General features: G+C 46.8%; 1 protein-coding gene across 1 annotated transcript; it reads left to right on the forward strand.

Moving 5' to 3' along the window:
- The first annotated feature begins 57,763 nt into the window (after window positions 1-57,763).
- Window positions 57,764-118,046, forward strand: LOC149337565 (uncharacterized). The gene is made up of 18 exons (XM_089554903.1): window positions 57,764-57,985; window positions 62,832-63,076; window positions 69,089-69,249; window positions 85,183-85,461; window positions 87,991-88,428; window positions 90,486-90,620; window positions 93,174-93,379; window positions 93,550-93,687; window positions 98,532-98,626; window positions 99,407-99,623; window positions 100,770-100,956; window positions 102,734-102,856; window positions 103,558-103,652; window positions 107,984-108,108; window positions 112,301-112,569; window positions 113,661-113,730; window positions 113,960-114,683; window positions 115,701-118,046. The coding sequence occupies exons 1-18, from the start codon at window positions 57,938-57,940 to the stop codon at window positions 116,214-116,216; spliced, it is 4,071 nt and encodes a 1,356-aa protein (XP_089411029.1). The 5' UTR covers window positions 57,764-57,937; the 3' UTR covers window positions 116,217-118,046.
- Window positions 118,047-144,179: the final 26,133 nt, after the last annotated feature.

Below are 144,179 nucleotides of genomic sequence, written 5' to 3' on the forward strand. Positions count from 1 at the left end.
GGCGCACTAATCACCAAACAGCCTTATCAGCTCTATAAAAAAAAATCCGGAAAACAAACCTTTACGGTCTTAAATCAAGCAAGAAGAAAAGTGGCATACAAAAAAAAATTCATGAGAGTAGAGCACGTAGAAACCGCAGGTTAAAGGACGCTGCAGAACTGATTAGTCTGATACAACAGGCTGAGATATTAGTTCTTTGGTGATGACATAGATTAACATGCAGAAAACCGAAGTAGTATTCAACAGTCTCGCAAGGAAACCGCAGTTCACAGTTGGTAGCGAGGTAGTGGAAGTGCTGAGTGAATACGTGTACTTACGGCACGTAGTGTCAGCTGCACGGGATCATGAGAGGGAAATAACCAGAAGAATAAGAACGGGGTGGAGCGCATATGGCAGGTTCTCTCAGATCATGAATGGCAGTGTGCCAATATCTTTCAAGAAAAGAGTATACAACAGCTGTATCTTACCGGCACTCACTTATGGAGCAGAAACATGACAACTAACGAAAGGGGTTCAGATATGGAAAGAAAAATGATAGGTGTAAGGTTAAGAGACCAGAAGCGGGCAGAGCGGGTGAGTGAACAAACGGGCGTTAATGACACTCTGGACTAAATGAAGACGAAGAAATGCACTTGGGGAAGGCACATAATGCGTAGGCAAGGTAACCGCTGGTTCTTAAAGGTTCCAAGAGAAGGCTAGTGTAGCAGGGCGGCAGAAAGTTAGGAGGGCGGATGAGATTAAGAAGTTTCCGAGGATTCAATGGTCGCAGGTGGCAAAGGACAAGGTCATTTTGAGACATGGGAAACGCCTTTGCCCTACAGTAGACGCAGTCAGGCTAATGATGATGATGATAACTTAGATGAAATGAGCTCTCAGATTTCCCAGCAGTGGCCGCAGTTGGACAGCTTACAAAGAGGAACACACGATCAACGAAACATCACCTGTATGGCATGTGACGATACAACGTAAAAGAGGCAACCGCAACACCGATGCGCTCTATTGGGTAGTAACGCAGAGGCTCAAGACGTTAAGCGTGAAATGATACCGCGCTTGTCAACTGGAAGTGCATGTACGGCGGGTTCCTGCTCGTCCACCGTTTTTCTTTGGCGTTTGAAAAGCTTAATGGTCGCTTACCTCCACCATATGCTTCCTGTTTCAGTAAGTACACAAGGGACAAAGGGCAGTTACCCCAAGGAATAATTTTACACGAAGCGGGTCCTATTTCTTCTCGTCTTCACAGGGCGGAACTTTTTCCCGTTACACAGAGCGGTGTTAGCCGCAGTATAGACTGCGCTACCTGCGCCACCAAGTTGACCACCACCTCTTGGCGCCCTTATAGCTACTCATAGGCAACCTGCAGTGTAGTTTGCCGGTACATGTGGCGCCGTCTCGCGGACGAAGAGACAAGCACTGAGTAGGCAGCTCGGCGCGCCCAGACCGGCTCCGCTTCCCGAGAAAGGCGCAAACAGCTAGGTTGTAGTAGTAGTAGTAGTGGTTATTTATTGGTACATTTAATATGGAAGGTAAAAGAATGTTTTCTGCCCCGGCATCTGCTATCGCAGCTGGAAGCACCTGAGCTGGGGCAGCGAAATTATTATTATTATTTTTTACTTACAGATACTGCTGTCTCAGGTTCGAGACATAGCAGCAGTGGTTACATGAAGAAGAAAATCATAATACATGAAAAGGCACTTGTTTTACAAATTGCGCCGGTGGAAGCTGTCGCAACGCACCATCAAGATAATTCCACATCTCAACTGTGTGCGGGAAAAAACGAAAATTTGTGGCAATCAAGGAAAGATCTGAATGGTGTGATGTTCATGGGTTCTGTGCGGCGGGCCACACGTGCAGTGCGACCAGGGAATGAAATGGGGGCAGCTATAGAAACGGATTTGTGCACTATTTTGTGTCGCATTACAAGCCAGTCACATTTTCGTTGATGCTCGAGGGAATTCAGTGATAAAACATGGTAATGTAGTGAAGGGGTAAAGTTGCGATCGTACCGGTTAAAAATGAATCTAATCGCTTTTTTCTGTATCGACTCAAGCTTATCTTTATCATGCACAAGGTGAGGGGACCGCACGACTGACGCGTATTCAAGAAGCGGCCTGACCAGGGATTTATAAGCTGTTAGTTTGCATTCTTTAGTAGCGCCCTTTAAAGTTCTTCTTAGGTAGCCTAATTTTTGTAATGATTTCGCGCATATATTATCAACATGCTTATGCCATTTTAGGTTCGGGGAGAATAACACGCCAAGGTACCTGAATTCGTGGACACCTTCCAGTATGTGTTCTGCATTGCCGTACTTGAAATGTAAGGGTTGAAATGTAAGGCAGTGTGTAGAAGTGAAAGGAAAGGGGTGAAGGGATAGTAGAAAGGACAGCGGAAGGGGTACACTGTCAATAAATCTATTTACATATCTACATGGTAAATATAAACATATATACCGGTCGCACGCGCGTGAAGATCTGGAAGATCACAGTACAATCACACGCGCACGACACAAAGCACAGAAACAGCTGGAGTAGGGGCGTCCAGCTGTTCATCGTCCGAGGTAGCACACGCGGCGCGTTCGGTCACTGCACGCAACTACCTGGCGGAGAAAAGGCGGGACGTCAAGCCCGCCTGTTCGAGGAATGCACAGAGGCTCACCATTGTTCGCTCACGGGTGCGCGCACTGCCGTGCGGCCACAAAAGCGTTGCGAGGGAGTCTGGGAGAATGGCTAGGTTGTGCAGCGTTGCGGATTTTCTGTAAGCTTTGCGTCGGCCGAAATTTCAGCGCCGTCCGTTTCCTTCACTGACTGCACATGATTACTCTCGTAAAGGCGACGTCCTTTTTCGAGCTCCGGTCGCCGAAAATACACATCGATGGCATCAATAGGCTTGAATCCGCAATATAAAACAACAGACATCTTCAAATTCGTACCGGGCGCGCACGCCGCAAAGAGCGTCCGCCTACCCAGTGTCAAAAAAAAACATATGGTGGCGGCGCTGTAAGCAGCGCGACCGCGGCGCCGCCTGGCTATTGCAGGGGGCCTATAGGAGAGAGCTAGGCTTAGCGGCCCATTGCATTTCCCCGCGAAGGAAGCTCAACGGCCTTTCGGGAAGAGAGCCCACATAGCATTCACTGCGCCCGCCGGCACTGATGGCTGCCGCTGCTGCGACCCGGATGGGGAAGCTACGAGCACCCTTCTGGGTTGCCACCTGTACCTCTTTTCTATTTGGTCCCTGCAGGCTCCTACGAAACGCCGCTAGGTGTTTCTTATTCTCTCTGGGCTTCCCTCTACCGCTTTCTGGTGCATCCTTCTGCCTCTCTCTTCTTTGTGGGCTTCGTTCTCGATCTGCTGCTTTATATTCCCCTTCGCACTCTTCCCTTTTGCCCGCACATATTCGGGAACTTCTGTTCTTTCATCTGTAAGGAGAGCTCTACGGGTACCACCTGCCTTTCCGTTGTCCTTTTCTTTAACTCAGACACCTTCCCACTTCATGGCTTTCGATCGGTCGTTCACCCTTGCGCTCTGAGCAGCTTCGCCGCAAAGCGAATCCAGTCTTGGACGGGTGACAGAGACGGGGTCTAGCGCTGCGCTGCATACATGAATGCGAAAGCATGGTTCTGGGAACCCGAACGAGAGCCTCGAGGAACGCCATCGTTTTTTCTCATGCAGCGTCGCTGTACTCGACGTCCGGCCTGCATTTGCATCCAGCCGGCTGTGCGTAAGTTCTCAGCACTGTCAGGTTCGGTGGAACGTTTCCAGAAAAGGGTTAGTAGCGTTTAGTTCTAGAACATCGACACTATCCAATTGTGTGATGTGTGTTTCAACTGCAATAGGCCCTTTTATTAATGTGCAAGTAAAATGTAATGCCGCAGCACATGTACTCATATAAGGGAGTCGGGCACGTTACGTAAAGTGTGGTACGGTTATTCGTCGACTGCATACTTGAATGCTTTTAGATGCTTTTCATTCCAGAACTGAAGGAAAGATCAGTGCCCTTTGTTTTAAGAAAGAACGATATAACCTGACTGCCATTCGGTAACTCTCAAAGAAGGAATCAATGAATGTTGGTTTGTTTATTGAAGTTTAACGTCCCAAAGCGACTCAGGCTATGAGGGACGCCCAGTTATGGGCTCCGGAAATTGCGACCACCTGGGGTTCTTTAACGTGCACTGACATCGCACAGCACACGGGCCTCTAGGGAAATTCGGCCGCCGCTGCCCGGATCGAACCCGTGCCTTTCGGGTCAGCAGCCGAGCGCCGTAACCACTGAGCCATCGCGGCGCGGTTAGTCAATAAATTTTGCATCACCTTTAAGTTACTAACCAGGTTACATTCTTTTCGTACATATTAAAACTCGCTGCTTTTGTTGATTCGGAGAGGACACGAAAGATACTACCGCAATTACTCGTGGAATTAACCCTTTCGTATAATGATGTTTGGCAGATCTTCTTTGACAGAAAAGGTGCTTTTTTTTCCTGTCATAATTCCTTTCTTTTGGTCTCCTGTCTGCTAAAGATTCTGCTGAATACCAGCCGGTGCCAGTTCGTAATGCCGAAAGAAAAGAAGTATACTGAACAGCGCTGTCGGTCGAATGTCAAGACCGTTAAAACAATTTAGCTCACCCTAGGGGACAAAGAGCCCACAAGAAAGTTGCACCCTGAATCCGATAACCAATACCAACCTCGCCTAGTTACTACGGCCTCTGTTTTCTATCTACCATATAAAATTGTTGGAACTTGCCCGGACTGGGCTTCGCGCTGGATGCTGTTACGTATGCCGGGCTGAACTCTAGCAGTGCTCTCTTTTCACAGTGTTAAGGGCCGCTACAGGAGTTACAAGCGAGAGTTTAGGGCAAAAGTTCTAGAGCACAGCGTCCATGCCGAAGAGTGTGGTTTGTTTTATTTAGGAAGTTGTGTAGGAAGATTTATTTATTTTATAAGCATGCTGTTTGGCTGTTTTTGCAGCTTCAATGTTTTTTTATGCGAAGCATATTACAATAGGTAACCCAAGCCCTTCGTGACGGTTACACGCCGTGCACACCACGTGGCACAAGACGTCACGACAGATGAGAGACGGGGCTCCAACTTGTGCCGTCGCTGCGGTTGCACGCCGTGCAGACCACATGGTATGGTGACGTCACACCACGTGGCACAAGACGTCACGACAGATGAGAGACGGGGCTCCAACTTGTGCCGTCGCTGCGGTTGCACGCCGTGCAGACCACGTGGTATGGTGACGTCACACCACTTGACACAATGACGTCACGACAGATGACAGACGGGGCTCCAACTTGTGCCGTCGCTGCGGTTGCACGCCGTGTGAATCACGTGGTATGGTGGCGTCACACTCCCGCGCATTTCGAACGCGCGTTCACACTCGGTGTAGGTGAAACGCTCGCTCCACCGGGCAGGCGGACGCGGCTTCCGTGGCAATCCAGGCGCTCACCCAACGCGCGTCTCGGGGTTAGTCGGCGTTCCGCTGTAGCCATGCCATTGTCTTCCCCCACGACGAAGGCTTCTAGTGGTTGTATTAAAATGACCAAGTATTCAACCAAGGAAAGCCATGTATTACCAAGCCTAGCCATCAATATGCTTCGCATCTGACTAGGCTTAACCTTAGCTAAGCCTCAGCCATTTTTTCTCAGTATTTAACCTCGCCTAATGAACGCACCCAAAAACTTCCGATATTGGTTTGGAAAATAAGTGCGTTGATTATATGTTAATAAATATGGCATTCAGTGGGTGAACGAGTTTCGTAGAATTTCTTACAGAAGCAGGGTTCTCTCATCCAATATTCCAATATATTGGAGGTGGACAAGCAAAGAGGAAAACTAATAGAAGGAAAAAAACAAATATTTGCGACATGAAGTAACAGAATGAGGACAGATTGTCCGCGCTACATGCATATAGCATGACATCGCAGCGCGGTGGCAAGCCATTGAACACAGGAGTACATATTTACAATATGAAATGTAACTTAATGGCTGTGCGCATAGCGCTAATACTTCGTCCTGCGCTACTGCCCGCTTCGTCATCGTCTGCTCCACAACAATATCATAAAAATAGTGAGCCGGCGGGAAAGGGGCACAATCGGCGCCAGGCGAAGGCCCGAAAGTTGAACTCAGTCGATTTAGTCCCCGAGAGGTGGCTTAGCAAGAATAGCAGAACATACACTTTCAGAGACAGAAAGACGGAGAGGCAAGAGAACAGTAGTAGAACTTTTTGACGGGTTAGTTGGTACATTGTCTTGAAAGAATGTCGTACGCCAAAAAAGGACGAAACAGGAAGGAAAAACACAGAACAGGAAAGAGGCGCAACTTCCAACTTTAATAACAGGAAAGGAAACCAGGCGCTCTTTTATAGCCGCTGAGCTGTATGAGGGTGCGTGAACTAAAAAACAAATGCGGTGGTTTTTTCCTTCTATTAGTAAAACAAAAAACAAAGCAAGAGAACAGCGCTGAAATTATTTACGCGCCAAGCATTACATAGGAACAAAAACTACAAAAAATGTGAAATGAAGCGAAGAACATTGCATGCGTCGTCCTGGTCACCCTGATAATCTCATTCTGCTGGCTGCGCTGGTCTTCCAGCGAAAATGACCTTCCCTGAGCTCGCGGCGCTTTTGCCGAGCTGTAGGAGGGCCCGCCTCGCTCTTGGTGCACACGCCTCCACCTGCTGCCTCGGTAAGCTGCGCGCGGCTTGATTGCTCCCAGCCCTCGAGGGAGGAGCCTCCATCGGAACGGTTCGGGGAGACGCGGCCGATGAGGGAAAAGAAAGCAAGGTGCGCTGCAGCCAAAGGCACGACTCGAAGAATGTAACGAGGGGAGACGCAGTCGAGAGAAGTGATGGCAAGATAATCGAGTGGCCACGCAATGGTCGCTAGGATTGAATAAGAGGGGGAGGGAGAGAGAATGTTCGGCTCGAAATGTGGGCACGAGAAGGCGTGTTCGGATTGAGGGCGCCTGGGGATAGTTGTACTAAACCGAAGACCACGTAGCGCAAATCCTGTACTGCGTGTGTTCGTTTTCTATGGATGAGGGTCCGTTTTCAACTTTTTGTGCGCGTACAGTCGTCCACAGACCTCTCTAGACCGCTCAGATCCCGTGCCTGCTACGCTCCGCAGCGCGCAGAGTGACGTCTAGCAGCAGCACCTCTTTCAGGATAGCTCATCTTTGAGTATCGTTCAACATTATGTACAGCGCGAAAAACGAAGACAGGGGAAGCAACACGCAAACAAGCGCTTGCTTGTTTGCGTGAAAAACGAAGACAGGGGAAGCAACACGCAAACAAGCGCTTGCTTGTTTGCGTGTTGCTTCCCCTGTCTTCGTTTTTCGCGCTGTACATAATGTTGAACGATACTCAAAGATGAGCTATCCTGAACGAGGTGCTGCCGCTAGACGTCACTCTGCGCGCTGCGGAGCGCAGCATGCACGGGATCCGAGCGGTCTAGAGAGGTGTGTGGACGACTGTACTGCTTAAGGACCACTAGTTTTACAAGACGAAATTTAGGGACAGACGCATGCAGGAAAAGGGTACGCTGCAACCATGAAATCACTGATGGTGTAGCACACCTTCTTTTGGAGGTGGTGCTTTTGGCATGACATTAGGAATGCAGCTTTGATGACGCGGTCGCAATGATCGGGAACTTCCACTCATTAAAATTAGCGCCTGTACACTTGAGGGATGCACTGCGTCACAAAGCCGTTAAAGTGCGGTAGCCTTTGCCTTTCTATCCGGAGCATCGCATGAGCGAACTTCTCACCTTCACCGGGCTTCAATACAGTCATACAGCTTTCGAAATATTGAGGTTTCGCCGACCCTAATCATGTCGCTGATAAGCAGCGGTTTCAAATCACACCAGTATGATGTGTTTTGAAGAGCCGTCGTGTCCGTCAGCCTTAGGAGCCTGGTATTACGGGATAAAACGAATATATTTTTATTAGCTGACGGTCTACTTAATCAAGAGAAGCACTTAACAGTTGGCGAAAACGAAGGAAAATTAGAATTTTGTGACACATTTTTGTGCCCATATCTACCGAAAATGCTGTTTCTTTTTTAAAATACCCTGTATGTGCGACTGGCTTCGGCGTGAAACCTCCAGGTCTGCGTCTTCACTCGGTGAAAAGTCCTGCGATTTCCAAGAGTAAAAAGAGAACCACAAAACATAGAACTCTGCCGCCTTTGCATAGCGCTTCTCTCATTAGGCAGATTACACAGATTCTTTGATTTATGGCATCGAAGCACCGATTGAATTCTTGCATTTTAAGCGTTGAATTTCGTAGATGTGTCATTGAAGTACTAGATACACTTAAACTTCTCAGGCCAACACAGCTGAATGGGGCTGGCGAGAAATTAATGTAAAAACGTGAAATGCATCGCTGTAATTTTACACTTGTCCAGGTCACACTGATATCAGTTCCACATTGCGTACGAACAACTAAGCTAAGACTCCAGGTTTTATATCAGCACTCTATATGTTGGCACGACAAAAGGAAACGCAAGGAAGAATTCACATATTGAACTTCCACAGGAATAATGAGCGTTGTTTTCTTAACAATTGTTTTAAGAATTAAGCGCCCACCATTTCTTTGCAAGCCGGAGAGGTTCATGGCCGTGTTAACCGTTCTTCCTATGAAGGGTGACAGTCGCTTAGTGTGGCCTTTCTTTCCAAACCCAGGCCCGAAAACCATTAAATGCTTATTGCAATTCATCGGGTAGGCAACTTCGGCGAAACGAAGAAAACACTGCCATTGTGAAATATTCGAAGGCCTGAAAAAATTAAGCTACTAGCGCGGAATAACCAGGCAATTTTTGAAATCCAGCAAGTCGTGGCAGGCTTCAGGACCCAAAACTGTTTAGCTAAGGAGATAATTTGTCCACACTTTTCGAGACCTTTCTGCCTTTAGCGGTGCCGTAAGGGTTCACTATTCGGCTGAGAAGGAAACCCCGTCCCCTGATTACTTTTCGAAAAGAGGGCGCGTCCAGCAACTCTCCAGGAATAAAAAAAAAGTATAAATGTATCAACGTCATCCAAGTAGGAAGATTGGCATGATCTGGAGTAATCACGCCGTCAGGAACATCTATGCGACAAGACGCTGAGGAGGAGGACACGCTAGAGTTATACGGCCAATGGTTGAAAATGACCGGTACAGGAAAGGCTGCCAACGCGTCATTGCGCTCGTCATGCTAATCTCGGAACTCCACGTTTTCAGAGCACACAAGGCCAGCATAGTGGTCAGGTAGGAACGCTCCTTTCTTCAGAGACGCGTTCGATAATAATAGGAGTGCAAACCTGGAGCGCGAGAAGGGAAGGTACTGTTGCCTTTTTCAGTGTTGTGTTCATTTTTTACCATTCGTTGTATTTTGCTTTGATCGACTCCCACGCTAACATGAAGAGGAGAAAGACGTCGTTAACTGCATCTTCTTCGACAGAGGAGCAGAAAGAGGAAACGATGGGGAAGGAAAGTGGCTGAAGGTGTGAGCTGCGAAGCCCGTTGTTGTCTTTGCTTATTTCATCCAGTGCACCCTCCAGTTCACTCCGCTGCTGCTCCTTTCCCGCAATTGACTTCGTTTTTTTTTTTTTCGAGTGCTCTTCATTTTCCTGGAACAGCAACTTTCCAGCCGCTATCAGCGTTGGTTTGACTGAGGTCAAGGAAAAGGAAAAGTGGAGTCTGAAAGTTGGAGCTCGGGTTTTTATTGCGAAAGCAATACTACTTGCACTTTGCAGGGGGACCACCATCGTGCCGCGGCGGTGACCACCATTGACCTTCATTTGACCTTGATTGCATTAGTTGGACTATATTGGATTACATTAGATTGAATTCTACTGGATTGGACTGGGCTGGACTGGATTGGATTGGATTAGATTACATTAGATTCGAGTAGATTACATTGGATTGGATTCAATTGGATTGGATTGGATAGGAGTGGATTGGAATGGATTGGATTGGATTGGTTTGTATTGGATTGGTTTGGATTGGATTGTATAACCGATGCATCACCACAAGTCTAACCACAAGCACCACCACCAGCTACACTACCAGCTGTACCATGGCGTAGGTATGGATATTGCTTTCGCAATTGCCGGGTTTAACCAAGCTAAGCCTCAGCGAATTTTTTTCTCGGTCGCTCTCTGTTGCGTGCGTCGTTATTGGTACTTTCGTGTTCCCGGTATCAGCGTGATTTTAGGGACATCGCCAGTAGATACCATTCCCATCTCTCGGTCGCTGGCTGTCTCAGCGTGCGACATCTTCTTTCATTTGCATAAAGATATATAGGCCCTCGTGCCTCTGGTGGGAGATCATCTATAAACAGCCGACTCAAAGTAGCCGGCATTGGGGAAGAGGTAGCAGCCGAGCGGAAGGGACGTGAAGCGGGAAATGGGGAATGTGGCCAAATGAGGGGAAGTCTTCAGTACACCGAGGGCAAGAGTAGAGAACCACGTGCGCAGGGCGAATGTGAGGAAAAGTAGCTCCAGCAGGCGCGATCGAAATCAAATTGAAACAGATCGGCAGTGCTACGAGAAGGCGACCGGCCCGTCTAGAGCTAGGGCTCCGGTTCTTAATGAGCAACTCATTAAGACGCTTTGGCTTAAACACCCGGCTGTTCGCCCCGCCGCTCGGGATTTAAAGAAGAGGAAGAGGGCGTTTTAAGTATATAACATGGCGGAAGGTTAAAGAGCATAGAGTTTCTTACTATTACCTAGAGGGAAAGCTGGCAAGCCGTCTATGGGAGTTTGCATGGAGACCCCACGTGACCACCTCAGCCACCATGGGCGCTCAAAGCATCATGGGGCGGTGAGCTACTTGTTGCGGAACTGCAACTTTTGGCCAAAAAATAATCAAGAAATAAAGCTGTTTGATAACTACAAACGTCCTGACATTGAAAATCTTGTCTAATGATTGCAACAAACGAGCAGAAAAGCATTTAAGTGCAAAATTTGCCCAAAATAAGAGACGACTCGCTCTCCTATTGGCCAAGCAATGAACACTATAAGAACTAATATTTCGTAATTAACAAGCGCACTTTTAAAAGTAAATATGTTTTCAAAAAAAATGTTGTTGCTTAGATACTTTAAGAGGTTTTTTAATGGCATTTCAGAAGAGTAAAACCTTTTATTGGCGTCGTGTGTCGTCGCGTTTTCACTACTATGGTTTTTGCACACTGCGGTCGCGCGAAAGTCGTCTGCGCACACACGAACAACGTTTTTGAAATGAAACGTCTGAGTAGTACCACTCTGTGTTCCCGAAAAACTACGACTGTTCCGCAACAAGTAGCTCACCGCCCCATGATGCTTTGGGCGTCCACGGTGGCTGAAGTGCAGCGCCGCCAGCTTTCCCTCTAGGTAATAGTAAGAAACTCTATGTTAAAGAGGGAGTGGACAGAGGGGAATCTTAGGTGACAGACACGCCATGACTTCCTTGGCGTGCACTTCTCTCGGCTGTAAACGGACGGCGTGCATTTCTCCGGAGTGAGAAGCGGAGCGAGCGTTCGCGGAGTGGCAAGCGAAGGTTCGCTGGTAATGTGGGCGCTCCTTTTTCTTCTCCGCTAGCTGGCATTTATGCTTTAGTTCTTCCTGTTTTGAGGGTCCCACGGCTCGTGGAACGAAGTGCTTGCCGTTTAGGTTGCGTCCCTGTTGTTTTCGCCTGCCAACGCCGTTTGTCAGCCCCCACTCTCTCTTTCACCACGTCCTTGTTCAATTTCCCTTTTTCCTCCATTAGTTCTATCTATTCTTGTCCCTTTTTTCTACTGATCTTTTTGTCGCAATTTCTTTTGTTACGATGACCGTTTGATAAACACGGGATTAGGGCGAAGACGGTGAGCCTCTGGTATTCTATAAACATGACATGCTATTCTTGCAATTATTACATGCCATGCAATGACATGTCATGTAATTATTGCATAATGAGCCTTATTTTTCAGTCGAGGGAGGCCCCAGCATTCGTGTACAAAAGAGAGCGTAGAGCCTCTGAGACCATCCTGAGTTGCCCGCTGTTTCTCTGTAACTACTGCCTCTGCAGTGCTTCTTCTAGGTACTTCAATATTGGTTGTTGCTATGTGCCGTCCAGGGCACTATGGTGAAAGAGTCAGGGGGCGGATAGTTCCGATCTATAATGCACAAGGGGGCATTCTTGCTCGTTTATCGCGACATGCTTCTCGTATTAGGGCCGTGTCTTTGCGACGACGTGTGCGACGTCCGTCTCCGTTCCTCTCACGTGTGCTCGAAATGCCTCTCGCGGTAAAACTACAGGCGCTGCATTTAAGTTGGCACTGTGACAGCGCACTTACCCATAGTGGCTGATTTGCGGCTGTTGTTGCTGGGTGGAATGCAAACAGCTTTTTTTTTTTCTTATTGCTGTTTCATATGTACTAGGCCGCGGAATGCAAGCGCTTTATTCCGGTTCCTCTGCGTTCCCATTTTTTTTAACTTGCTGAGACTAATCCACCTAATAATAAGGAGAGCTGTCGTCTGAAGATGAGGAATATTGACTTAAAAGAATGTCGTACGCCAAAAAAGGGCGTACGACATTCTTTCAAGACAATGTACCAACTAACCCGACAAAAAGTTCCACTACAGGAATATTGATTACAGAAAAAAAATTTTGGGGGTACGGTGTAATTGAAGCACTTAGAATACCTGCTTGAAGAACTTACTTGACGAAAATAACTGGTTGAGGAAAGCCTTCCAATTGTCTCATCGTCAGAAAACCTGCACACCGTCCTGAACTCACCAGTCACGAAATACGTCCCGAGGGTCACTGACGGGACTCGACCCCTACCACTCCATGTCAACATAAGGGTACAACATGCGAAAGACAGGGGAAAAAATTCGTGACTCAGGTGAAGTGCAGAGGCACCCGTGTACTGTGCGATGTCAGTGCACGTTAAATATCCATTGGTGGTTGAATTATTCCGGAGGCCTCCACTACGGCAGCACTTTCGCGTTTTCTTTTCTCACTCCCTTCTTTATTCCTTCCCTTAGGGCCTGGTTCGGGTACCCATCGAGGTTTGTGGGACAGTTACGTCGCCACTTTCTTTCTTCAAAGACCAAGTTCCAATGTTTCACTTTTTTTTGTTCCAGGAATCAATGGAGAGACCAATGTAGATGGGCATAAACATAGTTCAAACAGCCTTTGTCGGAGCAGAATGCACCATTCGAGAATGATTTCAGGGTCAGCCGATGTTCGGAACAATTGCTATTCTGCAACTACGGCCCATTATTCTCTAATATTAAGCAACCACTGAACGCAAATATGGAGTTTTAATTGAATGTTTGTCGACCCTATAGAGAGTGAGTGCCAGATAAATTTAAGCCGAACGGAGAACTTGCTTGTCGAGTTCTGTTTTCTTTTCGGCGTGGAGCTACGCGCCCTACGCTCCGATGGATACAATGGCTCGCGTGCGCGTGCCAGTGAAAATCACCTTCACTTTAGGAGCACAAGCTCGGGACGTTAATGAAATATTTCCCAGCAACCCTTGTTCGCGCAGCCGGTGCTTAGCTAGTCTCTGCACGGCCAGACAGAGCCTTTCTACACTCTCGTTCCGATCAGCCGCGGAAGTGTGCAATGTCACTGCCAGCTTTGGTGATAGGCGTCCTCTAGCGACTTGGTCAAGGGGACTGAGGCGCAGAGGCTGAGGAAATGCCCCGTTGTAAACGCGGTGACGGCTGCACGAGCACGTCGACATAGCGGCGTCGAGTACTCATTCGGTAAATTAGTGGTTTTGACACTAGATGCTGTGACTGAAGAAGGCGAAAGGTAGGACACGGAAGGAAATGTAAGAGGAGGGGGAGGTAAATAGGATCGACGGCACAGACGGGATTTTTCTTAAACTGAGGCAGTGCTGCGACTTTCTTGTTTTAAATGAAACATGACGTCCTTCCGATTTAGGTTTACAGCGCGGACAGTAGATAAATGCCACTGCGACACCACATCGAGTATGAGATCGGTCAAAAAAATTGCGTATAACCGACTTTTCCCACTTGTAAAACAAACGCCAGCATCTTTACGTTAAAAATATAACATTGCAATTTTAACCGCCTCCTTTTGTGCCACGTCTTTCTTCGGATAAAAATGTAAGTTTTGTCTTTCTCTGCACTTCCTATGCAGGCTTAAAAAATGACACCTTGAAACTGCAAACTTGCAGGCAGCTGGTTTCAACCCTGAAGACAATTTAGTCCTTACACGATCCAGCAGTACAATTCGATGTAGTTGAACACTCCAGGCGCGATGTTGCACCACATAGGGACATATTAAGCAGGAAAGGTGGGAAGCAGCAGTTGCGGCAGTACTTTGAGGTCAGCCAAGCAAACAATCAAGTGAAAAGAGAAAAGGGTGCATTATAGTCGTTTCCTGTCTGTGGCATTGTTGTCTTTAATTACACCGAAGTATTCATTACATGAGGCAAAAGGCTGGAGTGTAGCATAGAGCTGGAAGAAACAACACTGTCACGTAGAAGGCACAATGCGTCATGGTGAAGTAGTTGAGCTGAATAGGACTCACGAATTCTAGTTCACCTCCAGAGTCCTATATTAATCATATACACTTCATCCTCATCTCACCTTCCTTAGCCACCACCCTGGACATCGTGTTACCCTCCCAAACGACTGCTGCCTTGCTACTGCGATAACCGAGAGTACAGCCTTTCTCGGGCACAGAGATAAACGGATTAGTCAGCCGCTCCTCACCGAGAGGTGTTACCTCACCGTGATGCCTACAGATATGCGAATCATTTGAAAAATGAGCAGGACACTGTTTTTATTCCGGCTACAGTTGCTTATGTGGTAGACGTGAGTTTATATGAGTTAAAAATTATGGCCATACAAGATCTAACCATGCATAAAAAAGCACAGCACAGTATGCCCGCTAAGTTACTCACATGCTGGCGCAGCGGACCTGCTGAACTAAACAAGGCAAAGTGTCCGTGGGCTTTGGTCTCGGATCCATGACCTGTTTGCTTTCGCTTGAAATCGTTTTTTTTTTTGTAAAGAACTATATAATTAACTAATACCTTCAACACCATCAGCACGTCTTAAACCAAACGAGCAAAGAACTATTGCTCAAGACGTATTTCTTCTCCTCGCTGAAAGAGAAGGATTATTTAATTCACTGTTTGCCTTTTCATCACGGCACTGTCCTTTGACTTGTCTCCAACGGCAGTGAAATAGTGCTTTCTGAACAGCGTTTTTACTACACGGTCCTTTGTTGCTTCCGAATTGTGGCGCTAGGTCAGGTTTTACGTTCTCTTTCTCTTTCTCAGATTTTGTGTCGATTAACACTTCGTCTTAGGCACACTCATTTGCGCAAACTTAGGTGGTGGAAGAGATCGGCCGGGCTGTTAGTTAGAACTTCTTCCTGAACGCTTCAAAATTTGTACACGAAAATGAACTTCACTCATAAACGCGACTCTGTAGTCCATGTAGAGACCAAATGACTGGGGAGGCATCCCGAGCCGGAAGAAAAGTCGGCGCATTCACCAAGGGTAGGCAGGAAAAGCGCTCTCGATTGCGAGGGAGTGATGATGGAAGACCACGTATTTCGCAGTGCAGAGGCTAAATGAAGGCTATCCACAGACGTCACCTAACAGGCTTTCAACGAAAGGCACTGAATTGCGGAAATGTTTCAAATGCGCTGGAGCCAGGGAAGTTTTGTGTGCAAGAAACTTGGACTGTCCGAGACACAGACAGTAAACCGAAATATTTAACGCCGAGATTGAATCTTATCGTAGTGCTACAGTCTTGGCGTCTTTGAGACATACATGGCAATATTACTTTTGTAAAGTAATTAACTTACATTACGAACTACTTCCCTAGAAATCTTGCAAAAGTAGGTAATTAAATTACATTACAAATTGCTGCTCTCAAAAAGTGATGACGGCTCTTTAAAATTACTTCCCAGAAGTAATGTAAATTACTTTTAGATTACTCTTTAGTTTGAATGCACAAAAAGTTGCTCATTGGGCATAGTTCCTACAAAATTTTCAGTTTTGTTTTCACCACCACGTACCTTCAAAGTGGACGTCGGAAATTTTGCTATTCTTTGAAGAATGGTAGCACCGGTCCATTGAACAGTCGCTTTGCTGACGTAGATGACGTAAACTTAATAGCAAAATTCGTGCAATTCCTCGCAAAACTGTTCACTCAGAAGTTCGTCGCTCAATGCGTAGTACGACCCACCCTCCTAATTTTGAATATTATGTCGTCCACGTAAATAGCGGCGGTGCATTTACTGCTTGTTCACACTAATCGTCCCTGAAGTACACGGGGGCGCAGACACGCTGCTGCTTCTGCTGTTCAATTGGCTCGTTCTAGAGGTGCACTGGCGGACGTAAATTGCATCAGAAAAAACCAGTCTTGTGTGACTGGTTTTTTCTCCGTTTACAATGTACCAACTGGCCCGCATTTCAACCCTTCTGTAAATTGCATGTCGTGGTGGTGCTATCACATATGTTGCTCTTGACGTAAATATAGAGCTTTAAATGCGGCCACAGAAGCTAGTGTGCCCCCAAACTCGAAACCAAGTTTGTTCGATGTAAGTTTAGACTTCTTGTCAGTGCAGCGGCGTGACAGTATATATGAAGCAGTCTAGAGAGAAGTACTCGCTCAAGCAGTCACAGTGCGTCTGTGCGTAGTTGCAATACTGCATATCACTGTCGTGGAACAGTCCTGGTGACCATGGGGGACGTCTTCATGTACGACGATACGCAGTGCTGGGAGATGCGTAGCAGTCCTATCGACTCTCCAACCAAGACGGTGCTGATTCCCACGCGCACTCTCGTCAGCATGCGTCGCTTTGCTAGAGTGTTGGCTATTGCTGGCCGCGTGTTTTTCGTACTTTGTAGACTCTGAACGCCGCAAACGCGAGGTCAAAACAGGCTGATACAAGGAGGAGCACGGACTCAATACTCAGCAACTTGCCTTAAAATTTCTGTCCCAAATTGATTGATTACATTGCTAAATTACCAGCCGTGAAAAGTAACGAATTACATTACAAATTACAGAGCAGAGTAATTTATTCGGGTAATTTTTTTTACAAAGCACGCAGCTATTGAATCAAGTGCACTAGCTTGACAAAACAACAACACAGCTAAAATAGCGGTAACGATAAACACGATATAAACAGTGGAAACCAGTAAGGTAGAGAGTCCCTTTCATCACAAATGTCCCTTAGTTGGAGCATTAGTCGACTGAAATGGCATCTGGTTGAAACAGCAGGATCAGCATTGCGGTGCAGCCTGCGCGTTTTTCTCAGGCTATGAAGTCCAAAAGGAAAAATATATGATATGGTTCGTAATCAGGGTAAGTAGCCACAAGATAACGTACACTGTAGGAATTTAAAACAGACTTCCTCTAGCGTCCTCAGCAACACATCCCGAAACAAAATCGCGTCTTTGCAGGTAATAAAACAGTGTTCAATGGTTTCCGGAATATTGCACAGACGGCAGTTGCGAGAAGGCACAAAAATCTTTTTCCTATGGAGCCATGTGTTAACAGGTAGAGCTTCGGTGTGCAATTTGTAGAAAAACATTTCGGTGCAAGGAAGGATCGTCATCATGCACACTCGCGTTAACACATCATGACCCTTGAAGCCAAAGTACACAGAACGATACAATAGCGGCGGAAAGAGCATCGTTATCAAATCCCGGTACAGTCTCTTACGCGAAACAGAAGATAAGTACTCGTTAGAAAATCGTATTGTCAAAAACGCCGCAGAAGCACGAACTTCCTGTATAAAGCCCGGTAAAAAAGAGTGCGCAGTAAAATTTGAAGAAACCGCTGAGTTTTTAAACAGGGTCATGAAATTAGTTTGCAAGAATGCTCTAACAATCGGATGGAAACCGTCACGAAAAAAGTAGAAACGGGCAGCTAAATGGCTTACATACAGGGCAACTGAGCCCAATCCTCCTGCACCAGCAGGCTGAAAAGATTATAACGTCGCATCGGCTCGAAGCTGGATCCCCAAATAAAAGTCGCATATTTTCGTTAAGAACGCTGGATGTAATGTCTAGCGCAGTGCAAGACCTGGAGTACGTAAGAAATGTTTGCTGCCAGAAAAGTGTTGCAGGCCTGAGCACGACCTAAAATTGAAAGTCGATGTGGGACAAAACTCTGAGCATAACGGTCGGCGACCGGAACCTGCTGCTTCAAGTAATGTGCACTTACATAAATGTATGAAGTTGAACGCCAAGATATTTAGGCGGCGCACCTGACTATTCTATTCCGGCATATTGGAGCGATGTTGAACCCTATGAACAAAACCACAGGCCAGATTATTTAGAGCGATTCATCTCAGTGCGACGCGTGGGTCGTCATGAGATGTGCCTGTCGTCGGTAATCTGTAAAAGCCATTGCTCAAGAATTCCTTTTCTGCATCTTCGGATTCTGAAGCGTTGAATGCTACACAGCTCGCATGCTGATAGAAGACATTATTCAAGCACAGTGTTTTTATATAGATACCTCGGTCACATATGCGAAGGCACTGACTGTTTGCCTTCAGTTAGCAAGATCATATTTGCACTGCACAGGTCCTAAAAACACTTTCAGACTACTCTCGCACTCTGTATAGGAGAAACACCAATATTCCAAAAGTGGAACATGGTGAAAGCATGCTCAGTCATCGTAAATGGGGCATCATTTTTTTAAATATTGTTTTCGAAAACATATATGAATTTTCAAAAGGCATTTTCGTTTTTGGAACATTGCTTCATAGTTCGGCGTTTATAAGGTTAAAGCTTCTCTCTCGTGATTTTTTATGTTGTACAATTTCTAAGTGCGCGCATTATCTACAGTGATGGAATTACTTGAAATGTCATAATGAGGACAAAAAAAATGCGTCTATGTTTGGCTCAGTCGTGGTAGTCACATCAGTTTGCACCTAAAGCTGTCGTCAAATAGAATCCGCCTTTGTACATGGGTCTTGGTGGTATAAACATACAAAATACTGCCGCTTTTTACATAAGCTAGCGGATACCCTAGAACCAACTGGCCTTCCGGCTGGCACATACTGCTGTTCTTCTAGCCCAGCATAACTGGAATCCGTCTGTGGTTGTGGAACTATCTCGTACTGCCCCGAGGATGGTAACAACTTTGCTCACGACATCGCCTGAAACGTATTGCCTGGCTTGATTACAGTCCTGTCGCAAACTGCACTACTTCAACGAAAAGAAGACACGGAGGCATGAGAAAAGAAAAGCACAGCATTTTCTTCTCATGCCAGGAATATTTTTCGCTGTTATTTGTTTCCCTTCCATCTCTCGGAACGTAATTACAGAGGTTCTGTTCTTCATCCTTAAGCCTAACCTCACGCCGGCCCTTCCTCGATGCCTGGAGAATAATTTATCACGAGCGGAAATGACCCACGAGCCGTTGTAGTTTTGGTTGGCGCCGACGATTCGTCGGCTTTTCGATTCCTTCGGCTATTCTGGGTCGTGCCGTGTCGCGACAGAAGAAGTCTTTAATTAAAATGCTCGTGAACGATGGCGTCCGTTCTCTTCAGAGGTCGCCTAGAGCGCGCTATGTGGCCAGCTTCGGCACGTAGAAATGTCCCGGGGTTAGCTGCGTTAATGAAGCGGATCTGTAATGTAGAATCATGCGATGAAACTTCTGCTAAACTCTAACTAGGTCCTGCCACTAACTCTCACGCATAGTCTTGATTGGTGATAGTGGTAGGAAACAGCGCAAACTGGATGAAACATGAAATAAAGGTGAAGTTAGCAGCCAGTGCATGTGTTGCCTTTCCTCTTTCCACTAAGGGAAGGGAAATAATAAATGTAGAGAACACCCCCCCCCCCCCCCCCCCGCCCCCGAAAACTACGCATTCCACACCAGTGTGGCGCAATAACTTGGAGGTCTTCTTAACCGTATTCTTAAAGAAGAAAATCCTATCGCATTCGGAAGCTGCCCAATCCCACAAAATTCCGAAGGACCTCCCAATTTTGGAAGTACGACCACTCCAGAAAATCGACTGAAGGGAATAAGTCACGTTTGTTGGTTGACGACCAGGGGGATTAGTTGAGATCAGAGGGTGGATTTGAATATCTGTATTTAAGTGGATTCGTGGAATAAGTTGGTGTGCCTGGTATGATCACATATGATAATCCATTGCAAGCTACAGGAATATTCTATTCCTCAGGTATTCAAATTTGGTGCTGTTGATGATGTCACGACCCTTTCGACCAATCAGCTAATTTCGTTACGGGGAAACCGGGCTGTTTTTTCAAGACAACCTAACTACTATCGCATTAAAAGGGTACAAACACCAATCGTTATCGAATTAGTCCAAACTTCTGCACTGCAGAATCTAGACCTGCTGCTGAGAAAATAATGCTCCACTAGCAACGTCGCTGAATGTTCCAGACTGGGCGAATATAAGAAGTTGGATTAGACGAGTACAAACTGCCTTCCTACCACTTTGATTTAAGGTTAGAAAAAAGCCTACGCTAATCTTCACTATAGACCACACAATAGGGGATATTCAATATTCCGCAAATGCGCTTTCCCACATAACTACGTTGCGCAAGACGAGATGGCCGACTTCTAGATGAGAAAACTGCGTGGGCTACACGACAGGCTCTAATGGTATGGATAGAAAATAATAAACGTATTTTGGAAGAATCAAGAAAAAAAACTAGTCCTTGCTTTGTTTCAGCTGGAAACATATGGTCAGCCATCTTGACTTGGGCAACATTGTTATGCGGGAAAGCGCACTTACGGAATTTTGCATATCCGTATTGCTTCGCTTTACTTATGTCCATCCCCAAAATATAGATTTTTGCCCGTTTGATGTCGGATCAGCGAAATTATTTAAAACTTACAGAACCATCCTTATTTCTTTGGCTTAGTGGTGCCCAATTTACGATTACAAATTTTTTTGCACATCACTTTTTCAACATCTCACTTCTTTATATAATTATTGCAGGCCTCTTTTAATCTTCTTCTATTCTTCCCTAGCGCACTACGGGAGGTCGGGAGCACATATCGGTCGTTCAGCTTTCAAATGGTGGAGGTTGCGATTCGCTGCCGCCATGGAGCTTCGAAACCGTGCCATCCCGACTCAAACCATGCCCGAGGAACCCGGCCCCATATCTGGCGCCCAGCCGCTGACCGTTCTGTTCTATGGAGTTTTGTACCAGCGGGATCCCGCTGTCTTCATCGGTACCGGAGACCGCAACGTCGAGGACTGGTTTGCCTCCTACGGTCGGATTAGTGCCCATAACAAGTGGCACGTCGGCCTCAAACTGACCGGCGTCATTTTCTATCTTACGGGCGTTACAAACCTGTGGTTCCGCAAGCACGACGCCGAAATCACAACGTGGTCAGCCTTCAAGGAGAGCTTCACCGGTGCCTTCGGACGGCCAGCGGTACGCAAGCTGCGCGTGGAACAGCGTCTGCGTGTCTAGGCGCAGGTGCCTGTTGAAAATTTCGCCGGATACACTGAGGGCATTGTCGACGTCTGAAAACGTATGGATGCAGCTTTGCCCGAGCGCGTCAAGATTTACTACATTCTGAAAGGAATTGACGGCGGCGCGTTCCAGTTGCTCTTGAAGAAAACCACCGTCGTCGACGTCACCGATGAATAACGAAGTAACGATAAACTCCGCAAGAGACGCCTTCTTTCTTGTTCTCCGTTCTCGCAGCCACAGCCTCTTGCGGCCCTCAAGTTCCACTCCGAACCGTCGCCACTGCTCAACCAGAACAAGCAGTTCGTTCGGGAGGAAGTGGACCGTCACCTACCTGTAGTGCCCCTACGTCACGATGCTGCCTTTCCTTCGGTGGTGCCGTTGCAGCAGGTTATCCGGGGCCCCAGGTGCTGCAGCCTTATCAGCTTCCCCTCCAGATCCCTCGGTTGTTCCATTCGCATAGGCCGAGACCAGGCATCCACCCGCGATAGTCGCTCCAATGACATACGCAGAGCACGCTCCAGACCCTTGTCGTTTCCGCTTAGTCCGCCCATCCTGCGAGCGATCCCTGCTCTCAGCATGGCACCGATATTTCCTACCCTCTTCCCGCCTCCGCAACGTTACAACCCTTGGCGCCTATGGTATCTTCTATTCCTGAGGGTTCCCTGAACATGTGGCCTGCCTCCGTCGCAGTCGCACGGTCACCCCTCCTGCTGCTCCGTTCTCTCCGTGACCTCCTCAGCTGCTTCGCTCCGTTCAACCACCCTCCCCTCTGAATGCGTACGAGAACACCCAGCGTCTATATGCGACCTGTCGTTCTCCTTCCCCTGGGCACAGCTCGCTGCCTACCATGCGCCATCGACCTGAATACAAGAACTTCGGGCTGTGCGAAATGATCAAGGCCTCATCTTTCCGCTCGCAATGTAATAGAAGTCATCGTCGTGGCTTCCCAGTATATGTGCTTGTCGGCACGGGTGCCACACTCCGTGTTTCATCAGACTCTGCCGCTCTTTCCTCAAAGTGACAGCATCATTTACGGGTTTGGCGCTCCCTGCTGCTAGTGAACAGAAAATTGCACCTTTGGCCGGAGGCACAGAGCGGGTCGTCAGTGGCGACATTTTCGCTTCTCTTTGGACTAGCTGTGCCCTGTGTCGCCCGCCATTGAAATTTGTTTGACTCGCGTTCCCAGCTTGACTTGCGAACCTTTCACCTTTGAGAAAAAATTTCGACAACCTTCACTCGCGCAGCAGTTTAATGCGGAAATGAGAGAAACAACAACTACACCATTTGTTGAGTTTTGCTACCGAGTTGTTCTCGAGCCGCATGAAATCGCACCACGCTCATTGGCAGGAAATCGGATGCACATTCGCTAATTAAATTAATAGCATTGCAACAGCGAAGTACAGGAACCCTCTAGGCTTGGAAGGGCTGCAATTCTTGGCCTTTCAAATCTGGAATCCTTCGGAGAAAATTAAGAAAACACGCCGGGTAACTGGGTGTTGGCGTAATGAATTTAATCTGCGAGACTAGGGCAGGAACAAAAAAAAAAAGGGGACCGGCCTCTGCGGCTACTGTGTCGTTTTCTGTAGTTCCTTACCCGTCGTGATTGAATAAGTGACTGGCACCTGAAAGGGCGCTTACCTTGTGGTCTTTTGGGATCGAGAAAAGGAGAATGATGGGAGCATTACTTTCAGAGAGAGCAAAACACTTCCGAAGTGCAGCAGCTCAGACAGACTTGTAGATAAAGTTACAGCTACACTTATAGTGGATTTAAAAAAAGATCGTTTCAGCTGCAATTCGCCGCAGCTTTTTCGATTTCAGCAAATATATAAAATGCAGCGTTTCCTTTTTTTTCTTTCTTTTTTTTTGGGGGGGGGGGGGGGGAGGCTCTCTCCAGTCGGCAATCTGTTGCGGAATTCACCTTGGAAAATTGGTGATTTTCAACTCAGTTTTGAGTCCAACTTCTTGCTCGTTAACGAACGCGCCCGATTCTTTTTCCGTTCCCTCAGTCGCTTGCTAATTGCGTCAACTGTAACTGACTCGCACGTTTTCCATAAGGTGGCCAGGCACTTATCACATGACATTTTGGCATGACTTTCAGCTGCTGAGAGTTACTTTCAAGACCGGGTCTCGGCCGTTGGAGGCCACTTACGATGAAAGCGAAGTGAAAAATGCCTGTGAACAGTGATTTCAGTGCACATTAAGGAACCACAGGTAATGAAATACAACTGAGAACACTCCGCTACGCAATGCTCGATAGGCCGTGGAATTAGCCTACCATTTCAATTATAGCAATTTATTGTCGCGATTCGCGACAATATGGTGAACCTTATTCATTATGAATATCACGTTCAATGGCGGACTGAAGGCTGCACAAAAATCGCTTACCTATGCAGACGTTCCATGCCCTCAGCGCATATGTAAATATGGCACTGTGGATCCCACATATATAAAAAATATTGCAAATTGATAGGGTTTTTATTTACTTTCTCTGCAGTTATAATTTTTTTATATAACTTTGATATGGTCCCCATACTCTTACGGACATGGTTGCATATTTCCTATAATAACTTCTGGGTTTGGCGAAACTACTCTGTAAATTGTTCGGGGGTGTTTTCTTTTCTTGGAAAAAAAAGAATGTTATGAATTTAATTGCGTATGGTGCACAGGAAGGTCAAGAACTCACACCAAAAAGTAAAAGTTATATCATCTGAAAACTAGGAATGGTTGCGCGGGGTCATTTTCCGAGAAATCCAAAGAAAGAGAAGGATTCTCTTTTAACAGCAAGAAATTTAGTGGACATATTCGCCACTGAAAGGAGATGCTCTGGCGCCACGTTTCAAGCTACTTCGCCGCAACATTTAGGCCACAAATCCAACTATTTCGCGAATAAAAAGTTTCTTTAAGAAAAACGTATTTCTCTGTTTTTTCGAAGCATATCTATCAAAACTCTATTCTGCTGGGGTGTCTACTCCTCGAATAATTGAATTTGTACTTTTTGCGTGATTTTTTGGTCACCGTCTACGTGTCGTCATGCGAAATTGCTATGAATTTCACCACCGAATTTCACCACCACTGTCTACGCTGGCTGCTGAGCACTTTTTTTTTCGTGCCACTCCAATGTCATCGTCATTACCCATGAATGCCTGCGTTTGAGCGGGCTGTTCGTGGCAGTAGCGGACAGGGTGTGGAGGAGCAGGAGCTTATGCACGAGAAAAACGTTGAGGGGAAAAAAGGGGAGAGCATGCCAGCTGAGACAGGATGGCAGAATGAGCCATTATTCTGCCGGAAGGCCTAAACTGTTCAGTGCATTAATTGGCTCAGTCTTCTACTAGCGCAGACAAGCCGGCCGCCATTAGCACGTGAAACCCATCAGCAAACTGTGGCGTCGTTGAAGCCGTCGTAGTTCGTGTAAGCGCGCGGGCACGCAAAGTTTCGCCCTCTCTCGTTGACTCATTGCACTACTTTTTTCTCCTTCGCCACCACTCCGCGCCCTCCGCGCGCATATTTCTAGGTTGGCGGCACTCTTCATGAGCCTCCTGTGTGATACCTCACCCTCCATTGGCGCTCCCTTTGGCTCCGGTGCTTATGCCGTAGCCGTCGTGTACTGCCTATGGGTTTGTCACTTATGTGTATGTTTTGATACGCAAAAGCGATGTACATACGTCAGAGGCTCCTTTCGTCCACAAGCCGCAGCTCCCTGCATTAATGGTGCCCGCGATTTAGCCCTCTCTGCACCCCCCCCCCCCCCCACCGTCGTATTATCCTCTGCCAGTACCTCGCTGTGCACTACGCGCCCTTTTCCCTCTCTTAATGCAGCGTTCTTGCTCCATTCATTTCTTAATTAATGTCATCGCATTGACTCTTTCCTTTGGAGCATCTGATGTTGCGTAGAATTAGTATCCTTCATTATCGGCACAATGTGTACACAGCAGGCGGAAAAAGTTTTTCTAAGGGCTCGGTGGATAATCACAAATATTTGTCACGAATTTATAAGCGATTTATAAGCATGTTAATAATGTCCGCATCAAGGTGGCAAAATCAGTTGGCATGCTACACAGGCTTCGTAATCTGTTGCCCGTTTCGCTCAAGAAGCGACTGTATTTTTCTCTTGTTCAGTCTCATATAAATTATTGTCTGTTGGTATGGGGAACTACCACAAAAACTGATCGCGAAAGACTATGTGTGCTCATTCGGAAAGCTGCACGTTTATTTCAGCCAGCCAATGGACAAGCTAGTGCTTCTGAGCTTATGATCCGCCACAATCTACCGTCATTCATGTATTCATATCACCTGAAACTGAGTATGTACATATATAAGGAGATGACAACAAATTCTGCGGCGTTTTGTAGTCTGTACCTTGATAGAGATACCGGTTATTCATTGCGCCGTATTACCTTACTGACAGAAAGGCCAAGAACAAATTATGGTACACAAACTATCGAACATCAGATTTCAAAGTTCTGCAATTCCTATCCAGATATAATAGCTACTGCAAAAAATGTTTCATCTGTACATCAGTTTAGGCAAAGAGCACGTGCCTTATTGTGTCATTGATGTTCTGGTTTGTCTTTTTTGTTTTGTTTTTGTTGAATATTCCTATGTTTCTTCATGTCGCTATTAAGCAAAGTGCCATTTATTTCTCGCAGCTTGTGCATATGTATATTGCATGTAGAATTATATAATGATCTGATTTGATCGTGATTAGGGTGTATGAATATGGCGATATGTTATGTACTACTGCCTCTGCTGCGCCTGGCGAGGCCAAGACCTAGTCAGGAGACCAATAGTCTCCTTTTGTCTTGCCTCGTGCGCAATACTTGTATTGCTTAAAAAATGAATAAATAAATAAAATAAATAAATTACAGATTCCCTAGCGCTGCCGATCACAGCGCCGTGCATATCAAGGCAAAAGAAGGCGCCTTATTTCAGCCCGGCTATTCTTAGTGTCACAGCGCCAGGCCATGTCTGCAATCGTGCTTGCGAACACGTCGGCTCGAGTGTTTCTTTTTGTTCATGTTTTTGCGCTTCTCGATGCTTTTTTGCGCTTTTCAGAAAAAAAAAGCGATATATGCAAAGCTTCATTTGCTCCCCGAAGGGATATACGTAGGCAACGCATAGCGTCGACCACAGCGTAAATATCGGAGAGACCAGGGAATGCGGGCAGGACAGCAGCGTTCCTTCAGGCATGGGGGGAAAGGGAGAGCAAAACTGGGAGAAAACCCGGAAAGCAGCGCAGCTTGCTGAGCTATAGAGCGATAACAGTGCGTAGCCCCGGGCTTCGCCACGCAGCCAAAAAAAGGGTGTGGCGCAGGCCCATCTTTAGGGCGAAATATTTTGTTCACTTGTTTATTTTATTTTTTTGGATACACAAAAGCCGCGTCTGGCAACTGCATACGGATGCGACGTGTTGAAGGTCCGAACACGGTTGGGTCACGAGTGTCAGGCCCACACTGGCTGCAGCCTGACCTAATGTGAGCCGCAAGTTAACATTGCATGTCGTGGTCTGATTTAGTACTCTTTTGGTCCCTCTTGATTTCTCTGTTTTTAACCATAGCGTTAAATATTTTTACATGGAGGTCTCCACGAACCATTTTACAGCGCAGAAAGGTACCCTGTGACCCGAGGCATTGAGAACGCTCACGCACACTCTCTCAGCGCCGTCACGTGACTGAACGTGAATGTTACGTGACGGCATGTCCTACATCTTCTCTTCTTTGGTCGTCCCTCTTGTCATCACCACTGTTCTTCTAGTTCGCGCGATCGAGACGATCTCTCGGTGGCCCCGGGGATATATCCATGGAGTGCTCGCGCTAGGCCCGCAGCCATTAAATCGTGCCATAACCATCTGTCATATCGTTCTCTCTTCGTCGGCTCGTCCTGGCGTAAAATATTTTGAGAAAAATATGCTAACACCACCGCTACCTGGCGCCCTGCGGACCCTAATGGTGGCTGACCATCAAGTTCGCCAAGTCTCCTAGCTTTGTTTGCAGATCAAGCAGAGAAATAAGTTTCCGCACTGGGTTCACACCGTGAACGTGCCACTCGAGCATCGCAGAACACTGCGAACACAGGTTAAGCATAGGATTGAGCATAGTGACTGGAAACTACGCAGCGTTCCGAACCCTGAATGCGTAAAAGACTTCCACATTTTCTAACGCAAGATTGTCAGAAATGTTGAAGAACACCAGCGACTTCTCGACTGAGCTTAAGGCCCCTTAAGTTATTTGAAATGCCAGATTAATCAAGAGGCGATAATAACACAATCCGTTTTATTTTACACTCCGCACGCGCAGTGACTTGTCTTTGTTTCCTAGTCATCATAGTAGCCTGCTCTTGTCGGGCACCTAAGGACTGATTCGCTCAGCTTTCCTCGTTTGGAATTGCTTACGTGTTAGCAGACCGCTAACATACTTGGTTTTCCCACGTACTATCCGTTTGGTTTTCCTATTGTTTCAAGAGAAAACGTGCGCGACTCGATTCAGCTCAAGTGGAGGTATTCGCAAGCACTCCCTGTCAGTCATCGAATGGGCCATTCTCCAAGCGTGCGATTTTACATAGTCCACTTTATATCGAATGCGATGTACCGAAGGACACTAGATGAGAAAGAAAGCTTGGCGCGAAATCAGCACCAAGAGGGACCATCAAGGTTGATAGATTTTCAGGCGTCTACGCCGAAAACAAACCAAGAAACGACAAGTACAACGAACAAAATTTGTCTCGGCAGCGATTGAACTCCGCAACCTATAAGGCATTTTTCGGGATACGATATGCAAACGCTTGCGACGCGATGGGTTTTTGAGGGGAGAGAAATGAATTTTCTCACTTTCATGGCGTCAGTTTTATGGTTTTTATTTGTATGTTTATTTGTTGTGTATTTCTCTCTTTAAATTCCCTCATTTACGAGCTTCTATTCTTCCGACTACAGTTACAGCAGTCGTCCGAGATGCGGTGATAGAAGACGTTCTTGGGGCAGAAGTGATCGCCATATTGGGTTGAAACGACACGGTTGAGACAGATGCGATGCCGTGCGGATAGGCATATTCATAATATCCAAACGTGCGAATACCACCGCCCGGAACAGCGGAGAATGCGAGGGGCAAGAAGTGAAACGCAGGACCCAAAGCAGAGGTGCGGCTTGGTAGTTACAGGGCGTGGTGGCGACCACCATTGCCGTTCTATCCCATCTTCCCAGTTTCTCTGGCGTTCAGTTCATAAAAACATTGCCATGTGCCCCGTCTCCTTCCTTGCGCATCCAGAAGGAAGGAAGGAAGGAAGGAAGGAAGGAAGGAAGGAAGGAAGCAAGCAAGCAAGCAAGCAAGCAAGCAAGCAAGGAAGGAAGGAAGGAAGGAAGGAAGGAAGGAAAGAAGGAAGGAAGGAAGGAAGGAAGGAAGGAAGGAAGGAAGGAAGGAAGGAAGGAAGGAAGGAAGGAAGGAAGGAAGGAAGGAAGGAAGGAAGGAAGGAAGGAAGGAAGGAAGGAAGGAAGGAAGGAAGGAAGGAAGGAATACGAATTTCAGGCATTGTTCAATTACATGCCTGAAACGAGGCCACCACAAGGCGTGTGCGCTTTCTTGCGTGTTCTCGCAATGGATGCTTCCGCTATCCTAATCTGAAAAGAAGACCTGAAAAAATACAGACCTCAAGAGTGGTGAAGTACTAAAATTCTTTGTTAAAACTTGTATTTCATTCATTGCTTCTATATCAGAGTGATTGCATCAAAGTTCCTTTCTCCTTCCAAAAGTCCTTATGCGTTTCTTTGCTTCCATTCGAGTAGATTTAACGCCCTTGCTGTGCAAGGTAAACCCTCTGCCACTGGTGTTGGCAAACTTCGATGGCGCAATGCCCCACGACTACACACGGCATGAAATGGTGCAATACAAACTCAGACATAGCTAATTGCACCATGAACGCCTGCTGTCCAGTTTTCTCATATGTTCGAAAGGAATGCGCAAAGCTTGCCATTCGCCATGAAAAAAGAAATCACCTCTTTGGGCTGCGTATGCAGTACGTGCGGAAGCTCCTTTAGGACCGTACGAGTAGAGCACAACTGGACAGAGCACAGAGGATGCAAACCACTGCTGTTCTCAGAAGTGCCTGTTCAAAGCTGTATTGTGTCTTCTTGTGCGGTAACCTTAACTAAGACGGGGTCATATTATTTTTTTTTTCTGTTTCCTTGCCAGAGAAGACGTTCTAAGAGTGCGAAACATCAAAACGACAAACCTTTTCTCGAAGAAAAACAGTCAGAACCTATTTTTTTTTTGTCGTCGATTCTTTGGTTTGTTCATCTCCTATCCATGTGGCCGTCCGAAATTACTCTTTTCCTATTCGGTCGTCCCTGCAGTCAACGTCATTGCGGTCGTGGCCGAGAGTCACGACAGTACGAACTCGTGGTGCAGCTGGAAACAATAAACCGAGAGAAAGCGGTAAGGTGAGATGGAGGGAAAAAAGGTGCACAAGAATAATTCGAGTGAGAGGCCGAGAGGAACCCAAACAAATGTATATGCTGCGCGAGTGATTATCGGCGTTAATGGTCCCACTAATTGCTTCCGCGCCTCGAGTGAGTTACCTCGCGTGGCCTTTGTACTTAATTCTCTTTGTGTCTCCGAACAGCGCTCGTTATATGTTACATGTGCTGCCTTTCATGTTTGTCGTATTTGACGGTGGTGCGCTAATCAGCACAGATTGCATTTTTCCTTTTTTATTCGTTTGCACAAGTTCTTGGTACGTGCAGTCTCCCTGTTCAGACGCTTATTATACATTAACGGCGTTCGTATATTTCCTTGGAAATTCTCTTTTATATTTTTGGCGGCACAAAAATCACGAAGATTGTCTGCCGCTTCGAAATATTTGAGTTTTGGTGTCGCCGCTTTTGTTTTCTCTTTTTTATTTCGTAACTTCAAATTTCCACTAAACAATTCTGTAGCTGCGCTAGCGCCACTACTAACGCCACTAGAGTTAAAAGCCACTACTTGCCGAGCTCCCCAGAAGGCTCTCAGGGATTTAGTGGTGCCGCCTCAGCTTGTAAAATCCCCTTCGTCGCCGGTGTACTACTCTTCTACAATAAATGCGGCAGCGCCGCCGCGGTGGATCAGTGGTTATGGTGCTCGTCTGCTGACCCGAAAGACGCGGGTTCGATCCCGCCCGCGGCGGCTGAATTTCTTTGGAGGAGAAATTCTAGAGGCCCGTGTACTGTGCGATGTCAGTGCACGTTAACCAACCCCGGGTGGTCGAAAATATCCGGAGCCCTCCACCACGGCGTCTCTCATAGCCTTAGTCGCTTTGGGACGTTAAACCCCGATAAACCAACCAATAAATGCGGCTGCGGTTTGTTTCGCCTCGGCACGCCACAATTCCAACCACTTTCTCTCTTACGCAGTTTCCTACCATGGGTCCTCGTTGCGTGAAAATATTTGTTCATTCATCTTAATCAAAACCTTCTTAATGCCCTATTGGAAATAAATTCGGCCTTTGCCACAGTGTGCCCGAGTTTCCAGCCTTATAAGGTACATGTTATGAGAAGGGCACAAGACAGGCGCTTGACTGTGCGCCTCTATTGCCCCCTTTATGTGCTCCGCTACAAAAAAATTCCAGGACAGAATGAAACATTTTTTCATGAAAAATGATTGTGTTTACTGCGCCAAGCAAAGTCAGCCACCTACACAATTGTATGCTACGAGAGAAAAGAATCTCATATCAACAAGTAACAAAGGGTGCCAACCAACAGGGAGAACAGAAAAAGGAACACCGGGTGACTATATGACTGCTAGGCTGATCTCAGCTCAGTAACTACTTATAGCTAAATGGTGGATAACTCCGTTTTCTATCGTTTTATGCTTACCTTATCACGGTTAGCGGCAAAATGCAATATTGTGAAATAGATTGTGAGTACTAACGCTTCGCCAAATGGCGTTCTAAATCTGACCGACGATGAAAAACTGCCTGCGTCAAAGGAAGTCAGAGTTATCTTTTCGCAATGCCGCAGTGCAATTGTAATGCGTCTGGAGGTGTCCCATTATTTAATCTTTCTCGTGCAATTGGCTCCCACCTCTCTTATACGTCAAAGATTCTAACATATAGAATTCAGCTAAACAGCAATCAGTGCGCGAATTTCAGCAAGTTATGTGAAGCTCACTTCCTTCTGAAAACTCATATCGTTCCAAAAGAGATATCGCGAAGGCGCACAACTCCTTCAACTACAGCGAAGATGTGAAGAAAAAAGAAAGCACCGACGTGCTGAATGAGGCAGTAAAACGCTTAAAGAGGAAACTCTCTAAGAAAAAGAATGAGCGTAAAAAAAAAATAAAATGAGCGTTAAAAGTGTGCAGGACAAAAAAAAAAGTAATCCAAGTAACGCTTGCGTCACGAGGCACAGATATTGGTATTTCCGCTCAGAGCAGCGTTGAGCAACGAAAAAAGAAGTTTCGAAAACAAAGAACGCGTTTTCCTTTAGCGAGAAAACCAACAAAGTACGCGCCCTAAGAGTATTAGCGAATAGCTTCTACAAGCTCAGCGGTTTTCCGCAGGTTTTCTTCACCCGGGCTTCGTCCTCTGCCGTATTCTTGTGCGCACTTAGACATAACACGGTGTGCACGACTAATGGCGTTTGTTTGGTCGTGTGGACGTTGCTGGCGCTTCTGCGCGATTCCGGTGTGGAAAGTTCAGGCCGTCAAAAAACAATTACGAGCGGTAAGAAAAGTGCTTGCTCAGACGAGCTTCAGGGAGCACTTGTCTCAACTTCCGTTTCAAGCAAGTAGCGCGTAAGTTGTTTCTATGCGCTCAATTTTTTTTTCTTTTCTTACAAGTTTTGGTCATCAAAAGATTAAAATGCTTACATAAAATCTATAAAATCGTTTGAGAAAGAATAAGAGACAAACGAAAGCAAATGTTAGATGCGGTCACTTTGTTCTGGCCTTTTCTTCTTTATTTAACTTGTCCTGACTTCTTCGCGAAGTTTTATTGTGACTGAACAACATGCAAACTGGACCGAAAGGAGCTGATACGTCAAGATTTAATAAAAGTGGTGCGCCACAACAATCATCTAACATTTGCAACGACGACCCGGCGCGGAAGAAATCTCGTCCGCCCTCGCCGATGTGGGTTCTAGAACTTTGCAGAAACAAACCCCGGTTGCCGACGGAGAGCGAAGATGAGATTGAGACAATGCCAGTGAGGCTTGATGTGAACGGACGAACAAATTCTTTGCGCATGCATTTCATTCATAATTGGTCGGCGCGTATAAAATGGGCTATTAAAAGAGCGAACAGCACGATGAAGAAATAGTTACATTGTAGCGCCCGGCGACGCTATAAAGCGCCGGCGCTGAGATCGGCGTTACAGCGCGCGCTAGAGGAAAATAAAGACGGACAGCGCGTGCTCGTGGCGCACGCCCGGCACGGGCAGTCCGGAACTAGAAGCCTGCCACGCTGGTCGTCTCTGTCTGGTGCTCCGCTGCGACCCCGCTAATCTTCAACAGTGGTGACCTGGCGAACCGTGCCTTCTATCTCAGCGGCGTTCCAGCATGGCGTACTGGCAGCACCCAAGTTTCGACCCACCGCTCCCGGCGTTCCGGCCTGCAGGCGTCGGCGGGTGGTTCGCCCAACTGGAGGCTGCGATGTACCTGAACGGCATCACCATCCAGCCGTTCAAACACGAAGTCCTTTGTGACATCCTCCCGGCCGACCTCCTGCGTCGGCTCACCTACTCTGCTTTCGGCGGCCGGCCATACGATGAGCTGCGTGCGGCCGTTTTGGCGTACTTCGGCGCCTACTACGTTCCGCCGCCGCTCTACGACGCAGCGGACCCGTTTTCGCCGCCGCCAGCCTCTGGCCCTGCACCGGCCTCGCCCGCGCCCACGCCGCCTTCATCAGAACCCGGCCCGCCTCAGCAGCCCCTCGCCGCATCGCCGCCACTCCCGTCCAGCGTCTCCAGCCCGGCTGTCTCTCTCGACGCCACACCAGGTGGGGTCCGCACGAGCTTCGCCTCGCGTCCTTCTCCAACTACTATCCGACCCGCGTCTCTGGCTCTGCCTCCTTGCGCTTCAGTGGCCTTGTCGCCAGAGCCTCCTGCAGCCAAGGACGACTCTGCGGCAGCAGCCGTGCCGAGGCTTCCGGCATCTCCATCTACCTCGTCACTATCGCCAACAGCTCTGCAGGCCTCTTCTGTAAGGTTGAAGCCGTCGCCCGCTGATGCTAAAGAGCCCTCGACAACGACCAAGCCTGCTTGTCACACTCCCAGCCCCTCAGAAGGTCCGCAGAACACTACTCGTCATCAGGAGCAGGATGAGAAAGCCAACCCGATGACAGCAGTAACAAGCACGGCGATCGCCTCCAGCCCCACTTTGCCTGAAACAGTTCCTGACCCAGTGTCAGCGCTTGCTCTCAAGCCCGACCATGCCCACACGCGCATCAGCACTGGCCAGTCGCTCCGGACTGTCACTCCCGCTTCGCCCAAGCACCTGGCATTGAGCCCAGCAACTTGCTCCGGCATCGTCACAGCTGTCGCCGCTATGTCGATGGTCAAAACACAGCTGCTGTCAGGCCACGGAGCCGTTTCGCCCACTCCAGCGCTTGTGCCGACGTACTCGGCGCGCCGGATTCCCACCGACACCAGCTCCAACGTCCCCACACCGACGACACTTGTGTCCGCGGGCAGCACTACAGTCGGTGACGGCCCGACCATGGCCTCCCCTGCTCCCATGTCCGTTGTCAGCTCGGCACCCTGCATCATTCGCCCCTTGCGCAGCAGCCAGGCTCGTCCACCTGAGCCGGCGCACTCCACCCGACTGCTCTTCCCGGCCTCTGACCTGAACTTACCGGACCTTGTAGCGACCCCGTGGGGACACTGTTACTCTAGCTGCCTGCTTGCCTGCCGTGGCTACTCCATCTCTGCCCCGTCGGCACGTACATTCCGACGTTCCGTCTAGGCGGGGGGCCCTGTAGCGCCCGGCGACGCTATAAAGCGCCGGCGCTGAGATCGGCGTTACAGCGCGCGCTAGAGGAAAATAAAGACGGACAGCGCGTGCTCGTGGCGCACGCCCGGCACGGGCAGTCCGGAACTAGAAGCCTGCCACGCTGGTCGTCTCTGTCTGGTGCTCCGCTGCGACCCCTCTAATACCTCAACAACATATCTCTTACAACCGACACATACAAGCGCAAAAAAAACATGGACAGAGAAAGAGACTTGGACAACACGAGCGCTTACTTCCAACTGAAGGTTTATTGACACACAAGCACAATTATATACACCTTGCTGCATGACGTCAAACTCATAGCCCTGCCGACATCACATGGTCGCTCCTAAAAGCATTATTTCCTTTTCAGTCAGTGTGACAGACGGTGTGCTGACGCAGGATGGACCTGTTTTTCTAATCAAATCGGCCTCTATTATTTCTCTAACATCCTGACAACTATGTTTGGCCACAATATTGCATGCACTGAAGACAGGTTTACATGGTTTCTTATTCTTTTCAGTGCAGTCATGAAGATGTTCAGAAAGATTACCATCTCTATAATTGCCTACCTTCATCTTGTGTTCCAGTAATTTTTCATTCAGGCATCGGCCAGTTTGACCGATCTAACTAGAGCCACACGATAGAGCAATTTCGTAAACCACACCAGAAACACATGCTACAAAAGGATCTCGGTGCTTGATACCGCATGATTCTTTACGCTTTTGAAAAGGATTAGTCAACTTGACTAGTTTGTTCAACATCTCAGGCACCGAGAACACTACTCTGACGTCACTGCGTTTCGCAATCTTCTTTAGGCGATGCAAGGCGTTGTGCAAGTAGGGAATGACTACCGTTCTGTTTCCATTTGTTTCGCTCTGGTTCTTGTCTTCTTTCTTTACGGTTTTCAACATTCCTTAAGATACGGATACAGTGATGCTTGCAGGATACCCAGCTGACTGAAGACACGTCACTTGCTTTTGGAATCCATGGCTGAGTGAATGGCAACACGACATTTTCAGTGCAATATTTAGGCATTGCTTAGCGATTGCTCTCTTAACACGGGCTATCAGTTTGACGTCATGCAGCAAGGGGTATATAATTGTTCTTGTGTGTCAATAAATCTTGATTTGTAAGTATGCGCTCGTGTTGCCCTTAGTCTTTTTCTCTGTCCGTGCTTTTTTGCGCTTGTACGTGTCTTCTAGGCACCAACTAGCCCAAAGGTCTGTGCTCTTACAACCGGGTCAAATTAAACGCGAACATGCCTACGTCTTATTCTTTCAGTGCTCATAGTACCACCAGCGTATATAAGCGGTCGATGAAAAACACTTCGAGCAAACCTCACCGAACCTAAAGAAATAGAGACTGGGTTTCATTCACAAGCGCTCTTCGATGTCTGATTACGACTTGGTTGTACAAGAGAGAAGATTCAGCTTTTCTGCAGTGTTCCGGTGCCTCTTAGATTAACTGCGCTTCCAATGCGTGACCTTTCTGTTTTTCGCAAACAACATTATTTACCTGCACCGTAGCTTACAATTTCTCAGAGAAGCCTCCCTCCCCCCCCCCCCCTTTCCCTTCGCGAAACTGCTACATTCTGGTGTAACTTATGAAGAAAAATATTAAACAAACCAGGACAGGTGTCACTTCGTCCGGCCAGCTGCGTGCTCTTATTAAAAAAGGAGCCTCTCGGCTAACACGGTTCCTCTTATTTAAATTTTAAAGCACGACCCTGTGTCACTCCTCCGCGTTAAATATTAACGAATTCTCGGCGGCCTCCCATTTTTCCCTAATTCAGCACTTTTCGCGAGATGTTCTCTTCAAGCCATTAAGTTTCGCTTCTACGTTTAGCCCGTTTTTTCCCGCTTTCTTGCTTATTTTTTAGCTGAAACATATGGTTTTACTCGTACGACCTGACAGGCAAGAGCGGATGCAATGAGCCAGACTCGAGAGTTTCTCCTGGGCGTGGCCCGGTCGGTCGGAAACGTCAATAATAATTTGCGCTGGTGACCTCGAATACCTCTCCTCATCTGCCCTGGCTTGCCGCTGCAGCACTGTCGTTGAGATCGATTTTTTTTCAGACCGTTTTCCTTGATTTCCTCCGTCCAATTTGCCTGTCCACCTTTCACTCCTTACTTTTTCTTCTCTTTTAATCTTCGCAGCGCCTTACATCGCTCAATGCTTTCGTTTGTTTCCCAAGTCCCATGCATTCGCTCCAGAGGCCGCTATATTGCCTCATTATTTATTGGGAAAACTAAGTGCCCCCCCCCCCCCCCTTCATCAAGGCGTGTCTAGCCGACAACTTATTTTCATTGTCCTTGATCATCGCGCCAGCGCAATGTGATGCACACGCCGACAAGCCATGTGGCTTTTTTTCACACACTGGTGTTATTAATCACCTCACCTCTCTTTCAAAAGGGTAGAAATTACGAACGAGATCAGTGGTTAAGGTGTAGCAGTATAGCCACTCAATATAGGCCCTCATTTGCTGCGGCGTAAATTGCCTTTCACATCAACGCGAGGCGTTGATGCTGTAATGTTCCTCAGGCCCGCTGATTTCCTCCTTAAATTCTGTTTGTCATAAAGGGAAAGAAAGTGCAGCGGCCAAACCTTTGCTCATGTTCTCCTCACCATCGCTTGCGGCCCGACTGGGAGGCGGAAATCTCCGCTTGAGCCAGGTCCCGATTTGCACCATTCTCCGCCTGCCTGTATCATTATTTTTTGGGGGGATTAGATTCGGTGGCAGCCTAGTTCACACCAGAGCTGCCTATTTAAATGGCCGACGTCACACAGATGAAATATAGTTCATAAGAAAAACCACGTTGCTTATGCAGGCAGCTGTCAGCAAAACCCATCTGTATTGATGTCGTTTACTTTTAGGTACCCTTAATGGCCGGAACAGGGGTTTTTCACCTGATGGTAGAAATGATACGATCACATTTAGCGAGTGACGCCTCTTGTTACTGCTGTGCACATGTGGTGCTGATGATTGCGGTCTTCTGAATTTGCTCTTTGCTCTCTCGGATTGAGGCCGGGTGCTGGAGCAGCTGTGTGGCAGCAGTTTAGAGATATCATTTCCATTAGCGTTGAGTTAGCTTTTGCTGTATGCTAGCAGCCGCGACATAGAAGGCTTTTTTTTTTGTTCGCTCAGATGCGGCGCACATTTGTATGGCCTGTAGCACATTTGCTCCTTCCGCTCCCCATTAGGAAAGAGAGGCACTTGCACAAGTTGTGTGCCACAAAAGCTTTTTTTCAATACTTTCTGCAGCTGACATGAGAGAGCTATGTTTTCTACGGTGCAAAGTCATATATAATCCGCCTACCAAGTCCGTTTCAGGCCCATAACCGCCGTGGTGTCTCAGTGGCTGTGGCATTTTCCTAGTGTGTACAACGTTCCCGGTCCATACCCGGACGCGCCGGCCGTGTTTATACAAAAGCGAAGAATAAGTTATTAATGCATTGAGCTCCGGCGAATGCCTTTATAGCTTTCCTGTATACTACAGGCAGTCTTGGCAAGTAAAAATACAGAAGTTAATTTAATGTTCCTCATCTATTCACATCATCTCTGCAAGAAATTTCAGTTACTGCAGATGTCTCAAGATGGACAGTCAATATCCAGGTGCAGTTAACAATATCATTTAGAGTCTCTGCACCGCTGTAGTCCGCACGGCATGATATGAATAAGCGTACAGTACACGAATGCTGCTGCGAACTCTAATTCCGCAACATACCATTCGCGAACACGAATAGGGGTACTATAATTAGTGTACTGGGCAGTGGCTTGACTACACTGAAGTGAAGAGGAAGAAAAACGCTGAGATTAGCACAAGCGTAATCTAACCACTTGGTAATTACCACTTAGTGTTCTTGCTATGGACGTTAATGCCAATGCCTGAACACTAAGCAAAACGCACAGCCACTGCTACTCCTTAGCAGGGAAGCACTAGGTACACTTTCTCGCGCTCACACAGGGCCCTTCGCTAGCGGAATGTTCACTCATATGTGCCGTCTCCTCAACAAAGGAAGTCAAACAAGAAAAGAATACATAACACGCAGAGATGTAATTCATTTTGTACTACCTCGGTTGCAAAGAATCTACTAGCCAGTTACTACCATGCTACAGGTCGTGACAGCGTCATATCGAAACACTTTACTTACCTTTCGGACCTTATTGCAGCCATCCGAAACAAATACCGACCTCAAAGCTCCGAGACCCGTTGCATCTACCCTGTTTTTTTTTTTTTTTGCGCTCTCTCTATATACCATTTATTTCGATCTTCTGGTGTTGGTCTGACGTCCCAAAACATTTGTCAGCCTTCACAAAAAGGGGCGTGCCCTTCGAAATTTTCATGCTTCGCTGGAGCTCAGTGGGGCGTTTTCTGCCCGTGCGGCTGCAAAAGTTTCAACATTCATGGGTGCGGATTTCCAGCCCAGCCGACGACGAGCCAAAAGCAAGACTAGCCTCAAGTCCAGAAACGCATAAAACGGTCTGTTCGTTTCATTTCGACCACCTCTTTTTGTTTCTTTCTCTCCTCTTCTCTGTCACCTTCTTCCGTTTGACATTCTTTTTGGAGAGAACGCGCGCTTGCGTTGTACTTGCGGACATTTGCACGGGCAAAGGTGGCGGGTGATTTAACCGACGTGTCACCCGCTCTCAGCCTCATGCTCACCTTATCCGATCCTGGACTTGCGAAGAGAGCAGCTCCGCGTGTGGTTTTGCTGCTGCTTTCGCATTCTCCATTCGGCACGGAAAGAAGGGAAAAGCAAAACAGAACTTTGTGTCCGACCTAACAAGAAGCTCACTTTATCTTCTGAGCGCCACCCGAGGCGGTTTTGGTGGTACGGGAAACAAATGACGTACGGGTTTGTTTTCCTTTTTGCTTTTCCTCCTTTTCATGCAGTCTTTCCCTTTTCCACTGCACTCTATGTGTCCCTTAGGAATCATCAATATCAGCATCAGCCCGTTCGGTTTCCTGCGATTCTGTGTTTTACCTCTAGCGTCGAATTTAATCTTGCTCAAAGTATACACGGCGACTGCCTTCAAAATCCGTCAGTGCTGGTCGAGATTATTCGGAGTGGCAAAATTCGTGTGAGATCTCTTGAAGAAGCTCTGACTCCGCCTTCCGAATAAGATGGCTCGTTTGCTACATGCATGGAGTAAACGCCATCGACTCTTAACCAAGAGCACGGTAGATCGTGCGTGCTGAATAGAGCCTACCTAAAATGACCCTTTGGAGGGACAATTTTAGCTTTGCCTTTAAGATATGACACGATTTTGTTAATGAGTTAATTCTCATGGATGCGAACATGATCATTCTCAACTTTACATTCATAGGTCCTTGCGAGTCCTTACTCAACTCCTTGCACAATGATGCAGCGCTAAGGAATGTGCCACTGCCCTACGTAGACAGGCGCTGCCACCGGTGGAGTTTGTGCTGTTCCAATTGTTCTTCCCGACCAACCTCTCGCGGTCTACCATTAATTTGAAAGCCCTTTGGCACGGCGGCCAGTTTTCTCACAATACGGTGGGCAGGTTGTGATGACGCCATCAGGTCACATGATCTAGGTGGCCCACCTAAGCTGCTTCACCGACAGATGGCTGCCCGAAGCACCCTACGTCGCCATATTTTTCGCTCACAATGCCGACCACACCAACGCCTTATTTTCTGGGTAACGGGGTGTTGTAACGCTATTGCATTAATATCAATGAGAACATAGGACATAACGCTCGGCCTGACCATATAGGCCCACCTCTCTTGAATAGCATGCGCCTAGACGCCGACTCTGGGTGCATTCATAAGTGTCCGACACACCCGAGAAATCCGTCGAAGCGCTAGAGCGGGAGAAGATAGTCGTCGGCAGGCGTTATTGCCGCCGCCGATTACGGAGAGCCGGTTAAGAGCAGTCCCTGCCCGAAACCTACGCGATAATTACTCCTGCTTTCAAAGAAAACATGCGTAAGAGGGAGTGATTGCAAAGAAATGGAATTGTTCGAACTCGGAATGAAAGCACCTGCGGGTTTGTAGAACACAGGATTGTGAAATATAGGGCCGGAGCCAGTCTGAGAAAAATCGAGTCGTTAATGACTGGTCTGAGGCGTCAAGGTGTGTCAGAACCGCATGAACATTATGTAGAGCTTGGGCATGGCCACGAATCTAGTGTTTGCGTACAGTTCAGGCGTGCTGCGTGGATAGTTGTTCAATGGGTCGATAGTTTAAATGTATTACAAAGACGGGAAGATATATTCAGCCATTTCGTCCATGGACTAGCGTAGTTTCGAGTTGATATTTTAGGAAGAGAATGGGAGAAGCGAGATTGACTGTGTCGAAATTCCCTGAACATGTGGGGCTTTTCAGGGAAAGGAGTATATTTATAACAATAAAATCTATAAAGGAAAAGGTAGCGCTGCAGGCTGTCAAGTTTTGTAGTGAACGCTGAGAGTGTTAAAAAGGAAAACAGACTCATTTTTGCTCATATTCCGGCGCTCAAAACTGGTCAGAAAAGGTAATGTTTTATTACGTTCATATTTTATTTATAATTGACGTCGTGCTTGTGATAATTGCATGCATTAATGGCAAGGCTCTCAAGTATGTGAATCGGTAGAGGCGGTTAGGGGAAGCTTCTGTGCTGAGTTTTTTCCCATCTGTTATTGTCGAATAAATGAACAAATAGAATGATTTTCTATGAAGTAAGCACTACAACCTACAAGCTATGCCAACCTAGCTTTACTTCGGTTTTCCAGCGGTACGTGCCTTCACAATAGCCTACGAACAAACCCACGAAAAGCCAAAGTCGAACACAACTTCCGTGTCTCCCCTCTTCCAACCATGCTATAACGGGAAATGAGGCCAAAATAGAGAAAGAGGAGCAGTCCAATAGCAGCGATATGGCGCTGATAGTGACAGATACGCAATCAATTCTTGAATTTTGGTCACCCAATTTTTTCTGAAGTATGCAGTGAACCATTCTTGCCAAATTATTTTACGGTGATAAGATGTTCCTGCCGGTTCCTTTCCTTACTTTTATTATCGGAATTACATTCGATATCTTATCAATATGCGATCGTAATTTCTTTTCGTAGACGACATTATCACCGATGTAACTGTATGCTCCCGTCCCATTAACAAGAACTTGTCACAAGCGCTTCTATTTCCTAGGGCGCCACCACGTTTCGATGACTTTGAAGTTTAAAAAAATGTCGCCTTTATATCGCCTGTGACGTAGGAAAGAAAGCGAATTACCGAGTGGCTGAAGAACATAACGCGCGAGATCGCTAGGCTTAGCGGTACTCGCTGGGCACTGCCCCCAGTTCCTGGTTAAATCCATCTTTACCTCACTTCTCTTTCTCTATAATCTCCTCTATATTTCCCCCTTCTCCCCATCTCCGCTCATGTTTCTCCTCTCACCCATGGTACATCAGTGGCGGGAGGTGTTGTTCTCTGCAACCTCACACTATATTCTGTTCCCACTAGATATCACAGCGCTGCACATGGCTCGTTTGACTAACATCCGTTGTCGTCCTAGTCACCGTATTCAAATCCCAAAACAACCGTGACAGTGTCGAGCGCCGGAAAACCCTTTGTATCTCTTCGCTAATTGGAAGCACCACACGGGCATGTATAGCAGCTGTTACGCACCGTAGGGCTTTGGCGCTAGGAAACCAGGGGTGCTCAAGTGTCGGGATGGTTGCCTGTCTCAGAGCGCCAACAAACAGTTTAGTAAGCGAACTGGCTTTCACAAAGGTCGGGAATGAGCTCTGCGGTGGTGATTGCAACGCGTATGGTCGGTGCTTGTTTTCATTAGTTTGACCAAGGCTGCTGGACGGGCTTGTCTTGCGCATAACTTAGAACATTCTGAATAACGGGCGAAGGTCTTCATGAACCATCAAGAATCTTAGTCGCATGCACGATCGCCACCATTGGCGACGCGTTCAATAGCTTTAATTGGCATATTTTTAAAATTAATTATACTTTATTTGTTTCATTCTGGCCAATGCTGGCCACGCTTATGGAATATTATAGCATTTATCATCATTTTGTGCAATGACTTATGCTATGTACTTTCATAGTGCATACCAGCTTGCAGGAGGCAGTATAGCAGTTATATGACATGACACTTATTGCACTCAGTGCTTATGATAGCATGTGTGCTATTGTGCTTTCGTGGAAGAATACCAGAATGAAAGTATGCATGGCGTTCGGCATGAAAGCACGATAGCATATCCGTGAAGAGGATATGATGCTGTCACCCTTCCATACCTGAAGGCCCTATTAGTAGCATACAACTCCTTTTCAATGCTGAGTGCACAAAAAGCTGTGGAGCTCAATAAATTTCTTTTAAATTCAATACAAAAACTTAGCACGTTTTACCTAACCTACCTCACCACTGAGCCAAAACGTTCGCGTCAAAGAATCTGGCCGCAGGAGATTGCACGGGGAGCACCAAAGCGCTGCCGGGAAGTTGTCGGTGCGGTATATTTCAGAATGCACGCACTGGGAATGAGAATGATCGGTTCGTGAACCACGCAAGCTGCATGACCAATATTTTCTACAAAAATTTTCAATATTGGAAGATTGTAAGATACTGTTATGGAAATTTTGTAGGTAAGGGTTCATTTTTTCGACGTGCTGCAAACTTTTTTCAAAGAGTTTTCATCGTTTCCATGGAGCAGTTAAAAGACCCATAGGAAACAAATGGGGAACATTTTTGACGATAGCAAAAACGTTAATAGCAAAAAAATCCAAGCTTGCCGATGGGAGATCTGCGGATAAATTGATTTTCAGAGTATACGGATATACTGGTCATGTATTTAGGGAAATCTTACAATATATAAAAAATTGCGTTTTTAAACTCTTTCACGTTCAAAAATGCTTTTCTCCAGAATTCTTGGGTATGGTTGTCTGCAGTGCGACAGTGTTCGCTATAAAATTCTACCCTATAGTGCGTACCTCCACTGCCCTATAAACATTTTTACGCCGCCTTATAAGACTGGTAGGGGAATGTATGTCCATATTTCTTTGCCTTCCGTCGTTTCTCTCAACATCAAAAGTGATTTTTATGGATCGTGTACGAATTGTTGGCACGGGTAACCAGGGTAACCATGACCGGTATAAACAAAGCAGTCGCGCTCATATGCGCTTCACTCGTTACAATGCTTCCTCGAACTACGCACATAGGAAGGACAAGAGCTGCAGCAACAAAAACAAGGAGAACAGTAGATACTAATAAAATCGGAGGAGTAATTGATTTGAGCATACCCGGGGCTGGAACAAGCAAGCGTGTACACATCGGTTATGTCTTTTCTGTGACCTGCAGTCGTTGTTAGCTGCTTCTCTTTTTATTGTTTGCTTTAGATCCAGCGCGCATTTCCCCTCTCCGGAGTGTGCGAAAAGAACCCGACGAGTATTGAAAACAGAAATGCACCAAACGCGAAATCAGATATAAGAGTAGCCTGTAGCGCGCGTGTATCCGAGGAAGGTTCATAAAAAATTTGTCCTCCGGCACGACCCCCCTGCTTGCTCTTGCAACCTACAAAGCTTCGGCGTTGAGCCCTGAAAGGAATAACTGTTGTTATCTTGGTAGCTTATCCTTTTTCTCCTGCTACTACCCAGCATATCCCATTCGTCGTCTCCCTTTTCGGGATATTTCGTTTGCCTACCTTTGCTTTTAATTCAGAACCCAATGTTTTCCCTTCTCTGAAGAACAAAACACAGCATATAACATGTTCCGGGGTAGACTTAACTGGGAACCGCATGAAGCATGCGGGTTATTCCAGGAAGAGACAAAAGTGGGAACTGGCAGGGACGCATGAGGGAAGTCGAGATAGAATATGGAAGAGCGACGCGGGTTCATAGGCGTTCCCACTCGTGGGGGCGGCCTGAAGACTACGGCGGTGGCCCGGGCGGCAACCACGATGGCCACGGTATTAACCGAGTGGAATTGTTTCTTCTTCCGGGCTAACAAGAATATGTGGTGCAGAGCTCGTTTCTTTTCTAACCGTTACGTGCGTGTTGTGCTTGACATTTGCATTCGCAGTTGATGGCGCAGCTGGGCGGGAGGAACGGCAATGTTAAGTCCACAATGCGTTGCCCCGTGCGTTCGAGAAATAGAAGCTAGAGGTGCATGAAGGAAAATAGGGGAGATAGGGAAATATGGAATAAAAGCATGTGATTCTGATAGGTAAACATAAACAGAATAAGGAAAATGCACAGCATCTTCCTGGGTGGCAGCCGCAACATTGGATTGGCCTGTCTGCGGAGTCCCCGAGGATAGAGTGAAAATGCACGAAAAGGTGCAATAAATGAAAGCAATAAGGGAAAGAGAAGCATAGAGAGCTAAGCAATGACCTCCAGGAAATAGGGAAGCTAAAAACGGGGAAAAGGGTTCCCGTATGCGGTGCCCATCGTCCATGGTTGGTTCCTTCCACGGCCGACCTCTGGAAGTAAAGCACTGGATGAAAATAATGAAACGGATGAATGCATAGAATTTATCCGATACTCTTTAGAAAAACCGAAGGTAAGGTATGCAGAATGAAGTAAAAATTATGCTGAATGATCTGTACGACCAATTACATTGACGACCTTGGGACTGCACCCTGACCATCATTATGAAATAAGTTCTTCAGATTTTACTCAGTAAATGGGATAGATAGTAGGAAATAAAGCGAGATACAACAGGAAGCCTGTAGGTGAGTCTTATTTCTGGGCTTATTCGTACGAAGAATTGTGTGCATAGACGCATAAATATAGATAAATTAGGGAGTACAGCATCAAATATTTGCTGGTGGCAACGGCAGCAACTATACAAACGATAGATGAAGTTCCTGCTGTCTGGTCGCCGCCAGCAAATCTTGCGTGTAAAGCGAACGCGAGCGCAGGAGTAAAAGTGGAAGTGTTTTCAGAGAAGGTTTACGCGTAGCAGCAAAAGACACGAAAATTTCCCCGAGGCATCGCAAGCTAGAAAACAATTCTACAAGGCCCTTCCCTGAGCGCCTCGGCTCGCTTCTCCGCGCATGGTATAGCGGCGGTTCGCAAGCAAGAACCTAGCAGACAAATGATGCTGGATAAAACTGGACAGATAGGGAAGGGAGAAAAAGGGATGTATTGCGAGCAACAAGTGGCTCACTCGGGAGTATATGTCAAGCTAATCCATGAAAACGGAACCGTGGGGATGGAATGGAACGGAATGCTGCTGGAGATGTGGTCATAAGCGAGAAAAAGCCAGGTGATGCACATAAAAAGTGCCGAGGAAGACATAGAGAAGAATGAGTGAAGATAGCGCTTTTTTACTGATATACTTCTTTATGAACACACGGGAAATAAGGGGAAATAGGGAAAGGAACAACAAGCTGTCAGTAGGGAAGCTACGAGACCTCTTTGAGTAAATGAAATATATAGCATCGAGTGAAATTAACCAGGGAGCCAGGTGATACGTCCGGCCAGATTCCGAAGAGTAACAAGATGTGGACTGCCAGCAATATACTAGGGTACACGCATGAAAGGTGCCTAGTGCATGCAGAATGAAGCCAAGCTCATTCGTGTGTGTTTTCACAGCGTCGGTTTTTGACGTTTTCTCCTAATAATGCAGACAGCATCTTGTTATCTGGGTGTTTTTTTCGGGACGCAACATCGCGTGCCAACCTGCATTAGGGGGTGCAGAGTGCACTAAAAATGCAAACTCTAGAAGTAATGGGCGCAGTCTCGTGCGCGTTTATCTCCTCATTGTTATCCGCAGTTTCCTCTGTTAGCAGCATTAGCTGACTACGCGGCGTCGATGACCTGAGTGAACTCAACTGAGAATTGATCATTTGGGACGATTACCGGGAAAAAGGAGAAGCAATTATTAGCATGTTTACTTGTATAATGAATGCATATGTGCACCCAGAAACAATAAAAGGAGAGCGTTAATTTTAAAGGTAAATACATGTCCGCTTTAAAATTTACAGTCTAGTGAAATGAAAGCTTCCCCAAATTTTAATTATTATTTTGTGGGTTGATTTGTGACAATATCTCGTTTGCTGTGAGAGTAAATACGGCAAACAGAATAATTCAAATAGAAGCAAGGATCTTGCCGAAATGTCTGACGTGCGGAGACGTGGAAGTATGGCAAAATTAAATTTAGGTGGCTCTTTATTCCGCGATTCCTTACCTATCATCAGAGAGGACACTCATTCATGAAGTTCCAGCCCCGAGGTTCGAGTAACTGGGCATATGTTTCGACAATCGAAGCGTTTGAGAACTGTTTTATCTAGGTTACACGGTCGGCTGTATATTCAAAACAGCGACACGTGAAGTATATTCTCTAGTACATAAAAGGATCACTTGGGCGTAAAATGCATCGGCGGGGCTGGCACTCTATACACAGTAAAAGATATGAGGCTTGTTTTGTTCTGAGTCTGCAGAAACCTCGCCTATTGTAGACGACCACGATAAACATGGTGTCTTGATTTGCAGTGTCTATGGTGAATAATTACCAACGCGGAGAAATTTTATCTCTTATTATTCAACCCTTGTTAGGATTCGCAGTAGCAGGCATGTAAAATGGGCAATGACTGCCCCCGGACTTGTTTTTCTCGTTTGGTCACTTTATTTGTCTGGACCACCTCTTGTGCACAATACATGTCCCGGTAGAGGTAATCGTATTGCTCCGCTCTATGCCGTCATATTTACCAAGAAAAAAGTAGAATTCACAAAATTTTGAGAAAAACACTAAATCTTTATCATTCTCTTCTTCTGGAAAAGCTCTGGAAAGGGCGTTGGTCCAGCCACTCTGAATGCCATAAGGAATGCTTGTGTGTCCAACAGTGCAATCCACTAGAGCGCCATAGCTAAAAAAGGTCAAAATCTAACTATGCTAACGAACTTAGCTGCAGCTTCTTTTGCAAAGGCGGCGATGTAATATCGTTGCACAAAGGAGGAATTATTTTACATGTTTGCTGAAGGCCGACAACTGGTTGCGTCTTCACCGAAGAATAAACTGAGCGAAGCTTTAGTGTTGATTAAAACCCCTTTTTTTTTCTTGACTCCCAGAGCATGCTTAAACCTTCTACTGCTCATGAATGTGTTCGGAAACTGAATAATAATGTAAGGAACATTATTACAAAGGCGCATCGCACCGGCTCCACAGTTTGTTCCTTTTGAACTTAGTGACCGCACCGGTTTGGAAAGTCTATAAAGACAGGCTCTACTGGACAGCTCCTGTTCTATCGTGTTTTTGTTCTCTTCAAAAAGAGAAAACGACACACACAAAAAAACGACAGAAAGCTTCCACGAGAGAGACAGAGAGAATGAGCTTTTATTGTCAAAAGAAGAGACCAGAGCAACGGTGGGTGGATGGGATGGGGTCCGCGAGAAATCCTTGGAATGTTTTTCTCGCGGACACTGGTACCGCACGTCTCCAATTCCGTGGCATGATTGAATTTCAACACGGTTTTTTTATGTGCTTTCGTGCTTTTTTTTCCCCTGCTGCGCTCGAGAGATTTCTTCACTTTCTTCCTCAATAATAATCTTTCCGTTCGAGTTTGTCAGTTTTTTCTGTAACAAAAGTGAATTGAACTTCGTGCCTCTCTCTTTATAAGCCTGCGGTAACTAAATTTAAGGCGTCCGTGGAAATGTGCGGTGTCTATTTAACTTAGAGAGGCTGCGAAATTCTTTACTGCCGGGTTCTCTCTATTATTCATTCTGGTGTGAGCCAAGTGCAGGCCTTCTCGTAGACAGCGTTTGGGGCAATTGAATTACGCGCGGTCACACAATCTGGCCTCCGACGCATCGTGCGAGCCGAACTCGAAAGAGACGGCTCTGAACTGGAAGCAGTGAATACATATCTCTTTTTTCAGTGGCTGCTCAATTTACCTGTGAAGGCCGCTTTTGAAGTGGGGTGCGATGTAAAAAATTTTCAGAGGATCAAATCCTTCTTTCTTTGAAAATATTCTGCGGAACTGTACCGGGACTTCATGCATTGTTCCAGCGTCCCTTATTTTTTCTTGATCCAGTAAGCAATAGAATGGCACACATTAATACTTTTCATTGAATGCTCATGGGCTGGAAGAAAGGGACGTTACCCTCGAGGAACACATTAACATTGTCCACTCAAAGGCCAGAGGGAGCAAGAAAGAGATGTACCCTCGAGGGAAACATTAATACTTTTCATTGAATGTTCATGGGCTCGAAGAAAGGGCCGTACCCTCGAGGAAAACATTTACACTGTTCACTGATTGTTTATAGGCTAGAAGAAAGGGTCCTTCCCTCGAGGCGGGCATTAACACTGTGCACTGGATGTTCCTATGCTAGAAGAAAGGGACGTACCTTTGAGGAGACACACATTAACACTGCTCACTGAATGGCCATCAGCTGGAAGAAAGGGATCGAACCTTGAAGAACACATTAGCAGTTTTCACTAAATGGTCATAGGCTGGAAGAAAGGAATGTACCCTCGAGGAACACATTAAAGAGGCGTACCCTCGAGGGACCCATTAACACTGTTCACTGAATGTTCATAGGCTTGAAGAAAGGGGAGGGACGTAGCCTCGAGGCGTACTTTAACACTGTTCACAGAATGGTGATAGGCTGGAAGAAAGGGGCGTACTCTGGAGGCACACATTTACACTGTTCCCTGATTGTTCATAGGCTAGAAGAAAGGGTCCTTCCCTCGAGGCGCGCATTAACACTGTGCACTGGATATTCCTATGCTAGAAGAAAGGGACGTACCTTCGAGGAGACACATTAACACTGTTCACTGAATGTTCGTAGGCTTACAAAAGGGACGTAACCTCGAGGAACACATTAACACTGTTCGCTGAGTGATGATAGGCTGGAAGAAAAAAACGTACCCTCGAGGCACAGATTAACACTGTTCACAGAATGTTCATAAGCTGGAAGAATGGGACGCACCCTCGATACCCACATCGAAAATCTTGTCAGAATATGTGTCAGTCGTTTCATCCCTTTAAAAACAAAAAAAAATTTACACTGCTGATGGATGACTAGAGCCTTGTTGCGTCTATCCGGCCGTGTCACCAGATTACGCCGATCAGAACGTTCTGGCAACCCTGCGAGGACCAGTCTGCTTGTTAGCTCCAAAGGGGACCTTCGTAATAAAATTATCGCCGCAATGATATTCATTACAAGGTTACTCTTCCAAAGTAGGGAAAACTAATCCCCGTAAATTCTGGAAGTCTCTTTAGGTCCACTTCGGATGCATTGATAATAAACGATGTCGAAGTTTCTGAACCATATATAACTTTTCCTGCTTTTGACGACTTGTTCCATTCTGTTTTCTCTACAGACAATATGGCAATTGCAGCTTGTTTTGGTGCTGAATCGAATTCTTCAAACGGGGATATTTCAGTGTCCACTGAAGATATCCTCAATATGATACTAAGCTTAGTTAACAAGAAAGCGAGTGGTCCTGACGACATCCCTACGGCATTTCTCGTTCACTACTCTCTTTGGTCCAGCCTTTGGACCTTAGAATGATATTTAGAAAATCCCATACAAGCAGCAACCTTCCTTTCTCGAGGAGACTTGCTAAGGTTCTCCTCCTACTGAAATGTGATGATATGCAATTATTATCTAACTACAGACCAATTTTCTTAACAGCATATCCATGTAAAATACCGGAGCACGTTGGCTATATCATGGAATTTTTTTTAAACAAATAACATATTAAGTGTTTTCCAGCATTGTTTTCGTCATGGTTTCAGTACTGTAACACAAGTGACAGAATTCGTACATGACATCAGCAGTTCTCTCGATATAGGTGACCAGGGTGATGGTACTATTATAGATTTCACAAAAGCCTTCGATAGAGTTTCACACCCGGAACTAATGCTGAAGCTATATGCTGTATTAAAAAAAAAACTTGCCCCTGGTGAACTGCATATTGCACTTTCTTTCCCAGCGCTCCCAGTACGCACGCGCCAACTCTAAAAAGTCAACTTCAGTTAATGTTCCATTTGGGGTTCCACAAGATTCTGTACTAGGTTATCTTCTGTTCCTCCTGTACATTAATGATCTGCCATTACACGTCTCAGTACAGGTACGCCTTTGTGCCGATGAATGCGTTTTATATCGAACACTTAAATCACGAGCTGATCACGTTATCCTTAAGGTTTGTTTCGCTGATTTCTACAACTGGCCCAAGACGTGGCAAATGATTATGCTTCCTTAGACGCTCGCTATGTCATTTTCACGATGTTAGTGCTGTTCATTTTTCGCATATTCATATAATACAGTCAACTTACACAGATGTACGAATACAAATATCTGGATCTTCTCCTAACGCGCGACATATCGTTGTGAAAACACACTCACGTCGCTGCCTTGGGTCCACAAGAGTGACTTCGGAGGCAAAAGCAGGCATACTGTTAGCTGTGTACTGTCCAGTGTATTTTTCACCACGTTCTGTAGCATGTAACTTGCTTTTTTAATGTCTTATATTCCTTTTTTTTTTCTTTTTACGTTTTCGCCAAGCATTCATCTTAATGTTCTTGCATGTTTCGTTAAGAAACAAGCCTGCTTTTTATGACCGAAGTCCTGTGCTTCGGCAATGCATTTACAGTTACTCTCTCCTCCTGTAATAATAAACGAATGCAAGTAAAATGGAAATCGTCCGGGCTGCACACTGGAGTAACAAGACTCAACTGCGGAAGGGGAGAATGTTGGGCCAGTTGGTTCAGTTCATGATCATAGCAATTAATGGAACGCCACGAAAAAAAACTGAGCAGGAAGACAAGACGTGACAGACACAGCTCCGATCTTACAACTGAACGCATTTCATGCGATATCGCAATAATTACCGAAGGCATAAAACGAAAGCAAACACAAAAACCACATCGATACAATACTGTCACACTTACTGGGTCATACCTAATAAGGCTATTTCTCTCTTCGATAGGCGAAGCGATGGCAGCCTGAAAAGAGGTGGCCTATGCTTGCGCGCGCCTTCGAAGAAAGATGGTTTGGTTTGGTTTACGGGGTTTAACGTCCCAAAGCAACTGAGGCTATGAGAGACGCCGTAGTGAAGGGCTCCGTAAATTTCGACCACCTGGGGTTCTTTAACGTGCACTGACATCGCACAGTACACGGGCCTCTAGAATTTCTCCTCCAAAGAAATTCCAGCCGCCGCGGCCGGGATCGAACCCGCGTCTTTCGGGTCAGCAGCCGAGCACCATAACCGCTGAGCCACCGCGGCGGCCTTCGAAGAAAGAAATAGCCTTATTAGGTATGACCCAGTAAGTGTGACTACATTGGATGGATATTGTTTCTGGTTATCCTATTGTTGGATGACTTCGGTATTTATTGCGATATCGTATGAAATACAAAAAGTTGTGTAATTTCAGCGCTGTGTCTCTCACTAAATGTCTTCCTGACCCGTTTTTCTCGCGCCGTCCTGTTGCTATGAAGACACAACTGCTTTATCCCCCAGAATCCCGCCCTGTAATGCATTTTCCAAGTTGGTCGCACTCGTAGTTGTGCGCACTGTTTGTTTACTCCTGTCTTCCGCTTTGATGCGCCGAAATATAGAACTTTGCCTACGTTGCCTGCTGATAGCAGCCTACTTGAAGCGATTCGCGCTTAAAGGCAATCACTAGTTCCAGTCTGCGTCCAACGCCACGTGCTTAGGAAGGCGTGTTTGAGAATAGTTCTACATGTGCGCAGTACGTATCAATATCTGCATAAGTAAGGCTTTTTGACGGGCTAGTTGGTACATATTCATATTTGAAAGGCTGTGCGCTAAAAAGACGTTCACAGGAAATAGGATAGAGACGACAGGAAAGAAGCGCAACTTTCAACTTTAATGACGACAAAACAAGCCATGCGCACTTATATATCCGCTGATAACCAGAGATGAGCTGCGTGACGGAGCGTGAACCCAACAACCAAACAAAACACTTGTAAACCAAATTCTCACTACTTTCTCTTCTTCATCGAGGAGTCTGAAATTGACGCATGAACGTGCAGATCATGATCGACTACAGTTTCTTGACCTACAGCATATTTTTACAATTCCTCATGTGTGTTGGGCTTATCAGCCGCGCTCAAAGAAGTCACTTTTGCCCTATGATAGCGCCCATTCCAAGCTGGTAAAGCGTGGCATAGTATCTCTTTGCATGAAATCTGCATTACAAAAATCCTGCGCCCACAAGATAGGTGAAAGCTTCCAGTGCCAGATCGACCGAATTTCCTCTGCAGGTTACCCTGCACATCTGGTCACCAACATGTCTGAAAACCTTTTGTAAACAATTAAAAAAATTCTGAGCATGCTAAACGTCAGACAGAACAGAAACCTGTGCAGGTTATGCCTTACCTGCTCGGCATTTCACACAATTTGAAGAAAGTTGCGTCTCATCACGGTGTTAAGCTGGTTTTTTCGGCCCCTTCCAAACTGGCGAAATTATGTCCGATGGTGACCAGGTAGCGTGTTAAGAAGGCCTGTAATATAAAGCATCAAATTGCGTAAACTCAATGCACTCCGAATGTTGTGTACGGGATTCCCTTGACGTGCGGCAAAGTGAATGTGGGTCAAACCGGGAAATGTTTCAGTGAGCGCGCCCGCAGGCACAACGTCACCATGAAGAACAGATCTGGAGGTAACCTTCCGTTACACTACAGCAGGTGCCAGAACTGCTACCCCAAGTTTGATGAAACCAAGTTTCTAGCTAAGACTCAGGACAAGCCGAAAGAGAAGTAATTGAGGCCTTTTTCATTCACCTTCACGCCTTCTATTAGCCTTTCTAGGTATGGACTCACCTTTTTTGGATGGGTACATCTAGACTATTAACCCGTTGGCTTCTCTATGTTTTAGTGTCCTTTTAGGTCTTTTAATGTGCTTGTATTTGATTTGCCGCACTTTACACGGTTTTTATCCCCATCTGTCCCCTGTTTTTTTCTTTGTTATAAATTTCGTCATGTTGTTAGGCATTTTTTATGGTGTTATCCTCTTTTTCAGTGTCATCATTCATAAAGCTCTGTTTTCCCATGTTGTCATGCATTGTTATCAGCCGATATGAATCCCCCTTTTTTACCTTACCTCGGCAGGTGTTTGATATGTTCACGTTCTTGGGTTTCTTATAATCTTACTTAGATATGTATTTTTGCGCTCTCTTTTGTTTGGTCGTTGGGTTCACTCTCCGTCACGCAGCTCATCTCCGGTTATCAGCGGATATGTAAATGCGCCTGGCTTCTTTTGTCGTCATTAAAGTTGAAAGTTGCGGTTCTTTCCTGTCGTCTCTATCCTTTTTCCTGTGAACGTCTTTTTAGCGTACAGCCTTTCAAATATCAATATCTGCGAACGCACGTGCAACCACTTTTTCTTTCCTTTATGTCAGGTATTGTGAGCATCATCTCTTTGTAGCGCACTATACAACAAATATTAAAATGCATCTAGCATTAGTGGTTTATATGTTTCCTTTTTTTTGCAAAGGCCGCTAGGAGCTATAGCGCGCAGAGTTTGTTAGCTTCTTTGGCAGTTCTTGGTGCCCTCGTATGCATATTTCACAACCTTTGCTACACGATATTTCTATTTTCCTTCTTTTCTGGTCTCTTCCTGCCGTCGTTACTCTTCAAGAGCTTAAGCACTGGCCTGAAAGAAAAAGGTTTCAGCATATGCTGTTAAGTCTAGCCGAAAGGATCCGCCTCAAGGCTCTCACTAAGCTGCCGGTGTAGCACCCTTCGAGATTGCTTAGAGAGGGCTGTATTCTTATTTGCTTTTCGTCAACATAGCGTCATGTTCAACCTCATAGTACTGCGCTGAGAGTTTTTCTTTTTCTTGCGTTGATAAGCGGCAGAGACTCCCGAAGGTGAAAAAATGGCAGATAACACGATGCGCTTCAGTGCTCGCAAACAAACTTGGCTGTTACGTTCTGCCATGTGTCCTGATTACTTTTCTTTCGACCAATATTTGAAGTCTTCCACTAGGGGCCTCTTTCTCTGTTTCTCGAACATATGCTACCGCTCTGCGGCCGCTCACTGTGCGACGGCGCATATTTCTTTTTTTCCCCATTACTTTGCGGCCTCCAAAGTTCTCTGGAACTCTCCCAGGAGTTCTTAATGAACGCGGAGCGTGGAAGTGACGCGGGCTGCAATGGGGAGTTTTTCCATGTGGCCAACCCCTTTACACGCGTTTTCTTCCTTCTCCAGGCCATACACGCCTTCGGCTCTCATTCCGTCTTTTTTTGCTTTTATTCGATCATCGTTTCTGTTTTTGCTTGTGGGCTCCTACCTTTTGCCTCTTTCCGGACTTTTTGCTCTTCACTGTACATACCTCCCTCAAGCAAGCTCGCACATTATTTGGGTGTGCGGCTTTCTGTATATTGAGTTGGTACTTTCAAAGTGCTGGCTCAGCCTACATGTAGTCGTTTAAATGTGCCGACAGCAAACCAACGTACTATAGGCTTTATGCCTGCGATCCTTCTAAGCAAGAAGCAGCAGCCCGTTTGCACGCGCCAGCAAATATTGTTTGTCGGCTTAAATACTTGGCTACAGTAAATATGTTTTTTTCCACTTGAAGTAAATATGTTTTTTTCCATTTACTTTCATTAAGGCATACGGCCTGTTTGCTTTAGTGCTGAATTTCGTAGGACCATACAACCTTGTTATCTGCAATAAAGGCCGTTGATTCCTTGTAGGACATGCATTCTGACTTGGAAACTCCAGATTAAGGAACTGCCGTTTAGGAAACGGAGCTAGCAGTTACGCGTTTCTTGATCATTAAACCTCCTTCCGAACTGTTCGCACTGGCTGGAAGCTTAGTCACACGTGTTTGTGTCTTTTGTTGCCTTTTAAAGGCAGCGTCTGAGTGCCGGGCGAGGCTAGCACCTGAACAACTGGGCGAAGTTTGTGGAAACCCGATATGAAGCGGATAGCGAGTGCACATGCAATGTGACATGATGCACATCTGTGGAGGCTGACTTCCCGAATTGGTCGACCTATAGAGACGTCGCCTAACACTTGCAGCTAAGGCCAATGCACCCAACAACACATGTGGACGAGTCCAAACCATATGTGCTCGAGACATTGGTTTCGCGCCTTACCAACCAAACTGCAGCAGTCGCTTCGTGGAACCCCTTCGCGGCCCGCGAGCCTCTTTTGGTCGCCTGAATTGGAACAAAAAGCGTTTTCGGTATTTTTCATAATTAAAATGCGAGAGGCAGAGCCTAAATGAATGCGTTGCTCAAGCTGAGACTGTTTTGTGTTTCTAAGGAAGGCTGCGTTTCTCACTAACAAGGCTGGCGCTAACATCAAGTTGACCATCTCATGCGCAGAGACCGTTCCCTGTCTTACGCGAGTTCCAGCTCATCCAGTTCATGCTATTTTACTATTGTGAGTGCGCTGCCGCTGCATAATGCGCCTGGTTATTGTCTTGGCGTATGGCATTTATCATCGTCCCCTGGGTCATTAGCCAGCCCGAATTCAGGCTGCTGCTTTAGTCCCATCCTGAATAAAATACTATGTCAGTTAGTTTTGTTTGTCTCTGTGCGGGGTGTCGTTTCATTGCATTACACGCCACGTTTTGCATCGCTTCCTCGCAGACATCCGTCGTTCATGCAGAGAACCAAGCTTAACGGGACGTTAGCGTGTGCATTACTGACGGTTAAAAAAGATTTACGAAAGGACGCTGGGCGACGCTATATTGTCTCGTTTTCAAACTTGGCAATGCCTTCAGGCAGCACATATGTTGAGCCAGACAAAATTCTCCACCCGGAAGCACCGCAAAATGCAGCTGCCTTCAGGCACTTTTGTAGAGACGATGGTTCATAGCAAATGACACATACCTGGCAGCTGGTGCGCAGTATCCGACAGGGCTTGGGTAAAGATGGATGCGGATGGTGGGGGGGTACAATTCTTGTGCGTTTGGTTTCCTTCGGGATCCGTGATGTGTTGGAGGATGTCCCGCCCCGGAGAGGTAGGGACTAAGCGCGTCCGTTGGCAGGGGAAGATCGTATCTCGGGTTTCGTCGATGGTGTTGATGCCGAGGGTTACCATTCGAGACGTTGACGTGCACATGGGGAGCCTGAGAGCGCTTTCGAAAAGTGTGCTGATTAAGATGTCAGCCTTGTATTGGCTGGTCTTGGGGAGGGAAGGCTTGGTAGGGAACGCTCTACTGATTGCGGCTGATAGCAAGAGCCTTGACGAGTCGGAGAGTGCCGCCTGCGCGCATGCTCCTTCTGAGACCCCATATGCGGCGGCTCATGCGGTTGATATAGAGAACCGAGCTGCGGAGGGTTTGGAGGGTGTGAGTGGGTTTGCCATCGTGTTGAACCCAGAGGCCCATTACTCCGATAAGCAGGCGTTCCTCAATGAGACGGTTATTAATTCAGAGGCAGATATGGCCAGGTGACTTATACCATGGTCAGTATATTCGAATGATTTCGGTTTTTTTTTTCAGAGCACACTGCATGCCGCTTCTGGTGCGAAATCCTCAACCGTAAGGATCATGGCGGTAATATGCGTTGTGGGGCTAGTTGGTTCATACTCAGATTTCTTTTATGCGCACAGAAAGACGACACAATAAGACAAGGTAGACAGGTGGTAACAACTTTAATTTTTACCAAGGCGTTTGTGGCAAACAGGCCACTTGGACGCCGCACGACCCCACTACACTTAAACGTTCATATTCCTACGGTCCTAGACGTCGGCAGCCCGGTCCATGGCGGTCTTCCGCCGGACCAGGTCCTCAGAGCGCAGCAGGCTCTTCGTGTCCTCCCAGCTGGTTAAGTGCTCCAGGCCCCGCGGGAGAGGATTCGCCGGACATCGGAATAGAATGTGGGCGAGGTGGCGGTGGGGTCCATGTATCAAAAAACGGCAGTTCGACACGGCCAAAATCAGGGTGTATACGAATTGCCGCATCGTTCGCGGATAAGAATATACACTGTGTTCAAGTAATAAACAAATATATTTTTTGATAAACACGAAACCGCCTGCCAACAAAATCAATAAAACAGGCGCAGTATCAAAAATTCATGGATATAACAGCTCTGCAGATAAATAAAGAGATCAAATCAGCCAAAAGGAAACACTCAGAAGACAAGGGTGACATATGGCTGTTGCTTTTATTTGCCACTTTAAGATGGCGCCATACTCAGTAAGCACACTGAAATGGCTACGGAAACTAACCTTTTCTGAAGCTGAGTTTCCCAACTGAATTTATATCGTACCCCTTCTCTGCATTGGCCTCAAATATGAGGCTAGCACTATGCCCAAAATAATAAATAAATAAACTGCAGTAGCTGCGGCCCCACCGAATTTCTCGTAGGATGTCATTAAATGGTAGCGTTTTCTAACCCGTAACTCTTTTGTGTTTCCAATTCGTCAACTTCTCCAAAAATGTTCCTCTCTATATGCGTGATTAAGACGAAATCTCCTAGGCACACGCTCAAGGTCGTTTCCTTCCTCCTCTTCCCTCTCTTCCCTTTCCTTGGCGCAGGTGTGCTAGTGTTCTGGTCCCCGTTCCACGACCCACGCGTGCACCAGGGGGCGCTGGCGGGTGTGCACGTGACCACCGTGCACGCCCTGGACGAGTCGGCGCCCGGAAAACCAGTCGCCTACAGCCTACTGGACGTCAGGGACTCCGACCACTTCCACCTGAACCACATCACCGGGAACATGACCACAGCACTACCCATCACCCGAAACGTCGGCGACAAATACGAGGTGCGTAAGGGGCCAATATTTGCAAGACCGTCCATGCATACCGGTGACAACCGACTTTAAATTGGGAGACTTCACATTGTTTATGAAGTATTGCGCAGATCTCTGGATACTATACGAACAAGAAGTCTCTAAACGTCTGCCTGAAACAAAGCTTCTATGCTTCGCAGAACTCTGTTGTAGGAACTCATGTCCCTGACAGTCGAAGATGTGGCATCTGAAAATGGTATTGCAGCGCCGACAATTTATACTGTGACACAAAATGGCCTGCGATTCCGAACATCATGCTTACCTCTTAAGGCTATATTTCGAAAATCCAGCGTTGCCACCCGTGCTGTGAGAGAAAAATCTCCGGAGAAGCTACCTGCGTTGGCAACGTAGGTCACGCGACATTGTGGCGTCATCACAACCTGAACACCGGATTTTGAGCAAACTTATCAGCGTGCCAGGCGGCCGTTAATGAATGGTCGCAAAAAGTACCCCACGAGGAGGAACCTGGGTCGCATAAGCCCCACTGATAGCAGCACCGGCCATATCAGAGTCATCGCTTAACCGCTACACAACTGCATCAGGAGTGGTATGAGGATTGCCAGGGATCTATAGATTTAAAGTCCAGAATCACCAATTCTGCATATATGGGCGTTAGCCCACCAAAATGTATCGAGTCATGCCCTCAAGGAAGCGCTTAAGTATCCCGTCCAATTTTTTTATATGGCTTTTCAATTTGCAATTTTTTTTTGCTTTCGAGCAGCTACAGGTGCCATCTTTGGCTGCACAAGTGATGAAAAGAGAAGGATTTATCTCTTTCGGGAATTCTTTATCGCATGGCATGCAAGATGAAGCACTCTTTTTCCATGCTGCTCTTTTTCCTTTTTTCACTTTGGACACCCACGTCTTTGCTATACCTGAAAAAATAAAAACTCTGAAAAAAAAAAGGAAATGAGCCAAGAGACTAAGAGCGGCGTGTCAGCAACCCGTTGAAAGCGGCGCACACGGCGGCGAACAGGTTTTTTTTTCCACTCTGACAAGAGGCTCCTCACGCCACTTGTGCCCTGCGAACTGCGTTAACTAGACGCCTCCTCAACGTCTACCGGGGTTCCTTCCAGTGGAGCACTGCGTTTCATGCTTAGCGGAATTTTTATCCTTGTTTTTTTTGCATGCTTACTTATAGATCGTGTTCAACAGCCTTTTTCAGCAGTTTCTAGCGGTGTATTTCTTTTTTTTTTCTCGTTTGCGCCGCAGTGAACCAAACCAAGCCGAAGTCAAGTTCTCTTCACCGGGTTGACGTTTACGTTCCCGACAATCTTGTTTTAAGCTTACCTTCTTACCCTATCGTTTCCTTATTTGCTTTTATTGTGTCCTAGCGACTATTTTGCTCTTCCTTGTCATTCCATTTTCTCGAATTTTTTTTTCTTCGGCTTTTCGTGCTGTCTTTTCTGTCATCCTGCTGTAGAACCAAAGGAAACCAAGACATGTCATGCCCTTGTTTCATTTTTACATGTTTTACATGTTGTTTCATTTTCACATTATTGCTTACATGTAATTTCGATGGAGGCGAAATTCTAGGGGCCCGTGTGCTGTGCGATGTCGGTGCTCGTTAAAGAACCGCAGGTGGTCGAAATTTCCGGGGCCCTTCACTACGGCGTCCCTCAAAGGCTGAGTCGTTTTGGGACTTTAAATTCCCTATAAACTAAACCAAACTTATTGCCTTTTCATTCTATTCGCCTTCCTACGGCGCTGAGTTTGGCCATGCCAAACAGTGGGAACGCCGAGCTGCGCCACAACTCTTTTGATGGCATCTAACGATCGTATGGGCGTAGAAGAAGCTGCGGCACGCAGTCTCTTCAACGCTTCCTTGCCTGTCTTTTTCGCACCGTTCTCTAGCTTTTTCTTTTCTGCACGGGGCAATCATCGCATTGTTTGCATTGCTGTGCTGCTACAAGGAGTACGTAAGACGTATATGTTGTCGACGGCATAGTGAAGACTATTAAGCTTGAAGAACAATGAGAAAGTGTACATCAGAGCAAAGAGAAGGAATGCGCAACTATACAGATGTCCTTTACATTAAGGCGACTAAGCGCACAGGGATCATAACAGTCGTCAAAGAGGACATTGGCTTGTGCCTCAAGTCGAGGCTAAACGAGAAAATAGAAGGAAACCAATGTTATGTTGATACGGCTTAGCTGTTCTGGACGTGATCGCATTAAGCGAAACGCAATATTAGAGACTTCAAGCAATGGAGCACATGCTTTTTCGCTGTACCGCTTCTGCAGTGCCGCGTCGCGAGACGTTCGCGGCCTACAGGGCGCTGGGAATCATCCCAGACAGTCTCGAAGCGCTCTTGTGGCCGCGCGGCAGTGCGCGCACCCGTCACAGAACAATGGTGAGCCTCTGTGCGTTCATCGAGTAGGCGGGCTTGACTTCCCGCTTGCTCTTCGCCAGGTAGTGTACGCGTGACACGAACGCTCCGTGGGTGCTACCTCGGGCGGTATACGCGGCCGGGCACCCCACCCCGGCAGCTAGTGCAGTGTGCCGCGCGCGCGATTAGTCCGAGACAGGACGCTAAGTGCGCGCAGCTATGTACAGTCTTTGTCAAAAGTAACCAGGCTGCATGGTTTGCTTCTAGCTCGTACAGTAGAGCCCTTATAGCTTCCCTGAAGCTGAACTGGTCGTTAAAGGTAAGGACTGGGGGTCTTCTTACCTTCCAACACTTTTCGATTTTTAGGAAAGCCACAAGGGCTCCACTGTACAGGCTAGAAGCAAACCATGCAGCCTGGTTAGTTTTGACAAAGACTGTACATACAGTTCACTCCTTTTGTAAGTGATTGTGCGCAGTGGCCGCTAGCGCGCACTTATTTCCGGACAATGCTTGGACATTAGCGCGCGAGCGGCGCGAACTTGATTACTTTTGTATTTTGTAAATAGTGTACAAAGCTCTCCCCTGTGCTTTCTTGCTGTCGCTCTCCTCTATACTTCTCCTCACTATCCTCTCCCTTTCCCTTTCATTTCCGCCGGCTGCAGCTCGGGCGCTTAAGATATTAGATAGCCATTGCCGCGGCCGGCAACACTCTTTTGCTTCACTTTTTTATTTTTTATTTTTAAAAATAAACCACTACCACCACCGCCACTTCCAGCATAGCGTATATCACTTTCGCTGCCACTAACCGCCTAGCAAGCGCTCTCAGTGCGCATGCGCAAGTCTTCTTAAGGCGACTTGTGGCGCTAGGTGCCGACCAACTACATGCAATCCTGTCAAGTCTGCACCAATCAGCGTCTGCGCATTGGCGGAGCGTTAGGCTGTGCGTTGGAGTGGTAGTAGTACGCGTTATGCTAAGAAGTCTCTAATATAGCATGCCCTGTTCAGTTCCTTTCTGCCGTCTCGATGTGATGTGTGATTATTTCGCATTAGGAAGCAACGTAATTGTCGGCAATTTTTTAGGGAGATTCTTAAACGGACTGTAAAAAGGGACATTAAGATTACTACCTATACTATTAGATTTTTGCCTAGTGGAATGGTCTGAGGTTCCCTGTGATCTTTTAGGGCTCGTAGGACTGTTTAGCCTGTGGAAGAGCCGAATGACAGATCGCCACGCCTGTCGAAATCTCTGTACAGAGAGGTGCACTGCGCAATTACTGCGAGCGCTATATGCTGCGCAGGATCGACCTCCTGCCTGGCTCCCTTTACTCGATGCATGCGTGTGTCTCCCGGAATTTCGATGTGCACGCAAAGTGAGAGCAAGATGCTGGTGTGATTGTGTATGACGGGTTGCGGGATAATACTTGGTTAAGTCGGATTTTATGCCTACCAGGGTGAGTGTAATTCCATGCAGGAACGAAAAAAGAGCCGTCGTAGCTTGTTTGGCGCGTGCTCCTTCGTGATCTGAAAGACCTTGGTTCAATTGCCCGCACCTCCACAAGAATTTTATTGCGTAAGCAATACAACGCTCTTGAACAGCCTTTCGCGTAGCGGCGGCCGGTAGCCACGTTTGACCTTTAGAATGACCTCTGACGTCATACCAGGATGAGAGATGGGCTACCAAGTCGTGTCGTCGCGCAGCGGCGGCCGGTAGCCACGCGGGACATTTAGAATGACCTATGACGTTACGCCATGCCTAGTGACATAATAGCGTAACGTCATACCCGGGTGAGAGATGGGCTACCAAGTCGAGTCTTCGTGGAGCGGCGGCCGGTATATACTCGGGACATTTAGAATTACCTATGACGTTACGCCATGCCTAGTGACATAATAGCGTGGCGTCATACCCGGGTGAGATGGGCTACCAAGTCGAGTCTTCGCGCAGCGGCGGCCAGTAGCCACGCGGGACATTTAGAATGACCTATGACGTTACGCCATGCCTAGTGACATAATAGCGTGACGTCATACCCGGGTGAGAGATGGGCTACCATTTCGAGTCTTCGCGCAGCGGCGGCCGGTACCCACGCGGGACATTTAGAATGACCTATGACGTTACGCCATGCCTAGTGACATAATAGCGTGACGTCATACCCAGGTGAGAGATGGGCTACCAAATCGAGTCGTCGCGTAGCGGCGGCCAGTAGCCACGCGTGACCTGTAGACGCGGCGCACTGCATTCCTTCAGTTGGAGGCGCTGCGCTTTTGCTTTCGCGACCTGCCAGGCTTAACCAAAGCTAAGCCCCCGCCAATTTTTTTATTTGGAGTTTTTCATGTTACAACGCCGCAAACGCCAACAACGCCGACACCGGGTTTTCTACGACACGAGCTCCTTAGCGCTATCGCCTTAAGAGTAAATGAATATACAAGCCCCAGAAGTAAGCTGCAGAGTATAAGTTCATCTTTTTCATCTTTCTCTCTCCTTTTGGGGTGCAGGTGATCGTCGCCGCCGTGAGCCAGGGTGTGACCGAGGTTAAGACGATGCAGATTGAGGTGACTGTGCCCAACGAGTACCCGCCCCGATTCGAACACTCGCTGTACCGCACCGAGGTGCACCAGACGCGCACGCGGCCGGGACACAGGGTGCTGCAGGTGCGAGCCCATGACCCGGACCCGGTGCCCTACAACGCAGAGGTCTACTACCGCCTCGTGGCCGCACCAGAGTCCACCAAGGCGCTCAGGTAAATTACGCCGCCCTACATCTAGAGTGCCAGCCACAAGAGCCAGAATGTCGCCGCCCCGACATATCTCATGGTTGTCGTTCGCATGAACCAAGGTCGCCCAATGTCAAGGTCACGTAGTCCATCCTCATCGATCCCATTTTTCCCATGAGTCATACGACTGTTTCGTGATGTCGATCTTTTCGTTATCTTCATACAAAGGTTTCGTGATGTTAATCCTCGAACACATAGTCTGGCCGCATTTGTTCTTCTACATTCCCCTTAGACGTACAGTTGACGCTGAAATTTGTGCGACATCACGCAAGTGCCCTGTGCACTGTTTTATGATTTTTTTTTAATTTTGAGCGTTTACTCTTTCGATTACAACTTCCGTGCTGTGGTTTGTTGGTTAACGGCAGCCCCATCTCTGATGCCTTTCGTGACGAGCTAACTCATGTTGACTGCACTTTAACAATGCTGCAAAGACTGTCAATTCCTCCCCCCCCCCCCCCCCAACGTAAGTAGATAAGTAAGAACATAAGAACCTTACGCGGTTCTCAAATGATGACAGTTAGACTGTAGGCGGCCGGTTCGACCCCAAGAGGGTGGCAGTCAGGCCATGTCGGACCCTAGACAAGGTGCCCGTGAGTTCAAGTGGCCTCCTGTTATCCATATTCCGCAGTGAAAAGTTACAGAATTTATACAACAAGGAGCACATTCTTACAGGCGCTGATCACTTTGCTGACATGCAAATTTGCCTGACGAGCTTGAAGCTTTAGTAGTAGGAACGGGAATTAAACACGCTCAGAGGTATTTTACGAACACAAACACTGTGATAGCGCCTCTTCGATATAATACTTTCTTTATTCTTTGGCGGTTTCTAGTTCTACTTTCGGCTCCCGAATCTGTTTGAACGATCCAGTCAGTGCCACTCGGTTCAGGAGTAAAGCCTATGATGGCATTAAAAAAGCTTAACATTTGCCATGCGGTCAAAATATTAGCAATGATGTGTACATTGAACCGATTACTGAGATAAGGATTTACGTGTGCATCGGCAAGGCTGCTGCATGTTGTTGCTATGATGCACTAAACACCCGTACTGATAAAGCATTTTGGCACGTGTTAGGGCACATGGAAAATAAAAGCAGAAGAACGCGGCATAGGATTGGTAGCGGCTGATTACTTCATCATCAATTCATTTCTTCACGACAATGATGCATAAAGCTTCGACCTTTTGTAAGCTGAATATTTCCTCATCCAGGAAGAACAGCTTTCATTTCTGTCATTCAAGGCAACGAAAGACTAGGAAGCTTTAACAAAATCGTCATCATCTTCATGATCCTTACATCGGCCGCTGCAGGCTAAAGGCCTTTCCCATGTCTGTACAATTAACCCTCTTCTTCGCCAGCTGCGGCCACCGTACCCCCGCAAAATTTCTAATCTCATCCGCCCACCTAACTTTCTGCCGCCCTGTGCTACACCTACCTACTCTTGGACTCCACTCCGTTACCCTAAATGGCCAGCGGTTATCTTGCCTCCGCATTACATACTCTGCCCAAGCCCATTTCTTCCTCTTCGTTTCGACGAGGATGTCATTAACCCGGCTTTGTTCTCTCACCCACTCCACCCGCTTCCGATCTCTGAACGTTACATCTATAATTATTCTTTCCGTAACTCGCTGCGTGGACCTTAACTTAATCTGAACCCTTTTCGTTAGCCTCCACGTTTCTGCCCCATAGATTAGTACCGGTAAGACACAAGTGTTTTATACTTTTCTCTTTATGGATATCGGCAAATTGCCATTCATGATCAGAGAGAACCTACCATATGCACTCCGCCCCGTTCTTACTCTACTCGTTATTTCTCTCTCATGATCCGGATCAGCGGTCCCTACATGCCCTAAGTAGATGTATTCACTTACCACTTCCAACACTTCGCTACCAGTTGTGAACTGCTGTTCTCTTGCTAGACTGTTGAACATTACTTTGGTTGTCGGAATGTTAATATTGCTAATGGCATTGCCCTCCTTGTCTTTGAACGCTTACATCTGGTTTTTCCCTCTGACTAGTTTCCTGTTCGCCGCTTTTAGGCTACCTCGACTCGACTCTCTCGCAACCTCGACTCTCTCCATATTAAACTTCGTTATGTAGGGAACCTTGTTCTTACTAATCAAGTTCGATAGCTCTGCCAGTTCTACTCAGTCTGTAGGGTTAGACGACCACATGCTTTGGTGTTTTTTGAGATCTTGAGATGAGATCTTTCGTCTCCTGCAGGACAGCTTGCCGGTATAATGTCTAACCATCCTACCGCCTACTTCTGCGGCGCACTCCGTAACGATAGCGGGGAGATTATAGTTTATTGTTCGAACAATTAGATCGTTTTTCTCAGTTAAATCCGAATATCTTTTGTGCAGCTATATATCCTCAATTCCTGTACTTTTCATCTTACCGCTAGCTGGTTAATGCGCTTCCGCTTCACTAGCTTCTTACGTTCCATGTTCAAGTCTAAGCTAATTCGAGACGTTGTGGCCGCTACAACGCACCTTCCCGAGGACCTCCACATCCTGCATGATGCCTCGGTGAGCGCTTCTGATGAAGTCTGTTTGAAGATCAAAGGGTTTTTAGAACTGCAAAAAGTGCAACTACTCAGCACCTGCCACATCGCCGCCTAACTTTCTGAACTCTAAATTGGGAAGCGATTGGCAGGGCATGCAGACAGAGAAGTTAATACGGCATCTACTGGCAATTAATGCGCCATTGTTGTTACGCCATTTCGACGAGACCGTAAGTTGCCAGCATTCACATGTGAGAACAAAAAAAAAGTCTGTCTTTGATCAATTTATTTTCTCAGCTTCCTGCATTTGAAGGAATCGGCGGACGCAAACCGTACTTTCCTTTTTAATATTATGGATTATCCTCAGAAAGACGACATCTGGAATCAGCTGATCTTGAAACTTGGGAAAAAACCCATCTAGGCGCAAATGATTTCACGACACAAAAAGAGACGAGGAGAAATCATTTGTGAGAAATCATTTGAAATCATTTGTGTCGTGAAATCATTTGCGCCTAGGTGGGTTTTTTCCCAAGTTTCAAGATGAAAAACCAACTAGCCCGTCAACATGCATTACTGAATCAGCTGAGTTTGCGCTTTACTCCTATCCTACGTTAATGTTCACTAGCCGCAGTCCGATTTCTGTAAGCATGGAACACAATTTTCCACTCACCAGGGTGATAGTCTAAAGGGTTAATGGTCTCTCCATCCACGGGCTCCTCCATGGCTGTTGGGTAGTGAGGAACGCGGCGCACCGGCAAGGATCGCCTCGATGAGGCGAGGCTTAGCGCAGCGGCGTGGCTGCTAGAAACATGTTCACCAGGTAGCTCACCGAGGTCATTGGGCACATCCAAAAGATGGTAGCCATTAGGGTCCGTGTACCTGCCAGGATCTATTGAGGACCCTGGTGGGGCCTAGAAAGGACTTAGCGTGGCACAGGAACCAGAAATTGGCGCAGTCGATATTTAACGCGTCAGCTCACTCGGGCCCTCTATCGGCCAAAAAACTGAAGCAGTTATGCGCCTTTCCTTTTCTCGTAACGAGCGCAAGGTTTAGCCTCTGTTGGTTTTGAGGGAAGGAAAAGCGCATAACTGGCTCCTTGTGTCACTTGGCACCTCTCCGGTTGTCGTAATTATTCCGGAGCCCTCCACTACGGCACCTCTTTCTCTGTTTCTTCTTTCACTCCCTCTTTTCACCTTTCTCTTACGGCACGGTCCCCCCACCACCTGCCCTTTGTGTTCTTGATAGGGCTGGAACCTTCGCGAACCTCAGCCCACGCACGCCGCCTCGCCAAGGTCGGAGAGAGAGGAAGGCCGGGACCCTGCACTGCAACGCACCAGCTGGACAGAGCGCCTCTAGCGCTACTCCCGCACTCCTCCCATCCGCGCTCCGTTGCGCCTTCGACGCCCTCAAAGCCGACGCGGCTCAATCTAAGAACGGTCGCCTAAGCACTACGCTCTAAAAAAAACTGTCCCACGGTGCACCAAATGTTGCGCTGACCCGAGCCCCTACTCTGTCCAAAACGGTTCCTCTGAATCGTTCCATGTTTGGTTCAAGACAGCGAAACAAGTGTGGCTTTCGCTCTGTACCGATCTTCGGCAAAAATGCGTGTAAATTTTCCATTTCGGGTTCATAATCGGTTCCGGTTCGGTATCCTGTTGTTAAACACTGCTGATATTTGGAAGTGCTCGGTTGCAGCCGCTAAACGAAAGTATGGCAGCTATAGCAAATACAGTGAGGACGGTTGCGCGGCGGGCAACTGTGGAATTGATCTCGGTTTCGGCACCCGAATTTCCTGCTTTGCTATATGAAGTCTAATTTGCATCACACATTATTTTGTGGTAAAGGCGATGTAACTCAAATAAGCGCGAGACGAGCGCAACCTGCTCACGCCTCTGCGAATTTCGTTGTAACGAAAGAGAAAGAAGGCATAGAACCACAGCCCACATTTTGTTCCTGAAAAATGTCAGCACCGAAAAAGCTGTTGCTTTCCCGCATATATAGAAAGGAACGCGAGTCATTTGGGCTTGCTATTTCCAGACAAACGCCGACGCCGCGTTTATCGTTGGACTTGTAAGAATCAATTCAAAGAGGGGCTTGGGGGAACAACGAAAAGTTTAGTTTATGCCTTCTTTTACCGCAACACCGGGTTGCACTTAAGCATTGCGATGCGCACATGCATTTCATGCCTTGATGGGCGTTAGCATTCCTCCGAAGCGGGTGTCTCAAGGCGAGTGCACCAGGCCGCCTCTAGTCTCCTGCTTGAACAGCTGTGGTTATTTTTTTGGCAAGAGCGTACACAATTGACCATTGTGTAAGACGAAAATTGACCACTTCTGGTATTAATCAGTCACTAATGTACCTGTGTGTTCTTCTGCTCCCAAATGTGATTTTGTTGAGCTGGGTTTGGTAGTGTGCGGGCTTGCATGTTTTTCTATGGTATAGTGGCTTCCTGACGAGTGAGATCTTTGGGTGGGTGGCTGTGTATTCCCTGTGACTAAGTCGGTGGTAGTTTCTAAGTTTGCCGTATGTTAGTGGAAACGAAGGTTCGGAGATGGATGGCCACGGGGCTCAGAACGTATGACTTCTAGCTGTTCTGTCAGCCGCCTCACTGCCCTCTATGCCTTCGTGGGCTGGGATCTACAGAATACTAAGACGGGTGTGTGTACAATTGTGTGTGATTCCTCATGATGTGGGCGGCCGCTTGGCAGAGTTCCCCACTTAGGTACGCGTTGCAGACTTGCTGCGAGTCCCTCATGATTGTAGTGGTTTGCTCGGTGGTGTGAGCGTGTTTGATGGGGAGCGCGAGTACGACTTCCTCAGTCTCCATTATGCTGTTTGGCCTTTGAACCTTGGCGCTGGCTATCTCCTCGCCGAGGTTAGTTAGGGCGGTTGGTACTGTAGACGCCCGACTTTTGTAGGGGCTGGCAGTAGTGTAAAGAATGTTTGCTTTACGACGTATGACCTTATGTTGTATTTGCTTGGCTAGGGCCTTTCTTCGAGCGCCGGGGTGTATGGGGCCCGTATTCGTGAAATGGGAGGACGTGATACACTCCGTGGGTGGCCAAGGGTAGCCTGGTCCATGAGTGTGAACGTTTTTTTTTTTTTGTGGGGTTGACGTCCCAGCCGCTGAAAGACCGTGGCGCCCGTACAGCTGAGGCGCAGGCGCCATTTCTGAGCAGCTATGAAGGCTTCCTTGAGCGCTAATACCCAACAAAGCCATTCCCGGCCTGCGGAGAGATCTCCAGTATACTCAACATGGTTAGAAACTGCCCTGAGCACTGTACAACGTACATTCTACAGGAACTCACCTATGAGCAATGGCAATTGAGGCAGGCTAACACAGAGCTCCTCCTTCAGCGTCAGCTGATCGGTCAGGCCTGGAGGGCCGTATTCTCGTATGGTTTCCCGGACCTGTGTGAGCCACCCGCGTAATTAATTTAAATTAAAAAAGTTTGTTCTCTCTCTGTCTTCTTCTCCCAGGTATCTCGCCCTGGACGGCATCACGGGTGAAGTGATGCTGAACCGTAGTCTGGTGGACGTCGCCGGCTCCCCGCTCGCCTTCACCGTAATCGCTGAAGACGGTGGGTCGCCTAAGAAACAGGCCAGAGCACTAGTCGAAATCCTCGTCAAGACCATCTCGGGTGAGTAGTCGCATCCGAGTACAGTGTTTTCTGCGGTTAATACTGGCATATCGCGCAAAAAATATCTGATTCGTCATTCTACAAGCTTTGAGGTCATTACGAGCTTATTTTTCTAACCAATATTCCGATTAAAAAACCAAAAGATTGTTAAAACTTTCTTTCTCAACCGAACTTGTGTAAATTTTCAAAATGTTGGTGATTTGTTTTGCATAAGAACAGCGGCTCTTCGTCAATGTAAACTGACGATATCCACAATCACTCTGGTTGCCGCGCTGGTGAAGATTCTAAAAATTACTTTTGGTGGATTGCTTTTGAGAATAACAGCGGCTGTGCATGTCAGCGCTTTCACTCTAACCGCAGGCTCGACGAAAGGAGTGATGGGAAACAGGAATTAAAAGCGAGCAGTATACTTTTCTCTGTCTCTTCGCATCTTCAGGTTAAACTGGACACTGACTAAGGTCGGTACAGCAATAATACTCGTGAATCGCCGATACATCAGACGTAGTTCGATACGACTCACATACCCTTCCTGCTGTGAACAACATACGTTACCGCTTGGCTTAGTTGTAAGCGTATTAATTGACTGCTTGCGTATACCTGCAAAGATACCTGAATATATGTAACTGTACATATTCATGCTTACAGAATTTGTTACAAACCCTCTGGCCGCATATGCTTTACTTTTGAGCTGTATTGAAAGCAGCTATGGCACATATAACGGCAAAAAATTTTTAAAGCTGCGGTGAAGGGTGGGCCCCCAGCGTACGATGCCTTAGAGCATAGTGCATTCTATGAGTGTTGCATTGCACGACAGAAAAGGAAACCATGTAGCAAGGAGAATATTTATGGACTATGAACCCGCCCACAAACACACATGCAGGCACATCTAAGCTTCCATACAGACCTCGAACGTACTGTACGTGCAACAACGTGCGGTGCACAAACTGATCCCTCTTAATAATGATATGCACAAAACTGACCGCAAGGCACACCACATAATAAAATAAGACATGCCGTAATGTCGGTGCATGTTTTCCATCGCAGTGAACTATGCACGAGGAAAGCGGACGCCTATAATTCAGGAGGCTTCTTCGACCTCTGCACTGCGACCTAACATTCCTTCCTGCAGGTTTTATCTTTTCAAGGGCAGCACTCGTAAAATACGGTTAACGGCGAGAACGTGAAGGATTCACAGAAAGCTAAAACTGCTCGTATGGCAAAAGCCAAGGCGGTCAGCCGTTCTTCTACACCAATTACCCAATAAACGTAGGCAAACATCGAAGGAATGCGCAAGATGCGTTGCATGCCTGTGTGGTTACCGCCGACCACTGGATGGTTTGCGCAAGTAAGAAGCCTAGCGGGCAGTACAGGAGGGTAACTTGATTTAGATCTGCTCTCAGTTTCGTAATCTTGTGTAGCGCTGCAGGTGCTTCAGCTGGGATTAAATAAAGGAGGGTGCAGTCTTAGAACTAGGTTCCAGGTTTGAAAACGGCAAGTAATTATTTACCGCCTACATACTGCACTTTGTCCGGTATAGCATATCTACTTCTTTCAACTCATATTTTTCTACTGCCATCTGTAATGCAAGCGTGGTGCACCACGAACGCGCTTCTGCAATGAGTTTAATCCCTTTGCCCAAATAAGGGGCAGAATGAAGACATCACTCCAGAAAGACAACATGGCAGACACTCCCAACCTATGCAATTGTTTTCAAGACGATTTTTTTACACTACGGTTTAGGCGTTTAGGTACAGCCTTTGTCAAAAGTTTGGAGCCCAGGGTTTTTTTTTTTTGAGCCACACTGTGTCGTTCTTAATGGATCTCTAGCGCTCCAAATTTCCTGGACATGAAAAGATTTCTGGTACTGCCTCCTGCAATAGGTAGGACTTCCACGAATGCTCCTGGAGTCCCAATATAAAGCTTAGAAGTGAACCCCCTGGGCTCTAAACTTTTGACAAAGACTGTACATGCGTTCTTTACGGCGTCTTGTCCTCTATTTACCCCCTTTCCGTATAGGAGCACAAATATTTGACGACACGTTAGAAGCAACTCTGACGCGTGCCTGATAAGCAGGTGAATTTTACTCCAAAGTAACTTTTGTGGATTAAAATTGAGTTCTAGTAGCCGCCTTTGTTGCGATCTTTTTCTGTTGTCTTGCTTTCTGATTATGTAGTTTCGCAACAATAGACACTGTTTATCCGCAAAACTGTCCCATATGCAAATAATGTCAAATGTCTTTACAAAGGAAAAATTGTTGGAAACGTTGAACTTACGTACAAGTGACACATACGGACACCTTATGAGCGGAACAAGAGGGTTGTGCGATTAACCTAAAACGTGGCGGTACGCGACGATTTCAAGAGGGATGAAAAGATTCCGGTTTAAAAGGGCCGGGAAATATTGAGTCTGTCAAGCGCTGAATACCATCATGTTTTCATTATTCCCTGCCTTCTGGTGGAAGCGTGAAGACAGCGCAAGCACCAAGCACAGCTGTGGAGGCGGCGAAAATTATCGGGTTAGCGTTTTGAAAATTTTTCCCTCTGAAAAAACTAAGGCTAAGCCGCTTTACTAAAATTAAAGTAAATAGTATTATAGCTAGGTGCGAAGGCGACAGCTCATTTGATCAGGTTGACTGAAATAATGCTTTGAATGCGCCCGAAAACAGCCACCAAAAGCTACGAGGCCACACGACACTGAGAAAGAGCGAAAGGTGGGTGAATTGGGAATACATCCAGACCAACCACTTGCAACTCCAATACACCCGCCTGCAGTAATGCCGTACTGGTTATGTAGATATAACAGTGTTATTATTATTACTATTATGCGGAAATGTGCGTTTTGGCATAAGAAGGTTATAGGGACATGTGCAGGCCGGTGTCAGCTATGAATGCCAGTAAGGCGTGGTACTGGGGCCCGTGGGTTCAGATTCGAATGTCTGGTGGTCGGCTGGAGTCCCTGAATGCCTAGCCCCCGTATTCACAAATGTTCCTTTCCTTAAAGCGTTAAGTGGGCCTTCGGCAAGGACGGCCTAAGTTGAAACGTAAGATAAGGCTGAAGTCAGCCTCAAAAACCAACCTTACGCGATTTTAAGGGCGCCTTACGAAAAGGGGCTCCTATCCGAAAATGTTGGTGATATGGGAGCGAGGCTACTCGCGTTTTTATGTTGGAATCATCTGGAGATACACGTATAATTTATTCCTACGACAAAAAGTGAATAAAAATTTCTCCTAGCACGCTTGCAAGTAAGCATCAGAGATTTTAGGCAAACAATTTTCCAATTTTGACATTTTTTCTGCTTTTGCAGGCCACCCTGTAGTGTAGCCGTCACAATAATGTGCTTGTTGATTTCACGTCGCCCGCCTCTTTTGCGAGTGTTTGCTTCTCGACGTCGGTTCGACAATCATGTTCGACAATCGAGTTACAATCCGGGAAGCTGTCGGCTGCGACACGTTTACAAGGTCTCTGGACGCTGACCAATTCCGAAGCGCCCTCAGCTGCGGCATCGATGAAAAACAGTTAGGCTTAGCGACGACTACGGCAGCCAGGGAGAAACGTTTGCCGGGGGGCAGCGCAGTTCGTCGCTCGGCAGTTCGTCGCTCGGCGTGTCCGCGGGCAGCGTCGTTGCCGAAAGCTTGACTGTCTCGCTGATTGGTTCAGCGGCTTGCGTCTCGCAGTCGCAAGGCTGGAAAATCGAGCAGCGAGCAACTTGCCTGCGCGTCGTCCGCCACTTCTTTCGTGAACGGTAGGGACAGACTCACTGGCTCTCCGAAGACCGCGGCCGCATACTCGCGTGTTCACGGAGAGTGGACCATCCTGTACATACGCTTTGGTTTTGGTTTTACATTACGGCCTTCGTACTACCTCCTTTTTGTTTCGCCGAGACGGCGTCTGTCAACGCGGAGATCGCGCCTCGCGCAACTCCTGTCGCACTCGAACACGAAGCTAGCAGGGCGTCCGCTCCGGCGGCGCGCCTAGTTTCCGCGGCTCGCCGCTGCGGCGCTGGCATCGCGCTCCCGAGGGAGCACTAGCATTCCAATCGCAAAATGGGAGGTGGCAAATCTACGCGCTCCGTATGCGGTCCGACGGAGCGGTCTCGATCTGCCATTGGAATTCAGCATCACTGAAGTCGTCATCGTAGCACGCCGCCATGTTGAATTGTGGTAAGGAGCAGTTTAAGGTGCCTGGGTTGGCACCTTAAATGGCTCCCTTTACCTGAATTTTAAGTTGGGCTAAAGGGGACCGTTAAGGGTAAGGTCTGTTTCTGAAACGCGTTAAGGAGCAGAAAAGTGAAGGGGCGCTAAAGATAAGGGCAAGTGTGGTTTGTGAATACGGGGGTAGGTGTCGCTTGCGTGCCTACCAAATTCAGGAGCAAGTTAAAATAACGTGAGGTAACGTCGCCTCTGCAGCAGAAGCGGGGCAGCGGGGGCAGTTCAGAAGCTGGGTGTGTAATGCCCGGGAGGCCCTTTGGACATCACTTAAGAGTATATTTTGACGTCACGGCTGGTGTTCATACATCTGTCTTTCAGCCCTGAATGTGCTGTGAGCGAATTAGGAGGATAGTAAGAAGGAAGTATACAGCACTTGATGTGCACTCCCGTGTGCACTCTCAACTTCGATACGTTTAAAAGTGACTTGCATACCAGCTGCAACCTACAGGCACCTAATTATTTGGCCTAATCTTAGACCGCTTAAAAGTACCGTGTTGAGTCCAAGGAAAGGCCACCGTACGGTGGAAGGCGAAATGCCAGGTACCACATTGTAGGCTCGAGAAAAACCATTAGGCGATCCTCGCTGGATCGTTTGAATGCGCTAGCAGCCAAATGTTCGTTATATCCTGCGTTTACGCACTAAAGTTCGTTATGTCCGAGATGCAGCACTGAGGTTCGTCGTATCTGAGGTTCGTTACGTTCAAAGTACTACCACGGAAGTTCGTTATATCCGAGCCGACATACTTAGGTTCATTATATCCCATGTAACACATGAAAGTTTCTTACATCCGAGGTTTACACACGAAAGTTTGTTATGCATCTAAGGGTTGTACACTTAGGGTAAGTATATGCGAGGTGGCATACCCAGGCTAGTTGTATTTGGGGTAATATATAAGTTCGTTCGTAGCCCGATAGGCAGGTGTGCCACTGGCTACTAACAGACGGCGGTCGCCATTTCCTCTTCCAGGGACCCTTCTGATGCTAACCCATTAAAACAATGCCGCATTTGGGAAGACACCAAATACTGCTATCCTAACTAACGATATTAGGAGGGAAGAAGTTTGGGCAGGACGAGCGATGCGTAGCACATGACTTGCGATCTGCCGGGCAGAGTTGATTCCAAACAAAAAAGGAATCAATCATCAGTATGGAAATACTCATTATTACTTTTGACTAACTGGGTTCCCTCTTCGAATTTATCGTTTGGGCCTTACCATGCCTCCTGGTAGTGGTCCCGGTTACCATAGTTGGCAACCAGGACCGCCCGTAATCAGGAAGCGGTTTACGTCCACTTCGAGTTTCTCAAAAAACTCTATTGCTTTTCTCTCTAGATGTATGGCTGCATTGATTTTGATCCTGATGGATAATTAGTTGAGTGAATTAAATATGCACCACTTCGCGGAGAATTCGCGTTGATAACTGCGTGTTCTGTGCTTTTTATTAAAGGTCTGCGAAAAAAGCATCATTCTGGACTAAATAATGTTTTACGTGATTTTGATGTCTCGGCCATGTGTATAATAGTGTGCGTGCAGGTACATCAATGCAAAAATATTAATTTTAGTTATTTATTATGCTAAAGGTTATTAATGTACGTTAATTAGGGAAATCGGTGGGTAGTGTAATGTGATCGAAAATTGCTTAGACAAGTTCCGGTATGATATAATCTGATCAGCGAACTTTCTATAACAGCAAAAAAATGTGAATATGAATGCAATGTGTTCAGAACTAGTCAATCGCGAAAATCTGAATGAGCTACGAGAAAACAACCTTCGTAGAAGCGAGTCAATAGATTTCATTTTTCATATACTCGTCACGCAATCTTCGTCGCACTGTAGCAGAGGCGCGCTCTGCATTTAGGCGGCTTGAGTTCGGCGACGATGGAATATTTCTTACCACATTCCTCTAGAATATTGGCAGACTCAGAGCTGTTCGCGACATGAAGCAAAGCAAAAAAAATATTTCCTTCGTCATGTCTGAAGAACTCTTCCGGCTTCATTTAAGCCCTAGCAACCGAGCCTTCTTATTCAGAGCAGTTCGAGTACGCGAGTGTGGAAATTGTTGAAGATTCCGCCCCATCTCCCGGATCGTGAACCCGCCCCTCTCTGAACTTATGGGAAAGAAAGTTAGAAGGGGCTACGCTACAAGCAACTAGTAAAGAAAAGAATCTGCCATAAAATCTCTAGTAACCTCGTCTTCGGTTGATATGAGTGATGAAAATTCTCTCTGAAGGACGAACCTGCTTCGGATAGTCTTCAGTGCTTCCGGACGGCTACAGCGCTACCACCAGTGGCATGTTCATGAAAACAGGCGCTTTCCATTGCTTCAGAGCTCGGAAAATCTTTACTTTTAGTACCGCCAGATAACGCCGCAATCCTCAAGCATCAATCTCATCAGTCAGTGTTGAAACTGTCGATTTCATTTTTATGGGTGCTTTCCCAGGGGGCATATTGACAGTTCCCAGTTTCCGTACCGGATTTTCACGAGGGACGGTGCTCCACGAGGGACGAAAATGCGTCGGGAAAGAACAAGGCTACAAGGGCCATTTAGGCAAGCGTCTATATGTAAAGTGGGGTGGAAAATCGAATTCGCTCCTAGCCATTGATCCAATTCACGTGAGCTGCCCTCACCTTCCTGCCGTCACCGTGCACTTGTGCATCGGAGGCAAGCAAACTGAATTTACCCTAAATTGACCGGCCTCATCGAAATTTGCATTCGGAAATGCAAGTATGCATTCAGTGGAAGCTGTTCGGAGCACGCCCGATAGGTTTATTACGTTGACTGCGCGTGAAATTTCATCTCTCTAGGCAGCCAATCTAATTCCGCAAATCAGTTCTTTCACGCCGGCATGACTTGGAATTCAATTTCATTAAGCGGGTTTGTTTGTTCATCAAGTAAGAAATCGAACCGGCAGTGTAAATATAACGATAATACGCATTGCAGAAAGGGCAGTATAACGATCTGTTCAGTGCCAGAGTGTTCTATCACATTTTACTCTTCTTGGAGATATTGCAAAATGTTGGTGGAGGCCTCTTTGCGCCGCCTAAAGTGGCCACGCCGCGGCTTGACTCTGTCTCTATATCAAACTTAAGGCAAAGGTCCAATAGGAAAAGTTAAAAATAATATGCGGGTGATTGGCAATGACCTGACGAGGGCCGTGCATGAAAAACTATCGGTGTCTGGTGTTTATATTATATAGCATGGAGTGTAATGCAAGCTAGCCTAGCAAACTGACGATAGATGATATGAGCGAAAAATTGTGCTCATATAATCAATCAAATCACCAACGCGGCTGGGCGTTGCTTCTGGAATATTGTGCTAAAGGCTGCACGCGTGCCTCCAATCGTGAATGCAATGGAAATACGCTTCAAGTGGCTTTCAGGCTACCTTGTAGGCCGGACTTCATTTTTCTGGAGCCCACAGCGGTGCCTTAGTGTTTGTGGTATTCTACTGTGGTACTTATTCTGTTGTGGTATTTAGTGTTTATGGTATTCAGCCCGGGGGCGCAGGCTAGTATGCCGGCCTAGGCAGCGGAATTTACATAGACATGAAGTTTAAAAAATGCTGTGTGATGCAAGATGTGAGTGCACGTGAAAGAGCCCCATGTGGTCGAAATTAATACTAAGCCCTCCACTATGCCGCTTTTTTTGGCCGCCTACAGCTTCGGTACATTAACATACCATAGGTTCCATGGTATAATATCCTGCAAAATCTGACTTGATCCTCAGTACATCAGTAGCGGACAGAGAATTATATTGACTGCCAGCAGGGTTTTGAAGCTGCAGCAATATACGCCGAATAAATTCGATGAAAACGAGAATAATAACATTTCTCATGATCACCCTCATTGAATATGATAGCCATTGGTATATCCCTGCATCTTCCTGCCCGACTAGAACGTTCCAAAGAAAAATGGTATTCGGGGCAAGCCGTTTGAGAGACGTGAGATTAATATCCACCACTATAGTTTCTGTAACGTGCACCAAGATATCAGAGCAGGAGTTTTCACATTTCGGCATTATCGAAATTAAGCTGCTCCGAACCGGTCGGAAGCTATGGCCTTTTGAACAATAGTCCGAGGCGGGTATGTCCCTATATAACTGCACTTCAGATTGTACTTCACTGTGATTACTTCGAAGCTATTTAGCTTCTCTTTTACTCTCGGCTGTCTGTATATTGCGGAACGATCGACTAAATGGATCCATAAATGTATCCGTCCTGTAGCAGGGGCAGCACGCCCCATATGGGGAATGAAGCCAACGTTTCTAGAGCGCTTCCGCCTGCCGCGGAACGTGGCGCACTTAATTCGACCTGCCAGTCGTTAGTCCCGGACCACAACAAAGTCGTACTCATTTCCCTGCTCGTACGTCTCCTCCCCGCGCTAACGACATTGGATGGTTTGTGCCGAACTCATTTTGTATGGACAGAGAAAAAAGGAAAGAGCGGCTGTGATAACGACCGCGGGAAAATGCAACTCGATGCGACGCACGCTACGTATGTGTCGTTAGAGTAGTCTAAAGTTAGGCGGAACACCGTCTGTCTAGGATGAGACATTATTACAAGGCAAAGATTGGGTCACTAACCAAGTCAAATGTTGTTAGAGCCGTTCGTGGGTGACCCACATTTCTGAGACGCAAGGGTTCGCGGCATTTGTTATCTGCACTTTCCACGTGGAACCGGTATTTGCTGTCACCTTTATCTTCTATATCTTAGGCTAAACACTGGTGGTGGTAAATCCCTTCGAGATTCGTTTTGGAAAAGTTTTGACCAGCTTGTGATCTTGGAACATTGCCTAAGTACGTCTTGGAGTATGTCTAGGTATGTCTTGAAGTATATATGGAGTATGTGTTCTTCCATGGAGGCGAAATGCTAATTGCCCGTGTACTGTGCGATGTCAGTGCACGTTAAAGAACCCCGGGTGGTCGAAATTTCCGGAGCCCTTCACTACGGCGTCCTTCATAGCCTGAGTCGCTGTAGGACGTTAGGCCCCCATAAACCAAAAACTAGTAACTGCCTCACTTCTCGGCGGACACCTCATCAGCGCTGTAAACCAAGGGGTGGAGGAGGAAGCGAAAGAAGAGAGAAAGAGGGGCCGAAGTGAACGGATCCGGAATAATTTCGACCACCTGAGAATCTTTAACGAGTACTGAATAATGAGTATTGAAAGTATACAACAGGTGTATCTTACCGGTACTCACCTATGGGGCAGAAACGTGGAGGCCAACAAAGAGGGCTCAGCTTAAGTTAGGGACAGCGCAGGGAGCTATGGAAAAAAAGTGATAGGTGTAACGTTAAGAGATCGGAAGCGGGCGGGGTGGGTGAGAGAACAAACGCGCGTTAATGATATCCCAGTTGAAATCAAGAGGAAGAAGTGGGCTTGGGCAGGGCATGTAATGCGAAGGCAAGATAACCGCTGGTCCTAAAGGGTAACGGAGTGGATTCCAAGGGAAGGCAGACGTAGCAGGGGGCGGCAGAAAATTAGGAGGGCGGATGAGATTAAGAAATTTACGGGAATATGGTGGCCGCGGCTGGCGCAGGACAGGGTTAATTGGAGAGACATGGGAGAGGCCTTTGCCCTGCAGTGGGCGTAGTCAGGCTGATGATGATGATGATGATAATGATAAATTCGCACTGCACAACGGTGCATTTTTGTGTGCACGCGGTGATTTCGCAGCTGATATCAGGTATCCACGCCGAGTGAGACAGGAAATGCACTTTTCCTTTCCTCATGACCTCCAAAATCTCCCCTCCCCGCTTTTACCATGGCCCCAACGATCCTGTTTCACTGGTCGTTCTTTCATCTTAATATAATGGGGTGGGTGAAAAAAATTGGCAGTGGCAGCTCTGGTTAAGCCTGCATACACAAGCGAAAAGCTGCAGTTATGCTTTCTTTGACGTCATGGCTATCGCAGTTCGCGCACAATGCACTGGGAGCACCGCGATAACGGTGTAGGCAAGCGCGTAATTAGCCCTCCTTCCGCATGCGTAGCAACTGTGGTAAACACGCGGCTGCAATGAAATGGCAAACGGTGGCGAGGAGGCGAGCGCGCAGTAGCCAACTCCCTCGCTACCACTTCTGGGTCTTCTTTTCCTTCTTCCATAGCGAATGTCTGCGCCTCTTCTACGGCCGCCGCCGCCGGGCACGCGTTCTCGCAACGCCTTGCTAAAGAACCTTCTCTTCTTGGACGGCGGCGGCGACCGCGCGGCAGCAGCGAAGGGTAAAGCGGTGGTGAGGAGAAGTGGTGACGTAGCGCGTGCCGCGGCGGCGCCGAGGGGTGGCTCACGCGAAGCCCGGTGTTGACGAGCCTAGTGAAGCTTTTCGCTTCAAAATTCAGCGTTAGCACTTGTCACCTTACGTGCAGCTGAGCGAAAGCGTTTGTGCCGTCCGTCTGAGCTCTCTAGAACGCTTGTTGTTCTTCATTGTGTGCATTTGTTTGATGTAATATTGGTTATTATCGATTTCGAGTTACGACATACTACTCCTTCGTAATATTCGGTGCGTTCATTAAAACCGATCAAGAGTTACGACATCCTACAGCATTTAACAGTCAATGATTAATTCATCAGCCGTCTTAACTATATCCGGTACAAACGTTTCGTTGTTTCCGGATATCTACTTTTTGATGCCAACGTATACAGCGCAAAAAGACAAATCGTTTGACAACAAATCGAAATACGTCAGTTAGTTTGGCCGTAATGGATGTTCGAAATTTTAAGAGCTCATGGTTTTGGGAAACCTTATGATACTAGTAATCTCATGCTCCGTAGCGCGTTCAATCGTCTGATACCACTCAGAACATTCTAGCCAATCAGAACATTCTACGCCAATTCTTCGCCAACGACGCGCTACCCGTCGAGTGCTCTGACGCACAGTTTTCGCACAAGTAAACTCACTGCCTTACCACGTTTTCGTAATCGCATAAGCGATTTTCACTGCTGTCGGCAATTCACATCTTGGAAGAATGACAGATGTTCATGCCATGGATGGTTCATGTACTCGGCCGCACGAAGAAGCAGGGATAGAGCGACCGCAGCAGTTCGCAGATGCTTCATTGGCTAGCGCCTCAGCAAGCTTCGGCTTCCTTCTGCCCGTTTCGATAGGCGTAGGCTGTTTTGGGTTAGTGCGATATCAAAGCACTAAAACTGAGTGGAACTTCTGTTAACACAACAATGAGGTTTTTTTCACATATTTGCATTGAAAGCTAGACAAATTTGTGACGCATGGATGCATGAATATGCGTGTCGGTGCTTGCGTGCGTTTTTGTCCGCGGTGTAGCGCGCCAAATCCAAATCCCATCCCACATGATGATTGCAAATATAGTGTGCTGCACACTATACTACTAGGCACTGCTGGCTGACGCTGCTGGCGCCGCATGTTTACGGTACGTTTGCGGTGGTAGCGAACTGCTGCATTCGGCTAAACTTGAATTACCGCCGTGAGCCTCGCTTGTTTTCTCGTGCTGCTGCTAGACACTCCTTGCACGCCGCTGTTACTGTGCTTAATACGCAAAAGAAGGATTATCAATGTGTGCGGCCTTTCGTGGGTGTCTGTCGGGGGGCGGCTGGTTGCGGTTAGGCGCGCGCTCATCCAAAACGTAGTAGCAGATCCCGACTAACCGACCTGTCTGGGCGTATGCGTCATGGATGTCTGGCCGACAACGATTATGAGGTCAGCAATGCGGTGCCTTCGTTTGACGAGTAGGAGCTTTGGGCCAAGTGCACCGCTAACTTTGTTGCAAAAATTTGTGGCTCATTAAGCAGTGACAGTGTTCATTCTTTGTGGTGTGTCTCGATTACAAGACTGCGCCATCCTACAGTGTGACTTGCTTGGAAACTTAGTCGACGATTTGGTTATTAGGCCTACAACATCCTAGGTTGTAAGTTAAAGCACCACCTGCGAGTGATACCTTCTTTCCTGATGTGAATAGTGGCGGGACACTTATTACTTGTGGCTGGGACTTATAGTAAAATCGAAGAGAGTTCTGTGTGAAGGTTTGACCAAGTGCGCGTTTAGAGCTGGACCCATAACAAGTCATACGAGATGTGATATGCAAAAAATGGTCCACCTGTCGCTTCTGCAGAAAGGAGTGTGGAGTTTTTGTACGCTACTTCAATCGAACACAAATAGAACTTCACATGCAAATATTTCAACTCGTCTCTCTGGCCTAAGCAGCATATCAAAAAAGCTAACGCAACAACGACACTGCTGTCTACATGCTGTATATTGATTCCACAGTGGTGCTAGATGTGGAAAATCTGCAGCAGTTATTTGCGGCGTTACAGCCTATGAAGCATTGGCAGCTTTCTGCAATTGTTTTTGGCGTACAAGGCTATGGTCTGCAAAGATTGCAAATGCCCTGCTGCGCCGAATAAGGTGCTTGTCGTGAGCCCGTCAACCTGCTCACGGAAGATGACGTTCGCCTTCGGGTACTCCCTGAGAACTTCATTGCAGCAATGGGCGGTAGTTTTATATCCGAGTATTGTTTGCACTGTCGACGTTTTCAGCCTCTTGAGAACTGCAATGTGGTGAATGCGCCTTAAATGCAGTGAAGTAAATAATTTCAGTTCAGACTGAAGTGGAAGCAAATTATGTCTCATATGCGGACAAAACGCCAGAGCTTGCAGATGAACGCCTCTAGATGAACAATTTTCAAACAGCAACACCATGCGTTATTTCATACTTTGCTGTTGACACTGCGCGAAATGATATTGCTATCACCTGCACGTGAAAACCTAGCACAGCTTGCCGAGACATGTATCAAGCGAACGTGCATGTGCATGGTGTCATTCAGTACATGATACACGCAACTACTGCAAAATATTTACGATATGCTCGTGCCCAGGAACAAATTTACAAGGACGGTGCTTCACTAAACAATCTCCTCATTGAGAGGAGCTGATGGACTAAGCACATTCCCAATCTCCTCACACCTGTAGGCACTTTAGGCAATTCACAGCGGGCCTGCGCCGAACGCTATTGTTTTCTGTACGCATCCGCATCTATTAGACTTTCGCTGTCGCTGCAGATTGCACGTGTTTAGGCATCTGACAAGCGAAATTACGAATGTTTTGCGTAAGTCCCTACACCTATAAAAGCTCGCGAGCAAAGCAACCAAGCGACCGTGCAGTAATGCCGTAACGCAACGACGGTTAGCGCTTGTCATTTCTTCCGGCAAATTTATATCGGAGGAACTCCACTATTATATAAGGTGGTTGCGGCGAGAAACTGACGCAGCGAGTTCATTAACACTTGAGTTCAAGCACACTCGATACATATTTCAGTAATATTGAACGTTCATAAGCAGTCGCAAAGGACTCGTTTCCTTTTTAGTGCTAATAAATAGGCGCTATAACTTTTCTCGGTGTAGAAAAATTTTGCTCAAGGAAAAGTTTCGCTGAGCGTTACTTAAGTTTTAACTCACTAAAAAGCTGAACAGCATTCTCGCGGTAAATAGTACTTTACAATTTTAAATTTTGATACAGATTCCTTATACAGGAAAAAGCCTTTACTAGTGTGCATAATCTTTGTACCTAAAGTACTTTCAGTCGGGTCGAAACTCTACTGAAGTGAATAATGAAGCACGTTCGTGTTTCGTCCTTTCTGTTGAAATACCTACGGCCAGATAAAAAAACTTTAATCAGCGCCTGAGTTGCAGCACGCTGCGATAAAAGCGCGACTAAGTGCAAGAAAAATGGTGTCTGTGTTTCTTGATGTAAGCCGGTTATCTAAGCGCTGCGTGTGGTGCTATTCCCTAGAGTGAAGAATGGGGCAGTGCCATTGCAATCTTCGGCAAAGCTCTTCTAATGGTTTCTAAGTTCTGCATCGAAGCGGACTGTGCTTCACCATGCAACCGTAGGGAACGGTCTTACAGCTTGTCTCTGGAATTTGCACAAGAAACTAATGTCTGCTTAGCGTGTCCATGGCTGTGGCGTACAGGTGGCGAGAAAAGCGGACGCATTGTCCTGCTCAGCATTTCTTTGCATCTTCTGCCCTAATGGTTCTTTCTGACTTACACAACAACGTTGGTATCTATTAGATAGTAGGCGTTGCAAAGCGGAACGATTACTCACGCCTTCTGTACGTGCGTCTGGCTGTGCACAGCCATGCGCCTCCAGGTGTTCTTAACGTGATAAACGAAGTGGTGTGACATTTTGCAAAACCTTAGTGATTATATACTCGCCAAAATTTTCATTGCATGCATGCTTCACGCTTGCATGCAGCCTCGGTCGCTGAGTCCTGCCAATTTGTCTTGTAAGTAGCAAAAACGGAGAGAAAAACTGCGCATGAGAGTTTTTCCCTTGTCTTGAGGAATTCAAGCTGCTTAATATAATAACATCAGGGCTCTAGTGTTCAAGGATGCGGGATGAGCTGGTATAGCAATAAACGACGTTCTTGCGTACTCTGGAAGCATAAATATTGTTAAACCTTTGAGTCCACTAAGTGTCCCGAGATAATTGTTCATATAATAGAAATAAAACCGCGAAATAGTATTCAAACACTCTTTCCACGTCAGCATTGACGTGGCAGAAATATGTGAATGCTAATTCACGAATATTATTCTTTTATAGCATAAATTGGACTCAAATGTAGCATTGGAGAGGAAAAGGGTCAAGCGCTCTCGAACACCACTAAGAGCTTTCAAAAATACAAATAGCTATGGACTCTTCCAGATTAAGAACACGGCCTCCGGAGCTCGCTTCGTTTAAAAAGACTTGTGGCCGGAATAGAGCGTTTATCAAAGTTTATGTTTTTTCCAAGCCTATGGTAGCCTAAGCTTGTACTTACGTCTTCAGTCAAAAGTGTTCTCTCGGCGATAGGGTATTGAGAAGAAGTGAAAGGAAAGCAGTAGTCAGATCAGGAAATATAGACAGACATTGGCACCTAATATTAGCTGAGGGCATGTTGCGCGAGAAATATATTGCATCACAGTCGGTGTACTTCACTGTACGCTAAGAAGTCGAGCGTGAAAAATTAAAAAAAAAGGCTCTCCGTTAAAACATCCTTTTAAACTGAGGTAAAAAGAAATGGTCATCATTCACGCTTACCACCCATTTAAGATTTTATCATCATCATCATTTATTTGACCCTTAAAGGCCCCTGGTGGGGTATTACATACAGAGTACATCACTTGATTTTTCGCGCGCTAGCTCAATCACTGACACTAATTCACTCTTACAATCAGCGCGCTCGCTCGCTCAATCAGTGACACTAACTCACTCTTTCAATCACTCACTCAAGCGCTCATTAGTTAATTTATTCAACGCACTGCCTAGTGTTTATTAATTGAACAACTCTCTCCCTTAAGCGTTTACTAACTCGCTCACTCACTGACTCTCACTCATACTGCGTTGCCGAAGGATGAGGAAGGTGTCTGTCACTAAGACCGTCGACTTGGTTAATTAATGTCATGGTTTTCTGAGAAAGAAGTGCTGCTCAATATTCACTCAATTTTACTGGGTAAATGGTTACGGCGCTTGTTTTGTGTTTCGTTTTTTTTTCATGCTTCTTTCATGTTTTTGTCATTCTGTTTCAACCTCTGTATATTGTTTCCTCAGTATCTTGTGGAACATTTAGCTTTGTTTGGTCTTGTTAAGTGAACGGAATAGCCTTTTCTCTTCAAACCGACAGGCAGGGGTGGTGATAGTATGATGCAAACTTTAAGAACTCTGTCATCTGTCATGCTCTTTGTGACCTGTGCCACTTTGCCTCTCTCTGTCCTCCTCGCAGACCCTCAGAATACGCGCGCCATCGTGGTGAACGAGACGAGCGTACGCGTCTGCTGGCAGCGGCCCCTGTACGGAAACGTGTCCGGCTACGTGGTCAAGTACAGGGCAGTGGCAGAGAACGCCACCTCCTTCGTCAACGTCACTACGGGCGCCAACGACAAATGTGTGCCAGTGTACGGCCTCCGGCCCTGGACCGACTACGAGTACCGTGTGCATGCCTGGAACAGTCGCGAGGAAGGCATCGGGAGTCCTGTGGACCGCTTCGCCACCCGCATCGACTGTGAGAATCAATCAATCAATCAATTCGTTAGTAAATAAATAAAACGTTAATGATCGAATGCTGAATTATGAATTTCTCATGTATATAATTGATTAACTGATATATCAACCTAACCAATCGTGATTTAACTATTCTCCCAATCACAGAAGAATTCAGTCTACCTATCGGTCAATAAGTGAAGTACTCTCTTGTGCACTCGTTTAGTTGCTTGATCGGTCTATTAGTCCATTAGTTAGTAAGTTAGGCATTGAATTATTTGTTAAATAAACCTGTCGACAAGTTATTCCCTGCATTACATCATCATTATGACACTTACATCATTATGATACCAATAAACTATATTTTGGGAACTGAGCGCATACCTGGCTAGTCCACCTGATGGATAAGCACTGCTCTGTTTTGCGCCTTGTGCTGCCAAATTGAAGCTAGAGTCTGTTTTGAAATATCTAAGTAAAAAATTTGGACGACCCATAACCTATACTTATGGGTACAGTGGGACATCATAAGGATCCCTCCCACTCGAGCACTCCTTCTCCTTCATAGATTCAACACATTGCTGGGGGTCATACCCCACACCGTTGGGGACTTGTGAGACCCAGGTTGCGCGTCCCAAGCACCGTTAAGCTCATTTTTTTCTCAGGCCATTCTCCGGGAGTTGGTCGGTACTATGAGCTCACGCGTAGCGCCACAGCGGTCACGTGGTAACTGTACCGAATTTATTTGAATTATTTTACTGCTATTTGCCATAGTGGACATGTTATGGGCAGGTTGTGGGCGGGCTGTGGACAACTGACGGACGGTAGCCTGCTTTACGTGAGAACAGTACCTGTAATGCTATTCCATTAATAAGGTTAATAAGATTAATAAGATTAATAAGGTTAGTTAAAATTCAGCAAGCCACTTTCAGCGGAACTTTGAAATTATATTGACTGATAGCTTAATGGTCATATTTTTACGTGCTTAGCACAAACGGGGGTTTATTTACTGAGGGGGATCGATAGAAGCAGGACGGCGACGAGACCTACAAGCGTCCTTCAGCCCTTTCTCTTCCTTTTTCTCTACTCGGTCAGTCCTAGCGTTCATCTTCTGCTTCTTCCGTCGATTTTCTGTGGAAGCGCGTGACAATATAGCCCATATCGTACCATTCATTCTCGAGGTATTATGCCCTGCTGCGACCAGCATCGTAAACAAGAGTGACAGGAAATACGTGTCCGAAGCCCATAAATGTAGCCTGAGAGCCTTGCATTTGGGGCGTAACGCCGATGCAGGCGCTTTTCATTTTTGTATGCCTGGAACAGTCGCGAGGAAGGCATCGGAAGTCCCATGGGCGGATGAAATTAAGGAGTCTGCGGGGATACGGTGGCCGCAACTGGCGAAGGACAGGGTTAATTGGAGAGACATGGGAGAGGCCTTTGCCCTGCAGTGGGTGTATTCAGGCTGATGATGATAATGATGATGTGGCTTTCTTAGGTAGAGTCTACACAGGTTTGTTTTTATGTACCAGGACGCTGCTGTGGTCTTGATGCCAATGTCTGATTGGTCGAGTCAGCGACAGAGTACGTGAACAGATGACCTGAAGGCTGATGGATGGCCTTTATGTGGCCGCAGTGGCGAGTTCCGCTTCATTCTTTGCTGCGGAGACGGAAAAAACAACGAACTTTGGCTCCTTAGGCAAAGAAGCAGCTTAACTTAGTAAATAGTGAGCATTACTGATGGCGCGACAGATTGTTTATATAGGTTCAGCTAGGAGTAATGATACGCCTGCGCGCGTTTCGTGTCTGTTTAAAGTTTAAATGTATCTCTTTTATTGGTTTATAGTTCGTGTCTCGCTGAGCTAGCTTTAAATGATTTCTGTTTAGTGGCACCACGCCAATTCCTTTATTGCCCTGTCTTTTTATTTTGCCGCGTAGCATTCGCCTTTGCTCTCAGGCGCCCTCATATGGATTGAAACGAAAAAGACTTCACTGCAGTTCGCTTTCCCAAAGTGCTCAAGAGTTGAGGATAAAAAAATTGACGGTGTTGTGTCTCTACTATTAGACGCCATTTCCCACGATTTCTTCATAATTATAAAGAGCCTGTCGGCGAGGAAACCTGTGCTCTCGCTATCAGACTTTAAGTACTCTGAAGTTTCATTAAGTGTTATTCTCAGTTTAGTCCCCCTCCAGGAGCAGATCTTACTCTTTTGAGTTCTCAAAGTTAGCGCACTATGCTCAGGCACAAAGGCTAGTTACAAAAAAAACAGGACTTTAAGTTCTCTGTTTCTAAAGTATCCTCTTTAACACTCTAAATAATTCAGAATGTTCAAACCCTAAATGTTCTTAATCATCCCCAATCTTGTGATTTTGAACAATCTTAATGTTTTAGACTGTTCTAAATGTCATGACTATAAATGCTTGTAATCATTCTAAGTCGCTTTATTCTAAGCAGTGATTCTATATGTTCTAAGTTATTTTAGATGCTACAAATCAACACGTGATTGCAAGATGCGTTTGTGTCACTTTTCTGCCTCTGCAACTTTCCACCTCCCAGACTGCCTGCTGAACGTGTGCAAGCACGGCTCGTGCGAGACCAGCGGCGAGCTTCCCGGGTACCGGTGCCTGTGCGACCCTGGCTACTACGGCGAGGCGTGCGAGCACTTCGACCCGTGCTCGGAGCAGCCGTGCAAGACGTTCGGCACCTGCGTCAACACCAGCCACGGCGAGTACCGCTGTGAATGCTTCACGGGGTTCTCGGGCCGCAACTGCTCCGACTTCAACCCGTGCCTGCTGAAGCCCTCGGCCTGCCTCCACAACGGCGTGTGCCAGTCGAATGCATCACACACTTTCTCCTGCCTCTGCGTGGACGGCCACTATGGCAAGACGTGCCACCAGTACGACCCGTGCTTCTCATCGCCCTGCCTGCACGGCGCACGCTGCCTCAACGAGTCCGACGTCAAGTTCACCTGCCAGTGCCCAGCCGGATACGCGGGTCAGTGTCACGCTCGCGTTGGAATCAGTGTTGTTAATGTGAGAGCAATTGAAGGCTCATCGACACGAAAACCCGGCGGCGCCCACAAAGTGGCTACGTTACGAAACTCGCGATTGGTCGAAATGATGTGACGTCATCAAAGGCGGGAAGGCACGAAATGTTAGCCAGTAATAAAGACTGATACTGACAACGACAAAGAAACAGGATCACAATAGAAGTGAAATGTGATTCGAATAGAATTAGAATATGATTCTAATAAATTTAAGATAGAATTGGAACAGAACTGCTGTGCTCTCGCGTTACTCACTCATAGTTTCTTTAAGTGCCCCAGGTAATTTTGTAATTGCACCCCATGTGATGGAAACGCTAACCGCGTTTTGAACAGATCACAGCTTTGCTCGTATGAGGCTCGTAGCGTTCTGAACCTTAAGCAATGTGAAACTTATGCGTTGCTTGGTTTACAGGGCGAAATATTAATTGAGCCGCTAACTCTGAGTCTCTCTGAGTTGGGTTGTAGGAACTGCTGCATGAAAATGTCAGAATCAATTACATGGCAGAGGATTTTTACAGCGAAGACCGGGAACAGTACTAGTACTAGTACAGCGTTCTAAGTACTGACTTAGAACGCTGGTCCGCGATAAACTGTTTAAAAATCAACCCGAAGAAAACAAAAGTAATCTTGTACACGCCTAGAGGTAAGATGTTGACAACTAATATGAATTTGTGTCTGGGCAGTGAGCAGTTAGAGATAGTGGACTCCGTTAACATCCTTGGGGTGCATTTTTCAAAGCACCTTACCTGGAATGAGCATGTTGATCACCTACAATCAAAATTGTCATCTGCCATTGGTGTCATTGCTCGTCTGCGTCGCATTCTCCCGACCAAGGTAAAATTAATGTTGTACAATGCACTGGTGGTATCTGTCATCCAGTATTGCATTGTGGTGTGGGGCACAACTGGCGTGACAAACTTGCAGAAAATACATTTGCTACAAAAAAGAGCTGTACGTCACATAGCTGATGTCCATTATGCATACTCCACAAAACCACTTTTTCCAAAATATGAAATTCTTCCTGTGTTTTGTTTTTATAATTACAGGTTGATGTTGTGCTACAAAGGTTTTGTAAAGTTTGGCATTGATTACATAACTCATCTGGCAAAACTACAAGAAAACACAAATATTCGTCAGATCCGACATAAAGAAATGTGGTTTGTATACACCCCGAGAACCTCCTATGATGAACAATCTCTATCTTATACATTACCTTCGCTGTTAAACTTACTAGACCGACAAAATTTTGATCCCTCCAGAAACCGAAACTGTCGCATTAAACGTTTTTGTCAACTTCTTCATTTGCAAGACTAAACCATGCCTTCCTATTCGCCTAATTTTGTTCACTAATGTTGCTTATGTGTGTTGTTTTATCTGTATTACCTTTTGTTGCTTCTCCGATTGATTGCCGTCTTGTTTCATTCTGTATTACCCGTTGCTTTGTGATATTTTTTCATTTTTGTGTAAGACTGGCCGTCATCCTGCTGTCATGCCAACTAACAAGGGGTCGGGACCTCGTCAAGCTGCTCGAGCTTTTAGTCCCGTACTCCTCCTTTTCTAAGGAAATAAAATGATTGATTGATTAATTCGCTGGTCACGCGGCTCGCGAATTTTCAACAAACGTTGGTAATATTTTCTTGCTTTACTGCATATTGATTTAACTGGCTGCTTCCCGACGGTAAGAAAGAAACCATGAAGCCAGCACATGCATGGTTTCAAAAACTTAGAACATGTTGCGGCGGGTTTATGAGCGATGGACAGGGATGGCACATAACTCCATCTGGTCCCGTATTCTATAAACTCTTCATTTGAAAATCACCGTTTCTCATGCGTCTGTTCCTCTATGATCTGTCACTCGATATACCCGCGGCTTTCAAGCCTCGATGGAAAGCGACCCGGCCATTGCTTGATTGGCGACCGGTAATCACCAATGGCTGGCATTGACTGCGATATGCAGCCACTGGTGAAGTGCATCACAGCCTTGAGCGATGTGTTCATGTTTCAGGAGAGCTCTGCGAGGAGAACATCAACGAGTGTCAGTCCAGTCCGTGCAAGAACCGCGGAGAATGCGAAGACGGCATCAACAGCTTCACCTGCCACTGTCCGCTGGGATACGGAGGCCCGCTGTGCGAACTCAGAGGTGGGTCTTTCACACATTCCGCGAATGCGATTGAGATGCAATAATCCTGCTGCATGCAAACTCGACAGCTGTTTTTCTCAGGCTTTGCGCGGCGAGTGTATCTTACGCAATCGCGTTTTTTTCTTCACTTCTGTTCACTTAGAATGCAGGTGTGCTGATCCCGTACCAGTGTCCCGAATGTTTGTGGCCATGCTAAGAAACACTGCGCTTTATTAATACGAAAGCATTATCATACCCAACAATTCTGATCAAACGCATTTTTCAGAGAAAATTCGCTTATGAACGCAATTTCTTCATATAATGTAAGATTTCACTATAACAATCCATATATCTGCAGATAATCCACCGGCAGTCCTTAATATTAAGTTGCGGGGAACTAAACATAGGACTTCAGACTGCGAGGTGAGCGCGCAACGCACAGGCAAAAAAACGGCTTTGCTTCTTGGGGAACAAAGGTGAACCTTGTAATGCATTGCTAAACTGCTGTATTCTAAAGCATAGTGCCATTAGAAAGGAGGTTAGAAAATAAAAATAATAAAATATTAAAAATAAAAGAAAACTTTGCAATAATATTCCGCATTGAAAGCACGTTAGGGCTCTTAAGTGTCCGCCGTACTCTTTTCTTTTTAAATACGATTCTCATAACTTCCACATTCAGCCCCTTCTACATGATTTTCAAATGCCTAACTGGCCAGTGGGAGCACAATAGAGCTTAGAAACAAAGCAATACTGTTTCTCAGTAATGCTGACAGGAAGGCTGAAGGCGACGCACAAAACCTTTCTGTCGTTTTATTTCCTTCTCTTCCTCGTGTCACTGCGAAATCCAAGACTACCGACTGGCCCACACCGACATTCATGTTAATGACACGCTGATATTCATATATATCTGAGTGGAGCGAATAAAAGGAACACGTGGTTCAAGCAATTAAGCTAAAGGTTTTCTTCCGCTGTATAATTCATTTCGATTCCCCATGGTGGTGCTTGAAATTGCTGTTTTAGGTAGTCTTCGATGTTTCCGCCTGGCCCTCATCCGCTGGGAGGGGCGACTGCCTTTTTGGACACTTGTTATCTAACTTGTTGCTCTCTCTTGTTGCTCTCTCTTGTTGCTCTCACCTGGGGTGCCCGTAAAGGTCGGGCCTGCGGGTTTTTAGCCGTGCTTGCTGAACCCCTTCAAGACCTGCTGGGATTCTCGGAAGGAGAAATCGAATTCTTGCTTATTAGATCACGCCTCTCCTTCACTGCTTACACTTCGTTCACCATTTATACTCAGATTCCGTGCCTGGCTTAACGTACCCGTCCAAGCGGTGGCTCAGTGGTTATGGCACACGGCTTCTGGCCTGACAGACGCGGGTTCGCGCGATGGTCCAGTTTCGATGGGGGCGAAATTCTAGAGGCCCGTGTACTGTGCGATTTCAGTGCACGTTAAAGAACCCCAGGTGGCTGAAATTTCCGGAGCCCTCCACTACGCCCCCCCCCCCCCCCCAGATATCCTAGGCCGCTTTGGGACGTTAAAACCCACAAACCAAATCATCGTCAGTGCTTCTCCTCGCACCTAGAGCTGAGCGTCAATCACGTCACCACAAACACACTGCATCAGCGGATGCTACACACAGAGTAGAGTTGTCGAGTTGCGAGGCCAGTCACACCTGACTTTCGGATTCCAAGGATTGGGCAGTCCCATTGCTCCGCCTCCATCGCCGCTGGTCCGACGTATTGTACGATACTTCAGAGATGAGCGCAACAGTGGCGCCCTTTGGTGGAGTGTTGAAACGCTGGCTTTCACGTTTTTTATTTGGGTTTTTATCTTATTGCACGTGCTGAATTTCCTGGCGCATGCTCACCGCGTGAGTGGTGTTTCTTCGACCACGCGTCAGTTGCTAGAGCGCTCCTGTCCTGTCCATTCTCCCTGTGTTTTCCGTGTTTTTCTGTGCGCCGTTTTTTGATGGATCGTTAACAACTAGCCCAACTTTCTGCTTTACTAAACGCTGGCTTGACCGCCGGTGTCCGTTGCTGACGCTCCCGCCGCCTAATCCTATAACTACGAGGTGAGGCACTCGGGATTGTTTTAGTGGTGACACGCAGTCGTGGTGATGACAGCGACTGTTGTACTAGCATTTCTACGAACAAGACAATGCACAGACCCTTCTCGCTCATATGGGCTCTTCAGTGATTATGTATGCTTATTTTTTTCCTATTTGCATGTCTGCGGGAAAGGTACATGATGGTGGATACCAGTTTGTATTTTCATTGTGTAATCACAACTGTAGCTTTAATTGTTTTAGTTAAAAGGATGTATCGTGAAGGAATAATTGCTTTTGTGATGCTGCATCAACGGGTCAAACAAGCTGTCGCTGCAGAAATCTTTCACTGTGGGTCTCAGTTGCCGGGTGTCTTCCACGTAGACAAATAAAGGCGTTTAGGCGTTTTTTGACGTGTCCAATAGAACTAAATAACTAAATTATCACCTCTCTTTTGAAATTATTATGTCTGATTTTCTAAGTTTTTTTTTTATGGAACTCGCAAAAGTGGGCTAACCGACCGCTGCCCCAACAGATTCCTGCCCCGAGGAGTTCCAACAGACGGACAAGGGCGCCTTCCACTGGCAGTCCGTGGCGCATGGGTCAGTGGCCAAGGTCGAGTGCCCCTACGGAGCGTACAACCCTGCTAGCGAGTACAAATATGCTCGGCGTAAGTGCCGCCTCCTCCCAAACGGACATACCGGTTGGATGAAGATCTCCGCTCAACACTGCCGTTACAAGGCAAGGGAAAAACCTCTTGACCAGTCGCAATTGCTCACTGTGCGGTCTCAAATGGTGGTTTTGCTACCTCTGGCTGAGCAGATAAACTTCCTCTGCGAAAATTCCTTTCTTTTTCTTTAGTGGACCAGATGTTTCTCATGTCGCCTCCTGTATTGTTTCCTCCGCCACAGAGCTTTCAAACAGTCGAGAACATTACCTCCGAGCTGGAGTTCATGACGCATGACCCGAGCAGCATCCGTCCGGACCAGCTGCAGAGCTTCGCCGAAGCGATCGAGCCTGTCGTCGATTACGCCGTTAAGGACATCAAGGTGGGCTCCGAGGCACTGAGAGAGGTTGCCTCAAGCAACCTGGAGATTGTTAAGAGGTACGCCTGTAAAGGCTGATGCACCTATAATTATCAGCAATTTCTAGAAGGGCTTTTTGCGTTACAAGACCGCGTGTTTGGCATATCATTTACGGCGGTGTAGTGTGCCAGCATACAGCTGAGCATTACAGTTAGCTAAGCGCTAACAAGCAGACTGGTTAGTTAACCATGAATAGATAATTTTTAACTAAGGTTTTTAGGCTCCTTGTTCACTGAGAGGCTCGCAGCTCACCGTAAGTACCTGCTGTCGATATCAGTTTCTAGACTTTCGAAAGTCCCATTCTGGTCACCACTGCACCGCAAGCAATTGTAGGGCCGCACACAGGAGAAAGAAAAACCGCCCGGCCCGAAAGAGCGCTAGCCACACCTACGAGTGTGCGTGACGCAGCTCACACAGCGCAAGTGAAACGTGCTCCTTTCGCAGTGCCCGATTGGAAGCAGTGAGCGCTCAGGTAGCACGGGATAGGCGCGGATAGGCGTAGCTAGCGCTCTTTCTAATAACGCGGTTTTGGTATTGGCCGTGTTCGGCTCAGAGATATTCTTGCGCTGAAACAGCGACGCGAATTACATTGTCAAGATTCCAGAAACTGATATGGATATTCCTTCCGATCGCCTACAAACCTCTCAGCGGATAAGTAACCGGACAAAAGTATAGTTAAAACGTTCATTGTTCAGATTTAGTTAACTAGACTGGGAATTAGCACGCGTTATCTGTTCTCTAGTCCAGTACATGTCTGGCGATGCTACGACGTAGGAAGGGCTCTTCAAATTCAAGAAATCTATATTTAAAAATTGCTGGCAGTCTTACGTGAGGCACTCTGTGCAGTGCCGTGGCAATCTCGCCGCAGTCAAATGTAAGGTTATAAAAGAAAATTGTTATCAAGGCGTTAACTTTTGCTCTGCCCTATACAAGTGACTGTAGCATGTTATCCACGGTTGCGGTTAAGCGTCTGTGGCGTTGTGCTGCACAGTCAAAGGTGGCGCAATATTTCAACCAGCGTGGTGAAAAATTTCGCTGAACGTAAGACCTTTTGTGTACTGATATTTCAGTTCAGGTTATTCTGCACCAATTGTTCGCAACTGGTCTAAAGTCGTTCACAACTTCGCGTCGGAACTGTGGCCCCTTGTCTTTGGCAAGGAAACATTAAATAATTATTAACTGCTGTATACGATTTGCGCATTTTCCCACAATCCAAAAACAGCAATGAAGTCGGTAATGCAATCTTTCTCAAGTATACCTTTACATGAAGGATAGGGGGTAGCTGCTTTGCGAATGAGCGCGGAACTTTGGAGTATTTGCACAACACGACTACGCATGTTCCAGCGTGTAAGCGTTAGTGCAGCGTGCTTGAGTACGGATAATCTTATACGTATTGCGAGCACCTTGCACGCGCAGAAGGATTCTTTCAAGAACTACCTCGTTCGCAGCTCATTGGCCGATCTGCCACCAAAGTGATGCTGAAAATGAAGACCGCTTCCGCGAGAATCGCACCTCTATGAGTTGCCAAAATCTGGCGTGTTCCCTGTGTTCAAAGCAACACTGACGGTGCTCCTCGTCGAATCGTCTCAGCTTTGCCCTTTGAGATAGTTTGAGCGATATTTCGGTTTTTGCCCGGTACGCCATGCTCCATGCAGCTTGACTCACTGGCTGAACGCTTCTCACAACACGCAGCACGATATTTACCGATCGCCTTGTAACAAAATAAGTGGCCCTTGCACACTGCCACCTTCTGTTCAGCGACCGTTTAAAGAACGCGCTGATGTTTAGCAGCCGAATCATTTGTTTCCAGGTACTTGTCTGCTAGATATGTAGTATTTGTTTTAAATAGGTTGCTTAGGCTGTGCCACGGATTAACGACGCATAAAGATTGAAGGGCTGAGCAAAAATTTTGTTTTCTCGTCTACGAGCCACGACCAGCTGGCTTTATAGCCGGTAGAGGTCTCTTGATTCTCCTCTGTTATCATAGACAGAAAAAACCATAATTGAGCAATTGAGCTGGTGCTACATCCAGCTAAGCCTAAGAAGAGAAAACTAGCGGTTGAAGGAAAATAACCTTGTCCTTATTCTTTTTTAGACCTAAGGCTCAATCTCGATCATTCGCAGGACTACATGTGCCTTTAGAACAGGCATAAATGACCAAAGAGAGATATTTTCTGCGTTATGTGGCACGCTGTAGGATGCAGTGTTCTGCAAGAACGATGCTAATCCACGAATAATTGAAAAGCACAATATTAGCGTCCTCGATAACTACGATGTTTTCAATGAGTGATGCCCTGACATGCTACACTGACCACACGAACTGCACTGCAGTAAAGAGCATCGAGCACCCAAGTCACCGCAGAGGTTCGTGGTCCGTCGGAGTCGATTCAGAAAAAGGCAGCCAGTGAAGAGGAAGAGGCGTAGCACATACCGGGAGGACATCATCATCATCATCATCACCGGGAGCGGTGCGAACACAGCGCTGAGGAGGAAAGCGTATTTGGAGTCCATCGCGCCATCAGGCGTGGTGCCATTGTTGTCTGGAATAGTGGTAAACTGTCGGTGGACTCTCTAGGCTCTATGATAATAATAAAATAAGCAAACATCAGCTAATTCATGAGGCTGCTTATATGCATATTTTGGGTTAATTTTGATAAAGTTCCTCCACACTGCCTAATTCGGCCTACCAGTGAAAGGAAGCCATGCGTACTGGGTGATTACGCGATGGTCTCTTTTTATGTAGAAAACGCGTAGAGAAAGCAGCGTTACTTATTTGGCTTTGTGCTTGTGTATACATTACGCCCTTTGTTTCCTGATAAAACCCGATTTTTTTCCAATTTTTCACCGCAAACTCGTTTATAAAAACGCTGCTAAACATGGTATCCACCCGGAAATGCGCGTTCTGGAGGACGTACGCTTCTCTGCACAAAGATAAGAATTAGCGAATATCTTGTCTTTATTCAGAAAGGAAGTTTACGCTGAACTGGTGGTCTTAAAATTCTAACCTTTGTTATTCAATGTTTGGCTCAATCGCAAATTGCAAAGTTTAGTTCGGAAGCGACAGGCCAAACGCAGATGCGGATGGATGGAAAACTTTATCAAGCAAGCGAGTTTGGACCGTGCAAGGTCTCAGGGCCGACGTACCGCACTCACATTACGCGTATGTGCCCAGGCCACGTAGGGCCATTGCAGTGGCACCCCGGTTCAAACAGCGAAGTTGAGGACCAAGCGTTTTAGTAGCCTGACTGTGTCGAGCGCTATGCCTGCTAAGTACCGGCTGTTTCAGTGATGTAGTAATGTAGTATATCGAAAAAAAATGTGAATTAATAAAGTTTTTGGGCTAAACCTTTATTTTCTTGTTAATTAGATAACACCAAATTAGGCATTTCCTGCCTGAGAACAAAATGACTCGTCATAGTAAATTACGTCTCATGCAAAACATTACCCGAAAAACCTCGAACATTCGGAACTGTTTGCTGAATAACCCAATTTGTTCCATAAGTTTGCGTCACAAAATATCGTTATATTTTTACCGGCTAATTGCCAAAAAATAAAACTCGAAAATGAATGAATAAACTTACATGCCAATTATATTAAGAGAATAAAATTATTGCACCAAACATTAGCATTCCAGTGAAACTAAAATAACGCCTCGCCAAAAGGTGTTGTCAGGTTTCAGGCAGCTATGCAGGAAGGAGGTTCTGGAACATGTCAGCCACGGAATTTATTCAAGCAGAGTACACACGGTAGGTGTGGGACATCAGACAGGGACTAGGAGTGGAGTATGAATGAATTTAGTAGAGAACTTGTAAGGTGCTCACAATTTGTTAATCGCAGCTTAGTAATAAAACTCAAGAAAAATCGAATGGACGACCAATTCATGTCAGGAATAATCAAAGGGGCGAACGCTAGACGTTATGAAAAAAATATCGTATGATAAGTGACAAGGACGCGAGTGATCGAAGGGGAACGGGAAGAGAGCAAAGGCATAAAGAATGAACGTAATGACGTTCATTCTCTAAGGTGCCCTACCTGAAAAGGATAGAAAGTTACTTTGGGTGGCGCATGCAACGCAGAGAACAAGCAACCGGCCCTCACTGTGAGGCAGAGAGTCTCTAAGAGGAATAGGAAAACCGAGTCAAGGCCGTCGAAGGCTTTCGCATGCTAATGTATTCAGGGCGCTGGCTGCAAAATAGAGTAATAATTAGAATCTCAAAGGAGATGAATTCCTTTGATGCCGTCGTACAACGGGGTAACTTTGTCAATTGAAATGCAGAAGGCGCCCGTGTGCTGTGCGATGTCAGAGCACGTTAAAGATCACAAGGTGGCCGAAATTATTCCGGAGACCTCTATTACGGCACCTCTTTCACTCCCACCTTCCTCCCTTACCTTAGGGCGCGGTTCAGGTGTCCGCCGAGATATGTGAGACAGATGCTGCGCCATTTCCTTTCCTCAAAAATTGATTTACCTGCTTTGTAGTTCTGAACATAACGGCTTCTTTCTCCCGCACTCGATAGTGCTGAACATTCTAAATACGATGAGATTTGGTACATGGGATTTATTGTCAAAAAATGACTCAGGCTAAGAGGGTACGCCCCAGTGGAGAGCTCCGGAAATTTTTAGCACCTGGGGTTCTTTAACGTGAATGGACATCGCACAGTACACGGGCCTCGAGCATTTTGCCTCCATCGAAATGCGACCGCCGCGGCCGGAATTCAACCCGCGTGCTTCGGGTCAGCAGCAGAGCATCATAAACAATTAGCCAACGCCGCGTCTTAATACGACGAACCACGCTCTTTACCTTCCAGATCGCGCAAGCAATGATCCACGTCATCAGCAACTTCCTGGCGCTCAACGACAGCGTCATCGAGGAAGGAGACCCGGAAGGAATGGCCGCCGAAAAGTACGTCGCCTTCGCAATATCGCTGCCCTTTTTCATGAAGTGCTTATGGACGCTCCTCACTAACCTGCACACTGGCATGGTGGTCTCTTTAGGGTTTTGACATATTTTATGTTGCGAAAAGAGCGCTTTTTTATTGTAGACACATTACCTGCATATGAACTTTCAGCAAGAGGTTATAAGCCTTTCTGAGAAGTTTACGGCAGTCATGATCATTCGTGTTATGATCATACGAGCTCATGATTCAATTCAAAAAGCAAGCAGGAGTCGACGCGTGTTGGTTTATTATTAATTTATTTTTTGATGAGAAAATGACTAATACACAACTACCAGGAAGACACTTGGAGGCTTGATAAAAGGCTTGAAATAAAATAGAGGGAAACTAGGGATGATATAGAAAGAAACAAATTATAGGCTTAACGTTGCCAGTTAGGGCAAGAGTAGAGTAGATCAGTAAATAAAACATACCTAATGATTACCAAGGTAACATAACGGAAAAAGAGGCACCGGGAAGGCTTTTTGCGAAAAGAAAATAACTTCTGATTCCTAGGGTGGCGTAGGGGACCCCTAGAGAAGAAGGACGTAGTAGGGGTGGATACCGGCCAGTAGGGCCGAAGGGATTAAAAAGCTTACGGCGATAAGGTGGTCGCAGCTGGCGTAGGAGACGGTTTTTTGGGGGTGAATGACCCATGCCGTTCTCCTCCAGTTGGCATATGCTGACGACGATGATGGTTGTAATGGTTAAAAAATGACAACGCACACACCTCATCATTCGACGCGCAGGCTGGTCTCTGTGGTGGAGAGATTCACCTCAGAAGTGGTTTTGGGACCAGGCGCCCTCATCATCGAGAACGAAAACCTCGTGGTCAAGGCGGTGGCCTGGTCTCCCAAGCTGCTCTCTCAGGGCCAGGACTTCCTGAGCTTCTCGCTTCGGGCAAAAGGAGACCACTACCTCCACGAAGACTTCTCCGGTGACGGCGACGAACAGGACGATGGAGACGTGAGTGAAATCGGTGCGTGTTTGTGTGCGCACGTGCTTTTGCTTAGCTTAAAGTTATCTATGTAAACCTTCAGGCAGTGTTTACTGAAAACAGCCCAATCTAGGCCGATGAAGCTGTTCTATTATCACATAGTATGTGGTTTAAAAACTGCAGAAGACTTTGAATCAAGAGCGCTATGCCGCTTTTTTTTTTGCCATCGAAGGCAAGAGAAAAGCTGCATGTTTTTCATGAGCCCCTCTGCTGAGGTTTAACTGAAAGAGTGGTTTCTATTTACGGATTTTTTTTTTCATGCACACAGTTTAAACTAAGTGGACACTGCGGGCCCAAAAAATCCTGAAGTTGTCTGCAAATGAGAACGCAGTTGCTAATTTAGCGACTGCGTTATTGGCCTGCCTGTTCCTCCTTCTGGCCACATGTTTCATCGTGTATTACGAGCGTCAGAAGCTTGCAATATTTCACAGGTTGTTCGGAGATTCTTTTGGCGGCTGTTTGGAGCTAGCAACATTTTCGATGTCATGAAGTAGTCTGTAACCTATCCTCCCAATATTTTGTTTTACAAGACAAATTAGGAATTTCAAAACGCCCGAGCTTCTTGAGCATTCAAAGTCCCGCAATCGATGAAGTTTCGTTGTTTTGGTTCACAGCCGCCCTCATATCTCCACTGTAACCAAAAATTAGTGGTGTTACGTCTTAAAAATTTGTTGAATATTAATCTGTGGTTGGTATAGCTAGAAAGCATCACATATAAGGTCGATCGGTCGACATGGTCGACCGCTACGTGAGAACGGTGAGTTACTGTCAGAGTCCTATCACTTGTGCGATAGCCCGTATGAACCTGGAAATGTGCATTACTTTTTTGAAACTTCACGTAGCTCACTGCATTCGAGCATAATCACCCAGCATCATCACTCGCTCACTTTCTGTGCCCCACCCCCTTTCCCTTGCATGCCCAACGTGGAATAGCAGACCAGGGGTGCGTCCGTCGTGACCACCACTGCACCCTTTCTTGCATTAAACCTTCTCCGGAGAGAAGGGCGGTGCATCTGTCTGTCACTTTCCCCATGGGAGGGAAATAAGGCAGGAAGCATTTATTTTATCTACTTATACACCTCTGACCGTATCCCTATCTTCACGATATTTCGCAGAACATTGTGATCACCATCCCATTGGAGGCGCTGTCTATGGAGATCAACGACTCCCTCGTGGCCGCGGGCGAGCCCTACCGGCCCATCCACGAGGTGGAGAAAGGCCCGCGCATAGCGTTCGTCTCGTACCGGAACGACAAGTTCTTCCGGCCGGCTAACCCCAGCCTCACTTCCCTGATCAGCGCAGGTGAGCAGTAGGATACAAAGTTTCTTTCTAGCTGAGCTTCAAAATATGGCCATCGTCTATGGGCGCACTGAGAAGCTGAGATAACTGGCGCTATTTTTATGTAACAATGTTCGCCATCACCAATGTTAAGGGCGCACTATCACCTCTGGGTGGCTGCTCGCATATGACTTGACTATCCACAGGCGACTGGATTATCATCTCATTGTCTGCAGTGACATGGCAGTGCTTCTGGTTCTGAGGCCACGAAATGTGAAGAAAAGCTAGCATGGGAGCCTTCTTTATTCATTTCCCTTTGCCTGCAGCCACTCAAGACGTGGATCATCAAACGCTGACTCCCAGCCCTCGGTAGTACCCTCAAGCAGAAGCCGACGACGCTATTGTCCATAGATGTCTCCTTATAATGCCGGGTAAAAAAGTAGGCTAGTGAGAAGCATTCACAATATTGCTTGCACTCGAAGCACTCTATGCTGTCTGATAGAAGAAATAGCTGGCACCAGAAAAACAGGAATGACATCCTTTTGTTATTTGTACATTACCGCGTTGCGTGATTAGTTGGCACTTCTGCTGTTCTATGAATAATTGCCAAAGTGGCCAAGGCGTAGGGCTTGCGATAGCAAAAAAGACACTCCTCACTTGGCGGATTTTATAGCTAGTCGCTGATTTCGATGACCCAAGCTCGAGCTTCTAACTGAAAGACAGCATAGCGTGGCATGGAGTAGTAATTTTCTGATTTGGTCCTGCCGGCCAACTATTGACAGCGTGAATTGAAAAAGTGACAAATCCATATAATTTAGCTCCTATCATCATCTTCATCATCAGCCTGACTACGCCCACTGCAGGACAAAGGCCTCTCCCATGTCTATCTAATTAACTCTATCCTTTGCCAGTTACAGCCACTAACCCCCCCCCCCCCCCCCTCTATAGGGTACTATATCCCCGCAAACTTCTTAATCTCATGCGCCCACCTATCCTTCTGCCGCCCCCTGCTACGTTTGCCTTCTCTTGGAATCCACTCCGTTACCCTTAGGGACCACCGGTTATCTTGCCTTCGCATTACATGCACTGCCCAAGCCCATTTCATCCTCTTAATTTCAACTAGGATATCATTAACCCGCGTTTGTTCCCTCACCCACTCCACCCGCTTCCGATCCCTTAACGTTACACCTGTCATGTTTCTTTCCATAGCTCCCTGCATTGTCCTTACCTTACGCTGAACCCTCTTTGCTAGCCTTAACGTTTCTTCCCCATGGGTGAGTACCGGTAAGATACAGCTGTTGTAGACTTTTCCTTTGAGGGATATTGGCAAACTGCCGTTCATGATCTGAGAGAACCTGCCATATGCGCTCTACCCCACTCTTATTCTTCTAGTCATTTCCATCTCATGATCCGGATCAGCGGTGCAAGACTTCCTGGGTTCGAGTCCCGTATTCACGCATTTCTCCACCGGGTAAAAAAAAAAAAACTCCGCGTGTTGATGGAATAGCATAACGAGGCCATTAGTGCATGAAATATTTTTGTGCGCCCTATGAAACAAGGGAATCGAATACTGGGAGAAGAAAACTTATCGTGGATTGTCTGAAATCAGATGAAGTGCAGAATATCAAAAATTTGCCTGCAGACCGTCCCCATCCTTGTTGCAAACCAGGAAACATGAAACATCATTTTGTTATTTTCCTGTAGCGCACTCAACCCTCCCGCTGACTGATGAGGAACATACATTGCTGTGACATTGAATGACCCGAGCTGATTCTCTAACCGTTTCTTATTCCGAACACAGGCCAAGTCGTCCTGTCGGCAAAAATCGGAGACAGTAAGATTGTGAACCTCACTGATCACTTGGTGTACTCCTACCCCACCTACAGCGCTGAAAAATACGTATGTGCCTTCTGGGATGACCACAGTGAGTACAGCCACATTTTTGCTTTCAGATGTTGGTTTGTTCTTAGTGTGCCTGAAACAGTAAGAATCGAACACTGAGGTTAGCTGGGTCGGATGCTTTCGAAGAATATTAGTCATTTCCCGGACACACCACCGGGAACATGTGTTTGATGCCATACTTTGAGATCAAGATGACTAGAAACCTTGGGTGCAACTCGCTGCCTTCATGCGCGGCAGGTTCGTGCCATTAATTGGGAATCTGTAGATTGGAGATGCAAAACCAAGTAGTGCTATTGGTACTGGGATTTGGGGTTTAACGGCCCGAAGGTGGACATGGGGGACGCCGTAGTAGCGGGGTTCACCAATGTGCATTGGTATACTGCAGAGCATGCGAGAATCTTTGCATATCGGCTGAATGAAAATGGGGCTACCGCAGCCGAGATCCGATCCCGCAACGTTGGGCTGAGCAGCCGAATGTTATTATTTGTCAGCCACCGCGGAGGGTACTCTTAGTTTTGTGTTAGGACTCTGAAGACTTTGCGATTTTGATATTTTTATTTACCTGCCCAGTATAGCACATACATATTACGAATTCTGAGCAATGGCAACCGTTATTATAGCTTACCGTGTAATTTTGTAGCCACTGCCATATCAGAAAACACTACTTTACAAAAAGCTAATATTACTTTATGGTGTTTCTTGAATGGCGTCTTCTCGTTTAAGGAAAAGAGTGGGCCACCGCCGGTGTAACGACCAACCGGTCTGGGAACATGACCGTGTGCAGCTCGACGCACATGACAGCGTTTTCACTGTTGCTGGTAAGGGCTTACTTTACATTCCGGAGAGCAACAGCGCCTGTTTAATTTTTTCTTGTTGCCGCATCGTTAGCACCGCAAACAAGAAGCAGCAGTACAACAGGGTTGCGTTTTGCTCGTGTGTGTATGTCGTTTCTTCGTGTGTCCATGTTTCTTCGCGCGGTTCCTTTTAAATGCAGTACAAAATAGCCGGAAACCTTGCTGTTCTGATCTTTTTCAAAAATGCACCGAATTTTCTGACACTCTACCACCCGCATGTATCCAATCACCAATCTGATCATATTCTTTTAAGGCGAAAGCCTTTAATGCCTCATCGTTGACGACAGACTGTTGTCAGCAGAGGCGTCACGCTTCTGGAATCGTGCCAACTGTGGCCTCTTCTCCGCGCAGCGGCGCAATCTCCTCCCCTCCTTCGCAACCGGCGCGCCGGTGGGGGGCGCAGCTGTGCATAGCAACCGTGACGTCACACAGTTGCGGTAGAACGAGCGCGCGCGCGTTGGCGATGGCAGCTGCACCGGCGCACCTTCGCCAGACGTCTCGTTGCAGTCGAGTGAGTGAGACGCATGGCTCCGAAGCGACGCAGTGATTCCGCGCCAAGCAGTTCGGGGAAGCGGCAGTGGGATGACCACAAGGCTTTCGCCAAGCACACTTTAGAATTTCCAAAGTGCCTTCGATAATATTTTCGTCCCTCGTTTTAGATGGACTCCTACGAAGTATTTTCGCAAAAATAAAAATAGACGATGTGCATAGCTTGCGCCAAATTGAAACCTATTTATTTTCAACCTTTCTTGCACACTTTATTGATAAAATCATGGTCAAAAGCAAGCTTACCTGCGGGAGTTTCAATGAATAAATCTGTCTCTATTTCGCCTGAACAAAAGGCAGAGGGCACAGAACAATAAAAAAATTGGCTGTGGTTTAGCTCTGGTTAAACCTGGAGGAGTGCGAAAGCAACATCTGCGCCTAGCCATATATTGTTGCGTGAGCTACATTGCCCACAGTCTCGCCGTTTCGCGTGCTCTTGCACGACCATAGTGCGCATGCGCGAGGAGCAAGTGACGTCCCTACGCACAGCTGGCGTGCTCGCGCTCGCCTTCCTTTCCTTAAAATGATAGGAGTGGTGGTGGTGGTGGTGAAAAACTTTAATACTCAAAGAGAGTTTGAGTGTCAGATAACCCCGCTGCATGGTCGGTATCCTTAGTCTGGGACACCGCACGACGAGGCCCCGTCTCGCGCCCGCTTTACTAGAGCCCTTTGGGACTCCAGTGTGGAGCAGTTGAGGAGGGCAGTCTCCCATGTCTCTCGGGTGGGGGTGACGGAAGGGAGAAGGTGAGGATTCTGAGTACATGCCCACACCATGTGAAACATATCGCAGATCTCTCCACAGTGCGGGCAGGGCCCATCTGTGTTCGGATCGAAGTGTTTTCCTATGGCAGGGAAGAGAAGAGTTCCTGTCTGCAGGCGCCGCAGAGTTTGCTCCTCCGCCTTACTCAGCCTCTTGTCAGGTGCCGGGTAGAGACGGTGGCTGTCGCAATAATGAATTAGGATTTCGCGGAACCGCAGAAACGGTTTATGAGCTTCTGAGCCAACCTTGCCAATGCCTGTAGCTCACATCTCTCTCTCGTCACCCCACGTACCTCTAAGCACGATTCAGGTGTCCACTGACCCAGGGAGCCATTATGCGCATTTCCTTTAATTTAAACGATCGGAATGTAACACTTGGTCAACGTCAACGCCAATGAATACAACGAACGTCGATGGCCTATGGCTTCAGCGCCGCGTTTCTGGCACAACGTTGTGAATTCCAACGCATGCAGCGCACAACTGTCACTGCCACCACTTAGCTTAAAGCATGGTTCAGGTGTCCACTGTTCCAAGAGGGTAGTTATGCGCCTTCTCTCTGGTTCAGGTGTCGACCGAGATGTGGTACCTCGCCCTCACCTCACGCTACGTATATCCTGGCATAGCAGAGCTAAGCCACTGCCAATTTTATATACACCACAAACCACGCAGATGGCGATGCGAAATCGCTACTGCGCATCAGAGAGGGAGAGACAGGGGGGGGGGGGGGGGGGGGGGGGAGACTGTCGGCAAGGCGATGGAGAGCGCGCGGCGGCGCCGCGCCAGCTGTGAGCCGCGTGACGTCACCCGCTCCTCGGACATGCTCAGCTTAGCCTTTCCAGAGCTCCGCGAAATGGCTCGGCGACTAGCGTAGTGTTGCTTTCGCAAAGACTGGCTTCTGGGCCCAATCTAAAAAACTACAACTGCAGTGGTTCAGCTGACACGTACAGCAAAACCAAAGAACTTACTGGCAAAGAAGAGAAGTGAGAGATTCACGCAACCAGTTGATAGTTATTAGGAGCGGCATAAAATAACCGGTTACACGAGTTAAGACAAGGTTCAAGGTTGGGGCATAGAGAAAACAAAATTCAGCAGTGTGGGTATTACAGTTCGTTTTACCCTGTAAAACTGAAGCGCGCGACAAGTTTCCGCACTGTTTGTAATAAAAACGAAAGAGAATAAGCAGCTTCGAGCAATTCAAGGGTTGCGTTTCCGTGCGGAAGGTCTGAGGCTGCTCGCTTTGGCGTGATGGGAGAACATAGTGAGAGCATCACGTTTGGGTAGTGGTTATAGCTCTTTTGACCTGAACCGCGGTAAGCCGCGAGGAAATATTTCCGAGGTTATCCGCCGCAGTTTCTCAGTGGTGAAGGCGCTCGTCTACTGAGCTGGATTACCCGGATGCCAACCCGACCGCGGCGGCTGCATTTTCGTGGAGGCGAAATACAAAATGCGCCCATGTGCTGTGCGATGTCAGTGCGCGTTAAAGATCGCAATGCGGTCGAAATTAATCCATAGACCTCTACTACTTTTTCTTCCTTTCTTCTTTCACTCCCTCCTTTATCACTTCCTTCACGGCGCGGTTCGGGTATCCACCGAGATATGGTGACAGTTACTGGGTCAATTTCTTTTCTCAAAAGAATTCTAATTTAATTTCTCTCATATTGTGACCAGCTTAATTTTGTTGGAAAATTTGAAAATAAAAGAGACAGTGTTTTAAGTAACGACTGTTTTTTCTGTGGTCTGTTAAAAGTTTTCAGCTCCGGCATTGTCTATTCAGGTTATTCTCTTGTCATAGAGCATAAGTTGAAGTGATTATTTTTGAATTCTTCACAACGCTGTCCTAGAGACAGGTATAATATTCAGAAAGGATATTCACCAAATGCAATGTAATAATGACATTAGTGTGCAATGTGCTAACTCCTTAATTTGAAATAAGTATTTGGCGTAACGCTTTTATGCGACAAGATAGGAGATCCACTATTAATCCCGCAAGGTGTAGGGCGCATGAACAAACTTAGTCTTATATTTTCAGCATCGATGGATGAATCGAAAACTTTGGCAGTGGTCTGTCGCAAAAGATGAAAACAAGCATGTCTTTTTAATCAAAGGTAGTATCAACCTATTGGAGTAATCATGACACATCGGGTCACTACAACGGTGCAGTTTCCCTGGAGCTGCAACTGACCTGCACTTAGCAATTTAAATTTCTGCAAATAACATCTAACGATGACCGAATACGCCTTGCCCTTCATAACAATGCAGGGAGCAGAGATACTCAAACGCGACATGACATCGGAGCGAGATAATATAGCGCAGAATAGGACAGGACGCAAGAAGACACGAACAACACGAGCGCTAACTTCCTTAACGCTAACGGTATGATAAAATATCGCATGATAAAATACCCTTATCATGCGGGGGCCATTACATCGGCCAGACGGGGAGATGCCTCAATCAGCGATTGATGGAACACGCACGCAACGTCAAGAACAGGAAAGAGAAATCACTTGTTGATCACATTCATTCATGCGAATCTAAAACATGCAAACCATTTTTTGAGAAAACTGCTGTGCTTGCAAAAAGTAGGGACATGACCACGCGGTTAATAATTGAAGCTGAGAGGACAAATTCTTCGAGAGAGACATGTGCAAGCACTCCCTCTATCTTTTTATCTGATAAAGAACTCTCATTTCTCAGACAACGTTACTGATAGCACAGGTGATGACGTGGTTTTGGTGTTAAATATGTTGCATGTGTGAAATAAAAAATTTGTTGGAAGTTAGCGCTCGTGTTGTTCGTGTCTTCTTGTGTCCTGTACTATTCTGCGCTATATTATCTCGCTATGATCATGGACCAACAAGCCCAAAAAGCTACGCTTTTATGACATCGGAGTCCTACATGTCTATACCCGAATACCCCTGCCGGAGCTTCGATATCTACAGACACCTGATTAGGAACGACCACCTTTTACCTTTTCTTTTTCCTTCTCCTAGGATCCCATGCCTGGAATGACAATGGCGCCTTACCACTACAGGAATATCTCGGTCATATCATACGTTGGGTGCATTATGTCGGTTGCCGGCCTGTTCTTCACTATACTCACCTACGCCCTCTTCAGGTGAGGCAATTTAGCGTTGCTCCGATCAGCCCCACTTTTACTGATCTTGGTATCCATAAATATCTTGGTATCCATACTACTAGACACCTCACTTGGTCCATTCACACTTCCTACGTAATTAATAATGCTAATCGCATGCTGGGATATCTAAAACGTAATTTCTCTAAGGCACCTTCTTCCCTAAAACAACTTTTGTATAAGTCACTGGTCCCCTCAAAGCTAGAGTATGCTGCAACAGTTTGGGATCCCTTTCAACAAAACCTAATTCACTCATTATAAATGGTACAGAACAATTCTGCTCGTTTTATTCTTTGTAATTATAACCAAACTACCGGCATTTCAGCAATGAAATCAAATCTTAACCCGCCATCTTTAGCATCTCGCCGTAAAGCCGTTAGACTTTCACTTTTTCACAAGAGATTTCAACATCCTTCCCTTCGCGACGAACTGATCTTCCCTCCCTAATACATGTCATCAAGGCTAGCTCACAATAACAAAGTCGGAAGTCCATTATGCAAAGCCAATGCCATGTTTCAGGCATTCCTTTCGCGCACAGCTGCTGAGTGGAGTCACCTTCCTGCATCAACCGCTACAATTACTGACAACCAACGCTTCAAGACAGCATTAGAAAACACTGTATAAGTAGGAGTATCTATTTTTCTATTTTGTTGTTGTTGTTTTTGTACGAGCATTTTGTTTGTTTGTTTTTTAACTGTATTGCTGCGCTGTATGTTGTGCATTATACACCATTAAGCAGCACACCAAGAACCCAACAGCTAACATAACTAGGAGCAATCATTTTTGTATTACTAATTAGTTTGCTGCACTGCACATTTTTTTTTCTTGAAATTTATGTAACCACTCCCCTCTATAATGTCCCTGGCCCGGAGGGTACACGAATTAAATAAATAAATAAAAAAAACAGTGATATCGGCAAAACCTGCTTGTGCTGACGGTTTCGTGCTAACCCTGAATGCAGCATGAAGTGTCCGTCACCTAAAGGGTGGAATCGACGAAGAGGCTTGAAATGAACAGAGGGAAGGCCGACAATATATCCGTTTCGTACTGAATGCCAGTTAAAATATGCGAATATCAGGAGATAAAGTTAATTACAAACAGTCACAACCCTCTGTCCCAACTGATGAATGTCCGCTGAGGGTCTTGAGGGATGCCAAAGTGGAGACCTCCCTCAAAATGGACCGAACTCGGAAATCCGAGCATAGTACACCGCCGCGGTGGCTCAGTGGTTATGGTGCTCGGCTGCTGACCCGAAAGACGCGGGTTCGATCCCGGCTGCGGCGGTTGAATTTCTTTGGAGGAGAAATTCGAGGCCCGTGTACTGTGCGATGTCAGTGCACGTTAAAGAACCCCAGGTGGTCGAAATTTCCGGAGCCCTTCACTACGGCGTCCCTCATAGCCTTAGTCGCTTTGGGACGTTAAACCCCATAAACCAAACCAAATCCGAGCATAATGACGCCAATCTATAAAACATCGCCGTGCGTGCACTTTCGGGTTGGTGCCGACTTCCTGCACTCCATAGAATAAACAGCTAAGTACTTGACGTAAAAGACTGACTAAATAATGTAGTATTTAACATACAGTTAAACACTAACTACACAAAAAAACTCCAGAATACATTGCTGTTTTCCTCTTTGAAACACACGATGACTCTGAAATAAGAAAGAGTGTTAAAGAGCAGAAAAGGCGGATACAAAATAATACGTACCTTTCTTTCAGCAAAGCGGAAAGTTGGGCAAGTTGGATAACGTTCATGATGTAAAAAATAGCGCACAGGGAACACAAGGGACGCTTGTCTGCGTCGTTTACTTTCCGTCCCTTGTGTTCCCTGTGCGTTATTTTTTACATCATGAACGCACCTTTCTTTCTTCTGCGTTGTCTCAACAAGTCGGTGTTTTTTTCTGCCTTCCTTGCCTTGTGCGTTGCGTGGTGTCTAATATTTGATAAGAGATGCTCTCTCAAGCCAATTCCTTGGATTTAGAGTGACAAACTTGTGAACTGTTTTAAAGAATGGTTGGAATTTAGCGTCTCTGTCTTCTAATTGCCGCAATGGGCATGTGTACGATCGCATGACTAGCGGGCTTTTAAGAAGTTCGAAGCTAGGCGCGATATTGCCTCAGTTCATGTTTAATGCGAGGAACGTTAAAATAAACATTTATCAAAGAACTGTCAACTTCACTTTATTAAACAATTATGCCAAGAGGACAGAAACCTCAGGATAGAAAATCACTTCTTCGAAGTGTCAGCGCGTGATTAAAGTTTGATAAAGGTGTTTCTAGTGTAATGTCAAGTTGTGGGTTTTCAATACAAATTGAAATTTACTCTACACGAGTTTTTTTATAAGTCTGCATTCATGTAGTCAACCTTAATCTGCACGTTGCCCCCAAAATCTGTGTACCGGCTGCAAACTTTAAAGTCTAACTTTAAATGAAGGTTTCAAAGCGTGCGTTGTCGGTTGGTGCTGCGTGTTTTCTAATCGACGGTATATCAGCAAAAGTTTTACGTGAGCTTAAGTGAACATTTTTGAACTCACAAAATTTATTCCTGGCGCAGGATGCAACACAGGCTCATTTCTGATGCCCTGATTTTAAGTTTTTCCGTCGTCACACGAAAACAAGCATGATAACCCCAGAATTGCGTACTACTTGATGAAACAGGATAACAGTATGCAGTCAGCAGTACCGTCCTGCTAAATGAGCAAGCAAATGAAACCCACCACTTGAGGCATGACTAGCAGCTAAAACTAATGTGCTGGTGAATAAATCCTGGAAAATTCGGACTTTAGGGGGCCGAAGAAATGTTCACGTTATCCGAAGGTCAAGGTAGTATTGCACCTCTTTCCCTAAAGAGAAAATAAATGGTTGCTTTATTGGTTTATTGGGGCTTAACGTCCCGAAGCAACTCAGGCTATGAGGGACGCCGTAGTGACGGGCTCCGGAAATTTCGACCACCAGGGGTTCTTTAACGTGCACTGAAATCGCACAGCACACGGGCCTCTAGAATTTCGCCTTCATCGAAATTCGGTCGCCGCGGCCAAGATCGAACCCGCGTCTTTCGTCTCAGCAGCCTAGCGCCGTAACCACTGAGCCACCGCGGCGGGGCAGAAAATAAATGCTAGAAACGCAAAAACGCGTTGAATGATGGCATTCGATCGACCAAACAGTGAAGAGCCAGTGAGAATCTAGCAGTTTACGCGCGCCGGAAGAACAACGTAACGAGAGGGACGTACACTGGAGTCGGAATGATAAGCCGGCTTCTTTAACGAAACAAAAATGACCAGCGACGCGACTGTCGGCGTCCGAATGCAGTGCGCAGCTGTGTTCGGACGGCTGGCGGCGATGTTCAACAAATGAAACTATGCGTCCACGCTACTATTGTCAAGGGCTCGATCCTATTGTGGTCATGCCACGCCATCAGTTCACGTCGTATGTGCAGCGGATGCAATGCAGCATGCGATATGGGGGATTTTACATGATCGCTTGCCTTTCCGGTGAAATCTCAGCTCGGCCCCCATTCGGGAGTACCATGCGAAATTCCGCGAGTGGAATTCCCCTCATATAACAGCTCACCAAGACGAGATGACGCAGCTTGCTCTTGAAGAGTTTTGAACACGACAGAACGTGTGCCCTGGGTGTGGGCTTTAGTATGAAACACATTACAGAAGGATGCATCAAGTAACCGCGCGTTTCTCGTCGCGACCGTTTGAAGGAGGTGCCAGGTTATCTTATTATAATCATGTGGTTTGTGGTAAAGACCACTTGCCGAGCTCCGCATGTGCTTGAAGCCTAGCAGGATGCGAGTATGAGCGGTGCATTCGATAAACGACAGAGAATAAAGCCAAGCTGACGCCTCTGTAGTGTCTTCCTGACGTTTTAGACTCTATGATGGGAGATTGTATTAAAATTTTGCAGTTTCGCCAAGGTCCAAATCACGAACGTCAGCAGTAATCATTCCCTAAGCAACGTTCAAGAATTTCCCAAGAGCAATTTCTCCATTAGAACATGAACCGAATAACAAATATAGTCCGCTTCTAAATTTCAAATATTCACACACCATTAGTAAAAAGTAATCACACCCATGCAGCTGAAGCCGTAATTTGAAAATTTTGCCTCGTACCATCAAGCGTGTGATGAGTTTTTCATCCTTCTGCTCCATCAACCCTCTCTTCGGGCAGATGCCTGAACAAGGACCGGTCGGGCAAAATCCTGCTCAATCTGTGCTCGGCCATGCTTCTGCTGAACGTGGCCTTCCTGGCGGGCTCTCTGCACGAGCGCTTTCCCGATCTTTACCTGTGCCTGGGCACGGCCGTGGCCATCCATTACTTCCTGCTGGCCAGCCTCGCCTGGATGGGCGTCGAGGCCGCGAACATGTACCAGATGCTCGTGCACGTGTTCGCCTCCTCCGAAGCGTGCTTCATGCTCAAGCGCGTTCTCATTGCCTGGGGTAAGAGCACCTCTAGCATCGTTTATTGATTGATACTTCGCGACACTTTTATTGATGGCTTCAGAGAATGATTGCGTCCAATAAATAACTAGTATAGTTCATGGACATGTTCGCAGGAGCGAAGCGTTTTGCCTGATACTGCTTTGTTAATATGCGAAATAAAGAACGGACTCAACAGCGATGTAATTTTCTGATTAACAGTGCCTGCGAAGTTAGCTGCAGCAAAGAAAGAGAGAGAGAAAAGAACGGAAAGGCTGGGAGGTTAACCAGGCGAAGCCCAGTTGGCTGCCCTACACTTGGGGAGGGGAACAAAGGGGAAAAAAGGAAAAAGAGCGGCAAGGAAATGAGTTGTCTAAGTGTCCAGCGACCACTATGTCACAGAGACAGAGGGCGCGCACTGAAAACCTAAAGATTATAGGCGGGAATGCAACCCCGAGTCCCTTAAGAAAGTCAGGAGCGCTTTCACCGCTTTCCGTTGTCTGGAAGGTTTTGTCCAAGGCCCCAGAGCGTTAGACTCTGTTAAAGGACGCGAGTACAAGCGGAGCAGAGAAGCACTTAGGAAACTGCAGCAAAGAGAAAATGAATTCAGTGGTGTTGGCGGCGCAGAGGCGTACATGCCGCACTATCCACCGTTATATTTGTTATTCGGGCTCAACGAACGGGGGCCTGCATGCGCTGCACAAAGGCAACTAACGCGAACGCAGTGTTGCGGATTAAGGCACCCCTTTTTAATCTTAGATGACACACGTATGCATGATAACTAAACTATTACAAGGTACATTCATCGCAACCCTTCATGGCGTGCGGACAGCGACTTCCGTCGAAGACCTCTTTAGGTGCGCCCGAGTGTAGCTATATCTCATTTATACTAAAATGATTAAGTGTAATGCACTCGCAATAACGCAATTCAAAAAGCGAGCACAAGAGACTTATTACCTCGACATTTCTTATAATAAGAGATTGTTGTCGAATTCGCTTTCCTTTTATAGGGCTGAGAAGTTCCCAGCTGTACAAACATTTAGTGCCACATAGAGCCCACCTTTCATTTGCAAATATTACACACTTCACTCCAGTGCTTTCACTTATTCCAGGGATTCCAGCTGCTGTTGTTGCAACTTGCCTAGTCATAGATCTGGAGCCTTACAGGAGTCAAGATGGCTAGTGAGTACGCTTTCACCACAGTAATACTTTGCATGGGAGTCGCGCGGCTTCCAATTAGAATATACTGCATGCACGAAAGCTGACTGAAGCTTGCGTTACTAGATAAAATTGTTTTGTTCGCGCCACTGCCTAGTGTAATTTGCGTTGAGCCTTAATTTTTCAAACGTTCTGCTCTCCTCGCCAGCAGGCGTAATAGTGAATAAGTGCGCCTGTCTACTTTACTTTTCAGCTGCGTGATATCTTCAAGCAACCCATTCATCTACTATGTTGCCTTCCTGGGCATCTCCTGCTGCATCCTTTTCATAAACCTGCTCGTCTTCATCATGGTGACACGAGTCCTTTTCAAGCCAAGAATGGCAGGAGAAGCCAAGTCTACCAGCCACATGTCCGAGTCCAGCTCCGGGATAGCCAGCCAGCCTCCGATCACCACGGCCCAAGTCCGCGGCGCATTCACAGTCATGACTCTGTTGGGTGTCACGTGGATTTTCGGCGTGTTCGCGGTCGGCAAAGTGAGGACCGTGTTCCAGTACGTCTTCTGCGTGTGCAACTCGATGCAGGGCTTCCTCATCTTCGTGGTGCGAGTCTTACAGTATCCCGAAGCCCGCGCCGCCTGGGCGCAGCTGGTCTCCACGAGAACCTTCAAGAAGCACCGCGGAAGTGGGCCGCCGACAGGGTCCTGGTGCGCAAGCGCTAACCCCAAGCAGAACAGCCATTCGTCCATGGTGCGCGTCACATCCACCAGCTCTGATAGCACGAGCACTGTGGTCTTCAACACCAACATCTGGAGCAAGGGAGGAGGTCCCGGTACCGGGGATCCAGCTAGTGTTAAGGACTGTCCCACTAGACTGTCCCGCTTGTCAGGAGTTAGCAGTCTACTGAAGACCTGCAATCAGCAGAAGGACGGCAATAAAAGAAATGCTGGAGGACAGCACAAGAAGAAAACGACGTCGAAGGTAGTCCGATTGTTATTACCTGATTTATAATAGCTAAATTAAAGTGGCCCCCCAGTTTTTAGAGTATTCTTTTTACTTCGTAAACCAACCCAGCATACCTTCAACTGTTATTATTCATTGTTAAAACTTTTTAAGGGGGCTAATTCACACTGCATAAGGTGAAAAGAGTTGCGGTAAATAACAAACAGGGATTGGACGTAAGAACAAGACGAACACAGACAGTGAAACATGCACTATGTATTATCTTTATCGCTTTCATTAAAAGCGTTTTGAGGAGCCGCCGTGGTGGCTCAGTTGTTATGGCACTTGGCTGCTGACCCGAAAGACGCGGGTTCGATCCCAGCCGCGGTAGTCAAATATCTATGAAGGCGAAATTCTATAGACCCGTGTACTGTGCGATGTCAGTGCATGTTAAAAAATGCTTGAACAGTGCATGTTAACTTCCTGAGTCCATCACTACGGCGTCCCTCATAGTCCGAGTCATAGTCCGAGTCCGAGCCCCAAGAACCATTAACCAAATTAAAAGCGCTTGTCGTCATCCTGCGTCCGCTCGGCACCCTTGATTATATGCAGACGGGTCACCAAAAAAGGACCTCTGCAGTGAAGGCGGAACCCTTCTTTTATCTTGAGACTGTAGATGCAGCCTCACTCGATTATAAGAGGTCTTGTTTTACAGGGTGCTGAATGCGGAGAAGTGTGCCTTAGTACCAACCACTTAATTCTCAACGTCTTGTAATTTTGAGGTTAGAGCAATCACATGCAGGTTTTCAGAATAGGAATGATGTCACTCTTAATTACGGTATTTTGTACAAAGCATTATTCGCCAAGGCTGAAAGAATTCCATGACATTTTTTTTAAAATAACTGTCTGTGTCATTAAAATGTGGAACACAGGACCCTTATATTTGTGTGAGCCTTGATTTGTGCTGCGTCATTCATGAAAATTTCCCCGGTTGAAGTTGAAGCCTTGCTTTTTACACGTTATTTAAAATGTGACGCTGATATTCCTTCCACACAGGTCGTCGCCGAAGACCAAGACGCCAAGGAGAACCATAAAGAGTTTTACTCTTCTCACGAGCAAGTCTCTCCTCTGGTTCCCGACCTCTACGCTGGCGAGGAGCAGCAAACCGCGAAGAGCAGCAGCCTTAACGCGTCCTATCCCCTGAAGTACATCCACGACGGCTCACGCAGTTCGGCCACGCTCAACTTTGCTAGCAATCAAGAAGCGCACATTCTGTTTGTCTACGCCGGTGGTGAAACAGCACCCATACGAATCAACGGCATCGACCACACGCCAGCGTGCCAGCCAAAGGTTGAGTCTTTCAGTACGTTCCGGAGACCCTCTCCAGTGCCGAGCACGCCCACGATTCCGGAACTACCGCAGTCGTGGAACACTTCGGTTGCGGCAGTGACGGAACAGCACAACGTAGTGGTTTCAGACCAGGAGCCTAACAAGAACAGCACTGTGAAGACAGCTACGGAGGAGAAGACCTTCCTTATGCCGAATGGAGCCAGCAAAATGGCCGTGTCCTGATGAATACGGTGCCACAAGAAACATTTACTGTGATCCAGCTCACCGTACGGGCGTGCGCCGTCTCCAAGGCAGAGTGCTTCTTAGCCTTCATCAGCCTATTCTGAGACGCTAGGTGCATTTGTTCGCAATTTCGATCCATATAGAGGCATAACTGCAACCGTGCGTGTTGCGAAAAACAGTGTACAGCTCTTCACCGCGCGGTTTCCTACAATGCATTGCTGGTGCAGGGCACACCTCGACTGCTGTCCAGGAGTGCCTGGAGTGGCTTGTTCGCCCATCACAAATTCTTTGACAAGCTGCAACGCTACTAAGAACCATGATCTCAAGATGGTGATGCTGAAGGACCAACAAATGGTGGTCACTTGTTTGTTTTTGTAGTTCCACACCCCGCCTTTACCATTTTTCTCGGTCCTGCCGAAGAAAGACCGAAGTACGGTGCTGACCGTTTCGAACTCAACGTAGTGCCGCTTTCTGCTGAACACTTTGCTAGTACCTGTTGGTAGCCAATTAGCATTTGTTTCTATTCGCTTTACTTATCAGGGAAATAAGAGGGAAGCTATGAGTGCGGATTACTAAATTTCGGTTCTTTTTGTCCCTGGCTGTAAATGGTCCTTTCAGAATGTTGTGATCTCACAGATTTTTGTGAGCCGTTTGATAACATTTCTTGTACATTGATATTTCTATACATCTCTTTATGGGAACATTCTGCATTGCATCTAATTTATCGCACGAACATTCATATACTATATAATCAAATATATTATCAAACACATTTCCATTACTTGCGAAGGTCTCTTTTGCCATGCTGTACTTTATTTTTATTTTTATTTTATAGTTTTTCTGCGTGTTGTGAATAGTGATAAAGTGAAAAGGCCAAGTTGGCGGTAAACGCAAGTGCATTTATGTCTATGGTTGCAAATGAGCTCAACAGTTTCTGGTGAAGCTGTCAAAATAACTACACTTCAACAGCCTGTAAACTATTAGTGGGAGCACGAGTGACCATGTGTGGAGGATGTCTTCGCGCATGGTTCATGTTTTATCATGCAGAAATCGCCTTTTGGTGCAATAGATTTTATTGATTTGTGCTCCAAGGGTTACTTGTAGCGGTCACACGGCGATTACAAAGTATTGGCTCTTAATTTTTAAGCTCGCTACACATGCATGGCTGTGTTATAAATCAGTGCAAGCGTATCACACGAGATGAACGCAACATCGAATGTATGGGAAGTGTACCTCTGTAGGAATCTCTTTTGAGGCCTTCCTGTAGGAGGCCCCGAGGTTGTTTTTTCCGTCAGAATAATGAACCTTACAGCAAATGGACAAGTTTGTTCTTCCTTTTTATCGCAGGTTAAAATGTCTGATAACTCACGTAAAATAACGGACGCAATGGTTTAGAAATATTTTTAGAGCAAAGCGCAAAAAGCCGCTTCAAGAGGTATAAGGTTCTCACACTGTGGTCGGTGACACATTTGTACACAAATTCACTTTAACTCTTCATTTATGCTTTAAATCACTGCCTTAATGTGGTGAATTCTGGACTTCATGTTTGGTTCAATGCAAAACATTTGCTATCATTTTGCAGTTCTTATGCACGCACATTCTTTTAATGCAATCTGTCTATATTTTAAGATGCTAAATTTTTCATGCTTTTCAGTGACCTCTTGTTTACGGATAACAGTGCATCACCTTTGTGTTGCACGTTGACTGGCTCTATAAATACCAAATTTGGAGAAGTTTTTTCTTAGAAAAAAAAAACTTGGTGGCGTTAGTAATAAGAACTGCGTACCGAATTTTTCTGTGATTGGCCACATGGGAGTTGTATTCCACATAACTGCCGCGTAAAAAATGACGAGCACAACGGAAGAAACACCTACGACATGGACAAACGCTGCTCGTAGGTGTTTCTTCCTTTGTGCTCGTCATTTTTTATGCTGCAGTTATGTAGAAGCAAAGTAACCAGCTTGCCCAAAAGCTGGTTTTAGCAATAAGAGTTGTAATTGTTCACTCCACTCTGATACTGCAGAAGGCAAATCTTACCCCGGGTTGCCGTTGAAGAACGGCAGTGATGTCAGTAGAGAAGTGCAAATGCGCACGCTCCAACCGTTGCTCCTGAAAATGATGCATTTACGGCAAGACATCCTGAAGTGGCGATTCATTTTAGCATCATGCATTGAGCAAGCATGTTATGTTGTTCTTTTTCGGTACTGCCTTGCTAATTTCTTACATTGCGAAATGACAAACGTTTTGTACTTTATAACTGCGCTCAATTTTAACTGTGCAGTGTTGACTTTTTGTCCTCATCTGGTAATAAATCTGTACATTTCAGCTCTCCTGTACGGTTAACCTAAGTCGCCTGCTCAACAGCGTCCTGCACACTTCATCCTCGCCATATCTCCACGTGCAGCTAATAAACTGGACGTACGAGACACGCAGGTTCTTCAGATGACTCAAGATTTTGCCAAATTATATGGATTATTACATTAGCGGCATTAGTAACGCTCGTATTCCGGTAGGTGTGTCACAAAATTGCGCAAATTTAAGGTGCGTTAATCATTCATAGTGTCTGAAATCCTAGGCAGATGTACAAAAACAACCTGAAAATTTAAATCCTGATTTACGAGGACTGTAGAAAGTTATGAGGGGAGAAATATTTTGCGGAGGCACGAGCTCTAAAAATGAACGTTTAGAAGGGCTTTTCGGTGTTGCTTGCGGCCACTGTTCAGTTCAGTTCAGTTCAGTTCAGTTTATTTCCTTAAAGGCCCCTATTCAGGGGTATTACGTAAGGGGTGGGGCTACAGATATAATATGAGGTTCGGTTTAATCTAACATCAGTTGCGTTAACTCTTGGTGGAATCTTGATGGACAGGTAATGGATGCGACTTGGTGGAAAAGGCCGTTCCAGTCGGATGCTGCTCGGGCAAAAAACGAGGCCGAGAATGCAGTGGTACGGGAGCGTGAACGAACAACTTGAAGCCGATGACCAGTGCGCTGGGATATGTGCATGCGGCGTACGATGTAGGGTGCTTCGTGCAATGAACTGTTGAAGACTATGAAAAAGGCAGAGACTAGCAATGCGCCGGCGATGGGAAAGAAGTGACAAGTTAATTTCAGCTTTTAAAGACGATACACTGATGTCGTATGAGTATGCGGAATGAATGAATCTAACAGCGCGATTTTGAACTTATTCAAGGTTAGCCTTCAGATAATTTTGATGGGGATCCCAGATGGCTGATGCGTATTCAAGTTTAGGTCTTATCAGTGACTGATATGCTAGTAATTTTAAGTCTTTTGGTGCATGGCGTATGTGGCGTTTGACGAAACCTATTTTTTTGTTGGCCGATGAAATGATGTTCACAATATGCGCATTCCAGGATAGGTTAGTTGAGAGTTGATAGTGAGACGCCTAGGTACTTGAATGTTTGCACAGATTCTATTGGTAGGTTGTCTATTCTGTAAGCAGAACGAAAAGGTCTAAGACTTCGGGTGAATGACATGAGCTTACATTTGTTAGGGTTAAGAGTCATTAACCACCGGTCGCACCATTCTTGTACACTGTTAAGGTCTGTCTGAAGAGCGTTTTTGTCTGAGATGTTAGTTACTGTACGATAAATAACGCGGTCGTCAGCAAATAAGCAGATTCAGGAAGGCACATGCAAGGGTAAATCGTTAATGTATATTAAGAAAAGAAGAGGACCAAGGACGGACCCTTGCGGGATGCCTGAGGTTACGGGTAGGGGACTAGACGACTGGCTGTTTTTGAGCACAGATTGAGTACGATTAGTAAGAAACTGTTCTAACCATCTTAAGACATCTGGGTGTAAATTTAAGAGGAAAAGTTTTAGCAGCAAGTGTCGGTGGGATACTTTATCGAATGCTTTAGCGTAACCTAAAAATACAGCGTCAGTCTGGATGTTACAGTCAAGATTTGCATGCAGGTCATTTAGAAAAAGTGGCAACTGTGTTTCACATGAAACTCCTTTCCTAAATCCATGTTGTGAAGAGTGAAAGAAGTTGCTAGTATCTAAGAAGTTCATGATTTGCGAGTATATGACATGTTCCATGATCTTGCAAGGCACGCTGGTTAGTGAGATGGGACGATAATTCAAAGGGGAATTTTTATTACCTGATTTGTACACGGGAACGACCTTTTCCACCTTCCAGTCGTGACGCAAAATACCTGTAGACAATGACTGCGAAAATATCAGGCACAAAAATTTTGCAGAGGTATGTTTGGTATTCTTTAACACTTTCGAGTTGATTTCGTTGATGCCGGCTGATGATGAGAGTTTAATATTTTGAATTTGGGAAGCGACTCCATAAACCGAGAACGTTGTGGCCGGCATGTTATTCGTTATGTTTCTGGGAAGGGTAGACGCGGAAAGTAGGCCGGTATCCTTGGTAAATACAGATGAAAACGCGTGATTAAACATGTCTGCACTGTCAGTATCTGCGATTATTTCATCACATTCGTTAGTGAGAATAACTGTGTTGCTTCAATTGCATTAAAAATCCGTTGCATCATCTACACGCTACCTTGAAATACACGAAAGAGAATCAAAATCTTGGAACACCGAAAAACAAATTATTTTCCTGTAATCTTGAAGGTCAACGGCTGTGAGTGTAGTGTGGGGAAGTAAAAATTGCCCTGCAAAAACGTTAAATATATCTCTTACGTTGGAGGTGGTGGTAAAGCGCAGAGGAATCTCGGGAGGGCTGTAGTCGCCTTCGTTTGCAGTAATGGGTTACCTTGCGCCGTTTCTACCGCTGCGATCACTACCCAGCATCTATGAAAGCAAGCCGACTAGCTATTAGCTTAATTGAACTGTACCACCGTTTAGATGCTGGAAAATAAAATCCTAAATAATGGGAAGCTACTCCTGACCTACCTTTACATTGTTCAAAAGTATCTTCTGGCGAGCTAGTTGGTCTCAATCGTTTATATTTAAAACTGCGCGAACAAAACAAGGACCGAGCAAGAACGCAGTCACACACAAGCGCAGACTTCCAACTTTTATTCGAAAAGATTGCCGCAGTTTTTTTATACCCTCAGTGGATACCATCAACACACCCCAAACCATCCGTAACATTTACAACACGTGCGCGTATCTCCCCTGAACGTCCCAAACAATCCACGATAATGGCCAGGCGCCTAGCGGCACGCAAGTGACTCAGAAACGCCCGCAAATTTTACTTCAAAAAAGATGAAGATCGCGAGCCACGTGCCTTGTCCACGACATGTCGAACACGCCAAGAAGCACAGATAAAACAACGAAATGAAGACAAAAACAACGAAAAGGAGACATAAACATGTTAAAAGGCAAAGGAGAGATCACTAAAATCTCAGCAAAAAATGAGAACCCAACAGGAACGCGGAAAAACAACTCTGAGGCCACTACATTGGAGCTCAAAAATAGAAAAGGAGCTAAAAAATTTAATAATCTCATACCTCAATGAACAAAAGCCATCTAAAACATGAAACCAGTGTAAAGTGAGAACCTAACCATAGAAAGCTAAAAGAGTGACGCATGAACCCTACAGGTCTAAGAGGAAGGCGAACATCTAACCATGACGGCACGCATTGCTCCCTTCTAGAAACTCGATTTCTTTATCAGACAGGTGAATTGACGGCATGCTCACACATCGATCTGCGCTCTTGGCAATAAGAAAGGCCTCAATTATTTCTCTTTCTGTCTTCCCTCCCGCTTTCGCAAGGAATTCAGCATCTTCTAAAAACGCCCCACAGTCGCGTTTTGCGCACTTCGCGCAGTGAATGGCCATATTGCTTCCTGATTTGCTTGACAAATTGCGCTCATGCTCACTCGCCCTTTCATTAAAGCAACGCCCTATTTGGCCGATGTACGTCTGGCCACACGATAAGGGAACTTGATAAACGACTTCAGAGGCGCATTGTGTGTACAAGGTGCTGTGGCTTACTCTGCACTCTTGTCGCCTACCTTCACTATTCATCATGGCGGACACCCGAGGTATCAGATTATTTAGGTATGAGATTATTGAGTATGAGATTATTAAATTTTTTAGCTCTTTTTCTATTTCTCAGCTCCAATGTAGTGGCCTCAGACTTATTTTTCCGCGTTCCTGTTGGGTTCTCATTTTTTGCTCAGGTTTTAGTGATCGCTCCTTTGCCTTTTACCATGTTTATGTCTTCATTTCGTTGTTTTTGTCTTCATTTCGTTGTTTTATCTGTGCTTCTTGGCGTGTTCGACATGTCGTAGACAACGCACGTGGCTCGCGATCTTCATCTTTTTTGAGGTAAAATTTGCGGGTGTTCCTGAGTCACTTGTGTGCCGCTAGGCTCCTGGCCATTATCGTGAATTGTTTGGGACGTTCAGAGGAGATAAGCGCACGTGTTTTAAATGTTACGGATGGTTTGGGGTGTGTTGATGGTATCTACTGAGGGTATAAAAAGACTGCGGCAATCTTTTCGAATAAAAGTTGGAAGTCTGCGCTTGTGTGTGTTACTGTGTTCTTGCTCGGTCCTTGTTTTGTTCGCGCAGTTTTAAATATGAACTTTACATTGTATCAGTTTGATCAGTGAAAAACTTAATTTGTCATCTTTTGATCACCCTTCAGAGGCGTTTACTATTAAAATGAATTCAGCTCTAGGTCACATTTTACTTGAATTCAGAGTTTTTTCCCCTTCAAAAGAAGCAAGTAGGAGGCTGTTTCTAGTGGACTGATTTAAAAACCATCCCTGAAAGAGGAAAGTTCCTTGCATTCCTAAAGATCAATATTTTTAAGAAGTCTCATGTTCCCCTGCGTTAAAGTAAGCCCCCCTGCCCAACTACCGGCAATGACCTAAGGAGTTTCATAGTCAACAGGTAATTTATGAAGTAAAGTTTCATAGCATGAGGGTGCACAGAAGGTACCAGCCAGTGTTCATCTTTCTGGCGGCACTTTACTTTCATCTCTTTTACGCCTCAACCATTCCACAGAACCCTTTCGTTCATGTCACATTGTAAAAATACAACAGTTCAAAGCAGCATTAGGCAGAAAGCATGTGATATTTTTACAAGCCTAAACCTGTATTCTTGTACCCACTTTAGTTCTCTTTGAGAAGAGTTCGCTGTCATATCAGTGCGTTAATTATGGAGCGGTGCGTTACAAGAGTTGTGCTTTACTGCTTTCTTCACGGCAGCTTTAATGGTAGGCGGTACGAAACGCCGCACCTTAATTCCGGGGGATATTTTGCGTTTGAAGTTTAGGGAGAGGATGTTGATTATTGTTTCAAATGCATTCGAACGGCAGCACTCTGTAGTAAAAAGGTCAGTTTATATTTGGCAGAATCGAGGTTTAAGGACCTAAATGTAGCCTTAAGCGCGTCATGGCATCTCGGTCCGCTTGCGGTTTCGCTACGCAACCCTGGTTATTAAAAATCATAGCCGAGGGCACTGTCGACCGAAACTCCACCGCGGGCCATAGCACTCCATTCTTTTAAGTTTTCTTTTGTATTTGGTCAGCAAGCCGGTGTTAAGGTTAACATCTTCCCTCAATATTCTCACTCTGAAATAACATTTACATTCCTTATTCTTTCATCTTCTACTTCGCGTGCGTGCTCGAGCCATACTGTGACCCAAAGGTTGGCTGTCGTGCGTTTTTGGGTGTTGTGTGCTCGTGTATGTGTGCATGTCTTATACGCCTCATTTCTCATGTTTACAAAATATAATGCCCACTATCTCACCGATTTGTACTGGGGGGTGGGGTTAAATCCGTCCTCTGTGCTTGGATGTTCCCCGGTCTGTCTTAAATTATGGCTCTGGAAACTGTGAAGTAATGGCACTGAAGCGAGAAGGGGAGAAGAAAACTACGAGTCTAGAATAAAAATGTGTTCCTCTCTTCGAGCTTCCGTTCTGGTCTTTCTTAGTGAATGCTTCGTTCCTCTGTTTAGTTCGCTGCTTTGGCTCTTGTAATTATTGGAAACGTATGGGATCTTCAGGAGTGTTACTTTCCGTTTTTCCAGGTAATTAAATTCGCAGCAAGTGATAGGGGATGTTTTCAGACATTGGCTTCTTAGCCAACTACTGATCTTACGATTAAGATGGCATGGCGGCAATGATCTCAATAGGCCATCTGAATTTAGTGCGCGACTGTAGCAAGGTGTACTCCTTGATACTGAACCAGACACAGCCGCACAAGAAATGACAAATTAGCCGGAAAACTTCGAGAAGTGTGCAAATACATTCAGCATGATTGTACTACTCAGGAGACAAAACACCACTAATATCAACAGAATACGCCTCGGTAGCTCAGTGGCTTTGACCCAGTCTTTATGGGCTTTCGCAGGTCTTTGACCCCACCTTAGACAAACGAGAAATACATTGTGCCATAGCGCTCTTTGGCCGCACATGCCTTTGTGCCATAAAAATTCATCATCATCATCACAATCATGGCTTTAAAGTTTTGCTGCTGATCCGATGGTTGCGAGTTGGATTCCTGCCGTGGTGGCTTAATTTCAATGGAAGCAAAGCAGAACACTTGTGGCTGTGCGGTGTTTGGAGGCGGTCAACAATCCCCGGTGGTATTAAGTAATCCGCAGCCTTCCAGTACGTAGTCTATCATAGCTCATGTGTGTCTATTTCTTTTCAATATTTTCTGTCAGTATATCTATAAAATATTAACAGAAAATTCTATGAACGTATTAACTTTACAGTGGACATACTTTGCACGCAGAGCACCTTGGCGAGAGTACTACTCACAGAGACCAATAATTGTTCATTGAAGAAAATATATAAGAAAAATGAAAATAAAATGAATTAAATAAACAAATGAAATAAATGAAAAATGAAGAAAGCACGATGTGAAACCATGGCAAACACTGCTCAGAGAAAGTACGCCACTTGTTGAAGTATTTCGTCCCTTAAGTGTTAGTGCGCAAATCTCAGGGCTCGTTTCCTCCTTAGGATGTGTCGATACTGACAACGGCGAGGAGCAAAGCAGTCATCACTTAGCTCATGTATTTCTACAGACAGCATCTCTTTACGGGATCAGTTGTATGAGCAGGGTCCTTCCTTTTCGTGTTGAATGCTGCTCCCTGCAATTATTTTACCCCTAACCAAGTTCCTAAAAATAAACATATCTACCTGGACAGGCACCCCCTAAAGAGCTCAGCTTTGCCCGGCAGAAAGTTCAACACACTGCGCTAAAATTAGTTATCTTGCGCTTAATTTAGGCGCAGGCTTTAGTTAACCGATGATTTAAAATCCTCTTACAGATTCTCATTCATGAAGGTCGTAAATTTCAGGAACAGTTCGAATAGTGAATTCTTGAAGTCAGAGCCCAAAACATGGCCGCTGACAAGGCTTGTTAATAACATTATAGTATCAAGTGCTCCTCACCCTAGCGACAACGTAATGCAAACCTCTGGCCTGTTTGAAATGGCAGCAGTTGCAGTGAATGTCTGCTTCCGCAGTTTATAAACACAGTAGGCCAGGTTATGCACGGACGCCAGGATGCTGCGCAGCGGATGTTGATCTACAAGACGAAATCAAACAAGTTCAACTTTATTTTATAAAGACAAAAATGAACATTTTGTTTAGCGGCGGGATTGCCACCGCTGCCTTTGCTGCGTGCTCGCCTCGGCTGACCACGGACTGTTGCCGCACTGCAGCTGAGGTCCCAGTGCCTTCAATAAACCCCGTCTTACATTTATTTGGTGGAGGTTCTGGGTAATGATATCGGCTGTGGAGCTCCGTAGCCGCACTCTTCTCACACGTGTGATGCCTGTGGACATCCAGCATCAAGCCGTGCAAGCAGACCAGCCGACTGTCATCTGTGCCGGCTCCGTTCGCCAGCGGGACCCGGCTATCTTCAGCAGAACAGATGCACATGACGTGGAAGATTGGCTCGCATCTTAAGAACGGGTGAGCCTCTATTACAAATGAGATGACGATTCTAAGCTGAACCATGTCAGTTTTTATCTTACCGGCGTCTCCAACTTAGTGTATCGCAACCATGAAGGGTGCGTTGCAACTTGGTCGGCCTTGAAAACGAAGTTCTCCGAAGTCATTGGTCGACCGGCTGCCAGGCAACTCCTCGCCGAACAGCGCTTCCGTGAACGGTCGCAGCAGGTCGGCGAAAGCTTCACTAGCTATATAGAAGATGTAATCGCCCTCTGCAACCGAGTGAACGTTAGCATGCCAGAAGCTGACCGGATAAAACAGATCTTGAAAGGCATTGATGATGACGCCTTTCAGATGCTGCTAGCGCAGGACGCACACCGTTCTGTGAGAGCTTCGAGGAGCTGCGTAAGCAGAGGGTCCTGACTCGTTAGCACTCAGCTATGACAGAGTCACTTGCCGGACTGGCACCCGCTACTGATAACTCCTCTCTGCTGCAGCAAGTCAAAGACTTTGTTCGTGAGCAGCTGGCGCGTCAGCTTTCTCTTTTGCCTAGACCTCAAGGGTCGCCACCATATTTGGCCCCGGCTCTCTAACATGCTATTCGAGAGCAGGTTGCTGAGGCGCTTCCGTCCGCCCATTCACCACCCCCTGTCGCTGCTCCGCTGATGTACGCTGACACGCCCACCCCAGACCTGTCGCCACCCCTCTGAATTACGCCAACGACGTCCCAAGACCTGTCGCCCGCCCACTGACCTATGCAGAAGTCGTCGCACAAACTCGGCCGCCTACGTACTGTACAATGTCAGTGCCCGTACAAGCACCGGCACGTTATCTGCGACCATCTCCACGAGATCGAGATCCCCGGCACACAACTGATAACCGGCCTATTTGCTACACTTGCGGATTGCCGGGGCACGTAGCCTGCCATTTTCGTCGCTGTCTCCCAGTTTCGGCACCGCCTGCCGGGTACTGGCCGCCAGCGCGTCAGTACTCCGCGTCTGCTGAGCCCCGTACGTCGACTCGTCCTTTCTCCCCGACCGTCCAGCGCTTACCGACTGCCGTTCCTTTTCGCCGCGACACAGCTCCATTTCTCCGATGCGTCGCCGCCCTAATAATTCTCAAGAAGAAAACTAGATGCCGCAGTTCCGGAGGCGAGAACTGCGTCCCCGTCGAACTACCGAAGGCCTCAACTGTGACCTGCGAGCCTTATTGACAGTTCGGTCGAAGGAATTTCGGTCGTGGCCCTTGTCGTCACCTGCGCCGCAATGTCAGTAATAGACGCAAAGCTTTGTCGCCGCTTGAAGAAAGTTAAGATGCCAATTGCCGGTCTCTCGCTGCGCATGGCCTGCGCTCATTATATCAAGCCGTCAGCAGCTTGCACCGCTGGAGTTTTAATTCAGGATGTCCTATATACGATAGAGTTCGTCATCCTGCCGTTTTGGTTTCACGCTGTTATTTTGGGCTGGGATTTCCTTTCTCGTCATGCTGCTGCCATCGATTGCGCTACCGCTGAAATCGGGATCTCTACTCTGCCCCAATCCCTGCCGGACGCTGCTCCTTCATTGCCATGTTTTAAAGTCTAAGACATCGACCTGCCTCCATGCTCTTCCGTCCTTGTGCGCCTCTCTTGTGACCCTCTCCGTTATGACACTGTCCTTTTCATGCCATCCCATACTTTCCTCCACCGCAAGTGTCTTCCCCTGCCTTACGCCGTTATGACCATTTCTGCGGGCCTCTCCGTACTGTGTTTCTGTAACTCGTTTTCCTGCCCTAGTGCTTTGTACCATGGCGAATGTGTCGGCAGTGTCCAAACCACCGCGTCTATTCTAACCCGTGAGGAGACTGCCGATTCATCACACCTCAATCTCCCTACGCTCAGCCCGCCATCTTCTACACCTACTCCTTCCTCTGCAAAGCTGTTTCTCCGCTCCATCGGCGCTGATCTTCCTCCACGGCAGCGCACGCAGCTTCTCAACTTGCTTCACCGGTTCCGCGCCTCCTTTGACTGTCATCACACCTCACTGTCACACATCGCATCGACGGAGGTGCCCACGCTCCTCTACGGCAACGCCCCTATCGTATGTCGGCAACCAAGCGCCATGTTATTGAAGATCAAGTGGACCAAATGCTCAATAGCGGCGTCATCCAGCCCTAGAGCAGTCCTTGGGCCCCCCCTGTTGTGCTTGTCAAAAAAAGAAAGATGGCTTCATCCGTTTCTGTGTATAGACTACCAGCGCCTTAACAAGATCACACCCAAGGACGTCTATCCCCAGCAACGCATCGATGATGTTCTAGACTGCTTGCCAGGTGTCCAAACATTTTCTTCTTTAGATTTACGTTCCGGGTACTGGCAGTTATCCATGGAAGAAGCAGATCGCCCCAAAACAGCCTTTGTAACCCCTGACGGCCTATATGAATTTCCTCGGATGCCTTTCGGCCTTTCTAGTGCTCATTTCAGAGGATGATGGATACCATTCTGTGTGGGCTAAAATGGAAGAGCTACTTATGCTACCGCGACGACATCGTCGTGTTTACGCCTGATTTTATCACTCACCTCTCCAGCCTGAAGCACGTTTTGACCTGCCTCTCGGACGCCGGCCTTCAGCTCAACTTAAAGAAGTGTTATTTTGCCGCCCGCCGACTAACCATTTTAGGCCGCGCTGTTTCCAAGGACGGTGTCCGTCCGGACCCGGCTTAACTTCGTGCTGTGGCTGCGTTTCCTTGACCTACTTGTATCAAAGAATTGCGCCAGCTTCCTAAGTCTGTGCTCCTATTTCCGTAGGTTTATCCGCAACTTTCGCAGTGGTCTCAAGTGTGTGACAACGCCTTGGATTCCTTGCGCCGTATCCTCACCGCACTGCCAATACTGCGCCATGTCGACCCTACCGCTCCTACCGAGGTCCATACTGACGCCAGTGGGGCAGGCCTCGTACCCGTACTCGCACAACGCAAATCTGGCTTCCTCGAATACGTCGTTGCCTATGCCAGCTGCATGATCACAAAGGCTGAATCTAACTACTCGGTCGCTGAAAAAGGGTGTCTAGCGGTAGTTTCGGCCCTTACCTCTAAGGCCACCTGTTTGAAGTCGTGACTGACCACCATGCACTGTGCTGGCTTTCCTCTCTGAAAGGCCCATCCGGTCGCCTCACGAGCTGGGCCATTCACTTAGAGGAATACGAAATCCGCGTCGTGTTTCGTACTGGCCGCTAACATCAAGACGCCGATGCTCTATCCCGCTGCCCACTTTCAGCCAATATTTCCAGCCTTTCCACCTTCGACGCCTCCTCACCGATGCTTCACATCAGCGCCATGCCTTCGGATGAGCGTGCTGATCCGTGGATCTCTTCTATTATAAGACACTTTTAGTTGGGCGTACGCAGTAAGCATGCGCACACATCGCTTACTGCGTTGCGTACGCTGTAAATAATGTAAGCACGACAGTTTTAGCTGGCCGTGCCGTAGCGTCCCTCAGGGGCACGTGTAAGCGGTAGCGCTATCTAGTGACAAGACTCTAAAGCACATCCACGCTGTGTTGAAGGAATTTTCATCCGTAATTACTGATAACTAGAGTGGGTGCACTGCGAGTTTTTCGTTCAAAGAAGAAAAACTATGCAAATAGAACAAAATGTAACAAGTGACTAAAAACTAGACAACTTCTTAGCCAGGTGTCGCTCTTGCAAGGTAAACACAGGGCATTTAGTTAGGCCTAAGAGCTTGAAAATTGACAATGGTCTGAAAAACCGGGGCTAGTTATCACTTATACCTCTACGCGTGGGCGAGAGCGTGCGAAATAAAAGCGAACCGCTACCATTTGAGTGAGCTATCGCGTCGAAGAATCCAGCGGTGACATGCATTTATTGCGAAGCGGGCTAGCAGGGCGCCGCCATCTTGTCAACGCAACTCGTAACGTGCCCGTAGCGTACGCATGCAACGACACCATACAGCCTTTGTTAAAAGTTTAGAGCCCAGGGGGTTTGCTTCTGGGCCACATTGCTTTGCTCGTAGTGCGCCCTCAGCGTCCCAAATCTCCTGAAGGTAAGAAGATTTTTGGTCCTGCACCGTCCGATGCGTAGGACTTCCATTAGTGCTACAGGAGCGCCCCAATAGTGCTTAGAAGCAAACCCCCTGGGCTCTAAACTTTTGACAAAGGTTGTACGTGCGTACGTACGCAAGCGCCCCAGCGGTACGGAACGTTCTGCGCATGCGCACTCGCGACCCGCAACGCTCCTGCGTACGTACGCGCGTTCCGTACGGCCAACTAAAAGTGTCTATTGACTTCCTCACTAACCCTTCGGCTGCTTCGCCTTCGCGTGCTCTTCGACGCCATGCTTCCCATTTCTGAATTCGTAAAAAACACGCAACTACTGCTCAGATGGCCGCAAGTGGTTGCTAGTTATTCCTCGTCATCTTCGCTCGGAAGTCTGTGCCCATTTCTTGCTGAGCCGGAGTGTGGTCATGTCGGATTGTTCAAGACCTACTATCTCATTCGACTGCGATATTATTCGCCTGACATGTACACGTTCGTTCTCAAATACGTGCGTTGATGCCTTACCTGTCAACGTCACAAGCCACCTCCTCATCGTTCTGCTGGCAAATTACAGCCACTACCTTGCATGCCACGCCCCTTTGACCGCGCCGGCATTGATTTATACGGTCTCCTCCCGTACACTTCAGCAGGCAACCTTGGTCTGCCGGCGCAGTTGACCATTTGACAAGGTATGCCGACACCGCCGCTCTTCCGGCTGCCACATCCTCAGATGCTTCCTCTGTAATGGGACCGACCGGAGCCGTTCACGCGGTGGGACGAAGAGGTCGATGAAGTGCTTTGCTGGTTCCTTAGTGACTCCTGAGAGTGTGCCTGTAGTGACCCGTCTTCGAACAACGGCCTCCGACCTGCGCTGCGAAGACGCGCTTTTACACTTGGTGGAGGTGCTTCGATCCCCGTCCCGGTGCTCAACCTGGAACTTAGGAGCGGAACGTTACTCGCCCCGCCAACAATTCCAAACACTCCGACTCGGTCATCGCCGCCCATCCCTGCCACTGTCATATGTTCCGGAGTGTAACGCCAGCGCGACCCTTCCACGTTTAGCGGTACAGACGACCAGGACGTCGACGCCTGGCTGGCCTCATACGAGCGCGTCAGCACTTACAATCGGTGGGACGACTCCGTCAAGTTGAGCAACGTCCTCTTCTATCTCACAGATGTTGCCAACTTATGGTTTCGTAACCATGAAGCCGCCCTTCCCACGTTGTGATCATTTAAGACAAGCTTCGCCGACGTTTTCGGCCGCCCCGCCGCGCGGAAACCCCGCGCCGAGCAACGTCTCCGTGCTCGAGCCCAGCTACCGGCCGAAACATTCACCAGCTATATTGAGGACGTCGTCTATTTATGTAAGCGCGTCAACCTTTCGATGTCCGAGACTGTCAAAGTTAACTACATTCTTAAAGGAATAGCCGATGACGCTTTTGAAATGCTCCTGGCGAAGAATCCCACCTCCGTCAGTGCCGTCATCGAGCTGTGCCAAAGCTTTGACGAGATGCGCAAGCAACGCACTTCTACGCGGCAGTCTGGTGCGCCTACCGAGAGTCTTGCTGACTTGGCTCTTGGTCCCTCGTCTTCGGACCAATCCCTGTTCATGGAGCGCGTCAAAGGTTTTAAGGCGAAAGCCTTTAATGTCTCATCGTTGTAAGCAGCAGCTGTCGACAGAAATGTCACGCTTTTCAATTGGTCGAAACGGTGGTGACGTCACAGTGCGCGAATTTCAAACGGGGCCAATTGTACTTTGGCTAGTAACCATGCAACCAATTGAAAGGATCGTATAGTGATGCTCCAAGTGGGACTGAACTTAGTTAATTGCTTAATTACCCAATTAGCTTAATTAACTTTACTAGTCAGGTCATATAAATAAATAAAACCGAGTAGGAAATTGGTAGAGCTCGGGAATCGAACCCGGTCTTCGGCGTGCGAGACGAGCATGCTATCCACTCCGCCATGCCAGCGCGATGGTTTGGAATGAAAAAAGGCGCGTCTAGTGAATACGGTGTCTTCGCTCACTCCCAGCCTCCTTCCTTTCCTCCTGGCGAAGTTTAGGTCTCTACCGATGTATGAGAGACAGATACATTTCCGTTCCTCAAAAACCAATTTACCGACGAGCGAGGCGTAGAACCGAATGGGCGATGGCGTTCTATGCATTCCCTGGCAGCGTTGCAAGACGCTGTCGCGTTCCACTCTTAGAGGCGAAGCTTAACATCTTAACCCCACATCAGTGACCACACTTTAGGAAGGAAGGAAGGAAAAACTTCATTTTACTGTAGTCCTTTTTCCTGCGGTTTGGGGGCATCTTCAGAGACGTTTTCTCCTTGATTCTACCCCCAGGAGTCTTCTCTGTAGAAGTCGTCCGCCTCTAATCAGTGGTCGGTTGCCCTCAATCCAGGGCTCCGCTGGCCACTGCCGCCCGTTGAGCTCGCTGTACCAGACCTTCTTGGTCTTCACAGCGGTCGCTGGACAGCAGAGTCTCCCACTGCTCCGCACTCGGGTTTTGTATTTTGGGGACCACGTCTATGTTTTGGCAGGCCCATGTGATGTGATAGAGAGTAGGTTTTCTGTCGCACCAGGGACATTTGTCCGCGTATATGGTAGGGCGCATTTTGTTTAGTATGTGTAGGTTTGGGAAAGAGCCTGTTTGTAATTGTCTCCAAGTGACAGCTTCCTCTCTGCTGAGAGATTTGTGCGGTGGGGGATATCGCAATCTTCTGCCTCTGTAGTTTTGTAGTATGGCCGAGTAATCCCTGGGTGCTGGCGCGAGTTCCGTGGGCTCGTCGGATGCTCGGAAAGTAATGTATCCTCGAGCTATCCTGTCGGCCTCTTGGTTCCCTGCCACCCCCGTGTGCCCCGGTACCCACACAATTTTGTATGGGATGTTGTCGCTTTGTTCTTCCTGGTTTTTAATTCTGTCGCTCGCTGCGACGAGTATACGGAGCGCGTGACGACCTATCCTGCCATTCATGTAATTTCGGCAGGCTGTTTGAGAGTCGGTGAGTATTGTTAGCGACCACACTTTAGGTCAAAAAAGTGCCCCCCTGAATTTCGACGGCTGTCCATCGAGATATGCGAGACAGTTACTGGGTAATTTTCTTTCCTCAAATACAATTTTCATTTTCTTGATTACAGGCGCTCTTTGCGTTCTTTCACTCCCACTTCCTCCCTTCCTCTACGGTGCGGTTCAGGTGTCCACCGAGATGACAGAGAATTACTGCGCCATTTCCTTTCCTCAAAAAGCGTTGCGTTCAAAGGGCAAGGCATCGCGCCGAACGGGTGGTGGTGTTCCGTGGACTCTCTGGCAGCGCTACAACACGCTGTCGCGTTCCACTCGTAAAGGCGAAACTTAAGCGTCATTAATTAGCAGTGAATTAGTATTCAGACATTAATCAGTAATTAATCATTAATTAGTGATTTCTCATCACTTAGTAATTAGCACTCAATTATGTGTGACGCCACCAGTGCCACAGAAGCAGCGAAAGTGGTGCGGAAAACGCTTTCGCCTGTACGCACTTTAGACAGTCAAAGTGGCCCCTGAATTTTTTTATATGCGAGGAAGTCGCCCTCTAGCTGTCTCTTCTCCATCACGTTCCAGACCCTGTCTGCCCTACTGCCGACCTAGCGGCCTTCCTTGCGCCGACTATCTGCCGTGTTGTTCAGGAGTAGGTCACTGCTGTCCTGCCATCCAACCCCCCGCTTACTCCTGTGGCAGCAGCGCTCATCTGTGCTGAAGTCGTATCCCGGAAACCGCGCTCGGTTGCCCCTCCCACTTACCGCAGCTGTCTTGTCTATTATGCGCCGGCCCCGTCCATGCCACCTCCGCCAGCCTCGTTTACTCGCATACGACGACACCCTACGAACCCTTGGCGCACCGCTGACAATTGGCCCATCTCCTGCGCTTGTGGGCTTCCAGGCCACGTCGTACGTCTCTGCCGTCAGTGCTTGCCTCGTTGTGGCGATGATGTGCGCCCGTACAGATGCGATCACTATCCGCCCTTGCCTAATGGCTCTTCTAGCTCTTCTATGCCTCGCGCACAGAATCCGACTCGCCACTCGCCTTCTCCTCGCCGCCGTTCAATTTCCCCAATGCTTCGGCGCCCTGATCCTCTAAATGCCTAAAGCTAAATACCGCAGTTCCGGAGGCAAGAACTTCGTCTTTCGCGAACTCCTTAAGTCCTCCGTTTCCTCCTGCTAACGTGATTCAGGCGTTTGTGAAAGGCGTCCCTGTTCTCGCCCTTGTTGACGCGGACGCTGGGATTAGTGACTCTCTTCGCCGCAAAATTCGCAAGGTGACGACGCCCCTGTCTTACTTTTCGCTCCGTACGGCCAGCTCGCAGCGCAGCCACCCCATCGCAGCCTGCAAGGTACGCGTTTCTATCAACGACGTAGCATATCTCATCGAGTTTGCTGTGCTGAGTGAGTGCTCTCAGGATGTCATCCTAGGCTGCAACCTTCTCTGAACCCACCGTGCAGTGATTGATTGTGCCCGTGCTGAACTTGCGCCATCTTCCGTGTGTAACGTTTCCTTGTGCGACCTGCCTGTGCGCTCCGCTAAGCTTCTCGTAGCTGACGACACCGCCATGCCTCCCTTGTCTGCTGCCCTCATCGCGCTCCTACCTGACTCTGCCTTCAGCAGCCCTGTTCTCTTCCCATCCACCACACTTGCCACCCGCCATCACGGTCTTCTGATTCCTTTCGCCGTCCTCACGATTTCCGTTGGTCGCTGTGCCATTTATGTCTGCAACCCTTTTCCTTGCCAGTCCTTGTTCTTCGCGGCGAATGCCTCGGTCGTATCGAAGAACTGGACCTTGCTCTTCCCTACGAGTCCTGCGATCACCGTGCCTGTCCCGAGGTTGCTCTCCTGGACTGTTGTGCGACCACGCCCCATCCACTTCCCGTCGACGTTTTTCATCGCGCCATCGCTGCCGACCTTCCGCCCGCTCAACGTGACCAGCTACTGACACTTCTACAACGCTTAACCTCGTCTTCTGACATTTGCCAACTTTCTTTGGGCCGTGCGTCTGCCGTCTCTCACGAAATTGACACAGGTACGCACGCCCCCTTGCGCCAGCGACCGTAACGCGTCTCGCCCTCAGAGCGCCGCGTCATCCGTGACAATGTCGACGATATGCTACTGCGCGGCATCATACAGCCCTCTCACAGCCTTTGGGCCTCTCCTGTTGTCCTGTTGACTAAAAAAAAAGATGGCTCTATCGGGTTCTGCCTGGATTACCGTCGCCTCAACCAGATTACTAGCAAGATCGTCTACCCTTGGAGGGAGCGGAGTATTTTTCACCCTTAGACTTATGCTCTCGCTACTGGCAGGTCCCGATGGCTGCCGCTGACCTGCCGAAAACCGCCTTCGTCACCGCATACGGCCTGTATGAATTCAATGTCAAGCCATTCGGTCTATGCAATGCCCCAGCCACATATTCTAATGGTGGCACGGAATCCTTTTTCGCGAATTCGGGAGTGTACGTACACTTCCGTGCAGCATATATCTCATGGTCGTAGTAAATTTATTTATTATTTATTACAATAAATACTTAAGAAATAAACTGAAAATGTCGAATTTAACAAACCTATTGTTTTACACGCTGTTGGAGTGTAGCGACACTTCCATGCAGCATATATGGCATGGTCGTAGTAAATTTATTTATTATTTATTACAAAATACTTTAGAAATGAACTGAAAGCGTCGAATTTAACAAACCTATTGTTTAACACGCCGTTTCATATCCGATTGTGAACGCCAAAAAAAATCACCTGAGTTTTTGCCCTGAATTTCAGAAAAAAATAAAGCCCGAAGCCTAAATGGCCTATGCACGATTGCAGCCATACGCGGCGTTACAACGCATAAAAATAACTTCTATTTTCTACTCCCATTCATAGATATTTTGCGAGTTCCTCCAACTGAGAAAAGTCATAAAGCATCAGGAGGTATTAATATCCGCGGTGCACTTTACATATTGCACAGAAGAATGAGTACTTTCTTAATGGTGCTAGCAAGCTTAAGAGAGGCCAAAACAGTTTCCAGGAAAGCTTACCTTTAGGTACTGTCGCCACTTACCTCTTGACTCAGAGAAATCCTAGCAAACTGAAGTTCGCACTAGAAGGTATAGTTTTCTGTGTAATTGATTACACTGTAGTGTTTGAGGAAATGCACCATTTGGAACATGTAACTTTAGCGTGCTCTTCTCCACAAAATCCACATCGCCAAGAATCCCTAGGAAGGCTTTTTTCTGCCTGTTAGGCCACTTTTACAGGAATATCAGTTGCCCTCATATTGAGAGAAAAGGAAATTTTTATTAACCTAGCACATATTGGTGTCGTGCCGGTGATGGCGCCCGGTGCACCTGACAAGAGTTTAATCGGCACTTTGTGTTTATCTCACTTCAGTGCCCTTATATCACAAGTCCGACAAAGCGCATTGTGTAGGAACGAACTTAACAGTTTAGAAATACGTGGATTCGCAAAAGCTAATAAGTCTGGGATGGTGAGTTTGGTGGTACCCTTCAGTTTGAATACCTGACATCACACAAAACGTCTTGATAGGCACACAGAGCACCTATTTTAATAATGTGCACCACATCTTCGACAGAACGGCGATTTAAAAACGAGGAAGCAATGGCAAGATTTCTCGCCGAGGCTCATCTTAAAATCCTTGAGAAAAACTCATTTCTCCAGCAACACCTTTTTGAAATAAATGATAGGGCTCAGCGTTGTTTTCGCAAACGCAGCAGGAAGCGCTGTTAATTGCTAGAGTTATCCATGCAGTCTTCTGTGGATTTTTAGTTCGCATTTTTGCTAAACTTCGACCAGTTTATACTAAAGCTATGATAGCGAACAGTTGCGGAGGCTTCCTTTTTCTTCTAGCGCGCGCGAAAAATGGGAGAGAGGATCAATGTTTGAAATTGTGGAGAAGTAATGAGCGAAACGTTTATAATCTTTGTTTCAGTTGCATGTCATGAGGACCGTGGAAAAAGAAAGATGATATAAGAGGGCAGTTATGTTTTCTACCCTCTCACTCTTCTCTTTCTAGCGTCCCTTCAAGAATAAAAATTCCGTTATGTGAACTGCATCGCATTTCATTTTGATATGCTCTTTCCTACACCTTTCCCTGTTTTTGGTTAACCGGTTTTATGAGCACCGCTTCCGCAGTATTGCATCTGTGCGAACACGTATGCGCCTGAAGCATGAAATCCCTTTTAACCGATTGCGATTTCGTTCAAAACTCGTCTTGGTCTGCTAGAGACGCAGCCGGATTTACGGAGCCTTTCCCAAGTACACACCCCGGAAGAGATTCGAGCGCCAGGGCAGGCAACGCTTGAACCCGTTGTCACCGGTGGGTGCGCGGCAGTGGGTATCGAAACAACCACCTCCCGCTGACGAGACTGGCGCCCTACATTCTGGGCCACGGCTGTGTCACCGGCCTGTACCACCGGCTACCAACAATATTTGCTGTGAACCAAGTAAGGTCTTCTTGTTGTCCTGGGAGAAAAAAAAATATATCTATCGTAGTCTGCCCTTGACCGCCATCAATGATGCGAATGATCACGTGTTTTATGCATCTTAATAATTCACAACCGCGATCCTGCTTTTTTTCTTTAGGTTGGCTGTTTGGTTGCATTTAATTTGTAGAAAGAAAAATGTTACTTCGAGCATCTGTTTCAGTGGGGTGTAAGGAACGCGGATTTCATGTGCTGGCCGCTCATGGGGCTTAGATAAAATTCTCTACGCAGTCCTGCGATTATCTTCTACAAGCACGCTTGGACCTACTGCTCTTATAACGCAACCCATGGAGCACAAAGGTAAACCAGACCTAACTGCTGCGATAATCGGAATACCCACTGCAACTGAGCATTTGTTTCCTTTCAATGACGTATCTACTTTTTTCTTAACCTCGTTATAGGACTTGAGACAAGAAACAGTAATGTCTACAAACACATACACAACGCATGAACGACTGATGTACCACCGGCTACCAACAATATTTGCTGTGAACCAAGTAAGGTCTTCTTGTTGTCCTGGGAGAAAAAAAAAATATATCTATCGTAGTCTGCCCTTGACCGCCATCAATGATGCGAATGATCACGTGTTTTATGCATCTTAATAATTCACAACCGCGATCCTGCTTTTTTTCTTTAGGTTGGCTGTTTGGTTGCATTTAATTTGTAGAAAGAAAAATGTTACTTCGAGCATCTGTTTCAGTGGGGTGTAAGGAACGCGGATTTCATGTGCTGGCCGCTCATGGGGCTTAGATAAAATTCTCTACGCAGTCCTGCGATTATCTTCTACAAGCACGCTTGGACCTACTGCTCTTATAACGCAACCCATGGAGCACAAAGGTAAACCAGACCTAACTGCTGCGATAATCGGAATACCCACTGCAACTGAGCATTTGTTTCCTTTCAATGACGTATCTACTTTTTTCTTAACCTCGTTATAGGACTTGAGACAAGAAACAGTAATGTCTACAAACACATACACAACGCATGAACGACTCTAGACAAGGTCTAATAGTAGATAATGGTACCTGCGCTTATAGGAGCTTACATTTAGTTTCATGCACATGTGGCAGCTGGACAAGCATTCTGTTGTTAGAAAGGAGCTCTCGTAAACCTTTTCTAAGTGCGCTGTCCCATGAAAAAACGAAGGTAACTTCAACACGTGCTGACGAAAAGAGACAAGCATGTTTTATATAGCTCAAGAAAGAGGTTTATATTTAATTCGAATATCTGCAAGTGGGTGCAAGGTCTGGTAATCTGCACTGCCGCCACTTGACAAGGGTGCGGCTGAGCTAAGGAAAGGACTTCGATTGGGCGCTCAAGTAAAAGCGAAATGAGACAAAAATCTCCCCTGGACAATGACCGCTCGTCTAAAAGCGCGGGTACGTGAGCTACGTATAGCCATGGATTTTGTGGCAGGGTGTCCCAGCTAAATGTGAACAAGCTTTTAAAGATGATGACATGTCCTAGCCCAATGAGACCAACAGAGTGTTGTTACTAGTCGCATGTCCTTGGCTGCAGTATTTTTTATTATGCAAACGTTATTACCTAGCAAAGAATAATTAGCTAACTTTTTAATTATGGCATTCAGGAAGAAAGTGTCAATATAAGAATTGTACATCCCATAGAAACATAATCGGTTGCCGTGTGTGCACCAAGTACCGCGGGTACAGCTTCTATTATATATCTTAAAAGAAAGCCAGAAAAACACAAAAAGAAACACGTGATAGGTAATCAGTTTCAAGCTCTCCCAGATGACCGGTCAAGCAGCGACACCCTCTTATCTTTGCAACGCTGTCCCGAACGGGGTTCGGCGTTTTGCGGTGGTTGTGAGATATACGCCAGGAAGTCCTGCAAGTGAGGTGCAAACACGAGTGAATGGAACTTGACTAAGGAATTTTCCTCGCGACGAAAGTGTCCTCCAAGCAACACATAATCAAAGGTGAGTTGTCTTTTTTTCTGTAGCCTTGAAAGCTCGAGTTTCATTCCACGAGTGGAGCGAAAATCTAACAGGTAGGACAAATTTACGCATGTGACGACGATGTATGATGCACCGTCATTAGGACCGGTTGCTCGGTGCGCCCTGTAGTGATTCGGTGTGGAAGTTAGTCTCTAATAAGACTGTCAACGACAAAGGAACGCCTGGAGAGAACGGGTTCTCTTCATTTCTGCTGCACACGGAGAGGAGAATGCGCTTTGTGAATGAGCGAAAGGTAAATATGATTATTGCCTTGGGAGCCGCTGGCGGCATTAAGAGGAAGGTCTCGAAAATATACAAATCTTGGGGCTGTGGAGGGAAGCCAACTGCATCCAAAATAATGAATATCTACCAGACGCTAAGGCTGACAGGGACTCTCAAGAGAACGAGGCAGAAAACTTCGGCTTCATGGCTGCGAACCGACACGCAAGCGCTCGTGACGTAAGTGCTGACGCAATGGTGTCGAAGTCATCTGCCTGGAGAATAATGACTAAGGAAAAACTTCACCCGTACCATCTTAAACTCCACTAATGGTTAGAAGTGAATGATTTCCAAGGCCGTCTTGACTTCTTCAGCAACTGGATTCTGAAAGCGTGTGACGATGATCAATGCTTCCTTCATGACGTGCTCTGGACTGATGCGGACAGCTTTTCCAGAAACGCCAAAATCAATCTCCACAATGCTCATTACTTCACCGAAAGGAACCCGCACTGGCTGGTCCGATCGCAGCACAAGTATCAGTGGTCCTTTAATATCTGGGGCTGAACTTTCGACGGCAGGATTATTGGTCCCATCTTCTTCGACAACACTTCTAACGGGCAGCGCTACATGGACCAGATCTTGAAGGTTAAAGTAGATAATTTCTGCACGGACCTTCCTCTGAAGCGTCTTCGGGACGAATGGTTCCAGCATGATGTCGCGTCTCCCCACAGCACCACTGCAGCTTGAAGCTGGCTTGATGGCGTCTTCCAAAGCAATGAATCGGTCGGCGCGTACCAGTGTTGTGACCTGCAAGGTTACCAGACATGACCCCACTCGATTTTTTGGGGGGAGAATACGTGAAAGATCGAGTATGTCGAACCGAGAAAACCGCGCCAGAGGCGCTGAAAGCAAAAATTGCCCATGTTTGCAGCGAAATTCCTGAACACCTCGTCAGAAGCGCAGCGGCAGAAGTGTTGAAGAAGTTCCATTTGTGCGTCGCTTAAGAAGGGGCTTAGTTTGAGCATATTTTGTAATATGCAAAAAATCAGCTGAGGCGCATGTCAAAAATTTTTCGACGAGTGCTCGTAAAACAACGGTCGACATTCATAATACGTTCTCGCACTTTGCTATCTTCTGCGGAGACAGCAGCGATCCTGAATAACCATGGACGAAACTCCTCCTGCAATTTTTAATTATATATGGCTATAATTGCTTGCCGTCTTTTTCTGTTCTTTTTCATCTTAATTTTTGGTAGCCCATTTTGCTCCCTGGTTTCTACGCAATTTATCAATAAAACAATATTCTGTTCGTTCGCATTCGCAACTTATGTCTTGCGGCATTGAGCTTTTTGCGAGAACCGCGCGTGAAACGCACACGACCCTATCACCGAACATCCACTATCATTGGCGCTAAGGCGACCGCTTCTTCAGCGCGTGACGGTGCAAGTTCGACGGCACGGCCACATGCCTATCACGCCAGGCAAGGTTTCTCGTGAAAAAGCGCTCCATAAGAGTCGCGTTTGCACTTCCTTGAAAAGCACCACCCGCGAACTTTCCATGACGCATAAGCAGTTCCTGGCGCATATCTCGCCACCACCTCAAGACGCCGAACCCTGTTCGGGAGAGAGCTGTAAACATAAGCGGATGTCGTTGCTTGACCGGCCGTTTGGGAGCGCTGACACTGGCTGCATTTGTTTTTCAGTCCCGGACTGTCCTGGACTACTTGCAGACTCGAGTCCGGTATTTGTTTTTCTCGGGCAGCCCTAAATCTCCACCCACCTGCCTGCGTCGCCACGGCAACGCGTTCGTTTTTCGCCTATGTCAGTCCGCGGGCTACTTGGGGCTGCGGGGAAGGCAGCAGACGACAGCTGCGCGCCGCGCTGGCAACCATATTGAGTTAGACTCCGCGTGCATTTTGCGTAATTTTCGTGTTCCTGGAGGACGATATCGTGCGTTAAACCTTCACATAAGCTCCGTAGCTGCTCTCTGAGCCATCGTAAAGCTTTTTGTTCTTGTATCTTCGTTTATTTTCTTGAAATCCACCACACACGGACGCGCGTTCGGAGCTGCGAGCGCGTATTGTTTGCTCGTGGCGTCAAGAGGTTCTTGTTCGCTTGTTTCGCGACATGCTGTCTGCGCGCTTACCTGAAAGCATTGCAGGTGAACCACTCGTATACTGGAGCAGCTATAGCGCTTTTCATCAACATTTTTGCGAAGGCTTTCGTCTAACTGCCTATCCGCAACGAGTTGGACTACTTTGTGCGGACTTTGCCTCAAGCAGTACCGGTGAGCATATCCCCGAAGCTAGGTTCTGTAAGGCACCTACGCTAAGCTGACAGTACGATCTTCAGATCGACTCAGTATCATGATCGAGCGCACGGCGTTGCTACGGCGTCGCGGTGGCCGTGGCTTGCGTCGTCTGCTAGTAGATGGCAGCTTCCTGGTACGGTAACGGAGGGGGAGCCCGGCTCTGGCGTCGAGTTCGCAAGCAGCCTATGGCAAGTAGGTCATGTGACCATGACGCTGTTTTCTGTCAGAGCGGAAGCCGAGACCTGTCAGCAAGTAGTCCGGGACTGGAAAAACAAATGCGGCCACTGCTTCCCGATCACATGGTTATTTTTGTATTTCACGGGCTTTATTTAAAGGCAAAAAAAGGAGCTGTATCAGTGGTACATGGTTGCGAACACGGCAACCGGTTATTTTTTTATGGGATCAACAACTCCTGTATTTACCATTTCGTCCTGAACGCAATAATTTAACAAAGTTAGGTAATTAGTCTGTGCTAAATAATTACTTTTGTATAATGGAAAACTACTGCAGTCAAGGACACGGGACGGTCAACAACCCTCAGTTCGTCTCATTGGGGCTAGGGAACATCCTCTTTTTTGCAGGCTTGGTTACATTTAGCTGGGACACCCTGTATAAGCCGTGTCGCTAGCTTTTCATCTTAACGCCACAGTGCAAATGAGGAGTCCCCCTCCAGTAATCGCTGCCACATTAGTGCTTCATGCGTGCAAAGATATACTGAAGGAATAAGCCACGGGCACATGTTCGAGGGGGTACCCAAAAGAAACCGGACTAAATTTTTTGCTCGGAAAAGCTTCTTTGGTACCGCGTTTTGCCACTAGGAGCGCATAGAACGAACATTCCAGAGTCAGTAAGCCGAGTGCCGTCGTTGAAGTAGGTCAGACTAGTTTAGGCAGAGTTTTAGAGTGACGACTGTTTTGTGTGAATGTCGTTTTTGCAATGGCTGATTTTCGTGAACAGCGTGCGCCGGTGAAATTCTGATTTTTGCTCGGAAAAAGTTGAATGAAAACTCTTGGAATATTAAGAAAGACATACAAGGACGATGCTATGGCGACAACTCAAGTGTTCCTGAATCGAATCCTGAATCAAAGCAACAATCATGCCAATGGAAAACTTCAAATTCAACTCGCCTCAAGAAAGCTCGTCAATTGAAACCAAACCTCAAAACAATGCTGATTTGTTTTTTCGACGTGAGAGGAGTCGTCCATTGAGAATTTGTTCCGCAGGGTCAGACAGTTAGCCATGTTTTCTACTTGAATGTTTTGAAAAGATTGGGCAACAGTGTGCGGTGGAAGCGGCCAGATTTGTGGCGGTCGGGTGACTGGTTTTTCCATCATGGCAATGCCCCTGCTCACACAGCTTGTCTCTACGACAAATTTGGACCAAAAATGGCAAGACCCCTATGCCTCAACCCTCATACTCTCCCGGCTTTGCCCCGTGCTACGTTCTTTGTTTCCTAGAATGAAAAAATAGGTGAATGGAAAGCGTTTTGCTGATGCTGCTGAGGTGAAGAAAAAAACGACGGAGGCACTGTCAAGCATCACAAAAGATGAATTTAAACAATGTTTTGAAAAATGTAATGAAAGATTCGACAAGCGTATCATTGCAAGTGGGGAATACTTTGAAAGAGAATGAAGGTTTGTGCTTAAAATGTGAACAAATAAGTTCAAACAAAAATTAGTCCGGTTTCTTATGGGTACCCCCTCGTACTATCGGGGAACAAAAGTCCACGCGGCGAGAGCCGGAGCAACGAAAAACTTCGTTGCAACACCATCTAGAGGCGGCATCTGGGATCGAGACAGCCAATGCGTGACCTTTATTATCAGCAGGCATGTCACTTGGCTCGTTGCAATGTTTCGTGCTTTAGCTCACCAAAATGCCGCAGCTCTCCGTTGCTCCGGCTCCCGCCGCGTGGAGTGTGCCACTTTTGTCCCACATAGTACACCTTTGCAAAGCACCCGTGCAATTTAAATCCGCATACATATTCTGTTTTTTCTTAGGATTGTTACCGCAGCCTCCACAGTACGCCGCGTAACTTTCTGTAGTATATCGAACGCGTCTAACTAAACAGAAT

The sequence above is a fragment of the Amblyomma mixtum genome, chromosome 7 (genome assembly GCF_055824585.1).
Source record: "Amblyomma mixtum isolate Tamu chromosome 7, ASM5582458v1, whole genome shotgun sequence".
NCBI classification, from domain to species: domain Eukaryota; kingdom Metazoa; phylum Arthropoda; class Arachnida; order Ixodida; family Ixodidae; genus Amblyomma; species Amblyomma mixtum.

Excerpts from the sequence above, each read along its gene's own strand:
- LOC149337565 (XM_089554903.1), top strand. The coding sequence starts at position 57,938 with ATGACCACAGCACTACCCATCACCCGAAACGTCGGCGACAAATACGAG. Across the intron at positions 63,077-69,088 it reads GAGTCCACCAAGGCGCTCAG|GTATCTCGCCCTGGACGGCA; the intron begins GTAAATTACGCC and ends TTCTTCTCCCAG. Across the intron at positions 85,462-87,990 it reads CTTCGCCACCCGCATCGACT|ACTGCCTGCTGAACGTGTGC; the intron begins GTGAGAATCAAT and ends TCCACCTCCCAG.